We start from the raw sequence: 144,179 nt of genomic DNA, 5'->3' as shown, positions 1-144,179 counted from the left end.
GACCAAAGAGAAAGACCTAGATACCCACCTCATCGCGACCGGAGGCCTCACATCCTTTGAAAACTCCAGAGGGTCGTGGAGATCAGTGCCTCCAAAGGAGACGATGCCTGACTCCTCGTGAAACTTGATAGGAGTCCCAGGATTCCTATGGCACGTGGAAAGGGAGCCTTGGTCTCCCGTCTCAGCTGGAGAGGCGTACGAATTGCCCTGCCAAGCCTCGAGGAGAATCCCGAGTTGTCCCTCGCAACTAGGCAGGAGTCCTGACGTCGCTGAACAAACACGTGTGTGGAAGGGCCATCCCCGTCGTAACTCGAGAATATACCCCATGTTCCCGCCGCAACTTGAGAAAAATTGTGAGCTTTCCCCTCGCCGCGAGATGAGGCCCGATTCCCCTGCACTGCATGCAGAGCAATGCCGGGTTGCACATCACACAGGAAAGGAGACTTGATTTCCTTGATGGCACTCCAGAGAAAGCCCAAGAACACTGTTTCAAAGCTAGAGGGATCCTGAGGTCACTGTAGCAACACGAAAGAGCTCCGTGGACCACAAATCAACTCGAGATGAGAGGTTAGTCCCTGGCTTCGACTCCAGAGGAATACCACCTTACCACAAGCACCACAAGTGGAGGCTTCCCTGAGCTCCAGGTATGTGAGAGGGACCCTGAGTTTGCGGCCTCAAGTGGAATGGACACCGCGATGCCCTGACTCGAAATAAGGCCGGATATCCCTGCAGTGACTTGAATGCAGGCACGTCTTGCATCTCCCAAGACGAAAGGATGTCTGAATCCCCTGTGGAGACCACAGAGAAAGACCTGGTTCCCCACCACATCGCGACCGGAGGCCTCACATCCTTTGAAAACTCCAGAGGGACACGGAGATCAGTGCCTCCAAAGGAGACGATGCCTGACTCCTCGTGAAACTTGATAGGAGTCCCAGGATTCCTGTGGCACGTGGAAAGGGAGCCTTGGTCTACTGCCTCAGCTGGAGAGGCGTCCCAATTGCCCTGCCAAGCCTCGAGGAGAATCCCGAGTTGTCCCTCGCTACTAGGTAGGAGTCCTGACGTCGCTGAACAAACACGTGTGTGAAAGGGCCATCCCCGTATTAACTCGAGAATATACCCCAGGTTCCCGCCGCAACTCGAGGAAAACCATGAGACTTCCCCCTCGCCGCGAGATGAGGGCCGATTCCCCTGCACTGCGTGCAGAGCAATGCCGTGTTGTACATCACACAGGAAAGGAGCCTTGATTTCCTTGATGGCACTCCAAAGAAACCCCAAGAACACTGTTTCAAAGCTAGAGGGATCCTGAGGTCACTGTAGCAACACGAAAGAGCTCCGTGGACCAAAAATCAACTCGAGATGAGAGGTTAGTCCCTGGCTTCGACTCCAGAGGAATACCACCTTACCACAACCACCTCAAGAGGAGGCTTCCCTGAGCTCTAGGTATGTGAGAGGGACCCTGAGTTTGCGGCCTCAATTGGAATGGACACCGCGATGCCTTGACTCGAAATAAGGCCGGATATCCCTGCAGTGACTTGAATGCAGGCTCGACTTGCATCTCCCAAGACGAAAGGATGTCTGAATCCCCTGTGGAGACCACAGAGAAAGACCTAGTTCCCCACCTCATCGCGACCGGAGGCCTCACATCCTTTGAAAACTCCAGAGGGACGCCGAGATCAGTGCCTCCAAAGGAGAAGATGCCTGACTCCTCTTGAAACTTGATAGGAGTCCCAGGATTCTTGTGACACGTGGAAAGGGAGCCTTGGTCTCCCGTCTCAGCTGGAGAGGCGTACCAATTGCCCTGCCAAGCCTCGAGGAGAATCCCGAGTTGTCCCTCGCAACTAGGCAGGAGTCCTGACGTCGCTGAACAAACACGTGGGTGGAAGGGCCATCCCCGTCTTAACTCGAGAATATATCCCAGGTTCCCGCCGCAACTCGAGGAAAACCATGATACTTCCCCCTCGCCGCGAGATGAGGCCCGATTCCCCTGCACTGCGTGCAGAGCAATTCCGTGTTGCACATCACACATGAAAGGAGCCTTGATTTCCTTGATGGCACTCCAGAGAAACCCCAAGAACACTGTTTCAAGGCTAGAGGGATCCTGAGGTCACTGTGGCAACATGAAAAAGCACCGTGGACCAAAAATCAACTCGAGATGAGGGGTTAGTCCCTGGCTTCGACTCCAGAGGAATACCACCTTACCACAAGCACCTCAAGAGGAGGCTTCTCTCAGCTCTAGGTATGTGAGAGGGACCCTGAGTTTGAAGCCTCAAGTGGAATGGACACCGCGATGCCATGACTCGAAATAAGGCCGGATATCCCTGCAGTGACTTGAATGCAGGCTCGTCTTGCATCTCCCGAGACGAAAGGATGTCTGAATCCCCTGTGGAGACCACAGAGAAAGACCTAGTTCCCCACCTCATCGCGACCGGAGGCCTCTCATCCTTTGAAAACTCCAGAGGTACGCAGAGATCAGTGCCTCCAAAGGAGACGATGCCTGACTCCTCGGGAAACTTGATAGGAGTCCCAGGATTCCTGTGGCACGTGGAAAGGGACCCTTGTTCTACCGCCTCAGCTGGAGAGGCGTCCCAATTGCCCTACCAAGCCTCAGGAGAATCCCGAGTTGTCCCTCGCAACTAGGCAGGAGTCCTGCCGTCGCTGAACAAACACGTGGTTGGAAGGGCCATCCCCATCGTAACTCCAGAAAATACCCCAGGTTCCCGCCGCAACTCGAGAAAAACCATGAGACTTCCCCCTCGCCGCGAGATGAGGCCCGATTCCCCTGCACTGCGTGCAGAGCAATTCCGTGTTGCACATCACACATGAAAGGAGCCTTGATTTCCTTGATGGCACTCCAAAGAAACCCCAAGAACACTGTTTCAAGGCTAGAGGGTTCCTGAGGTCACTGTAGCAACATGAAAGAGCTCCGTGGACCAAAAATCAACTCGAGATGAGGGGTTAGTCCCTGGCTTCGACTACAGAGGAATACCACCTTACCACAAGCACCTCAAGAGGAGGCTTCTCTCAGCTCTAGGTATGTGAGAGTGACCCTTATTTTGCGGCCTCAAGTGGAATGGACACCGCGATGCCCTGACTCGAAATCAGGCCGGATATCCCTGCAGTGACTTGAATGCAGGCTCGTCTTGCATCTCCCAAGACGAAAGGATGTCTGAATCCCCTGTGGAGACCACAGAGAAAGACCTAGTTCCCCACTTCATCGCGACCAGATGCCTCACATCCTTTGAAAACTCCAGAGGTGCGGAGATCAGTGCCTCCAAAGGAGACGAGGCCTGACTCCTCGTGAAACTTGATAGGAGTCCCAGGATTCCTGTGGCTCGTGGAAAGGGACCCTTGGTCTCCCGCCTCAGCTGGAGAGGCGTCCCAATTGCCCTGCCAAGCCTCGAGGAGTATCCCGAGTTGTCCCATGCAACTAGGCAGGAGTCCTGACGTCGCTGAACAAACACGTGTGTGGAAGGGCCATCCCCGTCATAACTCGAGAATATACCCCAGGTTCCCGCCGCAACTCGAGAAAAACCATGAGACTTCCCCCTCGCCGCAAAATGAGGCCCGATTCCCCTGCACTGCGTGCAGGGCAATTCCGTGTTGCACATCACACATGAAAGGAGCCTTGATTTCCTTCATGGCACTCCAAAGAAACCCCAAGAACACTGTTTCAAGGCTAGAGGGATCCTGAGGTCACTGTAGCAACACGAAAAAGCACCGTGGACCAAAAATCAACTCGAGATGAGGGGTTAGTCCCTAACTTCGACTCCAGAGGAATACCACCTTATCACAAGCACCTCAAGAGGAGGCTTCTCTCAGCTCTAGGTATGTGAGAGGGACCCTGAGTTTGCGGCCTCAAGTGGAATGGACACTGCGATGCCCTGACGCGAAATAAGGCCGGATATCCCTGCAGTGACTTGAATGCAGGCTCGTCTTGCATCTCCCAAGACGAAAGGATGTCTGAATCCCCTGTGGAGACCACAGAGAAAGACCTAGTTCCCCACCTCATCGCGACCGGAGGCCTCACATCCTTTGAAAACTCCAGAGGTACGCGGAGATCAGTGCCTCCAAAGGAGACGATGCCTGACTCCTCCTGAAACTTGATAGGAGTCCCAGGATTCCTGTGGCACGTGGAAAGGGACGCTTGGTCTCCCGTCTCAGCTGGAGAGGCGTCCCAATTGCCCTGCCAAGCCTCGAGGAGAATCCCGAGTTGTCCCTCGCAACTAGGCAGGAGTCCTGACGTCGCTGAACAAACACGTGTGTGGAAGGGCAATCCCCGTCGTAACTCGAGAATATACCCCAGGTTGCCGCCGCAACTCGAGAAAAACCATGAGACTTCCCCCTCGCCGCGAGATGAGGCCGGATTCCCCTGCACTGCGTGCAGAGCAATGCCGGGTTGCACATGACACAGGAAAGGAGACTTGATTTCCTTGATGGCACTCCAGAGAAAGCCCAAGAACACTGTTTCAAAGCTAGAGTGATCCTGAGGTCACTGTAGCAACACGAAAGAGCTCCGTGGACCACAAATCAAATCGAGATGAGAGGTTAGTCCCTGGCTTCGACTCCAGAGGAATACCACCTTACCACAAGCACCTCAAGAGGAGGCTTCTCTCAGCTCTGGGTATGTGAGAGGGACCCTGAATTTGCGGCCTCAAGTGAAATGGACACCACGATTCCCTGACTCAAAATAAGGACGGATATCCCTGCAGTGACTTGAATGCAGGCTCGTCTTGCATCTCCCAGACGAAAGGATGTCTGAATCCCATGTGGAGACCACAGAGAAAGACCTAGTTCCCCACCTCATGGCGACCGGAGGCCTCACATCCTTTGAAAACTCCAGAGGGTCGCAGAGATCAGTGCCTCCAAAGCAGACGATGCCTGACTCCTCGTGAAACTTGATAGGAGTCCCAGGATTCCTATGGCACGTGGAAAGGGAGCCGTGGTCTCCCGCCTCAGCTGGAGAGGCGTCCCAATTGCCCTGCCAGGCCTCAATGAGAATCCCGAGTTGTCCCTCGCAACTAGGCAGGAGTCCTGACGTCGCTGAACAAACACGTGGGTGGAAGGGCCATCCCCATCGTAACTCGAGAATATACCCCAGGTTCCCGCCGCAACTCGAGAAAAACCATGAGACTTCCCCCTCGCCGCGAGATGAGGCCCGATTCCCCTGCACTGCGTGCAGAGCAATTCCGTGTTGCACATCACACATGAAAGGAGCCTTGATTTCCTTGATGGCACTCCAGAGAAACCCCAAGAACACTGTTTCAAGGCTAGAGGGATCCTGAGGTCACTGTAGCAACACAAAAGGGCCCCATGGACCAGAAATCAACTCGAGATGAGAGGTTAGTCCCTGGCTTCGACTCCAGAGGAATACCACCTTACCACAAGCACCTCAAGAGGAGGCTTCTCTCAGCTCTAGCTATGTGACAGGGACCCTGAGTTTGCGGCCTCAAGTGGAATGGACACCGCGATGCCCTGACTCGAAATAAGGCCGGATATCCCTGCAGTGACTTGAATGCAGGCTCGTCTTGCATCTCCCAAGACGAAAGGATGTCTGAATCCCCTGTGGAGACGACAGAGAAAGACCTAGTTCCCCACCTCATCGCGACCGGATGCCTCACATCCTTTGAAAACTCCAGAGGTGCGGAGATCAGTGCCTCCAAAGGAGACGATGCCTGACTCCTCGTGAAACTTGATAGGAGTCCCAGGATTCCTGTGGCACGTGGAAAGGGACCCTTGGTCTCCCGCCTCAGCTGGAGAGGCGTCCCAATTGCCCTGCCAAGCCTCGAGGAGAATCCCGAGTTGTCCCGTGCAACTAGGCAGGAGTCCTGACGTCGCTGAACAAACACGTGTGTGGAAGGGCCATCCCCGTCGTAACTCGAGAATATACCCCAGTTTCCCGCCGCAACTCGAGAAAAACCATGAGACTTCCCCCTCGCCGCAAAATGAGGCCCGATTCCCCTGCACTGTGTGCAGAGCTATTCCGTGTTGCACATCACACATGAAAGGAGCCTTGATTTCCTTGATGGCACTCCAAAGAAACCCCAAGAACACTGTTTCAAGGCTAGAGGGATCCTGAGGTCACTGTGGCAACACGAAAAAGCACCGTGGACCAAAAATCAACTCGAGATGAGGGGTTAGTCCCTAACTTCGACTCCAGAGGAATACCACCTTACCACAAGCACCTCAAGAGGAGGCTTCTCTCAGCTCTAGGTATGTGAGAGGGACCCTGAGTTTGCGGCCTCAAGTGGAATGGACACTGCGATGCCCTGACGCGAAATAAGGCCGGATATCCCTGCAGTGACTTGAATGCAGGCTCGTCTTGCATCTCCCAAGACGAAAAGATGCCTGAATCCCCTGTGGAGACCACAGAGAAAGACCTAGTTCCCCACCTCATCGCGACCGGAGGCCTCACATCCTTTGAAAACTCCAGAGGTACGCGGAGATCAGTGCCTCCAAAGGAGACGATTCCTGACTCCTCCTGAAACTTGATAGGAGTCCCAGGATTCCTGTGGCACGTGGAAAGGGACGCTTGGTCTCCCGTCTCAGCTGGAGAGGCGTCCCAATTGCCCTGCCAAGCCTCGAGGAGAATCCTGAGTTGTCCCTCGCAACTAGGCAGGAGTGCTGACGTCACTGAACAAACACGTGGGTGGATGCGCCATCCCCATCGTAACTCGATATTATAGCCCCGGTTCCCGCCGCAACACGAGAAAAACCATGAGACTTCCCCCTCGCGGCGAGATGAGGCCCGATTCCCCTGCACTGCGGGCAGAGAAATTTCGTGTTGCACATCACACATGAAAGGAGCCTTGATTTCCTTCATGGCACTCCAGAGAAACCCCAAGAACACTGTTTCCAGGCTAGAGGGATCCTGAGGTCACTGTAGCAACACGAAAGAGCTCCGTGGACCAGAAATCAACTCGAGATGAGAGGTTAGTCCCTGGCTTCGTCTCCAGAGGAATTCCACCTTACCACAAGCACCTCAAGAGGAGGCTTCTCTCAGCTCTAGGTATGTGAGAGGGACCCTGAGTTTGCGGCCTCAAATGGAATGGACATCGCGATGCCCTGGCTCGAAATAAGGCCGGATATCCCTGCAGTGACTTGAATGCAGGCTCGTCTTGCATCTCCCAAGATGAAAGGATGTCTGAATCCCCTGTGGAGACCACAGAGAAAGACCTAGTTCCCCACCTCATCGCGACCGGAGGCCTCACATCCTTTGAAAACTCCAGAGGTATGCGGAGATCCGTGCCTCCAAAGGAGACGATGCCTGACTCCTCGTGAAACTTGATAGGAGTCCCAGGATTCCTGTGGCACGTGTAAAGGGACCCTTGGTCTCCCGCCTCAGCTGGAGAGGCGTCCCAATTGCCCTGCCCAGCCTCGAGGAGAATCCCGAGTTGTCCCTCGCAACTAGGCAGGAGTCCTGACGTGGCTGAACAAACACGTGTGTGGAAGGGCCATCCCCGTCGTAACTCGAGAATATACCCCAGGTTCCCGTCGCAACTCGAGAAAAACCATGAAATTTCCCCCTCGCTGCGAGATGAGGGCCGATTCCCCTGCACTGCGTGGAGAGCAATTCCGTGTTGCACATCAAACATGAAAGGAGCCTTGATTTCCTTGATGGCACTCCAGAGAAACCCCAAGAACACTGTTTCAAGGCTAGAGGGATCCTGAGGTCACTGTAGCAACACGAAACAGCTCCGTGGACCAAAAATCAACTCGAGATGAGAGGTTAGTCCCTGGCTTCAACTCCAGAGGAATACCACCTTACCACAAGCACCTCAAGAGGAGGCTTCCCTGAGCTCTAGGTATGTGAGAGGGACCCTGAGTTTGCGGCCTCAAGTGGAATGGACACTGTGATGCCCTGACGCGAAATAAAGCCGGATATCCCTGCAGTGACTTGAATGCAGGCTCGTCTTGCATCTCCCAAGACGAAAGGATGTCTGAATCCCCTGTGGAGACCACAGAGAAAGACCTAGTTCCCCACCTCATCGCGACCGGAGGCCTCACATCCTTTGAAAACTCCAGAGGTACGCGGAGATGAGTGCCGCCAAAGGAGACGATGCCTGACTCCTCGTGAAACTTGATAGGAGTCCCAGGATTCCTGTGATACGTGGAAAAGGACCCTTGGTCTCCCGCCTCAGATGGAGAGGCGTCCCAATTGCCCTGCCAAGCCTCGAGGAGAATCCCGAGTTGTCCCTCGCAACTAGGCAGGAGTCCTAACCTGGCTGAACAAACACGTGGGTGGAAGGGCCATCCCCATCGTAACTCGATAATATAGCCCAGGTTCCCGCCGCAACTCGAGAAAAACCATGAGACTTCCCCCTCGCCGCGAGGTGAGGCTCGATTCTCCTGCACTGCATGCAGAGCAATTCCGTGTTGCACATCACACATGAAAGGAGCCTTGATTTTCTTGATGGCACTCCAGAGAAACCCCACGAACACTGTTTCCAGGCTAGAGGGATCCTGAGGTCACTGTAGCAACACGAAAGAGCTCCGTGGACCAAGAATCAACTCGAGATGAGAGGTTAGTCCCTGGCTTCGACTCCAGAGGAATACCACCTTACCACAAGCACCTCAAGAGGAGGCTTCTCTCAGCTCTAGGTATGTGAGAGGGACCCTGAGTTTGCGGCCTCAAGTGGAATGGACACTGTGATGCCCTGACGCGAAATAAGGCCGGATATTCCTGCAGTGACTTGAATGCAGGCTCGTCTTGCATCTCCCAAGACGAAAGGATGTCTGAATCCCCTGTGGAGACCACAGAGAAAGACCTAGTTCCCCACCTCATCGCGACCGGAGGCCTCACATCCTTTGAAAACTCCAGAGGTATGCGGAGATCAGTGCCGCCAAAGGAGACAATGCCTGACTCCTCGTGAAACTTGATAGGAGTCCCAGGATTCCTGTGGCACGTGGAAAGGGACACTAGGTCTCCCGCCTCAGCTGGAGAGGCGTCCCAATTGCCCTGCCAAGTCTCGAGGAGAATCCCGAGTTGTCCCTCGCAACTAGGCAGGAGTCCTGACGTCGCTGAACAAACACTTGTGTGGAAGGGCCATCCCCGTCATAACTCGAGAATATACCCCAGGTTCCCGCCGCAACTCGAGAAAAACAATGAGACTTCCCCTTCTCCGCAAAATGAGGCCCGATATCCTGCACTGCGTGCAGAGCAATTCCGTGTTGCACATCACACATGAAAGGAGCCTTGATTTCCTTGATGGCACTCCAGAGAAACCCCAAGAACACTGTTTCAAGGCTAGAGGGATCCAGAGGTCACTGTAGCCACATGAAAGAGCTCCGTGGACCAAAAATGAACTCGAGATGTGAGGTTAGTCCCTGGCTCGACTCCAGAGGAATACCACCTTACCACAAGCACCTCAAGAGGAGGCTTCTCTCAGCTCTAGGTATGTGAGAGGGACCCTGAGTTTGCGGCCTCAAGTGGAATGGACACCGCGATGCCCTGGCTCGAAATAAGGCCGGATATCCCTGCAGTGACTTGAATGCAGGCTCGTCTTGCATCTCCCAAGACGAAAGGATGTCTGAATTCCCTGTGGAGGCCACAGAGAAAGACCTAGTTCCCCACCTCATTGCGACCGGAGGCCTCACATCCTTTGAAAACGCCAGAGGTACGCGGAGATCAGTGCCTCCAAAGGAGACGATGCCTGTCTTCTCGTGAAACTTGATAGGAGTCCCAGGATTCCTGTGGCACGTGGAAAGGGACCCTTGGTCTCCCGCCTCAACTGGAGAGGCGTCCCAATTGCCCTGCCAAGCCTCAGGAGAATCCCGAGTTGTCCCTCGCAACTAGGCAGGAGTCCTGCCGTCGCTGAACAAACACGTGTGTGGAAGGGCCATCCCCGTTGTAACTCGAAAATATACCCCAGGTTCCCGCCGCAACTCGAGAAAAACCATGAGACTTCCCCCTCGCCGCGAGATGAGGCCCGATTCCCCTGCACTGCGTGCAGAGCAATTCCGTGTTGCACATCACACATGAAAGGAGCCTTGATTTCCTAGATGGCACTCCAGAGAAACCTCAAGAACACTGTTTCAAGGATAGAGGGATCCTGAGGTCACTGTAGCAACAGGAAAGAGCTCCGTGGACCAAGATTCAACTCGAGATGAGAGGATAGTCCCTGGCTTCGACTCCAGCGGAATACCACCTTACCACAAGCACCTCAAGAGGAGGCTTCTCTCAGCTCTAGGTATGTGAGAGGGACCCTGAGTTTGCGGCCTAAATTGGAATGGACACTGTGATGCCCTGACGCGAAATAAGGCCAGATATTCCTCCAGTGACTTGAATGCAGGCTCGTCTTGCATCTGCCAAGACGAAAGGATGTCTGAATCCCCTGTGGAGACCACAGAGAAAGACCTAGTTCCCCACCTCATCGCGACCGGAGGCCTCACATCCTTTGAAAACTCCAGAGGTACGCGGAGATCAGTGCCTCCAAAGGAGACGATGCCTGACTCCTCGTGAATCTTGATAGGAGTCCGAGGATTCCTGTGGCACGTGGAAAGGGACCCTTGGTCTCCTGCCTGAGCTGGAGAGGCGTCCCAATTGCCCTGCCAAGCCTCGAGGAGAATCCCGAGTTGTCCCTCGCAACTAGGCAGGAGTCCTGATGTCGCTGAACAAAGACGTGTGTGGATGGGCCATTCCCTTCGTAACTCGATAATATAGCCCAGGTTCCTGCCGCAACTCGAGATAAACCATGAAACTTCCCCCTCACCGCGAGATGAGGCCCGATTCCCCTACACTGCGGGCAGAGAAATTCCGTGCTGAACATCACACATGAAAGGAGCCTTGATTTCCTTGATGGCACTCCAGAGAAACCCCAAGAACACTGTTTCAAGGCTAGAGGGATCCTGAGGTCACTGTAGCAACAACAAAGAACTCTGTGGACCAAAAATCATCTCGTGATGAGAGGTTAGTCCCTAACTTCGACTCCAGAGGAATAAAACCTAACCACAAGCACCTCAAGAGGAGGCTTCTCGCAGCTTTAGGTATGTGAGAGGGATCCTGAGATTGCAGCCTCAAGTGGAATGGACACCTCGATGCCCTGACTCGAAATAAGGCCAGATATCCCTGCAGTGACTTGAATGCAGGCTCGTCTTGCATCTCCCAAGACGAAAGGATGTCTGAATCCCCTGTGGAGACCACAGAGAAAGACCTAGTTCCCCACCTCATCGCGACCGGAGGCCTCACATCCTTTGAAAACTCCAGAGGGACGCGGAGATCAGTGCCTCCAAAGAAGACGATGCCTGACTCCTCGTGAAACTTGATAGGAGTCCCAGGATTCCTGTGGCACGTGGAAAGGGACCCTTGGTCTCCCGCCTCAGCTGGAGAGGAGTCCCAATTGCCCTGCCAAGCCTCGAGGAGAATCCCGAGTTGTCCCTCGCAACTAGGCAGGAGTCCTGACGTCGCTGAACAAACACGTGGGTGCAAGGGCCATCCCCGTCGTAACTCGAGAATATACCCCAGGTTCCCGCCGCAACTCGAGAAAAACCATGAGACTTCCCCCTCGCCGCGAGATGAGGCCCGATTCCCCTGCACTGCATGCAGAGCAATTCCGTGTTGCACATCAAACATGAAAGGAGCCTTGATTTTCTTGATGGCACTCCAGAGAAACCCCAAGAACACTGTTTCAAGGCTAGAGGGATCCTGAGGTCACTGTAGCAACACGAAAGAGCTCCGTGGACCAAAAATCAACTCGAGATGAGAGGTTAGTCCCTGGCTTCGACTCCAGAGGAATACCACCTTACCACAAGCACCTCAAGAAGAGGCTTCTCTCAGCTCTAGGTATGTGAGAGGGACCCTGAGGTTGCGGCCTCAAGTGGAATGGACACCGCGATGCCCTGACTCGAAATAAGGCCGGATATCCCTGCAGTGACTTGAATGCAGGCTCGTCTTGCATCTCCCAAGATGAAAGGATGTCTGAATCCCCTTTGGAGACCACAGAGAAAGACCTAGTTCCCCACCTCATCGCGACCGGAGGCCTCACATCCTTTGAAAACTCCAGAGGTACGCGGAGATCAGTGCCTCCAAAGGAGACGAAGCCTGACTCCTCGTGAAAATTGATAGGAGTCCCAGGATTCCTGTGGCACGTGGAAAGGGAACCTTGGTCTCCGGCCTCAGCTGGAGAGGCATCCCAATTGCCCTGCCAAGCCTCGAGGAGAATACCGAGTTGTCCCTCGCAACTAGGCAGGAGTCCTGACGTCGCTGAACAAACACGTTGGTTGAAGGGCCATCCCCGTCATAACTCGAGACTATACCCCAGGTTCCCGCAGCAACTCGAGAAAAACCATGAGACTTTCACCTCGCCGGGAGATGAGGCTGGATTCTCCTGCACTGCATGCAGAGCAATTCCGTGTTGCACATCAAACATGAAAGGAGCCTTGATTTCCTTGATGGCACTCCAGAGAAACCCCAAGAACACTGTTTCAAAGCTAGAGGGATCCTGAGGTCACTGTAGCAACACGAAAGAGCTCCGTGGACCAAAAATCAACTCGAGATGAGAGGTTAGTCCCTGGCTTCGACTCCAGAGGAATACCACCTTACCACAACCACCTCAAGAGGAGGCTTCTCTCAGGTCTAGGTATGTGAGAGGGACCCTGAGTTTGCGGCCTCAAGTGGAATGGACACCGCGATGCCCTGACTCGAAATAAGGCCGGATATCCCTGCAGTGACTTGAATGCAGGCTCGTCTTGCATCTCCCAAGATGAAAGGATGTCTGAATCCCCTGTGGAGACCACAGAGAAAGACCTAGTTCCCCACCTCATCGCGACCGGAGGCCTCACATACTTTGAAAATTCCAGAGGTACACTGAGATCAGTGCCTCCAAAGGAGACGATGCCTGACTCCTCGTGAAACTTGATAGGAGTCCAAGGATTCCTGTGGCAACTGGAAAGGGACCCTTGGTCTCCCGCCTCAGCTGGAGAGGCGTCCCAATTGCCCTGCCAAGCCTCGAAGAGAATCCCGAGTTGTCCCTCGCAACTAGGCAGGAGTCCTGACGTCGCTGAACAAACACGTGGGTGTAAGGGCCATCCCCGTCGTAACTCGAGAATATACCTCAGGTTCCCGCCGCAAATCCAGAAAAACCATGAGACTTCCCCCTCGCCGCAAGATGAGGCCCGATTCCCCTGCACTGCATGCAGAGCAATTCCGTGTTGCACATCAAACATGAAAGGAGCCTTGATTTCCTTGATGGCACTCCAGAGAAACCCCAAGAACACTGTTTCAAGGCTAGAGGGATTCTGAGGTCCCTGTAGCAACACAAAAGAGCTCCGTGGACCAAGAATCAACTCGAGATGAGAGGTTAGTCCTTGGCTTCGACTCCAGAGGAATACCACCTTACCACAAGCACCTCAAGAGGAGGCTTCTCTCAGCTCTAGGTATGTGAGAGCGACCCTAATTTTGCGGCCTCAAGTGGAATGGACACTGCGAAGCCCTGACTTGAAATAAGGCCGGATATCCCTGCAGTGACTTGAATGCAGGCACGTCTTGCATCTCCCAAGATGAAAGGATGTCTGAATCCCCTGTGGAGACCACAGGGAAACACCTAGTTCCCCACCTCATCGCGACCGGAGGCCTCACATCCTTTGAAAACTCCAGAGGTACGCGGAGATCAGTGCCTCCAAAGGAGACGATGCCTGACTCCTCGTGAAACTTGATAGGAGTCCCAGGATTTCTGTGGCACGTGGAACGGGACCCTTGGTCTCCCGCCTCAGCTGGAGAGGCATCCCAATTGCCCTGCCAAGCCTCGAGGAGAATCCCGAGTTGTCCCTCGCAACTAGGCAGGAGTCCTGACGTCGCTGAACAAACACGTGTTTGGAATGGCCATCCCCTTTGTAACTTGAGAATATACCCCAGGTTCCCGCCGCAACTCGAGAAAAACCATGAGACTTCCCCCTCGCCGCGAGATGAGGCCCGATTCCCTGCAGTGCATGCAGAGCAATTCCGTGCTGCACATCACACATGAAAGGAGCCTTGATTTCCTTGATGGCACTCCAGAGAAACCCCAAGAACACTGTTTCCAGGCTAGAGGGATCCTGAGGTCACTGTAGTAACACAAAAGAGCTCCGAGGACCAAAAATCAACTCGAGATGAGAGGTTAGTCCCTGGCTTCAACTCCAGAGGAATACCAACTTACAACAAGCACCTCAAGAGGAGGATTCTCTCAGCTCTAGGTATGTGAGAGGGACCCTGAGTTTCCGGCCTCAAGTGGAATGGACACCGCGATGCCCTGACTCAAAATAAGGCCGGATATGCCTGCAGTGACTTGAATGCAGGCTCGTCTTGCATCTCCCAAGACGAAAGGATGTCTGAATCCCCTGTGGAGACCACAGAGAAAGACCTAGTTCCCCACCTCATCGCGACCGGAGGCCTCACATCCTTTGAAAACTCCAGAGGTACGCGGAGATCAGTGCCTCCAAAGGAGACGATGCCTACCTCCTCGTGAAACTTGATAGGAGTCCCAGGATTCCTGTGGCACGTGGAAAGGGACCCTTGGTCTCCCGCCTCAGCTGGAGAGGCGTCCCAATTGCCCTGCCAAGCCTCGAGGAGAATCCCGAGTTGTCCCTCGCAACTAGGCAGGAGTCCTGACGTCTCTGAACAAACACGTGTGTGGAAGGGCCATCCCCGTCGTAACTTGAGAATATACCCCAGGTTCCCGCTGCAACTCGAGAAAAACCATGAGACTTCCCCCTCGTCCCGAGATGACGCCCGATTATCCTGCACTGCAAGCAGAGCAATTCCGTGTTGCACATCAAACATGAAAGGAGCCTTGATTTTCTTGATGGCACTCCAGAGAAACCCCAAGAACACTGTTTCAAGGCTAGAGGGATCCTGAGGTCACTGTAGCAACACGAAAGAGCTCCGTGGACCAAAAATCAACTCGAGATGAGAGGTTAGTCCCTGGCTTCGACTCCAGAGGAATACCACCTTACCAGAAGCACCTCAAGAAGAGGCTTCTCTCAGCTCTAGGTATGTGAGAGGGACCCTGAGTTTGCGGCCTCAAGTGGAATGGACACCGCGATGCCCTGACTCGAAATAAGGCCGGATATCCCTGCAGTGACTTGAATGCAGGCTCGTCTTGCATCTCCCAAGATGAAAGGATGTCTGAATCCCCTTTGGAGACCACAGAGAAAGACCTAGTTCCCCACTTCATCGCGACCGGAGGCCTCACATCCTTTGAAAACTCCAGAGGTACGCGGAGATCAGTGCCTCCAAAGGAGACGAAGCCTGACTCCTTGTGAAAATTGATAGGAATCCCAGGATTCCTGTGGCACGTGGAAAGGGACACTTGGTCTCCCGCCTCAGCTGGAGAGGCGTCCCAATTGCCCTGCCAAGCCTCGAGGAGAATACCGAGTTGTCCCTCGCAACTAGGCAGGAGTCCTGACGTCGCTAAACAAACACGTTGGTTGAAGGGCCATCCCCGTCATAACTCGAGAATATACCCCTGGTTCCCGCAGCAACTCGAGAAAAACCATGAGACTTCCCCCTCGCCGGGAGATGAGGCTGGATTCTCCTGCACTGCATGCAGAGCAATTCCGTGTTGCACATCAAACATGAAAGGAGCCTTGATTTCCTTGATGGCTCTCCAGAGAAACCCCAAGAACACTGTTTCCAGGCTATAGGGATCCTGAGGTCACTGTAGCAACACGAAATAGCTCCGTGGACCAAAAATCAACTCGAGATGAGAGGTTAGTCCCTGGCTTCGACTCCAGAGGAATACCACCTTACCACAAGCACCTCAAGAAGAGGCTTCTCTCAGCTCTAGGTATGTGAGAGGGACCCTGAGTTTGCGGCCTCAAGTGGAATGGACACCGCGATGCCCTGACTCGAAATAAGGCCGGATATCCCTGCAGTGACTTGAATGCAGGCTCGTCTTGCATCTCCCAAGATGAAAGGATGTCTGAATACCCTGTTGAGACCACAGAGAAAGACCTAGTTCCCAACCTCATCGCGACCGGAGGCCTCACATCTTTTGAAAACTCCAGAGGTACGCGGAGATCAGTGCCTCCAAAGGAGACGATGCCTGACTCCTCGTGAAACTTGATAGGAGTCCGAGGATTCCTGTGGCACGTGGAAAGGGACACTTGGTTTACCGCCACAGATGGAGAGGTGTCCCAATTGCCCTGCCCAGCCTCGAGGAGAATCCCGAGTTGTCCCTCACAACTAGGCAGGAGTCCTGACGTGGCTGAACAGACACGTGGGTGGAAGGGCCATCCCCGTCATGACTCGAGAATATACCCCAGGTTCCCGCCGCAACTCGAGAAACACCATGAGACTTCCCCCTCGCCGCGAGATGAGGCCCGATTCCCCTGCACTGCGTGCAGAGCAATTCCGTGTTGCACATCACACATGAAAGGAGCCTTGATTTCCTTGATGGCACTCCAGAGAAACCCCAAGAACACTGTTTCAAGGCTAGAGGGAACCTGAGGTCACTGTAGCAACAGGAAAGAGCTCCGTGGACCAAAAATCAACTCGAGATGAGAGGTTAGTCCCTGGCTTCGACTCCAGAGGAATACCACCTTACCACAAGCACCTCAAGAGGAGGCTTCTCTCAGCTTTAGGTATATGAGAGGAACCTAGAGTTTGCGGCCTAAAGTGGAATGGACACCGCGATGCCGTGACTCGAAATAAGGCCGGATATCCCTGCAGTGACTTGAATGCAGGCTCGCCTGGCATCTCCCAAGACGAAAGGATGTCTGAATCCCCTTTGGAGACCACAGAGAAAGACCTAGTTCCCCACCTCATCGCGACCGGAGGCCTCACATCCTTTGAAAACTCCAGAGGTACGCGGAGATCAGTGCCTCCAAAGGAGACGATGTCTGACTCCTCGTGAAACTTGATAGGAGTCCCAGGATTCCTGTGGCACGTGGAAAGGGACCCTTGGTCTCCCGCCTCAGCTGGAGAGGCGTCCCAATTGCCCTGCCAAGCCTCGAGGAGAATCCCGAGTTGTCCCTCGCAACTAGGCAGGAGTCCTGACGTCGCTGAACAAACACGTGTGTGGAAGGGCCATCCCCGTCGTAACTCGAGAATATACCCCAGGTTCCCGCCGCAACTCGAGAAAAACCATGAGACTTCCCCCTCGCCGCGAGGTGAGGCCCGATTCGCCTGCACTGCGTGCAGAGCAATTCCGTGTTGCACATCACACATGAAAGGAGCCTTGATTTCCTTGACGGCACCCTAGAGAACCCCCAAGAACACTGTTTCCCGCTAGATGGATCCTGAGGTCACTGTAGCAACATGAAAGTGCTCCGTGGACCAAAAATCAACTCGAAATGAGAGGTTAGTCCCTGGCTTCGACTCCAGAGGAATACCACCTTACCACAAGCACCTCAAGAGGAGGCTTCTCTCAGCTCTAGGTATGTGAGAGGGACCCTGAGTTTGCGGCCTCAAGTGGAATGGACACCTCGATGCCCTGACTCGAAATAATGCCGGATATCCCTGCAGTGACTGGAATGCAGGCTCGTCTTGCATCTCCCAAGATGAAAGGATGTCTGAATCCCCTGTTGAGACCAAAGAGAAAGACCTAGTTCCCAACTTCATCGCGACTGGAGGCCTCACATCCTTTGAAAACTCCAGAGGTACGCGGAGATCAGTGCCTCCAAAGGAGACAATGCCTGACTCCTCGTGAAACTTGATAGGAGTCCCAGGATTCCTGTGGCACGTGGACAGGGACCCTTGGTCTCCCGCCTCAGCTGAAGAGGCGTCCCAATTGCCCTGCCAAGCCTCGAGGAGAATCCCGAGTTGTCCCTCGCAACTAGGCAGGAGTCCTGACGTCGCTGAACAAACACGTGGGTGGAATGGCCATCCCCGTCGTAAGTCGAGAATATACCCCAGGTTCCCGCCGCAACTCGAGAAAAACCATGAGACTTCCCCCTCGCCGCGAGATGAGGCCCGATTCCCCGGCACTGCATGCAGAGCAATACCGTGTTGCACATCACACATGACAGGAGCCTTGATTTCCTTGATGGCACTCCAGAGAAACCCCAAGAACACTGTTTCAAGGCTAGAGGGATCCTGAGGTCAATGTAGCAACATGAAAGAGCTCTGTGGAAAAAGAATCTACTCGAGATGAGAGGTTAGTCCCTGGCTTCGACTCCAGAGGACTACCACCTTACCACAAGCACCTCAAGAGGAGGCTTCTCTCAGCTCTAGGTATGTGAGAGGGACCCTGAGTTTGCGGCCTCAAGTGGAATGGACACCGCGATGCCCTGACTCGAAATAAGGCCGGATATCCCTGCAGTGACTTGAATGCAGGCTCGTCCTGCATCTCCCAAGACGAAAGGATGTCTGAATCCCCTGTGGAGACAACAGAGAAAGACCTAGTTCCCAACCTCATCACGACCGGAGGCCTCACATCCTTTGAAAACTCCAGAGGTACGCGGAGATCAGTGCCTCCAAAGGAGACGATGCCTGACTCCTCGTGAAACTTGATAGGAGTCCCAGGATTCCTGTGGCACGTGGAAAGGGACCCTTGGTCTCCCGCCTCAGCTGGAGAGGCGTCCCAATTGCCCTACCAAGCCTCGAGGAGAATCCCGAGTTGTCCCTCGCAACTAGGCAGGAGTCCTGACGTCGCTGAACAAACACGTGGGTGGATGGGCCATTCCCATCGTAACTCGACAATATAGCCCCGGTTCCCGCCGCAACTCGAGAAAAACCATGAGACTTCCCCCTCGCCGCGAGATGAGGCCCGATTCCCCTACACTGCGGCGAGAGAAATTCCGTGTTGCACATCACACATGAAAGGAGCCTAGATTTCCTTCATGGCACTGCAGAGAAACCCCAAGAACACTGTTTCAAGGCTAGAGGGATCCTGAGGTCACTGTAGCAACACGAAAGAGCTCCGTGGACCAAAAATCAACTCTAGATGAGAGGTTAGTCCCTAACTTCGACTCCAGAGGAATACCACCTTACCACAAGCACCTCAAGAGGAGACTTCTCTCAGCTTTAGGTATGTGAGAGGGACCCTGAGTTTGCGGCCTCAAGTGGAATGGACCTGCAATGCCCTGACTCAAAATAAGGCCGGATATCCCTGCATTGAATTAAATGCAGGCTCGTGTTGCATCTCCCAAGACGAAAGGATGTCTGAACCCCCTGTGGAGACCACAGAGAAAGACCTAGTTCCCCACCTCATCGCGACCGGAGGCCTCACATCCTTTGAAAACTCCAGAGGTATGCGGAGATCAGTGCCGCCAAAGGAGACGATGCCTGACTCCTCGTGAAACTTGATAGGAGTCCCAGGATCCCTGTGGGACGTGGAAAGGGACCCTTGGTCTACCGCCACAGATGGAGAGGCGTCCCAATTGCCATGCCCAGCCTCGAGGAGAATCCCGAGTTGTCCCTCGCAACTAGGCAGGAGTCCTGACGTTGCTGAACAAACACGCCGGTGGAAGGGCCATCCCCGTCGTAACTAGAGAATATACCCCAGGTTCCCGCCGCAACTCGAGAAAAACCATGAGACTTCCCCCTCGCCGCGAGATGAGGACCGATTCCCCTGCACTGCATGCAGAGCAATTCCGTTTTGCACATCACACATGGAAGGAGCCTTGATTTCCTTGATGGTACTCCAGAGAAACCCCAAGAACACTGTTTCAAGGCTAGAGGGATCCTGAGGTCACTGTAGCAACACGAAAGAGCTCAGTGGCCGAAAAGTCAACTCGAGATGAGAGGTTAGTCACTGGCTTCGACTCCAGAGGTATACCACCTTACCACAAGCACCTCAAGAGGAGGCTTCTCTCAGCTCTAGGTATGTGAGAGGGACCCTGAGTTTGCGGCCTCAAGTGGAATGGACACTGCGATGCCCTGACGCGAAATAAGGCCGGATATCCCTGTAGTGACTTGAATGCAGGCTCGTCTTGCATCTCCCAAGACGAAAGGATGTCTGAATCTCCTGTGGAGACCACAGAGAAAGACCTTGTTCCCAAGCTCATGGCGACCGGAGGCCTCACATCCTTTGAAAACTCCAGAGGTACGCGGATATCAGTGCCTCCAAAGGAGACGATGCCTGACTCCTCGTGAAACTTGATAGGAGTCCCAGGATTCCTGTGGCACTTGGAAAGGGACTCTTGGTCTCCCGCCTCAGCTGGAGAGGCGTCCCAATTGCCCTGCCAAGCCTCGAGGAGAATCCCGAGTTGTCCCTCGCTACTAGGCAGGAGTCCTGCCATCGCTGAACAAACACGTGGGTGGAAGGGCCATCCCCGTCATAATTCGAGAATATAACCCAGGTTCCCGCCGCAACTCGAGAAAAACCATGAGACTTCCCCCTCACCGCGAGATGAGGCCCGATTCCCCTGCACTGCGTGCAGAGCAATTCCGTGTTGCACATCACACATGAAAGGAGCCTTGATTTCCTTGATGGCACTCCAGAGAAACCCCAAGAACACTGTTTCAAGGCTAGAGGGATCCTGAGGTCACTGTAGCAACACGAAAGAGCTCCGTGGACCAAAAATCAACTCGAGATGAGAGGTTAGTCCCTGGCTTCGACTCCAGAGGAATACCACCTTACCACAAGCACCTCAAGAGGAGGCTTCTCTCAGCTCTAGGTATGTGAGAGGGACACTGATTTTGCGGGCTCAAGTGGAATGGACACCGCGATGCCCTGACTCGAAATAAGGCCGGATATCCCTGCAGTGACTTGAATGCAGACTCGTCTTGCATCTCCCAAGACGAAAGGATGTCTGAATCCCCTGTGGAGACCACAGAGAAAGACCAAGTTCCCCACCTCATCGCGACCGGAGGCCTCACATCCTTTGAAAACTCCAGAGGGACGCGGAGATCAGTGCCTCCAAAGGAGACGATGCCTGACTCCTCGTGAAACTTGATAGGAGTCCCAGGATTCCTGTGGCACGTGGAAAGGAACCCTTGTTCTCCCGCCTCAGCTGGAGAGGCGTCCCAATTGCCCTGCCAAGCCTCGAGGAGAATCCCGACTTTTCCCTCGCAACTTGGCAGGAGTCCTGACGTCTCTGAACAAACACGTGTGTGGAAGGGCCATCCCCGTCCTAATTCGAGAATATACCCCAGGTTCCCGCCGCAACTCGAGAAAAACCATGAGACTTCCCCCTCGCCGCGAGATGAGGCCCGATTCCCCTGCACTGCATGCAGAGCAATTCCGTGTTGCACATCACACATGAAAGGAGCCTTGATTTCCTTGATGGCACTCCAGAGAAACCCCAAGAACACTGTTTCCAGGCTAGAGGGATCCTGAGGTCACTGTAGTAACACGAAAGAGCTCCGAGGACCAAAAATCAACTCGAGATGAGAGGTTAGTCCCTGGCTTCAACTCCAGAGGAATACCAACTTACAACAAGCACCTCAAGAGGAGGCTTCTCTCAGCTCTAGGTATGTGAGAGGGACCCTGAGTTTCCGGCCTCAAGTGGAATGGACACCGCGATGCCCTGACTCAAAATAAGGCCGGATATGCCTGCAGTGACTTGAATGCAGGCTCGTCTTGCATCTCCCAAGACGAAAGGATGTCTGAATCCCCTGTGGAGACCACAGAGAAAGACCTAGTTCCCCACCTCATCGCGACCGGAGGCCTCACATCCTTTGAAAACTCCAGAGGTACGCGCAGATCAGTGCCTCCAAAGGAGACGATGCCTACCTCCTCGTGAAACTTGATAGGAGTCCCAGGATTCCTGTGGCACGTGGAAAGGGACCCTTGGTCTCCCGCCTCAGCTGGAGAGGCGTCCCAATTGCCCTGCCAAGCCTCGAGGAGAATCCCGAGTTGTCCCTCGCAACTAGGCAGGAGTCCTGACGTCTCTGAACAAACACGTGTGTGGAAGGGCCATCCCCGTCGTAACTTGAGAATATACCCCAGGCTCCCGCTGCAACTCGAGAAAAACCATGAGACTTCCCCCTCGCCGGGAGATGAGGCTGGATTCTCCTGCACTGCATGCAGAGCAATTCCGTGTTGCACATCAAACATGAAAGGAGCCTTGATTTCCTTGATGGCACTCCAGAGAAACCCCAAGAACACTGTTTCCAGGCTAGAGGGATCCTGAGGTCACTGTAGCAACAAGAAATAGCTCCGTGGACCAAAAATCAACTCGAGATGAGAGGTTAGTCCCTGGCTTCGACTCCAGAGGAATACCACCTTACCACAAGCACCTCAAGAAGAGGCTTCTCTCAGCTCTAGGTATGTGAGAGGGACCCTGAGTTTGCGGCCTCAAGTGGAATGGACACCGCGATGCCCTGACTCGAAATAAGGCCGGATATCCCTGCAGTGACTTGAATGCAGGCTCGTCTTGCATCTCCCAAGATGAAAGGATGTCTGAATACCCTGTTGAGACCACAGAGAAAGACCTAGTTCCCAACCTCATCGCGACCGGAGGCCTCACATCTTTTGAAAACTCCAGAGGTACGCGGAGATCAGTGCCTCCAAAGGAGACGATGCCTGACTCCTCGTGAAACTTGATAGGAGTCCGAGGATTCCTGTGGCACGTGGAAAGGGACACTTGGTTTACCGCCACAGATGGAGAGGCGTCCCAATTGCCCTGCCCAGCCTCGAGGAGAATCCCGAGTTGTCCCTCGCAACTAGGCAGGAGTCCTGACGTGGCTGAACAGACACGTGGGTGGAAGGGCCATCCCCGTCATAACTCGAGAATATACCCCAGGTTCCCGCCGCAACTCGAGAAACACCATGAGACTTCCCCCTCGCCGCGCGATGAGGCCCGATTCCCCTGCACTGCGTGCAGAGCAATTCCGTGTTGCACATCACACATGAAAGGAGCCTTGATTTCCTTGATGGCACTCCAGAGAAACCCCAAGAACACTGTTTCAAGGCTAGAGGGAACCTGAGGTCACTGTAGCAACAGGAAAGAGCTCCGTGGACCAAAAATCAACTCGAGATGAGAGGTTAGTCCCTGGCTTCGACTCCAGAGGAATACCACCTTACCACAAGCACCTCAAGAGGAGGCTTCTCTCAGCTTTAGGTATATGAGAGGAACCTAGAGATTGCGGCCTAAAGTGGAATGGACACCGCGATGCCCTGACTCGAAATAAGGCCGGATATCCCTGCAGTGACTTGAATGCAGGCTCGTCTGGCATCTCCCAAGACGAAAGGATGTCTGAATCCCCTTTGGAGACCACAGAGAAAGACCTAGTTCCCCACCTCATCGCGACCGGAGGCCTCACATCCTTTGAAAACTCCAGAGGTACGCGGAGATCAGTGCCTCCAAAGGAGACGATGTCTGACTCCTCGTGAAACTTGATAGGAGTCCCAGGATTCCTGTGGCACGTGGAAAGGGACCCTTGGTCTCCCGCCTCAGCTGGAGAGGCGTCCCAATTGCCCTGTCAAGCCTCGAGGAGAATCCCGAGTTGTCCCTCGCAACTAGGCAGGAGTCCTGACGTCGCTGAACAAACACGTGGGTGGAATGGCCATCCCCGTCGTAACTCGAGAATATACCCCAGGTTCCCGCCGCCACTCGAGAAAAACCATGAGACTTGCCCCTCGCCGCGAGGTGAGGCCCGATTCCCCTGCACTGCGTGCAGAGCAATTCCGTGTTGCACATCACACATGAAAGGAGCCTTGATTTTCTTGACGGCACCCTAGAGAACCCCCAAGAACACTGTTTCCACGCTAGATGGATCCTGAGGTCACTGTAGCAACATGAAAGTGCTCCGTGGACCAAAAATCAACTCGCGATGAGAGGTTAGTCCCTGGCTTCGACTCCAGAGGAATACCACCTTACCACAAGCACCTCAAGAGGAGGCTTCTCTCAGCTCTAGGTATGTGAGAGGGACCCTGAGTTTGCGGCCTCAAGTGGAATGGACACCTCGATGCCCTGACTCGAAATAATGCCGGATATCCCTGCAGTGACTGGAATGCAGGCTCGTCTTGCATCTCCCAAGATGAAAGGATGTCTGAATCCCCTGTTGAGACCAAAGAGAAAGACCTAGTTCCCAACTTCATCGCGACTGGAGGCCTCACATCCTTTGAAAACTCCAGAGGTACGCGGAGATCAGTGCCTCCAAAGGAGACGATGCCTGACTCCTCGTGAAACTTGATAGGAGTCCCAGGATTCCTGTGGCACGTGGACAGGGACCCTTGGTCTCCCGCCTCAGCTGAAGAGGCGTCCCAATTGCCCTGCCAAGCCTCGAGGAGAATCCCGAGTTGTCCCTCGCAACTAGGCAGGAGTCCTGACGTCGCTGAACAAACACGTGGGTGGAATGGCCATCCCCGTCGTAAGTCGAGAATATACCCCAGGTTCCCGCCGCAACTCGAGAAAAACCATGAGACTTCCCCCTCGCCGCGAGATGAGGCCCGATTCCCCGGCACTGCATGCAGAGCAATACCGTGTTGCACATCACACATGACAGGAGCCTTGATTTCCTTGATGGCACTCCAGAGAAACCCCAAGAACACTGTTTCAAGGCTAGAGGGATCCTGAGGTCACTGTAGCAACATGAAAGAGCTCTGTGGAAAAAGAATCTACTCGAGATGAGAGGTTAGTCCCTGGCTTCGACTCCAGAGGACTACCACCTTACCACAAGCACCTCAAGAGGAGGCTTCTCTCAGCTCTAGGTATGTGAGAGGGACCCTGAGTTTGCGGCCTCAAGTGGAATGGACACCGCGATGCTCTGACTCGAAATAAGGCCGGCTATCCCTGCAGTGACTTGAATGCAGGCTCGTCCTGCATCTCCCAAGACGAAAGGATGTCTGAATCCCCTGTGGAGACAACAGAGAAAGACCTAGTTCCCAACCTCATCACGACCGGAGGCCTCACATCCTTTGAAAACTCCAGAGGTACGCGGAGATCAGTGCCTCCAAAGGAGACGATGCCTGACTCCTCGTGAAACTTGATAGGAGTCCCAGGATTCCTGTGGCACGTGGAAAGGGACCCTTGGTCTCCCGCCTCAGCTGGAGAGGCGTCCCAATTGCCCTACCAAGCCTCGAGGAGAATCCCGAGTTGTCCCTCGCAACTAGGCAGGAGTCCTGACGTCGCTGAACAAACACGTGGGTGGATGGGCCATTCCCATCGTAACTCAACAATATAGCCCCGGTTCCCGCCGCAACTCGAGAAAAACCATGAGACTTCCCCCTCGCCGCGAGATGAGGCCCGATTCCCCTACACTGCGGCGAGAGAAATTCCGTGTTGCACATCACACATGAAAGGAGCCTAGATTTCCTTCATGGCACTGCAGAGAAACCCCAAGAACACTGTTTCAAGGCTAGAGGGATCCTGAGGTCACTGTAGCAACACGAAAGAGCTCCGTGGACCAAAAATCAACTCTAGATGAGAGGTTAGTCCCTAACTTCGACTCCAGAGGAATACCACCTTACCACAAGCACCTCAAGAGGAGACTTCTCTCAGCTTTAGGTATGTGAGAGGGACCCTGAGTTTGCGGCCTCAAGTGGAATGGACCTGCAATGCCCTGACTCGAAATAAGGCCGGATATCCCTGCATTGAATTAAATGCAGGCTCGTGTTGCATCTCCCAAGACGAAAGGATGTCTGAACCCCCTGTGGAGACCACAGAGAAAGACCTAGTTCCCCACCTCATCGCGACCGGCGGCCTCACATCCTTTGAAAACTCCAGAGGTACGCGGAGATCAGTGCCGCCAAAGGAGACGATGCCTGACTCCTCGTGAAACTTGATAGGAGTCCCAGGATCCCTGTGGGACGTGGAAAGGGACCCTTGGTCTACCGCCACAGATGGAGAGGCGTCCCAATTGCCATGCCCAGCCTCGAGGAGAATCCCGAGTTGTCCCTCGCAACTAGGCAGGAGTCCTGACGTTGCTGAACAAACACGCCGGTGGAAGGGCCATCCCCGTCGTAACTCGAGAATATACCCCAGGTTCCCGCCGCAACTCGAGAAAAACCATGAGACTTCCCCCTCGCCGTGAGATGAGGACCGATTCCCCTGCACTGCATGCAGAGCAATTCCGTTTTGCACATCACACATGGAAGGAGCCTTGATTTCCTTGATGGTACTCCAGAGAAACCCCAAGAACACTGTTTCAAGGCTAGAGGGATCCTGAGGTCACTGTAGCAACACGAAAGAGCTCAGTGGCCGAAAAGTCAACTCGAGATGAGAGGTTAGTCCCTGGCTTCGACTCCAGAGGTATACCACCTTACCACAAGCACCTCAAGAGGAGGCTTCTCTCAGCTCTAGGTATGTGAGAGGGACCCTGAGTTTGCGGCCTCAAGTGGAATGGACACTGCGATGCCCTGACGCGAAATAAGGCCGGATATCCCTGTAGTGACTTGAATGCAGGCTCGTCTTGCATCTCCCAAGACGAAAGGATGTCTGAATCTCCTGTGGAGACCACAGAGAAAGACCTTGTTCCCAAGCTCATGGCGACCGGAGGCCTCACATCCTTTGAAAACTCCAGAGGTACGCGGATATCAGTGCCTCCAAAGGAGACGATGCCTGACTCCTCGTGAAACTTGATAGGAGTCCCAGGATTCCTGTGGCACTTGGAAAGGGAACCTTGGTCTCCCGCCTCAGCTGGAGAGGCGTCCCAATTGCCCTGCCAAGCCTCGAGGAGAATCCCGAGTTGTCCCTCGCTACTAGGCAGGAGTCCTGCCATCGCTGAACAAACACGTGGGTGGAAGGGCCATCCCCGTCATAATTCGAGAATATAACCCAGGTTCCCGCCGCAACTCGAGAAAAACCATGAGACTTCCCCCTCACCGCGAGATGAGGCCCGATTCCCCTGCACTGCGTGCAGAGCAATTCCGTGTTGCACATCACACATGAAAGGAGCCTTGATTTCCTTGATGGCACTCCAGAGAAACCCCAAGAACACTGTTTCAAGGCTAGAGGGATCCTGAGGTCACTGTAGCAACACGAAAGAGCTCCGTGGACCAAAAATCAACTCGAGATGAGAGGTTAGTCCCTGGCTTCGACTCCAGAGGAATACCACCTTACCACAAGCACCTCAAGAGGAGGCTTCTCTCAGCTCTAGGTATGTGAGAGGGACACTGATTTTGCGGGCTCAAGTGGAATGGACACCGCGATGCCCTGACTCGAAATAAGGCCGGATATCCCTGCAGTGACTTGAATGCAGACTCGTCTTGCATCTCCCAAGACGAAAGGATGTCTGAATCCCCTGTGGAGACCACAGAGAAAGACCTAGTTCCCCATCTCATCGTGACCGGAGGCCTCACATCCTTTGAAAACTCCAGAGGGACGCGGAGATCAGTGCCTCCAAAGGAGACGATGCCTGACTCCTCGTGAAACTTGATAGGAGTCCCAGGATTCCTGTGGCACGTGGAAAGGAACCCTTGTTCTCCCGCCTCAGCTGGAGAGGCGTCCCAATTGCCCTGCCAAGCCTCGAGGAGAATCCCGACTTGTCCCTCGCAACTTGGCAGGAGTCCTGATGTCGCTGAACAAACACGTGTGTGGAAGGGCCATCCCTGTCGTAACTCGAGAATATACCGCAGGTTCCCGCCGCAACTCGAGAAAAACCATGAGACTTCCCCCTCGCCGCGAGATGAGGCCCGATTCCCCTGCACTGCGTGCAGAGCAATTCCGTGTTGCACATCACACATGAAAGGAGCCTTGATTTCCTTGATGACACTCCAGAGAAACCCCAAGAACACTCTTTCAAGGCTAGAGGGATCCTGAGGTCACTGTAGCAACACGAAAGAGCTCCGTGGACCAAAAATCAACTCGAGATGAGAGGTTAGTCCCTGGCTTCGACTCCAGAGGAATACCACCTTACCACAAGCACCTCAAGAGGAGGCTTCTCTCAGCTCTAGCTATGTGAGAGGGACCCTGAGTTTGCGGCCTCAAGTGGAATGGACACCGCGATGCCCTGACGTGAAATAAGGCCGGATATCCCTGCAGTGACTTGAATGCAGGCTCGTCTTGCATCTCCCAAGACGAAAGGATGTCTGAATCCCCTGTGGAGACCACAGAGAAAGACCTAGTTCCCCACCTCATCGCGACCGGAGGCCTCACATCCTTTGAAAACTCCAGAGGTAAGCGGAGATCAATGCCTCCAAAGGAGACGATGCCTGACTCCTCGTGAAACTTGATACGAGTCCGAGGATTCCTGTGGCTCGTGGAAAGGGACCCTTGGTCTCCCGCCTCAGCTGGAGAGGCATCCCAATTGCCCTGCCAAGCCTCGAGGATAATCCCGAGTTGTCCCTCGCAACTAGGCAGGAGTCCTGCCGTCGCTGAACAAACACGTGTGTGGAAGGGCCATCCCCGTCCTAATTCGAGAATATACCCCAGGTTCCCGCCGCAACTCGAGAAAAACCATGAGACTTCCCCCTCGCCGCGAGATGAGGCCCGATTCCCTGCAGTGCATGCAGAACAATTCCGTGCTGCACATCACACATGAAAGGAGCCTTGATTTCCTTGATGGCACTCCAGAGAAACCCCAAGAACACTGTTTCAAGGCTAGAGGGATCCTGAGGTCACTGTAGCAACACGAAAGAGCTCCGTGGACCAAAAATCAACTCGAGATGAGAGGTTAGTCCCTGGCTTCAACTCCAGAGGAATACCAACTTACAACAAGCACCTCAAGAGGAGGCTTCTCTCAGCTCTAGGTATGTGAGAGGGACCCTGAGTTTCCGGCCTCAAGTGGAATGGACACCGCGATGCCCTGACTCAAAATAAGGCCGGATATCCCTGCAGTGACTTGAATGCAGGCTCGTCTGGCATCTCCCAAGACGAAAGGATGTCTGAATCCCCTGTGGAGACCACAGAGAAAGACCTAGTTCCCCACCTCATCGCGACCGGAGGCCTCACATCCTTTGAAAACTCCAGAGGTACGCGGAGATCAGTGCCTCCAAAGGAGACGATGCCTACCTCCTCGTGAAACTTGATAGGAGTCCCAGGATTCCTGTGGCACGTGGAAAGGGACCCTTGGTCTCCCGCCTCAGCTGGAGAGGCGTCCCAATTGCCCTGTCAAGCCTCGAGGAGAATCCCGAGTTGTCCTTCGCAACTAGGCGGGAGTCCTGACGTCTCTGAACAAACACGTGTGTGGAAGGGCCATCCCCGTCGTAACTTGAGAATATACCCCAGGTTCCCGCTGCAACTCGAGAAAAACCATGACACTTCCCCCTCGCCGCGAGATGAGGTCCGATTATCCTGCACTGCAAGCAGAGCAATTCCGTTTTGCACATCAAACATGAAAGGAACCTTGATTTTCTTGATGGCACTCCAGAGAAACCCCAAGAACACTGTTTCAAGGCTAGAGGGATCCTGAGGTCACTGTAGCAACACGAAAGAGCTCCGTGGACCAAAAATCAACTCGAGATGAGAGGTTAGTCCCTGGCTTCGACTCCAGAGGAATACCACCTTACCACAAGCACCTCAAGAAGAGGCTTCTCTCAGCTCTAGGTATGTGAGAGGGACCCTGAGTTTGCGGCCTCAAGTGGAATGGACACCGCGATGCCCTGACTCGAAATAAGGCCGGATACCCTGCAGTGACTTGAATGCAGGCTCGTCTTGCACCTCCCAAGATGAAAGGATGTCTGAATCCCCTTTGGAGACCACAGAGAAACACCTAGTTCCCCACCTCATCGCGACCGGAGGCCTCACATCCTTTGAAAACTCCAGAGGTACGCGGAGATCAGTGCCTCCAAAGGAGACGAAGCCTGACTCCTCGTGAAAATTGATAGGAGTCCCAGGATTCCTGTGGCACGTGGAAAGGGAGCCTTCATCTCCCGCCTCAGCTGGAGAGGCATCCCAATTGCCCTGCCAAGCCTCGAGGAGAATACCGAGTTGGCCCTTGCAACTAGGCAGGAGTCCTGACGTCGCTGAACAAACACGTTTGTTGAAGGGCCATCCCCGTCATAACTCGAGAATATACCCCAGGTTCTCGCAGCAACTCGAGAAAAACCATGAGACTTCCCCCTTGCCGGGAGATGAGGCTGGATTCTCTTGCACTGCATGCAGAGCAATTCCGTGTTGCACATCAAACATGAAAGGAGCCTTGATTTCCTTGATGGGACTCCAGAGAAACCCCAAGAACACTGTTTCAAGGCTAGAGGGATCCTGAGGTCACTGTAGCAACACGAAAGAGCTCCGTGGACCAAAAATCAACTCGAGATGAGAGGTTAGTCCCTGGCTTCGACTCCAGAGGAATACCACCTTACCACAAGCACCTCAAGAGGAGGCTTCTCTCAGCTCTAGGTATGTGAGAGGGACCCTGAGTTTGCGGCCTCAAGTGGAATGGACACCGCGATGCCCTGACTCGAAATAACACCGGATATCCCTGCAGTGACTTGAATGCAGGCTCGTCTGGCATCTCCCAAGATGAAAGGATGTCTGAATCCCCTGTGGAGACCACAGAGAAAGACCTAGTTCCCCACCTCATCGCGACCGGAGGCCTCATATCCTTTGAAAACTCCAGAGGTACGCGGAGAACAGTGCCTCCAAAGGAGACGATGCCTGACTTCTCGTGAAACTTGATAGGAGTCCCAGGATTCCTGTGGCACGCAGAAAGCGACCCTTGGTGTCCCGCCTCAGCTGGAGAGGCGTTCCAATTGCCCTGCCAAGCCTCGAGGAGAATCCCGAGTTGTCCCTCGCAACTAGGCAGGAGTCCTGACGTCGCTGAATAAACACGTGGGTGGAAGGGCCATCCCCGTCGTAACTCGAGAATATACCCCAAGTTCTCGCCGCAACTCGAGAAAAACCATGAGACTACCCCCTCGCCACGAGATGAGGCCCGATTCCCCTGCACTGCATGCAGAGCAATTCCGTGTTGCACATCACACATGAAATGAGCCTTGATTTCCTTGATGGCACTCCAGAGAAACCCCAAGAACACTCTTTCAAGGCTAGAGGGATCCTGAGGTCACTGTAGCAACACGAAAGAGCTCCGTGGACCAAAAATCAACTCGAGATGAGAGGTTAGTCCCTGGCTTCGACTCCAGAGGAATACCACCTTACCACAAGCACCTCAAGAGGAGGCTTCTCTCAGCTCTAGCTATGTGAGAGGGACCCTGAGTTTGCAGCCTCAAGTGGAATGGACACCGCGATGCCCTGACTCGAAATAAGGCCGGATATCCCTGCAGTGACTTGAATGCAGGCTCGTCTTGCATCTCCCAAGACGAAAGGATGTCTGAATCCCCTGTGGAGACCACAGACAAAGACCTAGTTCCCCACTTCATGGCGACCGGAGGCCTCACATCCTTTGAAAACTCCAGAGGTACGCGGAGATCAGTGCCTCCAAAGGAGACGAAGCCTGACTCCTCGTGAAACTTGATAGGAGTCCCAGGATTCCTGTGGCACGTGGAAAGGGACTCTTGGTCTCCCGCCTCAGCTGGAGAGGCATCCCAATTGCCCTGCCAAGCCTCGAGGAGAATTCCGAATTGTCCCTCGCAACTAGGCAGGAGTCCTGACGTCGCTGAACAAACACGTGGTTGGAAGGACCATCCCCGTCGTAACTCGAGAATATGCCCCAGGTTCCCGCCGCAACTCGAGAAAAACCATGAGACTTCCCCCTCACCGTGAGATGAGTCCCGATTCCCCTGCACTGCGTGCAGAGCAATTCCGTGTTGCACATCACACATGAAAGGAGCCTTGATTTCCTTGATGGCACTCCAGAGAAACCCCAAGAACACTGTTTCAAGGCTAGAGGGATCCTGAGGTCACTGTAGCAACACGAAAGAGCTCCGTGGACCAAAAATCAACTCGAGATGAGAGGTTAGTCCCTGGCTTCGACTCCAGAGGAATACCACCTTACCACAAGCACCTCAAGAGGAGGCTTCTCTCAGCTCTAGGTATGTGAGAGGGAACCTGAGTTTGCGGCCTCAAGTGGAATGGACACTGCGATGTCCTGACGCGAAATAAGGCCGGATATCCCTGCAGTGACTTGAATGCAGGCTCGTTTTGCATCTTCCAAGATGAAAGGATGTCTGAATCCCCTGTGGAGACCACAGAGAAAGAACTAGTTCCCCACCTCATCGCGACCGGAGGCCTCACATCCTTTGAAAATTCCAGAGGTACGCGGAGATTAGTGCCTCCAAAGGAGACGATGCCTGACTCCTCGTGAAACTTGATAGGAGTCCCAGGATTCCTGTGGCACGTGGAACGGGACCCTTGGTCTCCCGCCTCTGCTGGAGAGGCGTCCCAATTGCCCTGCCAAGCCTCGAGGAGAATCCCGAGTTGTCCCTCGCAAATAGGCAGGAGTCCTGACGTCGCTGAACAAACACGTGTGTGGAAGGGCCATCCCCGTCGTAACTCGAGAATATACCCCAGGTTCCCGCCGCAACTCGAGGTAAACCATGAGACGTCCCCATCGCCCCAAGATGAGGACAGATTCCCCTGCAGTGCGTGCAGAGCAATTCCGTGCTGCACATCACACATGAAAGGAGCCTTGATTTCCTTGATGGCACTCCAGAGACAGCCTAAGAACAGTGTTTCAAGGCTAGAGGGATCCTGAGGTCACTGTAGCAACACGAAAGAGCTCTGTGGACCACAAATCAACTGGAGATGAGAGGTTAGTCCCTGGCTTCAACTCCAGAGGAATACCACCTTACCACAAGCACTTCAAGTGGAACCTTCTCTCAGTTCTAGGTATGTGAGAGCGACCCTGACTTTGCGGCCTCAAGTGGAATGGACACTGCGATGCCCTGACGCGAAATAAGGCCGGATATCCCTGCAGTGCCTTGAATGCAGGCTCGTCTTGCATCTCCCAAGACGAAACGATGTCTGAATCCCCTGTGGAGACCACAGTGAAAGACCTAGTTCCCCACCTCATCGCGACCGGAGGCCTCACATCCGTTGAAAACTCCAGACGTACGCGGAGATCAGTGCATCCAAGGGAGACGATGCCTGACTCCTCGTGAAACTTGATAGGAGTCAAGAGGATTCCTGTGGCACCTGGAAAGGGACCCTTGGTCTCCCGCCTCAGCTGGAGAGGCGTCCCAATTGCCCTGCCAGCCTCGAGGAGAATCCCGAGTTTTCCCTCGCAACTAATCAGGAGTCCTGCCGTCGCTGAACAAACACGTGGGTGGAAGGACCATCCCCGTCGTAACTCGAGAATATACCCCAGGTTCCCGCCGCAACTCGAGAAAAACCATGAGACTTCCCCCTCGCCGTGAGATGAGGCCCGATTCCCCTGCACTGCGTGCAGAGCAATTCCGTGTTGCACATCACACATGAAAGGAGCCTTGATTTCCTTGATGGCACTCCAGAGAAACCCCAAGAACACTGTTTTAAGTCTAGAGGGATCCTGAGGTCACTGTAGCAACAGGAAAGAGCTCCGTGAACCAAAAATCAACTCGAGATGAAAGGTTAGTCCCTGTCTTCGACTCCAGAGGCCTACCACCTTACCACAAGCACCTCAAGAGGAGGCTCCTCTCAGCTCTAGGTATGTGAGAGCGACCCTGACTTTACGGCCTCAAGTGGAATGGACACTGCGATGCCCTGACGCGAAATAAGGCCGGATATCCCTACAGTGACTTGAATGCAGGCTCGTCTTGCATCTCCCAAGACGAAAGGATGTATGAATCCCCTGTGGAGACCACAGAGAAACACCTAGCTCCCCACCTCATCGCGACCAGAGGCCTCACATCCTTTGAAAACTCCAGAGGTACGCGGAGATCAGTGCCTCCAAAGGAGACGATGCCTGACTCCTCATGAAACTTGATAGGAGTCCCAGGATTCCTGTGGCACGTGGAAAGGGACCCTTGGTCTCCCGCCTCAGCTGGAGAGGCGTCCCAATTGCCCTGCCAAGTCTCGAGGAGAATCCCGAGTTGTCCCTCGCAACTAGGCAGGAGTCCTGACGTCGCTGAACAAACACGTGGGTGGAAGGTCCATCCCCGTCGTAACTCGAGAATATACCCCAGGTTCCCGCCGCAACTCGAGAAAAACCATGAGACTTCCCCCTCGCCGCAAGATGAGGCCCGATTCCCCTGCACTGCATTCAAAGCAATTCCGTATTGCACATCAAACATGAAAGGAGCCTTGATTTCTTTGATGGCACTCCAGAGAAACCCCAAGAACAATGTTTCAAGGCTAGAGGGATCCTGAGGTCACTGTAGCCACACGAAAGAGCTCCGTGGACCAAAAATCAACTCGAGATGAGAGGTTAGTCCCTGGATTCGACACCAGAGGAATACCACCTAACCACAAGCACCTCAAAAGGAGGCTTCTCTCAGCTCTAGGTATGTGAGAGGGACCCTGAGTTTGCGGCCTCAAGTGGAATGGACACTGCGATGCCCTGACTCGAAATATCGCCGGATATCCCTGCAGTGACTTGAATGCAGGCTCGTCTTGCATCTCCCAAGACGAAAAGATGTCTGAATCCGCTGTGGAGACCACAGAGAAAGACCAAGTTTCCCACCTCATCGCGACCGGAGGACTCACATCCTTTGAAAACTCCAGACGTACGTGGAGATCTGTGCCTCCAAGGGAGACGATTCCTGACTCCTCGTGAAACTTGATAGGAGTCCCAGGATTCCTGTGGCACGTGGAAAGGGACACTTGGTCTCACGCCTCAGCTGGAGAGGCGTCCCAATTGCCCTGCCAAGCCTCGAGGAGAATCCCGACTTGTCCCTCGCAACTTGGCAGGAGTCCTGATGTCGCTGAACAAACACGTGTGTGGAAGGGCCATCCCCGTCGTAACTTGAGAATATACCCCAGGTTCCCGCTGCAACTCGAGAAAAACCATGACACTTCCCCCTCGCCGCGAGATGAGGTCCGATTATCCTGCACTGCAAGCAGAGCAATTCCGTTTTGCACATCAAACATGAAAGGAACCTTGATTTTCTTGATGGCACTCCAGAGAAACCCCAAGAACACTGTTTCAAGGCTAGAGGGATCCTGAGGTCACTGTAGCAACACGAAAGAGCTCCGTGGACCAAAAATCAACTCGAGATGAGAGGTTAGTCCCTGGCTTCGACTCCAGAGGAATACCACCTTACCACAAGCACCTCAAGAAGAGGCTTCTCTCAGCTCTAGGTATGTGAGAGGGACCCTGAGTTTGCGGCCTCAAGTGGAATGGACACCGCGATGCCCTGACTCGAAATAAGGCCGGATACCCTGCAGTGACTTGAATGCAGGCTCGTCTTGCATCTCCCAAGATGAAAGGATGTCTGAATCCCCTTTGGAGACCACAGAGAAACACCTAGTTCCCCACCTCATCGCGACCGGAGGCCTCACATCCTTTGAAAACTCCAGAGGTACGCGGAGATCAGTGCCTCCAAAGGAGACGAAGCCTGACTCCTCGTGAAAATTGATAGGAGTCCCAGGATTCCTGTGGCACGTGGAAAGGGAGCCTTGGTCTCCCGCCTCAGCTGGAGAGGCATCCCAATTGCCCTGCCAAGCCTCGAGGAGAATACCGAGTTGGCCCTTGCAACTAGGCAGGAGTCCTGACGTCGCTGAACAAACACGTTGGTTGAAGGGCCATCCCCGTCATAACTCGAGAATATACCCCAGGTTCCCGCAGCAACTCGAGAAAAACCATGAGACTTCCCCCTTGCCGGGAGATGAGGCTGGATTCTCTTGCACTGCATGCAGAGCAATTCCGTGTTGCACATCAAACATGAAAGGAGCCTTGATTTCCTTGATGGGACTCCAGAGAAACCCCAAGAACACTGTTTCAAGGCTAGAGGGATCCTGAGGTCACTGTAGCAACACGAAAGAGCTCCGTGGACCAAAAATCAACTCGAGATGAGAGGTTAGTCCCTGGCTTCGACTCCAGAGGAATACCACCTTACCACAAGCACCTCAAGAGGAGGCTTCTCTCAGCTCTAGGTATGTGAGAGGGACCCTGAGTTTGCGGCCTCAAGTGGAATGGACACCGCGATGCCCTGACTCGAAATAACACCGGATATCCCTGCAGTGACTTGAATGCAGGCTCGTCTGGCATCTCCCAAGATGAAAGGATATCTGAATCCCCTGTGGAGACCACAGAGAAAGACCTAGTTCCCCACCTCATCGCGACCGGAGGCCTCACATCCTTTGAAAACTCCAGAGGTACGCGGAGAACAGTGCCTCCAAAGGAGACGATGCCTGACTTCTCGTGAAAATTGATAGGAGTCCCAGGATTCCTGTGGCACGCAGAAAGCGACCCTTGGTCTCCCGCCTCAGCTGGAGAGGCGTTCCAATTGCCCTGCCAAGCCTCGAGGAGAATCCCGAGTTGTCCCTCGCAACTAGGCAGGAGTCCTGACGTCGCTGAATAAACACGTGGGTGGAAGGGCCATCCCCGTCGTAACTCGAGAATATACCCCAAGTTCTCGCCGCAACTCGAGAAAAACCATGAGACTACCCCCTCGCCACGAGATGAGGCCCGATTCCCCTGCACTGCATGCAGAGCAATTCCGTGTTGCACATCACACATGAAATGAGCCTTGATTTCCTTGATGGCACTCCAGAGAAACCCCAAGAACACTCTTTCAAGGCTAGAGGGATCCTGAGGTCACTGTAGCAACACGAAAGAGCTCCGTGGACCAAAATTCAACTCTAGATGAGAGGTTAGTCCCTGGCTTCGACTCCAGAGGAATACCACCTTACCACAAGTACCTCAAGAGGAGGCTTCTCTCAGCTCTAGCTATGTGAGAGGGACCCTGAGTTTGCAGCCTCAAGTGGAATGGACACCGCGATGCCCTGACTCGAAATAAGGCCGGATATCCCTGCAGTGACTTGAATGCAGGCTCGTCTTGCATCTCCCAAGACGAAAGGATGTCTGAATCCCCTGTGGAGACCACAGACAAAGACCTAGTTCCCCACTTCATGGCGACCGGAGGCCTCACATCCTTTGAAAACTCCAGAGGTACGCGGAGATCAGTGCCTCCAAAGGAGACGAAGCCTGACTCCTCGTGAAACTTGATAGGAGTCCCAGGATTCCTGTGGCACGTGGAAAGGGACTCTTGGTCTCCCGCCTCAGCTGGAGAGGCATCCCAATTGCCCTGCCAAGCCTCGAGGAGAATCCCGAATTGTCCCTCGCAACTAGGCAGGAGTCCTGACGTCGCTGAACAAACACGTGGGTGGAAGGACCATCCCCGTCGTAACTCGAGAATATGCCCCAGGTTCCCGCCGCAACTCGAGAAAAACCATGAGACTTCCCCCTCACCGTGAGATGAGTCCCGATTCCCCTGCACTGCGTGCAGAGCAATTCCGTGTTGCACATCACACATGAAAGGAGCCTTGATTTCCTTGATGGCACTCCAGAGAAACCCCAAGAACACTGTTTCAAGGCTAGAGGGATCCTGAGGTCACTGTAGCAACACGAAAGAGCTCCGTGGACCAAAAATCAACTCGAGATGAGAGGTTAGTCCCTGGCTTCGACTCCAGAGGAATACCACCTTACCACAAGCACCTCAAGAGGAGGCTTCTCTCAGCTCTAGGTATGTGAGAGGGAACCTGAGTTTGCGGCCTCAAGTGGAATGGACACTGCGATGTCCTGACGCGAAATAAGGCCGGATATCCCTGCAGTGACTTGAATGCAGGCTCGTTTTGCATCTTCCAAGATGAAAGGATGTCTGAATCCCCTGTGGAGACCACAGAGAAAGAACTAGTTCCCCACCTCATCGCGACCGGAGGCCTCACATCCTTTGAAAATTCCAGAGGTACGCGGAGATTAGTGCCTCCAAAGGAGACGATGCCTGACTCCTCGTGAAACTTGATAGGAGTCCCAGGATTCCTGTGGCACGTGGAACGGGACCCTTGGTCTCCCGCCTCTGCTGGAGAGGCGTCCCAATTGCCCTGCCAAGCCTCGAGGAGAATCCCGAGTTGTCCCTCGCAAATAGGCAGGAGTCCTGACGTCGCTGAACAAACACGTGTGTGGAAGGGCCATCCCCGTCGTAACTCGAGAATATACCCCAGGTTCCCGCCGCAACTCGAGGTAAACCATGAGACGTCCCCATCGCCGCAAGATGAGGACAGATTCCCCTGCAGTGCGTGCAGAGCAATTCCGTGCTGCACATCACACATGAAAGGAGCCTTGATTTCCTTGATGGCACTCCAGAGACAGCCTAAGAACAGTGTTTCAAGGCTAGAGGGATCCTGAGGTCACTGTAGCAACACGAAAGAGCTCTGTGGACCACAAATCAACTGGAGATGAGAGGTTAGTCCCTGGCTTCAACTCCAGAGGAATACCACCTTACCACAAGCACTTCAAGTGGAGGCTTCTCTCAGTTCTAGGTATGTGAGAGCGACCCTGACTTTGCGGCCTCAAGTGGAATGGACACTGCGATGCCCTGACGCGAAATAAGGCCGGATATCCCTGCAGTGCCTTGAATGCAGGCTCGTCTTGCATCTCCCAAGACGAAACGATGTCTGAATCCCCTGTGGAGACCACAGAGAAAGACCTAGTTCCCCACCTCATCGCGACCGGAGGCCTCACATCCGTTGAAAACTCCAGACGTACGCGGAGATCAGTGCATCCAAGGGAGACGATGCCTGACTCCTCGTGAAACTTGATAGGAGTCAAGAGGATTCCTGTGGCACCTGGAAAGGGACCCTTGGTCTCCCGCCTCAGCTGGAGAGGCGTCCCAATTGCCCTGCCAGCCTCGAGGAGAATCACGAGTTTTCCCTCGCAACTAATCAGGAGTCCTGCCGTCGCTGAACAAACACGTGGGTGGAAGGACCATCCCCGTCGTAACTCGAGAATATACCCCAGGTTCCCGCCGCAACTCGAGAAAAACCATGAGACTTCCCCCTCGCCGTGAGATGAGGCCCGATTCCCCTGCACTGCGTGCAGAGCAATTCCGTGTTGCACATCACACATGAAAGGAGCCTTGATTTCCTTGATGGCACTCCAGAGAAACCCCAAGAACACTGTTTTAAGTCTAGAGGGATCCTGAGGTCACTGTAGCAACAGGAAAGAGCTCCGTGAACCAAAAATCAACTCGAGATGAAAGGTTAGTCCCTGTCTTCGACTCCAGAGGCCTACCACCTTACCACAAGCACCTCAAGAGGAGGCTCCTCTCAGCTGTAGGTATGTGAGAGCGACCCTGACTTTACGGCCTCAAGTGGAATGGACACTGCGATGCCCTGACGCGAAATAAGGCCGGATATCCCTGCAGTGACTTGAATGCAGGCTCGTCTTGCATCTCCCAAGACGAAAGGATGTATGAATCCCCTGTGGAGACCACAGAGAAACACCTAGTTCCCCACCTCATCGCGACCGGAGGCCTCACATCCTTTGAAAACTCCAGAGGTACGCGGAGATCAGTGCCTCCAAAGGAGACGATGCCTGACTCCTCATGAAACTTGATAGGAGTCCCAGGATTCCTGTGGCACGTGGAAAGGGACCCTTGGTCTCCCGCCTCAGCTGGAGAGGCGTCCCAATTGCCCTGCCAAGTCTCGAGGAGAATCCCGAGTTGTCCCTCGCAACTAGGCAGGAGTCCTGACGTCGCTGAACAAACACGTGGGTGGAAGGTCCATCCCCGTCGTAACTCGAGAATATACCCCAGGTTCCCGCCGCAACTCGAGAAAAACCATGAGACTTCCCCCTCGCCGCAAGATGAGGCCCGATTCCCCTGCACTGCATTCAAAGCAATTCCGTATTGCACATCAAACATGAAAGGAGCCTTGATTTCTTTGATGGCACTCCAGAGAAACCCCAAGAACAATGTTCCAAGGCTAGAGGGATCCTGAGGTCACTGTAGCCACACGAAAGAGCTCCGTGGACCAAAAATCAACTCGAGATGAGAGGTTAGTCCCTGGATTCGACACCAGAGGAATACCACCTAACCACAAGCACCTCAAGAGGAGGCTTCTCTCAGCTCTAGCTATGTGAGAGGGACCCTGAGATTGCGGCCTCAAGTGGAATGGACACCGCGATGCCCTGACTGGAAATAAGGCCGGATATCCCTGCAGTGACTTGAATGCAGGCTTGTCTTGCATCTCCCAAGACGAAAGAATGTCTGAATCCCCTGTGGAGACCACAGAGAAAGACTTGGTTCCCCACCTCATCGCGACCGGAGGCCTCACATCCTTTGAAAACTCCAGAGGTACGCGGAGATCAGTGCCTCCAAAGGAGACGATGCCTGACTCCTCGTGAAACTTGATAGGAGTCGCAGGATTCCTGTGGCTCGTGGAAAGGGACCCTTGGTCTCCCGCCTCAGCTGGAGAGGCGTCCCATTTGCCCTGCCAAACCTCGAGGAGAATCCCGAGTTGTCCCTCACAACTAGGCAGGAGACCTGACGTCGCTGAACAAACACGTGGGTGGAAGGGCCATCCCCGTCGTAACTCGAGAATATGCCCCAGGTTCCCGCCGCAACTCGAGAAAAACCATGAAACTTCCCCCTCGCCGCGAGATGAGGCCCGATTCCCCTGCACTGCGTGCAGAGCAATTCCGTGTTGCACATCACACATGAAAGGAGCCTTGATTTCCTTCAGGGCACTCCAGAGAAACCCCAAGAACACTGTTTCAAGGCTAGAGGGATCCTGAGGTCACTGTAGCAACACAAAAGCGCTCCGTGGACCAAAAATCAACTCGAGATGAGAGGTTAGTCCCTGGATTCGACTCCAGAGGTATACCACCTTACCACAAGCACCTCAAGAGGAGGCTTCTCTCAGCTCTAGGTATGTGAGAGGGACCCTGAGTGTGCGGCCTCAAGTGGAATGGACACCGCGATGCCCTGACTCGAAATAAGGCCGGATATCTCTGCAGTGACTGGAATGCAGGCTCGTCTTGCATCTCCCAAGAAGAAAGGATGTCTGAATCCCCTGTGGAGACCACAGAGAAACACCTAGTTCCCCACCTCATCGCGACCGGAGGCCTCACATCCTTTGAAAACTCCAGAGGTACGCGGAGATCAGTGCCTCCAAAGGAGACGATGCCTGACTCCTCATGAAACTTGATAGGAGTCCCAGGATTCCTGTGGCACGTGGAAAGGGACCCTTGGTCTCCCGCCTCAGCTGGAGAGGCGTCCCAATTGCCCTGCCAAGTCTCGAGGAGAATCCCGAGTTGTCCCTCGCAACTAGGCAGGAGTCCTGACGTCGCTGAACAAACACGTGGGTGGAAGGTCCATCCCCGTCGTAACTCGAGAATATACCCCAGGTTCCCGCCGCAACTCGAGAAAAACCATGAGACTTCCCCCTCGCCGCAAGATGAGGCCCGATTCCCCTGCACTGCATTCAAAGCAATTCCGTATTGCACATCAAACATGAAAGGAGCCTTGATTTCTTTGATGGCACTCCAGAGAAACCCCAAGAACAATGTTCCAAGGCTAGAGGGATCCTGAGGTCACTGTAGCCACACGAAAGAGCTCCGTGGACCAAAAATCAACTCGAGATGAGAGGTTAGTCCCTGGATTCGACACCAGAGGAATACCACCTAACCACAAGCACCTCAAGAGGAGGCTTCTCTCAGCTCTAGCTATGTGAGAGGGACCCTGAGATTGCGGCCTCAAGTGGAATGGACACCGCGATGCCCTGACTGGAAATAAGGCCGGATATCCCTGCAGTGACTTGAATGCAGGCTTGTCTTGCATCTCCCAAGACGAAAGAATGTCTGAATCCCCTGTGGAGACCACAGAGAAAGACTTGGTTCCCCACCTCATCGCGACCGGAGGCCTCACATCCTTTGAAAACTCCAGAGGTACGCGGAGATCAGTGCCTCCAAAGGAGACGATGCCTGACTCCTCGTGAAACTTGATAGGAGTCGCAGGATTCCTGTGGCTCGTGGAAAGGGACCCTTGGTCTCCCGCCTCAGCTGGAGAGGCGTCCCATTTGCCCTGCCAAACCTCGAGGAGAATCCCGAGTTGTCCCTCACAACTAGGCAGGAGACCTGACGTCGCTGAACAAACACGTGGGTGGAAGGGCCATCCCCGTCGTAACTCGAGAATATGCCCCAGGTTCCCGCCGCAACTCGAGAAAAACCATGAAACTTCCCCCTCGCCGCGAGATGAGGCCCGATTCCCCTGCACTGCGTGCAGAGCAATTCCGTGTTGCACATCACACATGAAAGGAGCCTTGATTTCCTTCAGGGCACTCCAGAGAAACCCCAAGAACACTGTTTCAAGGCTAGAGGGATCCTGAGGTCACTGTAGCAACACAAAAGCGCTCCGTGGACCAAAAATCAACTCGAGATGAGAGGTTAGTCCCTGGATTCGACTCCAGAGGTATACCACCTTACCACAAGCACCTCAAGAGGAGGCTTCTCTCAGCTCTAGGTATGTGAGAGGGACCCTGAGTGTGCGGCCTCAAGTGGAATGGACACCGCGATGCCCTGACTCGAAATAAGGCCGGATATCTCTGCAGTGACTGGAATGCAGGCTCGTCTTGCATCTCCCAAGAAGAAAGGATGTCTGAATCCCCTGTGGAGACCACAGAGAAAGACCTAGTTCCCCACCTCATCGCGACCGGAGGCCTCACATCCTTTGAAAACTCCAGAGGTACGCGGAGATCAGTGCCTCCAAAGGAGACGATGCCTGACTCCTCGTGAAACTTGATAGGAGTCCCAGGATTCCTGTGGCACGTGGAAAGGAACCCTTGGTCTCCCGCCTCAGCTGGAGAGGCGTCCCAATTGCCCTGCCAAGCCTCAAGGAGAATCCCGAGTTGTCCCTCGCAACTAGGCAGGAGTCCTGACGTCGCTGAACAAACACGTGTGTGGAAGGGCCATTCCCGTCGTAACACGAGAATATACCTCAAGTTCCCGCCGCAACTCGAGAAAAACCATGAGACTTCCTCCTCGCAGCGAGATGAGGCCCGATTCCCCTCCACTGCGTGCAGAGCAGTTCCGTGTTGCACATCACACATGAAAGGAGCCTTGATTTCCTTGATGGCACTCCAGAGAAACCCCAAGAACACTGTTTCAAGGCTAGAGGGATCCTGAGGTCACTGTAGCAACACGAAAGAGCTCCGTGGACCACAAATCAACTCGAGATGAGAGGTTAGTCCCTGGCTTCGACTCCAGAGGAATACCACCTTACCACAAGCACCTCAAGAGGAGGCTTCTCTCAGCTCTAGGTATGTGAGAGGGACCCTGAATTTGCGGCCTCAAGTGGAATGGACACCGCGATGCCCTGACTCGAAATAAGGTCGGTTATCCCTACAGTGACTTGAATACAGGCTCGTCTTGCATCTCCCAAGACGAAAGGATGTCTGAATCCCATGTGGAGACCACAGAGAAAAACCTAGTTCCCCACCTCATCGCGACCGGAGGCCTCACATCCTTTGAAAACTCCAGAGGTACGCGGAGATCAGTGCCTCCAAAGGAGACGATGCCTGACTCCTCGTGAAACTTGATAGGAGTCCCAGGATTCCTGTGGCACGTGGAAAGGGACCCTTGGTCTCCCGCCTCAGCTGGAGAGGCGTCCCAATTGCCCTGCCAAGCCTCGAGGAGAATCCCGAGTTGTCCCTCGCAAATAGGCAGGAGTCCTGACGTCGCTGAACAAACACGTGTGTGGAAGGGCCATCCCCGTCGTAACTCGAGAATATACCCCAGGTTCCCGCCGCAACTCGAGGTAAACCATGAGACGTCCCCATCGCCGCAAGATGAGGACAGATTCCCCTGCAGTGCGTGCAGAGCAATTCCGTGCTGCACATCACACATGAAAGGAGCCTTGATTTCCTTGATGGCACTCCAGAGACAGCCTAAGAACAGTGTTTCAAGGCTAGAGGGATCCTGAGGTCACTGTAGCAACACGAAAGAGCTCTGTGGACCACAAATCAACTGGAGATGAGAGGTTAGTCCCTGGCTTCAACTCCAGAGGAATACCACCTTACCACAAGCACTTCAAGTGGAGGCTTCTCTCAGTTCTAGGTATGTGAGAGCGACCCTGACTTTGCGGCCTCAAGTGGAATGGACACTGCGATGCCCTGACGCGAAATAAGGCCGGATATCCCTGCAGTGCCTTGAATGCAGGCTCGTCTTGCATCTCCCAAGACGAAACGATGTCTGAATCCCCTGTGGAGACCACAGTGAAAGACCTAGTTCCCCACCTCATCGCGACCGGAGGCCTCACATCCGTTGAAAACTCCAGACGTACGCGGAGATCAGTGCATCCAAGGGAGACGATGCCTGACTCCTCGTGAAACTTGATAGGAGTCAAGAGGATTCCTGTGGCACCTGGAAAGGGACCCTTGGTCTCCCGCCTCAGCTGGAGAGGCGTCCCAATTGCCCTGCCAGCCTCGAGGAGAATCCCGAGTTTTCCCTCGCAACTAATCAGGAGTCCTGCCGTCGCTGAACAAACACGTGGGTGGAAGGACCATCCCCGTCGTAACTCGAGAATATACCCCAGGTTCCCGCCGCAACTCGAGAAAAACCATGAGACTTCCCCCTCGCCGTGAGATGAGGCCCGATTCCCCTGCACTGCGTGCAGAGCAATTCCGTGTTGCACATCACACATGAAAGGAGCCTTGATTTCCTTGATGGCACTCCAGAGAAACCCCAAGAACACTGTTTTAAGTCTAGAGGGATCCTGAGGTCACTGTAGCAACAGGAAAGAGCTCCGTGAACCAAAAATCAACTCGAGATGAAAGGTTAGTCCCTGTCTTCGACTCCAGAGGCCTACCACCTTACCACAAGCACCTCAAGAGGAGGCTCCTCTCAGCTCTAGGTATGTGAGAGCGACCCTGACTTTACGGCCTCAAGTGGAATGGACACTGCGATGCTCTGACGCGAAATAAGGCCGGATATCCCTACAGTGACTTGAATGCAGGCTCGTCTTGCATCTCCCAAGACGAAAGGATGTATGAATCCCCTGTGGAGACCACAGAGAAACACCTAGTTCCCCACCTCATCGCGACCGGAGGCCTCACATCCTTTGAAAACTCCAGAGGTACGCGGAGATCAGTGCCTCCAAAGGAGACGATGCCTGACTCCTCATGAAACTTGATAGGAGTCCCAGGATTCCTGTGGCACGTGGAAAGGGACCCTTGGTCTCCCGCCTCAGCTGGAGAGGCGTCCCAATTGCCCTGCCAAGTCTCGAGGAGAATCCCGAGTTGTCCCTCGCAACTAGGCAGGAGTCCTGACGTCGCTGAACAAACACGTGGGTGGAAGGTCCATCCCCGTCGTAACTCGAGAATATACCCCAGGTTCCCGCCGCAACTCGAGAAAAACCATGAGACTTCCCCCTCGCCGCAAGATGAGGCCCGATTCCCCTGCACTGCATTCAAAGCAATTCCGTATTGCACATCAAACATGAAAGGAGCCTTGATTTCTTTGATGGCACTCCAGAGAAACCCCAAGAACAATGTTTCAAGGCTAGAGGGATCCTGAGGTCACTGTAGCCACACGAAAGAGCTCCGTGGACCAAAAATCAACTCGAGATGAGAGGTTAGTCCCTGGATTCGACACCAGAGGAATACCACCTAACCACAAGCACCTCAAAAGGAGGCTTCTCTCAGCTCTAGGTATGTGAGAGGGACCCTGAGTTTGCGGCCTCAAGTGGAATGGACACTGCGATGCCCTGACTCGAAATATCGCCGGATATCCCTGCAGTGACTTGAATGCAGGCTCGTCTTGCATCTCCCTAGACGAAAAGATGTCTGAATCCGCTGTGGAGACCACAGAGAAAGACCAAGTTTCCCACCTCATCGCGACCGGAGGACTCACATCCTTTGAAAACTCCAGACGTACGTGGAGATCTGTGCCTCCAAGGGAGACGATTCCTGACTCCTCGTGAAACTTGATAGGAGTCCCAGGATTCCTGTGGCACGTGGAAAGGGACACTTGGTCTCACGCCTCAGCTGGAGAGGCGTCCCAATTGCCCTGCCAAGCCTCGAGGAGAATCCCGAGTTGTCCCTCGCAACTAGGTAGGAGTCCTGACGTCGCTGAACAAACACGTGTTTGGAAGGGCCATCCCCGTCGTAACTCGAGAATATACTCCAGGTTCCTGCCGCAACTCGAGAAAAACCATGAGACTTCCCCCTCGCCGCGAGATGAGGCCCGATTCCCCTGGACTGCGTGCAGAGCAATTCCGTGTTGCACATCACACATGAAAGGAGCCTTGATTTCCTTGATGGCACTCCAGAGAAACCCCAAGAACACTGTTTGAAGGCTAGAGGGATCCTGAGGTCACTGTAGCAACAAGAAAGAGCTCCGTGGCCCAAAAATCAACTCGAGATGAGAGGTTAGTCCCTGGCTTCGACTCCAGAGGAATACCGCCTTACCACAAGCACCTCAAGAGGAGGCTTCTCTCAGCTCTAGCTATGTGAGAGGGACCCTGAGATTGCGGCCTCAAGTGGAATGGACACCGCGATGCCCTGACTGGAAATAAGGCCGGATATCCCTGCAGTGACTTGAATGCAGGCTTGTCTTGCATCTCCCAAGACGAAAGGATGTCTGAATCCCCTGTGGAGACCACAGAGAAAGACTTGGTTCCCCACCTCATCGCGACCGGAGGCCTCACATCCTTTGAAAACTCCAGAGGTACGCGGAGATCAGTGCCTCCAAAGGAGACGATGCCTGACTCCTCGTGAAACTTGATAGGAGTCGCAGGATTCCTGTGGCTCGTGGAAAGGGACCCTTGGTCTCCCGCCTCAGCTGGAGAGGCGTCCCATTTGCCCTGCCAAACCTCGAGGAGAATCCCGAGTTGTCCCTCACAACTAGGCAGGAGACCTGACGTCGCTGAACAAACACGTGGGTGGAAGGGCCATCCCCGTCGTAACTCGAGAATATGCCCCAGGTTCCCGCCGCAACTCGAGAAAAACCATGAAACTTCCCCCTAGCCGCGAGATGAGGCCCGATTCCCCTGCACTGCGTGCAGAGCAATTCCGTGTTGCACATCACACATGAAAGGAGCCTTGATTTCCTTCAGGGCACTCCAGAGAAACCCCAAGAACACTGTTTCAAGGCTAGAGGGATCCTGAGGTCACTGTAGCAACACAAAAGCGCTCCGTGGACCAAAAATCAACTCGAGATGAGAGGTTAGTCCCTGGATTCGACTCCAGAGGTATACCACCTTACCACAAGCACCTCAAGAGGAGGCTTCTCTCAGCTCTAGGTATGTGAGAGGGACCCTGAGTGTGCGGCCTCAAGTGGAATGGACACCGCGATGCCCTGACTCGAAATAAGGCCGGATATCCCTGCAGTGACTTGAATGCAGGCTCGTCTTGCATCTCCCAAGACGAAAGGATGTCTGAATCCCCTGTGGAGACCACAGAGAAAGACCTAGTTCCCCACCTCATCGCGACCGGAGGCCTCACATCCTTTGAAAACTCCAGAGGTACGCGGAGATCAGTGCCTCCAAAGGAGACGATGCCTGACTCCTCGTGAAACTTGATAGGAGTCCCAGGATTCCTGTGGCACGTGGAAAGGAACCCTTGGTCTCCCGCCTCAGCTGGAGAGGCGTCCCAATTGCCCTGCCAAGCCTCGAGGAGAATCCCGAGTTGTCCCTCGCAACTAGGCAGGAGTCCTGACGTCGCTGAACAAACACGTGTGTGGAAGGGCCATTCCCGTCGTAACACGAGAATATACCTCAAGTTCCCGCCGCAACTCGAGAAAAACCATGAGACTTCCTCCTCACCGCGAGATGAGGCCCGATTCCCCTGCACTGCGTGCAGAGCAGTTCCGTGTTGCACATCACACATGAAAGGAGCCTTGATTTCCTTGATGGCACTCCAGAGAAACCCCAAGAACACTGTTTCAAGGCTAGAGGGATCCTGAGGTCACTGTAGCAACACGAAAGAGCTCCGTGGACCACAAATCAACTCGAGATGAGAGGTTAGTCCCTGGCTTCGACTCCAGAGGAATACCACCTTACCACAAGCACCTCAAGAGGAGGCTTCTCTCAGCTCTAGGTATGTGAGAGGGACCCTGAATTTGCGGCCTCAAGTGGAATGGACACCGCGATGCCCTGACTCGAAATAAGGTCGGTTATCCCTACAGTGACTTGAATACAGGCTCGTCTTGCATCTCCCAAGACGAAAGGATGTCTGAATCCCATGTGGAGACCACAGAGAAAAACCTAGTTCCCCACCTCATCGCGACCGGAGGCCTCACATCCTTTGAAAACTCCAGAGGTACGCGGAGATCAGTGCCTCCAAAGGAGACGATGCCTGACTCCTCGTGAAACTTGATAGGAGTCCCAGGATTCCTGTGGCACGTGGAAAGGGACCCTTGGTCTCCCGCCTCAGCTGGAGAGGCGTCCCAATTGCCCTGCCAAGCCTCGAGGAGAATACCGAGTTGTCCGTCGCAACTAGGCAGGAGACCTGCCGTCGCTGAACAAACACGTGGGTGGAAGGGCCATCCCCGTCCTAACTCGAGAATATACCCCAGGTTCCCGCCGCAACTCGAGAAAAACCATGAGACTTCCCCCTCGCCGCGAGATGAGGCCCGATTCCCCTGCACTGCGTGTAGAGCAATTCCGTGTTACACATCACACATGAAAGGAGCCTTGATTTCCTTGATGGCACTCCAGAGAAACCCCAAGAACACTGTTTCAAGGCTAGAGGGATCCTGAGGTCACTGTAGCAACACAAAAGAGCTCGGTGGACCAAAAATCAACTCGAGATGAGAGGTTAGTCCCTGGATTCGACTCCAGAGGAATACCACCTTACCACAAGCACCTCAAGAGGAGGCTTCTCTCAGCTCTAGGTATGTGAGAGGGACCCTGAATTTGCGGCCTCAAGTGGAATGGACACCGCGATGCCCTGACTCGAAATAAGGCCGGATATGCCTGCAGTGACTTGAATGCAGGCTCGTCTTGCATCTCCCAAGACGAAAGGATGTCTGAATCCCCTGTGGAGACCACAGAGAAAGACCTAGTTCCCCACCTCATCGCGACCGGAGGCCTCACATCCTTTGAAAACTCAAGAGGTACGCGGAGATCAGTGCCTCCAAAGGAGACGATGCCTGACTCCTCGTGAAACTTGATAGGAGTCCCAGGATTCCTGTGGCACGTGGAAAGGGACCCTTGGTCTCCCGCCTCAGCTGGAGAGGCGTCCCAATTGCCCTGCCAAGCCTCGAGGAGAATCCCGAGTTGTCCCTCGCAACTAGGCAGGAGTCCTTACGTAACTGAATAAACACGTGGGTGGAAGGGCCATCCCCGTCGGAAGTCGAGAATATACCCCAGGTTCCCGCCGCAACTCGAGAAAAACAATGAGACTTCCCCCTCGCTGCGTGATGAGGCCCGATTCCCCTGCACTGCGTGCAGAGCAATTCCGTGTTGCACATCACACATGAAAGGAGCCTTGATTTCCTTGATGGCACTCCAGAGAAACCCCAAGAACACTGTTTCAAGGCTAGAGGGATCCTGAGGTCACTGTAGCCACACGAAAGAGCTCCGTGGACCAAAAATCAACTCGAGATGAGAGGTTAGTCCCTGGATTCGACACCAGAGGAATACCACCTAACCACAAGCACCTCAAGAGGAGGCTTCTCTCAGCTCTAGGTATGTGAGAGGGACCCTGAGTTTGCGGCCTCAAGTGGAATGGACACTGCGATGCCCTGACTCGAAATATCGCCGGATATCCCTGCAGTGACTTGAATGCAGGCTCGTCTTGCATCTCCCAAGACGAAAAGATGTCTGAATCCGCTGTGGAGACCACAGAGAAAGACCAAGTTTCCCACCTCATCGCGACCGGAGGCCTCACATCCTTTGAAAACTCCAGACGTACGTGGAGATCTGTGCCTCCAAGGGAGACGATTCCTGACTCCTCGTGAAACTTGATAGGAGTCCCAGGATTCCTGTGGCACGTGGAAAGGGACACTTGGTCTCACGCCTCAGCTGGAGAGGCGTCCCAATTGCGCTGCCAAGCCTCGAGGAGAATCCCGAGTTGTCCCTCGCAACTAGGTAGGAGTCCTGACGTCGCTGAACAAACACGTGTGTGGAAGGGCCATCCCCGTCGTAACTCGAGAATATACTCCAGGTTCCTGCCGCAACTCGAGAAAAACCATGAGACTTCCCCCTCGCAGCGAGATGAGGCCCGATTCCCCTGCACTGCGTGCAGAGCAATTCCGTGTTTCACATCACACATGAAAGGAGCCTTGATTTCCTTGATGGCACTCCAGAGAAACCCCAAGAACACTGTTTGAAGGCTAGAGGGATCCTGAGGTCACTGTAGCAACAAGAAAGAGCTCCGTGGCCCAAAAATCAACTCGAAATGAGAGGTTAGTCCCTGGCTTCGACTCCAGAGGAATACCACCTTACCACAAGCACCTCAAGAGGAGGCTTCTCTCAGCTCTAGCTATGTGAGAGGGACCCTGATTTTGCGGCTTCAAGTGGAATGGACACCGCGATGCCCTGACTGGAAATAAGGCCGGATATCCCTGCAGTGACTTGAATGCAGGCTCGTCTTGCATCTCCCAAGACGAAAGGATGTCTGAATCCCCTGTGGAGACCGCAGTGAAAGACCGAGTTCCAAACCTCATCGCGACCGGAGGCCTCACATCCTTTGAAAACTCCAGAGGTACGCGGAGATCAGTGCCTCCAAAGGAGACGATGCCTGACTCCTCGTGAAACTTGATAGGATTCCCAGGATTCCTGTGGCACGTGGAAAGGGACCCTTGGTCTCCCGCCTCAGCTGGAGAGGCGTCCCAATTGCCCTGCCAAGCCTCAAAGAGAATCCCGAGTTGTCCCTCGCACTAGGCAGGAGTCCTGACGTCGCTGAACAAACACGTGGGTGGAAGGGCCATTCCCGTCATAACACGAGAATATACCCCAGGTTCCCGCAGCAACTCGAGAAAAAAAATGAGACTTCCCCCTCACCGCGAGATGAGGCCCGATTCCCCTGCACTGCGTGCAGAGCAGTTCCGTGTTGCACATCACACATGAAAGGAGCCTTGATTTCCTTGATGGCACTCCAGAGAAACCCCAAGAACACTGTTTGAAGGCTAGAGGGATCCTGAGGTCACTGTAGCAACACGAAAGAGCTCCGTGGACCAAAAATCAACTCGAGATGAGAGGTTAGTCCCTGGCTTCGACTCCAGAGGAATACCACCTTACCACAAGCACCTCAAGAGGAGGCTTCTCTCAGCTCTAGGTATGTGAGAGGGACCCTGAGTTTGCGGCCTCAAGTGGAATGGACACCGCGATGCCCTGACTCGAAATAAGGCCGGATATCCCTGCAGTGACTTGAATGCAGGCTCGTCTTGCATCTCCCAAGACGAAAGGATGTCTGAATCCCCTGTGGAGACCACAGAAAAAGACCTAGTTCCCCACTTCATCGCGACCGGAGGCCTTTCATCCTTTGAAAACTTCAGAGGTACGCGGAGATCAGTGCCTCCAAAGGAGACGATGCCTGACTCCTCGTGAAACTTGATAGGAGTTCCAGGATTCCTGTGGCACCTGGAAAGGGACCCTTGGTCTCCCGCCTCAGCTGGAGAGGCGTCCCAATTGCCCTGCCAAGCCTCGAGGAGAATCCCGAGTTGTCCCTCGAAACTAGGCAGGAGTCCTGATGTCGCTGAAGAAACACGTGGGTGGAAGGTCCATCCGCGTCGTAACTCGAGAATATATCCCAAGTTCCCGCCGCAACTCGAGAAAATCCATGAGACTTCCCCCTCGCCGCGAGATGAGGCCCGATTCCCCTGCACTGCGTGCAGAGCAATTCCGTGTTGCATATCACACATGAAAGGAGCCTTGATTTCCTTGATGGCACTCCAGAGAAACCCCAAGAACACTGTTTCAAGGCTAGAGGGATCCTGAGGTCACTGTAGCAACACGAAACAGCTCCGTGGACCAAAAATCAACTCGAGATGAGAGGTTAGTCCCTGGCTTGGACTCCAGAGGAATACCACCTTACCACAAGCACCTCAAGAGGAGGCTTCTCTCAGCTCTAGGTATGTGAGAGGGACCCTGAGTTTGCGGCCTCAAGTGGAATGGACACCGCGATGCCCTGACTCGAAATAAGGCCGGATATCCCTGCAGTTACTTGAATGCATTCTCGTCTTGCAACTCCCAAGACGAAAGGATGTCTGAATCCCCTGTGGAGACCACAGAGAAAGACCTAGTTCCCCACCTCATCGCGACCTGAGGCCTCACATCCTTTGAAAACTCCAGAGGAACGCGGAGATCAGTGCCTCCAAAGGAGACGATGCCTGACTCCTCGTGAAACTTGATAGGAGTCCCAGGATTCCTGTGGCACGTGGAAAGGGACCCTTGGTCTCCCGCCTCAGCTGGAGAGGCGTCCCAATTGCCCTGCCAAGCCTCGAGGAGAATCCCGAGTTGTCCCTCGCAACAAGGCAGGAGTCCTGACGTCGCTGAAGAAACACGTGTGTGGAAGGGCCATCCCCGTCGTAACTCAAGAATATACCGCAGGTTCCCGCCGCAACTCGAGAAAAACCATGAGACTTCCCCCTCGCCGCGAGTTGAGGCCCGATTCCCCTGCACTGCGTGCAGAGCAATTCCGTGCTGCACATCACACATGAAAGGAGCCTTGATTTCCTTGATGGCACTCCAGAGAAAGCCCAAGAACACTGTTTCAAGGCTAGAGGGATCCTGAGGTCACTGTAGCAACACGAAAGAGGTCCGTGGACCAAAAATCAACTCGAGATGAGATGTTAGTCCTTGGTTTCGACTCCAGAGGAATACCACCTTACCACAAGCACCTCAAGAGGAGGCTTCTCTCAGCTCTAGGTATGTGAGAGGGACCCTGATTTTGCGGCCTCAAGTGGAATGGACACTGCGATGCCCTGATGCGAAATAAGGCCGGATATTCCTGCAGTGACTTGAATGCAGGCGCGTCTTGCATCTCCCAAGATGAAAGGATGTCCGAATCCCCTGTGGAGACCACAGAGAAAGACCTAGTTCCCCACCTCATCGCGACCGGAGGCCTCACATACTTTGAAAACTCCAGAGGTACGCGGAGATCAGTGCCTCCAAAGGAGTCGATGCCTGACTCCTCGTGAAACTTTATAGGAGTCCCAGGATTCCTGTGGCACGTGGAAAGGGACCCTTGGTCTCCCGCCTCAGCTGGAGAGGAGTCCCAATTGCCCTGCCAAGCCTCGAGGAGAATCCCGAGTTGTCCCTCGCAACTAGGCAGGAGTCCTGACGTTGCTGAACAAACACGTGGGTGGAAGGGCCATCCCCGTCGTAACTCGAGAATATACCCCAGGTTCCCGCCGCAACTCGAGAAAAACCATGAGACTTCCCCCTCGCCGCGAGATGAGGCCCGATTCCCCTGCACTGCGTGCAGAGCAATTCCGTGCTGCACATCACACATGAAAGGAGCCTTGATTTCCTTGATGGCACTCCAGAGAAACCCCAAGAACACTGTTTCAAGGCTAGAGGGATCCTGAGGTCACTGTAGCAACACGAAAGAGCTCCGTGGACCAAAAATCAACTCGAGATGAGAGGTTAGTCCCTGGCTTCGACTTCAGAGGAATACCACCTTACCACAAGCACCTCAAGAGGAGGCTTCTCTCAGCTCTAGGTATGTGAGAGGGACCCTGAGTTTGCCGCCTGAGGTGGAATGGACACCGCGATGCCCTGACTCGAAATAAGGCCGGATATCCCTGCAGTGACTTGAATGCAGGCTCGTCTTGCATCTCCCAAGACGAAAGGATGTCTGAATCCCCTGTGGAGACCACAGAGAAAGACCTAGTTCCCCACCTCATGGCGACCGGAGCCCTCACATCCTTTGAAAACTCCAGAGGTACGCAGAGATCAGTGCCTCCAAAGGAGACGATTCGAGACTCCTCGTGAAACTTGATAGGAGTCCCAGGATTCCTGTGGCACGTGGAAAGGGACACTTGATCTCCCGCCTCAGCTGGAGAGGCGTCCCAATTGCCCTGCCAAGCCTCGAGGAGAATCCCGAGTTGTCCCTCGCAACTAGGCAGGAGTCCTGACGTCGCTGAACAAACACGTGGGTGGAAGGGCCATTCCAGTCGTAACTCGAGAATATACCCCAAGTTCCAGTCGCAACTCGAGAAAAACCATGAGACGTTCCCTTCGCCGCGAGATGAGGCCCGATTCCCCTGCACTGCGTGCAGAGCAATTCCGTGTTGCACATCACACATGAAAGGAGCCTTGATTTCCTTGATGGCACTCCAGAGAAACCCCAAGAGCACTGTTTCAAGGCTAGAGGGATCCTCAGGTCACTGTAACAATAAGAAAGAGATCCGTGGGCCAAAAATCAACTCGAGATGAGAGGTTAGTCCCTGGCTTCGACTCCAGAGTAATACCACCTTACCACAAGCACCTCAAGAGGAGGCTTCTCTCAGCTCTAGGTATGTGAGAGGGACCCTGAGTTTGCGGCCTCAAGTGGAATGGACACCGCGATGCCCTGACTCGAAATAAGGCCGGATATCCCTGCAGTGACTTTAATGCAGGCTCGTCTTGCATCTCCCAAGACGAAAGGATGTCTGAATCCCCTGTGCAAACCACAGAGAAAGACCTAGTTCCCCACCTCATCGCGACCGGAGGCCTCACATACTTTGAAAACTCCAGAGGTACGCGGAGATCAGTGCCTCCAAAGGAGACGATGCCTGACTCCTCGTGAAACTTGATAGGAGTCCCAGGATTCCTGTGGCACGTGGAAAGGGAATATTGGTCTCCCGCCTCAGCTGGACAGGCGTCCCAATTGCCCTGCCAAGCCTCGAGGAGAATCCCGAGTTGTCCCTCGCAACTAGGCACGAGTCCTGACGTCGCTGAACAAACACGTGTGTGGAAGGGCCATCCCCGTCGTAACTCGAGAATATAACCCAGGTTCCCGCCGCAACTCGAGAAAAACCATGAGACTTCCCCCTCGCCGCGAGATGAGGCCCGATTCCCCTGCACTGCGTGCAGAGAAATTCCGTGTTGCACATCACACATGAAAGGAGCCTTGATTTCCTTGATGGCACTCCAGAGAAACCCCAAGAGCAGTGTTTCAAGGCTAGAGGGATCCTGAGGTCACTGTAGCAACACGAAAGAGCTCCATGGACCAAAAATCAACTCGAGATGAGAGGTTAGTCCCTGGCTTCGACTCCAGAGTAATACCACCTTACCACAAGCACCTCAAGAGGAGGCTTCTCTCAGCTCTAGGTATGTGAGAGGGACCCTGAGTTTGCGGCCTCAAGTGGAATGGACACCGCGATGCCCTGACTCAAAATAAGGCCAGATATCCCTGCAGTGACTTGAATGCAGGCTCGTCTTGCATCTCCCAAGACGAAAGGATGTCTGAATCCCCTGTGGAGATCACAGAGAAAGACCTAGTTCCCCACCTCATGGCGACCGGAGGTCTCACATCCTTTGAAAACTCCAGAGGTACGCGGAGATCAGTGCCTCCAAAGGAGACGATGCCTGACTATTCGTGAAACTTGATAGGAGTCCCAGGATTCCTGTGGCACGTGGAATGGGACCCTTGGTCTCCCGCCTCAGCTGGAGAGGCGTCCCAATTGCCCTGCCAAGCCTCGAGGAGAATCCCGAGTTGTCCCTCACAACTAGGCAGGGTCCTGACGTCGCTGAACAAACACGTGGGTGGAAGGTCCATCCCCGTCGTAACTCGAGAATATATCCCAGGTTCCCGCCGCAACTCGAGAAAATCCATGAGACTTCCCCCTCGCGGCGAGATGAGGCCCGATTCCCCTGCACTGCGTGCAGAGCAATTCCGTGTTGCATATCACACATGAAAGGAGCCTTGATTTCCTTGATGGCACTCCAGAGAAACCCCAAGAACACTGTTTCAAGGCTAGAGGGATCCTGAGGTCACTGTAGCAACACGGAAGAGCTCCGTGGACAAAAATCAACTCGAGAGGAGAGGTTAGTCCCTGGCATGGACTCCAGAGGAATACCACCTTACCACAAGCACCTCAAGAGGAGGCTTCTCTCAGCTCTAGGTATGTGAGAGGGACCCTGAGTTTGCGGCCTCAAGTGGAATGGACACCGCGATGCCCTGACTCGAAATAAGGCCGGATATCCCTGCAGTTACTTGAATGCATTCTCGTCTTGCAACTCCCAAGACGAAAGGATGTCTGAATCCCCTGTGGAGACCACAGAGAAACACCTAGTTCCCCACCTCATCGCGACCTGAGGCCTCACATCCTTTGAAAACTCCAGAGGAACGCGGAGATCAGTGCCTCCAAAGGAGACGATGCCTGACTCCTCGTGAAACTTGATAGGAGTCCCAGGATTCCTGTGGCACGTGGAAAGGGACCCTTGGTCTCCCGCCTCAGCTGGAGAGGCGTCCCAATTGCCCTGCCAAGCCTCGAGGAGAATCCCGAGTTGTCCCTCGCAACAAGGCAGGAGTCCTGACGTCGCTGAAGAAACACGTGTGTGGAAGGGCCATCCCCGTCGTAACTCAAGAATATACCGCAGGTTCCCGCCGCAACTCGAGAAAAACCATGAGACTTCCCCCTCGCCGCGAGTTGAGGCCCGATTCCCCTGCACTGCGTGCAGAGCAATTCCGTGCTGCACATCACACATGAAAGGAGCCTTGATTTCCTTGATGGCACTCCAGAGAAACCCCAAGAACACTGTTTCAAGGCTAGAGGGATCCTGAGGTCACTGTAGCAACACGAAAGAGCTCCGTGGACCAAAAATCAACTCGAGATGAGATGTTAGTCCTTGGTTTCGACTCCAGAGGAATACCACCTTACCACAAGCACCTCAAGAGGAGGCTTCTCTCAGCTCTAGGTATGTGAGAGGGACCCTGATTTTGCGGCCTCAAGTGGAATGGACACTGCGATGCCCTGATGCGAAATAAGGCCGGATATTCCTGCAGTGACTTGAATGCAGGCGCGTCTTGCATCTCCCAAGATGAAAGGATGTCCGAATCCCCTGTGGAGACCACAGAGAAAGACCTAGTTCCCCACCTCATCGCGACCGGAGGCCTCACATACTTTGAAAACTCCAGAGGTACGCGGAGATCAGTGCCTCCAAAGGAGACGATGCCTGACTCCTCGTGAAACTTTATAGGAGTCCCAGGATTCCTGTGGCACGTGGAAAGGGACCCTTGGTCTCCCGCCTCAGCTGGAGAGGAGTCCCAATTGCCCTGCCAAGCCTCGAGGAGAATCCCGAGTTGTCCCTCGCAACTAGGCAGGAGTCCTGACGTTGCTGAACAAACACGTGGGTGGAAGGGCCATCCCCGTCGTAACTCGAGAATATACCCCAGGTTCCCGCCGCAACTCGAGAAAAACCATGAGACTTCCCCCTCGCCGCGAGATGAGGCCCGATTCCCCTGCACTGCGTGCAGAGCAATTCCGTGCTGCACATCACACATGAAAGGAGCCTTGATTTCCTTGATGGCACTCCAGAGAAACCCCAAGAACACTGTTTCAAGGCTAGAGGGATCCTGAGGTCACTGTAGCAACACGAAAGAGCTCCGTGGACCAAAAATCAACTCGAGATGAGAGGTTAGTCCCTGGCTTCGACTTCAGAGGAATACCACCTTACCACAAGCACCTCAAGAGGAGGCTTCTCTCAGCTCTAGGTATGTGAGAGGGACCCTGAGTTTGCCGCCTGAGGTGGAATGGACACCGCGATGCCCTGACTCGAAATAAGGCCGGATATCCCTGCAGTGACTTGAATGCAGGCTCGTCTTGCATCTCCCAAGACGAAAGGATGTCTGAATCCCCTGTGGAGATCACAGAGAAAGACCTAGTTCCCCACCTCATGGCGACCGGAGGCCTCACATCCTTTGAAAACTCCAGAGGTACGCGGAGATCAGTGCCTCCAAAGGAGACGATTCGAGACTCCTCGTGAAACTTGATAGGAGTCCCAGGATTCCTGTGGCACGTGGAAAGGGACACTTGATCTCCCGCCTCAGCTGGAGAGGCGTCCCAATTGCCCTGCCAAGCCTCGAGGAGAATCCCGAGTTGTCCCTCGCAACTAGGCAGGAGTCCTGACGTCGCTGAACAAACACGTGGGTGGAAGGGCCATTCCAGTCGTAACTCGAGAATATACCCCAAGTTCCAGTCGCAACTCGAGAAAAACCATGAGACGTTCCCTTCGCCGCGAGATGAGGCCCGATTCCCCTGCACTGCGTGCAGAGCAATTCCGTGTTGCACATCACACATGAAAGGAGCCTTGATTTCCTTGATGGCACTCCAGAGAAACCCCAAGAGCACTGTTTCAAGGCTAGAGGGATCCTCAGGTCACTGTAACAATAAGAAAGAGATCCGTGGGCCAAAAATCAACTCGAGATGAGAGGTTAGTCCCTGGCTTCGACTCCAGAGGAATACCACCTTACCACAAGCACCTCAAGAGGAGGCTTCTCTCAGCTCTAGGTATGTGAGAGGGACCCTGAGTTTGCGGCCTCAAGTGGAATGGACACCGCGATGCCCTGACTCGAAATAAGGCCGGATATCCCTGCAGTGACTTGAATGCAGGCTCGTCTTGCATCTCCCAAGACGAAAGGATGTCTGAATCCCCTGTGGAAACCACAGAGAAAGACCTAGTTCCCCACCTCATCGCGACCGGAAGCCTCACATACTTTGAAAACTCCAGAGGTACGCGGAGATCAGTGCCTCCAAAGGAGACGATGCCTGACTCCTCGTGAAACTTGATAGGAGTCCCAGGATTCCTGTGGCACGTGGAAAGGGAATATTGGTCTCCCGCCTCAGCTGGAGAGGCGTCCCAATTGCCCTGCCAAGCCTCGAGGAGAATCCCGAGTTGTCCCTCGCAACTAGGCAGGAGTCCTGACGTCGCTGAACAAACACGTGTGTGGAAGGGCCATCCCCGTCGTAACTCGAGAATATAACCCAGGTTCCCGCCGCAACTCGAGAAAAACCATGAGACTTCCCCCTCGCCGCGAGATGAGGCCCGATTCCCCTGCACTGCGTGCAGAGCAATTCCGTGTTGCACATCACACATGAAAGGAGCCTTGATTTCCTTGATGGCACTCCAGAGAAACCCCAAGAGCAGTGTTTCAAGGCTAGAGGGATCCTGAGGTCACTGTAGCAACACGAAAGAGCTCCGTGGACCAAAAATCAACTCGAGATGAGAGGTTAGTCCCTGGCTTCGACTCCAGAGTAATACCACCTTACCACAAGCACCTCAAGAGGAGGCTTCTCTCAGCTCTAGGTATGTGAGACGGACCCTGAATTTGCGGCCTCAAGTGGAATGGACACCGCGATGCCCTGACTCAAAATAAGGCCAGATATCCCTGCAGTGACTTGAATGCAGGCTCGTCTTGCATCTCCCAAGACGAAAGGATGTCTGAATCCCCTGTGGAGATCACAGAGAAAGACCTAGTTCCCCACCTCATGGCGACCGGAGGTCTCACATCCTTTGAAAACTCCAGAGGTACGCGGAGATCAGTGCCTCCAAAGGAGACGATGCCTGACTATTCGTGAAACTTGATAGGAGTCCCAGGATTCCTGTGGCACGTGGAATGGGACCCTTGGTCTCCCGCCTCAGCTGGAGAGGCGTCCCAATTGCCCTGCCAAGCCTCGAGGAGAATCCCGAGTTGTCCCTCACAACTAGGCAGGGTCCTGACGTCGCTGAACAAACACGTGTGTGGAAGGGCCATCCCCGTCGTAACTCGAGAATATACCCCAGGTTCCCGCCGCAACTCGAGAAAAACCATGAGACTTCCCCCTCGCCGCGATGTGAGGCCCAATTCCCCTGCACTGCGTGCAGAGCAATTCAGTGTTGCACATCACACATGAAGGGACCCTTGATTTCCTTGATGGCACTCCAGAGAAACCCCAAGAACACTGTTTCAAGGCTAGAGGGATCCTGAGGTCACTGTAGCTACATGAAAGAGCTCCGTGGACCAAAAATCAACTCGAGATGAGAGGTTAGTCCCTGGCTTCGACTCCAGAGGAATACCACCTAACCACAAGCACCTCAAGAGGTGGCTTCTCTCAGCTCTAAGTATGTGAGAGGGACCCTGATTTTGCGGCCTCAAGTGGAATGGACACCGCGATGCCCTGACTCGAAATAAGGCCGGATATCCCTGCAGTGACTTGAATGCAGGCTCGTCTTGCATCTCCCAAGACGAAAGGATGTCTGAATCTCCTGTGGAGACCACAGAGACAGACCTTGTTCCCAAGCTCATTGCGACCGGAGGCCTCACATCCTTTGAAAACTCCAGAGGTACGCGGAGATCAGTGCCTCCAAAGGAGACGATGCCTGACTCCTCGTGAAACTTAATAGGAGTCCCAGGATTCCTGTGGCACGTGGAAAGGGACCCTTGGTCTCCCGCCTCAGCCTGAGAGGCGTCCCAATTGCCCTGCCAAGCCTCGAGGAGAATCCCGAGTTGTCCCTCGCAACTAGGCAGGAGTCCTGACGTCGCTGAACAAACACGTGGGTGGAAGGGCCATCCCCGTCATAATTCGAGAATATAACCCAGGTTCCCGCCGCAACTCGAGAAAAACCATGAGACTTCCCCCTCGCCACGAGATGAGGCCCGATTCCCCTGCACTGCGTGCAGAGCAATTCCGTGTTGCACATCACACATGAAAGGAGCCTTGATTTCCTTGATGGCACTCCAGAGAAACCCCAAGAACACTGTTTCAAGGCTAGAGGGATCCTGAGGTCACTGTAGCAACACGAAAGAGCTCCGTGGACCAAAAATCAACTCGAGATGAGAGGTTAGTCCCTGGCTTCGACTCCAGAGGAATACCACCTTACCACAAGCACCTCAAGAGGAGGCTTCTCTCAGCTCTATGTATGTGAGAGGGACACTGAGTTTGCGGCCTCAAGTGGAATGGACACCGCGATGCCCTGACTCGAAATAAGGCCAGATATCCCTGCAGTGACTTGAATGCAGACTCGTCTTGCATCTCCCAAGACGAAAGGATGTCTGAATCCCCTGTGGAGACCACAGAGAAAGACCTAGTTCCCCACCTCATCACGACCGGAGGCCTCACATCCTTTGAATACTCCAGAGGTACGCGGAGATCAGTGCCTCCAAAGGAGACGATGCCTGACTCATCATGAAACTTCTTAGGAGTCCCAGGATTCCTGTGGCACATGGAAAGGGAGCCTTGGTCTCCCGCCTCAGCTGGAGAGGCGTCCCAATTGCCATGCCAAGCCTCGAGGAGAATCCCAAGTTGTCCCCCGCAACTAGGCAGGAGTCCTGACTTCGCTGAAGAAACACGTGTGTGGAAGGGCCATCCCCGTTGTAACTCGAGAATATTCCCCAAGTTCCCGTCGCAACTCGAGAAAAACCATGAGACGTCCCCCTCGCCGCGAGATGAGGTTCGATTCCCCTGCACTGCGTGCAGAGCAATTCCGTGTTGCACATCACACATGAAAGGAGCCTTGATTTCCTTGATGGCACTCCAGAGAAACCCCAAGAACACTGTTTCAAGGCTAGAGGGATCCTCAGGTCACTGTAACAATAATAAAGAGCTCCGTTGACCAAAAATCAACTCGAGAAGAGATGTTAGTCCCTGGCTTCGACTCCAGAGGAATACCACCTTACCACAAGCACCTCAAGAGGAGGCTTCTCTCAGCTCTAGGTATGTGAGAGGGACCCTGAGTTTGCGGCCTCAAGTGGAATGGACACCGCGATGCCCTGACGCGAAATAAGGCCGGATATCCCTGCAGTGACTTGAATGCAGGCTCGTCTTGCATCTCCCAAGACGAAAGGATGTCTGAATCCCCTGTGGAGACCACAGAGAAAGACCTAGTTCCCCACCTCATCGCGACCGGAGGCCTCACATCCTTTGAAAACTCCAGAGGGACGCGGAGATCAGTGCCTCCAAAGGAGACGATGCCTGACCCCTCGTGAAACTTGATACGAGTCCCAGGATTCCTGTGGCACGTGGAAAGGGACCCTTGGTCTCCCGCTTCAGCTGGAGAGGGATCCCAATTGCCCTGCCAAGCCTCGAGGAGAATCCCGAGTTGTCCCTCGCAACTAGGCAGGAGTCCTGACGTCCCTGAACAAACACGTGTGTGGAAGGTCCATCCCCGTTGTAACTCGAGAATATACCCCAGGTTCCGGCCGCAACTCGAGAAAAACCATGAGACTTCCCCCTCGCCGCGAGATGAGGCCCGATTCCCCTGCACTGCGTGCAGAGCAATTCCGTGTTGCACATCACACATGAAAGGAGCCTTGATTTCCTTGATGGCACTCCAGAGAAACCCCAAGAGCAGTGTTTCAAGGCTAGAGGGATCCTGAGGTCACTGTAGCAACACGAAAGAGCTCTGTGGACCAAAAATCAACTCGAGATGAGAGGTTAGTCCCTGGCTTCGACTCCAGAGTAATACCACCTTACCACAAGCACCTCAAGAGGAGGCTTCTCTCAGCTCTAGGTATGTGAGAGGGACCCTGAGTTTGCGGCCTCAAGTGGAATGGACACCGCGATGCCCTGACTCGAAATAAGGCCGGATATCCCTGCAGTGACTTGAATGCAGGCTCGTCTTGCATCTCTCAAGACGAAAGGATGTCTGAATCCCCTGTGGAGATCACAGAGAAAGAGCTAGTTCCCCACCTCATGGCGACCGGAGGTCTCACATCCTTTGAAAACTCCAGAGGTACGCGGAGATCAGTGCCTCCAAAGGAGACGATGCCTGACTATTCGTGAAACTTGATAGGAGTCCCAGGATTCCTGTGGCACGTGGAATGGGACCCTTGGTCTTCCGCCTCAGCTGGAGAGGCGTCCCAATTGCCCTGCCAAGCCTCGAGGAGAATCCCGAGTTGTCCCTCGCAACTAGGCAGGAGTCCTGACGTCGCTGAACAAACACGTGTGTGGAAGGGCCATCCCCGTCGTAACTCGAGAATATACCCCAGGTTCCCGCCGCAACTCGAGAAAAACCATGAGACTTCCCCCTCGCCGCGATGTGAGGCCCAATTCCCCTGCACTGCGTGCAGAGCAATTCAGTGTTGCACATCACACATGAAAGGACCCTTGATTTCCTTGATGGCACTCCAGAGAAACCCCAAGAACACTGTTTCAAGGCTAGAGGGATCCTGAGGTCACTGTAGCAACACGAAAGAGCTCCGTGGACCAAAAATCAACTCGAGATGAGAGGTTAGTCCCTGGCTTCGACTCCAGAGGAATACCACCTTACCACAAGCACCTCAAGAGGAGGCTTCTCTCAGCTCTAGGTATGTGAGAGGGACACTGAGTTTGCGGCCTCAAGTGGAATGGACACCGCGATGCCCTGACTCGAAATAAGGCCGGATATCCCTGCAGTGACTTGAATGCAGACTCGTCTTGCATCTCCCAAGACGAAAGGATGTCTGAATCCCCTGTGGAGACCACAGAGAAAGACCTAGTTCCCCACCTCATGACGACCGGAGGCCTCACATCCTTTGAATACTCCAGGGGTACGCGGAGATCAGTGCCTCCAAAGGAGACGATGCCTGACTCATCATGAAACTTCTTAGGAGTCCCAGGATTCCTGTGGCACATGGAAAGGGAGCCTTGGTCTCCCGCCTCAGCTGGAGAGGCGTCCCAATTGCCCTGCCAAGCCTCGAGGAGAATCCCAAGTTGTCCCCCGCAACTAGGCAGGAGTCCTGACTTCGCTGAAGAAACACGTGTGTGGAAGGGCCATCCCCGTTGTAACTCGAGAATATTCCCCAAGTTCCCGTCGCAACTCGAGAAAAACCATGAGACGTCCCCCTCGCCGCGAGATGAGGCTCGATTCCCCTGCACTGCGTGCAGAGCAATTCCGTGTTGCACATCACACATGAAAGGAGCCTTGATTTCCTTGATGGCACTCCAGAGAAACCCCAAGAACACTGTTTCAAGGCTAGAGGGATCCTCAGGTCACTGTAACAATAAGAAAGAGCTCCGTTGACCAAAAATCAACTCGAGAAGAGATGTTAGTCACTTGCTTCGACTCCAGAGGAATACCACCTTACCACAAGCACCTCAAGAGGAGGCTTCTCTCAGCTCTAGGTATGTGAGAGGGACCCTGAGTTTGCGGCCTCAAGTGGAATGGACACCGCGATGCCCTGACTCGAAATAAGGCCGGATATCCCTACAGTGACTTGAATGCAGGCTCGTCTTGCATCTCCCAAGATGAAAGGATGTCTTAATCCCCTGTGGAGACCACAGAGAAAGACCTAGTTCCCCACCTCATGGCGACCGGAGGCCTCATATCCTGTGAAAATTTCACAGGTACGCGGAGATCAGTGCCTCCAAAGGAGACGATGCCTGACTCCTCGTGAAACTTGATAGGAGTCCCAGGATTCCTGTGGCACGTGGAACGGGAACCTTGGTCTCCCGCCTCAGCTGGAGAGGCGTCCCAATTGCCCTGCCAAGCCTCGAGGAGAATCCCGAGTTGTCCATCGGAACTAGGCAGGAGTACTGACGTCGCTGAACAAACACGTGTGTGGAAGGGCCATCCCCGTCGTAACTCGAGAATATACCCCAGGTTCCCGCCGCAACTCGAGAAAAACCATGAGACTTCCCCCTCGTCCCGAGATGACGCCCGATTCCCATGCACTGCGTACAGAGCAATTCCGTGTTGCACATCACACATGAAAGGAGCCTTGATTTTCTTGATGGCCTCTAGAGAAACCCCAAGAACACTGTTTCCAGGCTAGAGGGATCCTGAGGTCACTGTAGCAACAAGAAAGAGCTCCGTGGACCAAGAATCAACTCGAGATGAGAGGTAGTCACTTGCTTCGACTCCAGAGGAATACCACCTTACCACAAGCAACTCAAGAGGAGGCTTCTCTCAGCTCTAGGTATGTGAGAGGGACCCTGAGTTTGCGGCCTCAAGTGGAATGGACACTGCGATGCCCTGACTCGAAATAAGGCCGGATATCCCTGCAGTGACTTGAATGCAGGCTCGTCTTGCATCTCCCAAGATGAAAGGATGTCTGAATCCCCTGTGGAGACCACAGAGAAAGACCTAGTTCCCCACTTCATCGCGACCGGAGGCCTCACATCCTTTGAAAACTCCAGAGGTACGCGGAGATCAGTGCCTCCAAAGGAGACGATGCCTGACTCCTCGTGAAACTTGATAGGAGTCCCAGGATTCCTGTGGCACGTGGAAAGGGACACTTGGTCTACCGCTTCAGATGGAGAGGCGTCCCAATTGCCCTGCCAAGCCTCGAGGAGAATCCCGAGTTGTCCCTCGCAACTAGGCAGGAGTCCTGACGTGGCTGAACAAACACGTGGGTGGAAGGGCCATCCCCGTCATAACTCGAGAATATACCCCAGGTTCCCACCGCAACTCGAGAAAAAGCATGAGACTTCCCCCTCGCCGCAAAATGAGGCCCGATACCCTGCACTGCGTGAAGAGCAATTCCGTGTTGCACATCACACATGAAAGGAGCCTTGACTTCCTTGATGGCACTACAGAGAAACCCCAAGAACACTGTTTCAAGACTAGAGGGAACCTGAGGTCACTGTAGCAACACGAAAGAGCTCCGTGGACCAAAAATCAACTCAAGATGAGAGGTTAGTCCCTGGCTTCGACTCCAGAGGAATACCACCTTACCACAAGCACCTCAAGAAGAGGCTTCTCTCAGCTCTAAGTATGTGAGAGGCACCCTGAGTTTGCGGCCTCAAGTGGAATGTACAGCGCGATGCCCTGACTCGAAATAAGGCCGGATATTCCTGCAGTGAGTTGAATGCAGGCTCGTCTTGCGTCTCCCAAGACGAAAGGATGTCTGAATCCCCTGTGGAGACCACAGAGAAAGACCTAGTTCCCCACCTCATGGCGACCGGATGCCTCACATTCTTTGAAAACTCCAGAGGTACGCGGAGATCAGTGCCTCCAAAGGAGACGATGCCTGACTCCTCGTGAAACTTGATAGGAGTCCCAGGATTCCTGTGGCACGTGGAAAAGGACCCTTGGTCCCCGCCTCAGCTGGAGAGGCGTCCCAATTGCCCTGCCAAGCCTCGAGGAGAATCCCGAGTTGTCCCTCGCAACTAGGCAGGAGTCCTGACGTCGCTGAACAAACACTTGTGTGGAAGGGCCATCCCCGTCGTAACTCGAGAATATACCCCAGGTTCCCGCCGCAACTTGAGAAAAACCATGAGACTTCCCCCTCGCCGCGAGATGAGGCCCGATTCCCATGCACTGCGTACAGAGCAATTCCGTGTTGCATATCACACATGAAAGGAGCCTTGATTTCCTTGATGGCACTCCAGAGAAACCCCAAGAACACTGTTTCAAGGCTAGAGGGATCCTGAGGTCACTGTAGCAACACAAAAGACCTCCGTGGACCAAAAAGCAACTCGAGATGAGAGGTTAGTCCCTGGCTTCGACTCCAGAGGAATACCACCTTACCACAAGCACCTCAAGAGGAGGCTTCTCTCAGCTCTAGTTATGTGAGAGGGACCCTGAGTTTGCGGCCTCAAGTGGAATGGACACTGCGATGCCCTGACTCGAAATAAGGCCGGATATCCCTGCAGTGACTTGAATGCAGGCTCGTCTTGCATCTCCCAAGATGAAAGGATGTCCGAATCCCCTGTGGAGACCACAGAGAAAGACCTAGTTCCCCACCTCATGGCGACCGGAGGCCTGATATTCTTTGAAAACTCCAGAGGTACGCGGAGATCAGTGCCTCCAAAGGAGACGATGCCTGACTCCTCGTGAAACTTTATAGGAGTCCCAGGATTCCTGTGGCACGTGGAAAGGGACACTTGGTGTCCTGCCTCAGGTGGAGAGGCGTCCCAATTGCCCTGCCAAGCCTCGAGGAAAATCCCGAGTTGTCCCTCGCAACTAGGCAGGAGTCCTGACGTCGCTGAACAAACACGTGGGTGGAAGGGCCATCCACGTCGTAACTCGAGAATATACCCCAGGTTCCCGCGGCAACTCGAGAAAAACCATCAGACTTCCACCTCGCCGCGAGATGAGGCCCGATTCCCCTGCACTGCGTGCAGAGCAATTCCGTCTTACACATCACACATGAAAGGAGCCTTGATTTCCTTGATGGCACTCCAGAGAAATCCCAAGAACACTGTTTCAAGGCTAGAGGGATCCTGAGGTCACTGTAGCAACACGAAAGAGCTACGTGGACCAAAAATCAACTCGAGATGAGAGGTTAGTCCCAGGCTTCGACTCCAGAGGAATACCACCTTACCACAAGCACCTCAAGAGGAGGCTTCTCTCAGCTCTAGGTATGTGAGAGGGACCCTGAGTTTGCGGCCTCAAGTGGAATGGACACCGTGATGCCCTGACTCGAAAGAAGGCCGGATATCCCTGCAGTGACTTGAATGCAGGCTCGTCTTGCATCTCCCAAGACGAAAGGATGTCTGAATCCCCTGTGGAGACCACAGAGAAAGACCTAGTTCCCCACCTCATCGCGACCGGAGGCCTCACATCCTTTGAAAACTTCAGAGGTACGCGGAGATCAGTGCCTCCAAAGGAGACGATGCCTGACTCCTCGTGAATCTTGATAGGATTCCCAGGATTCCTGGGGCACGTGCAAAGGGACCCTTGGTCTCCCGCCTCAGCTGGAGAGGCGTCCCAATTGCCCTGCCAAGCCTCGAGGAGAATCCCGAGTTGTCCCTCGCAACTAGGCAGGAGTCCTGACGTCGCTGAAGAAACACGTGGGTGGAAGGGCCATCCCCGTCATAACTCGAAAATATACCCCAGGTTCCCACCGGAACTCGAGAAAAACCATGAGACTTCCCCCTCGCCTCGAGATGAGGCTCGATTCTCCTGCACTGCATGCAGAGCAATTCCGTGTTGCACATCACACATGAAAGGAGCCTTGATTTCCTTGATGGCACTCCAGAGAAACCCCAAGAACACTGTTTCAAGGCTAGAGGGATCCTGAGGTCACTGTAGCAACACGAAAGAGCTCCGTGGACCAAAAATCAACTCGAGATGAGAGGTTAGTCCCTGGCTTCGACTCCAGAGGAATACCACCTTACCACAAGCACCTCAAGAGGAGGCTTCTCTCAGCTCTAGGTATGTGAGAGGGACCCTGAGTTTGCGGTCTCAAGTGGAATGGACACCACGATGCCCTGATTCGAAATAACGCCGGATATCCCTACAGTGACTTGAATACAGGCTCGTCTTGCATCTCCCAAGATGAAAGGATGTCTGAATCCCCTGTGAAAAACACAGAGAAAGACCTATTTCCCCACCTCAAGGCGACCGGAGGCCTCACATCCTTTGAAAACTCCAGAGGTACGCGGAGATCAGTGCCTCCAAAGGAGACGATGCCTGACTCCTCGTGAAACTTTATAGGAGTCCCAGGATTCCTGTGGCACGTGGAAAGGGACCCTTGGTCTCCCGCCTCAGCTGGAGAGGCGTCCCAATTGGAATGGCAAGCCTCGAGGAGAATCCCGAGTTGTCCCTCGCAACTAGGCAGGAGTCCTGACGTCGCTGAACAAACACGTGGGTGGAAGGGCCATCCCCGTCGTAACTCGAGAATATACCCCAGGTTCCCGCCACAACTCGAGGAAAACCATGAGACTTCCCCTCGCCGCGAGATGAGGCCCGATTCCCCTGCACTGCGTGCAGAGCAATTCCGTGTTGCACATCACACATGAAAGGAGCCTTGATTTCCTTGATGGCACTCCAGAGAAACCCCAAGAACACTGTTTCAAGGCTAGAGGGATCCTGAGGTCACTGTAGAAACACGAGAGAGCTCCGTAGACCACAAATCAACTCGAGATGAGAGGTTAGTCCCTGGCTTCGACTCCAGAGGAATACCACCTTACCACAAGCACCTCAAGAGGAGGCTTCTCTCAGCTCTAGGTATGTGAGAGGGACCCTGAGTTTGCGGCCTCAAGTGGAATGGACACTGCGATTCCCTGACTCGAAAAAAGGCCGGATATCCCTGCAGTGACTTGAATGCAGGCTCGTCTTGCATCTCCCAAGATGAAAGGATGTCTGAATCCCCTGTGGAGACCACAGAGAAAGACCTAGTTCCCCACTTCATGGCGACCGGAGGCCTCACATCCTTTGAAAACTCCAGAGTTACGCGGAGATCAATGCCTCCAAAGGAGACGATGCCTGACTCCTCGTGAAACTTTATAGGAGTCCCAGGATTCCTGTGGCACGTGGAAAGGGACCCTTGGTCTCCTGCCTCAGCTGGAGAGGCGTCCCAATTGGAATGGCAAGCCTCGAGGAGAATCCCGAGTTGTCCCTCGCAACTAGGCAGGAGTCCTGACGTAGCTGAACAAACACGTGGGTGGAAGGGCCATCCCCGTCGTAACTCGAGAGTATAACCCAGGTTCCCGCCGCAACTCGAGAAAAACCATGAGACTTCCCCATCGCCGCGAGATGAGGCCTGATTCCACTGCACTGCATGCAGAGCAATTCCGTCTTGCACATCACACATGAAAGGAGCCTTGATTTCCTTGATGGCACTCCAGAGAAATCCCAAGAACACTGTTTCAAGGCTAGAGGGATCCTGAGGTCACTGTAGCAACAAGAAAGATCTCTGTGGACCAAAAATCAACTCGAGATGATAGGTTAGTCCCTGGCTTCGACTCCAGAGGAATACCACCTTACCACAAGCACCTCAAGAGGAGGCTTCTCTCAGCTCTAGGTATGTGAGAGGGACCCTGAGTTTGCGGCCTCAAATGGAATGGACACCGCGATGCCCTGACTCGAAATGAGTCCGGATATCCCTGCAGTGACTTGAATGCAGGCTCGTCTTGCATCTCCCAAGATGAAAGGATGTCTGAATCCCCTGTGGAGACCACAGAGAAAGACCTAGTTCCCCACCTCATCGCGACCGGAGGCCTCACATCCTTTGAAAACTCCAGAGGTACGCGGAGATCAGTGCCTCCAAAGGAGACGATGCCTAACTCCTCGTGAAACTTTATAGGAGTCCCAGGATTCCTGTGGCACATGGAAAGGGACCCTTGGTTTCCCGCCTCAGCTGGAGAGGCGTCCCAATTGCCCTGCCAAGCCTCGAGGAGAGTCCCGAGTTGTCCCTCGCAACTAGGCAGGAGTCCTGACGTCGCTGAACAAACACGTGGGTGGAAGGGCCATCCCCGTCGTAACTCGAGAATATACCCCAGGTTCCCGCCGAAACTCGAGAAAAACGATGAGACTTCCCCCTCACCGCGAGATGAGGCCCGATTCCCCTGCCCTGCGTACAAAGCAATTCCGTGTTGCACATCACACATGAAAGGAGCCTTGATTTCCTTGATGGCACTCCAGAGAAACCCCAAGAACACTGTTTCAAGGCTAGAGGGATCCTGAGGTCACTGTAGCAACACGAAAGAGCTCCGTGGACCAAAAATCAACTCGAGATGAGAGGTTAGTCCCTATCTTCGACTCCAGAGGAATAACACCTTACCACAAGCACCTCAAGAGGAGGCTTCTCTCAGCTCTAGGTATGTGAGAGGGACCCTGAGTTTGCGGCCTCAAGTGGAAAGGACACTGCGATGCCCTGACGCGAAATAAGGCCGGATATCCCTGCAGTGAATTGAATGCAGGCTCGTCTTGCATCTCCCAGGACGAAAGGATGTCTGAATACCCTGTGGAGACCACAGAGAAAGACCTAGTTCCCCACCTCATCGCGACCGGAGGCCTCACATCCTTTGAAAACTGCAGAGGTATGCGGAGATCAGTGCCTCCAAAGGAGACGATGCCTGACTCCTCGTGAAACTTGATAGGAGTCCCAGGATTCCTGTGGCACGTGGAAAGGGACCCTTGGTCTCCCGCCTCAGCTGGAGAGGCGTCCCAATTGCCCTGCCAAGCCTCGAGGAGAATCCCGAGTGGTCCCTCGCAACTAGGCAGGAGTCCTGACGTCGCTGAAGAAACACGTGTGTGGAAGGGCCATCCCCGTCGCAACTCGAGAATATACCCCAGGTTCCCACCGCAACTCGAGAAAAACCATGAGACTTCCCCCTCGCCGCGAGATGAGGCCCGATTCCCCTGCTCTGCGTGCAGAGCAATTCCTTGTTGCACATCACACATGAAAGGAGCCTTGATTTCCTTGATGGCACTCTAGAGAAACCCCAAGAACACTGTTTCAAGGCTAGAGGGATTCTGAGGTCACTGTAGCAACACGAAAGAGCTCTGTGGATCACAAATCAACTGGAGATGAGAGGTTAGTCCCTGGCTTCGACTCCAGAGGAATACCACCTTACTGCAAGCACCTCAAGAGGAGGTTTCTCTCAGCTCTAGGTATGTGAGAGGGACCCTGAGTTTGCGGCCTCACGTGGAATGGACACTGCAATGCCCTGACGCGATATAAGGTGGAAATCCCTGCAGTGACTTGAATGCACGCTCGTCTTGCATCTCCCAAGACGAAAGGATGTCTGAATCCCCTGTGAAGACCACAGAGAAAGACCTAGTTCCCCACCTCATCGCGACCGGAGGCCTCACATCCTTTGAAAACTCCAGAGGTACGCGGAGATCAGTGCCTCCAAAGGAGACGATGTCTGACTCCTCGTGAAACATGATAGGAGTCCCAGGATTCCTGTGGCACGTGGAAAGGGACCCTTGGTCTCCCGCCTCAGCTGGAGAGGCGTCCCAATTGCCCTGCCAAGCCTCGAGGAGAATCGCGAGTTGTCCCTCGCAACTAGGCAGGAGTCCTGACGTCGCTGAACAAACATGTGGGTGGAAGGGCCATCCCCGTCGTAACTCTAGAATATACCCCAGGTTACTGCCGCAACTCGAGATAAACCATGAGACTTCCCCCTCATCGCGAGATGAGGCCCGATTCCCCTGCACTGCGTGCAGAGCAATTCCGTGTTGCACATCACACAGGAAAGGAGCCTTGATTTCCTTGATGGCACTAAAGAGAAACCCCAAGAACACTGTTTCTAGGCTAGAGGCATCCTCAGGTCACTGTAGCAACACAAAAGAGCTCCGTGGACCAAAAATCAACTCGAGATAAGAGGTTAGTCCCTGGTTTCGACTCCAGAGGAATACCACCTCACCACAAGCACCTCAAGAGGAGGCTTCTCTCAGCTCTAGGTATGTGAGAGGGACCCTGAATTTGCGGCCTCAAGTGGAATGGACACCGAGATGCCCTGCCTCGAAATAAGGCTGGATATCCCTGCAGTGACTTGAATGCAGGCTCGTCTTGCATCTCCCAAGACGAAAGGATGTCTGAATCCCCTGTGGAGACCACAGAGAAAGACGTAGTTCCCCACCTCATCGCGACCGGAGGCCTCACATCCTTTGAAAACTCCAGAGGTACGCGGAGATCAGTGCCTCCAAAGGAGACGATGCCTGAATCCTCGTGAAACTTGATAGGAGTCCCAGGATTCCTGTGGCACGTGGAAAGGAAGCCTTGGTCTCCCGCCTCAGCTGGAGAGGCGTCCCAATTGCCCTGCCAAGCCTCGAGGAGAGTCCCGAGTTGTCCCTCGCAACTAGGCAGGAGTCCTGACGTCGCTGAACAAACACGAGGGTGGAAGGGCCATCCCCGTCGTAACTCGAGAATATACCCCAGGTTCCCGCCGAAACTCGAGAAAAACGATGAGACTTCCCCCTCACCGCGAGATGAGGCCCGATTCCCCTGCCCTGCGTACAAAGCAATTCCGTGTTGCACATCACACATGAAAGGAGCCTTGATTTCCTTGATGGCACTCCAGAGAAACCCCAAGAACACTGTTTCAAGGCTAGAGGGATCCTGAGGTCACTGTAGCAACACGAAAGAGCTCCGTGGACCAAAAATCAACTCGAGATGAGAGGTTAGTCCCTATCTTCGACTCCAGAGGAATAACACCTTACCACAAGCACCTCAAGAGGAGGCTTCTCTCAGCTCTAGGTATGTGAGAGGGACCCTGATTTTGCGGCCTCAAGTGGAAAGGACACTGCGATGCCCTGACGCGAAATAAGGCCGGATATCCCTGCAGTGAATTGAATGCAGGCTCGTCTTGCATCTCCCAGGACGAAAGGATGTCTGAATACCCTGTGGAGACCACAGAGAAAGACCTAGTTCCCCACCTCATCGCGACCGGAGGCCTCACATCCTTTGAAAACTGCAGAGGTATGCGGAGATCAGTGCCTCCAAAGGAGACGATGCCTGACTCCTCGTGAAACTTGATAGGAGTCCCAGGATTCCTGTGGCACGTGGAAAGGGACCCTTGGTCTCCCGCCTCAGCTGGAGAGGCGTCCCAATTGCCCTGCCAAGCCTCGAGGAGAATCGCGAGTTGTCCCTCGCAACTAGGCAGGAGTCCTGACGTCGCTGAACAAACATGTGGGTGGAAGGGCCATCCCCGTCGTAACTCTAGAATATACCCCAGGTTACTGCCGCAACTCGAGATAAACCATGAGACTTCCCCCTCATCGCGAGATGAGGCCCGATTCCCCTGCACTGCGTGCAGAGCAATTCCGTGTTGCACATCACACAGGAAAGGAGCCTTGATTTCCTTGATGGCACTAAAGAGAAACCCCAAGAACACTGTTTCTAGGCTAGAGGCATCCTCAGGTCACTGTAGCAACACAAAAGAGCTCCGTGGACCAAAAATCAACTCGAGATAAGAGGTTAGTCCCTGGTTTCGACTCCAGAGGAATACCACCTTACCACAAGCACCTCAAGAGGAGGCTTCTCTCAGCTCTAGGCATGTGAGAGGGACCCTGAATTTGCGGCCTCAAGTGGAATGGACACCGAGATGCCCTGCCTCGAAATAAGGCTGGATATCCCTGCAGTGACTTGAATGCAGGCTCGTCTTGCATCTCCCAAGACGAAAGGATGTCTGAATCCCCTGTGGAGACCACAGAGAAAGACGTAGTTCCCCACCTCATCGCGACCGGAGGCCTCACATCCTTTGAAACTCCAGAGGTACGCGGAGATCAGTGCCTCCAAAGGAGACGATGCCTGAATCCTCGTGAAACTTGATAGGAGTCCCAGGATTCCTGTGGCACGTGGAAAGGGACCCTTGGTCTCCCGCCTCAGCTGGAGAGGCGTCCCAATTGCCCTGCCAAGCCTCGAGGAGAATCCCGAGTTGTCCCTCGCAACTAAGCAGGAGTCCTGAAGTCGCTGAACAAACACGTGGGTGGAATGACCATCCCCGTCGTTACTCGAGAATATACCCCAGATTCCCGCCGCAACTCGAGAAAAACCATGAGACTTCCCCTCGCCGCGAGATGAGGCCCGATTCCCCTGCACTGCGTGCAGAGCAATTCCGTGTTGCACATCACACATGAAAGGAGCCTTGATTTCCTTGATGGCACTAAAGAGAAACCCCAAGAACACTGTTTCAAGGCTAGAGGGATCCGGAGGTCACTGTAGCAACACGAAAGAGCTCCGTGGACCAAAAATCACCTCGAGATGAGAGGGTACTCCCTAGCTTCGACTCCAGAGGAATACCACCTTACCACAAGCACCTCAAGAGGAGGCTTCTCTCAGCTCTAGGTATGTGAGAGGGACCCTGAGTTTGCGGCCTCAAGTGTAATGGACACCGCGATGCCCTGACTCGAAATAAGGCCGGATATCCCTGCAGTGACTTGAATACAGGCTCGTCTTGCAGCTCCCAAGACGAAAGGATGTCTGAATCCCCTGTGGAGACCACAGAGAAAGACCTAGATCCCCACCTCATCGCGACCGGAGGCCTCACATCCTTTGAAAATTCCAGAGGAACGCAGAAATCAGTGCCTAAAAAGGAGACGATGCCTGACTCCTCGTGAAACTGGATAGGCGTCCCAGGATTCCTGTGGCACGTGGAAAGGGACCCTTGGTCTCCGCCTCAGCTGGAGAGGCGTCACAATTGCCCTGCCAAGAATCGAGGAGAATCCCGAATTGTCCCTCGCAACTAGCTAGGAGTCCTGACGTCGCTGAACAAACACTTGGGTGGAAGGGCCATCCCCGTCTTAACTCGAGAATATACCCCAGGTTCTCGCCGCAACTCGAGAAAAACCATGAGACTTCCCCCTCGCCACGAGATGAGGCCCGATTCCCCTGCATTGCGTGAAGAGCAATTCCGTGTTGCACATCACGCATGAAAGGAGCCTTGATTTCCTTGATGGCACTCCAGAGAAACCCCAAGAACACTGTTTCAAGGCTAGAGGGATCCTGAGGTCACTGTAGCAACTCGAAAGAGCTCCGTGGACCAAAAATCAACTCGAGATGAGAGGTTAGTCCCTGGCTTCGACTCCAGAGGAACACCACATTACCACAAGCACCTCAAGAGGAGGCTTTTCTCAGCTCTAGGTATGTGAGAGGGACCCTGAGTTTGCGGCCTCAAGTGGAATGGACACCGCGATGCCCTGACTCGAAATAAGGCCGGATATCCCTGCAGTGACTTGAATGCAGGCTCGTCTTGCATCTCGCAAGACGAAAGGATGTCTGAATCCCCTGTGGAGACCACAGAGAAAGACCTAGTTCCCCAACTCATCGCGACAGGATTCCTCACATCCTTTGAAAACTCCAGAGGTACGCAGAGATCAGTGCCTCCAAAGGAGACGACGCCTGACTCCTCGTGAAACTTGATAGGAGTCCCAGGATTCCTGTGGCACGTGGAAAGGGACACTTGGTCTCCCGCCTCAGCTGGAGAGGCGTCCCAATTGCCCTGCCAAGCCTCGAGGAGAATCCCGAGTTGTCCCTCGCAACTAGGCCGGAGTCCTGACGTCGCTGAAGAAACACGTGTGAGGAAGGGCCATCCCCGTCGTAACTCGAGAATATACCCCAGGTTCCCGCCGCAACTCGAGAAAAACCATGAGACTTCCCCCTCGCCGCGAGATGAGGCCCGATTCCCCTGCACTGCGTGCAGAGTAATTCCGTGTTGCACATCACACATGAAAGGAGCCTTGATTTCCTTGATGGCACTCCAGAGAAACCCCAAGAACACTGTTTCAAGGCTAGAGGGATCCTGAGGTCACTGTAGCAACACAAAAGAACTCCGTGGACCAAAAATCAACTGGAGATGAGAGGTTAGTCCCTGGCTTCGACTCCAGAGGAATACCACCTTACCGCAAGCACCTCAAGAGGAGGTTTCTCTCAGCTCTAGGTATGTGAGAGGGACCCTGAGTTTGCGGCCTCACGTGGAATGGACACTGCAATGCCCTGACGCGATATAAGGTGGAAATCCCTGCAGTGACTTGAATGCACGCTCGTCTTGCATCTCCCAAGACGAAAGGATGTCTGAATCCCCTGTGAAGACCACAGAGAAAGACCTAGTTCCCCACCTCATCGCGACCGGAGGCCTCACATCCTTTGAAAACTCCAGAGGTACGCGGAGATCAGTGCCTCCAAAGGAGACGATGTCTGACTCCTCGTGAAACATGATAGGAGTCCCAGGATTCCTGTGGCACGTGGAAAGGGACCCTTGGTCTCCCGCCTCAGCTGGAGAGGCGTCACAATTGCCCTGCCAAGCCTCGAGGAGAATCGCGAGTTGTCCCTCGCAACTAGGCAGGAGTCCTGACGTCGCTGAACAAACACGTGGGTGGAAGGGCCATCCCCGTCGTAACTCGAGAATATACCCCAGGTTACTGCCGCAACTCGAGATAAACCATGAGACTTCCCCCTCGTCGCGAGATGAGGCCCGATTCCCCTGCACTGCGTGCAGAGCAATTCCGTGTTGCACATCACACAGGAAAGGAGCCTTGATTTCCTTGATGGCACTAAAGAGAAACCCCAAGAACACTGTTTCTAGGCTAGAGGCATCCTCAGGTCACTGTAGCAACACAAAAGAGCTCCGTGGACCAAAAATCAACTCGAGATAAGAGGTTAGTCCCTGGTTTCGACTCCAGAGGAATACCACCTCACCACAAGCACCTCAAGAGGAGGCTTCTCTCAGCTCTAGGTATGTGAGAGGGACCCTGAATTTGCGGCCTCAAGTGGAATGGACACCGAGATGCCCTGCCTCGAAATAAGGCTGAATATCCCTGCAGTGACTTGAATGCAGGCTCGTCTTGCATCTCCCAAGACGAAAGGATGTCTGAATCCCCTGTGGAGACCACAGAGAAAGACGTAGTTCCCCACCTCATCGCGACCGGAGGCCTCACATCCTTTGAAAACTCCAGAGGTACGCGGAGATCAGTGCCTCCAAAGGAGACGATGCCTGAATCCTCGTGAAACTTGATAGGAGTCCCAGGATTCCTGTGGCACGTGGAAAGGAAGCCTTGGTCTCCCGCCTCAGCTGGAGAGGCGTCCCAATTGCCCTGCCAAGCCTCGAGGAGAATCCCGAGTTGTCCCTCGCAACTAAGCAGGAGTCCTGAAGTCGCTGAACAAACACGTGGGTGGAATGACCATCCCCGTCGTTACTCGAGAATATACCCCAGATTCCCGCCGCAACTCGAGAAAAACCATGAGACTTCCCCCTCGCCGCGAGATGAGGCCCGATTCCCCTGCACTGCGTGCAGAGCAATTCCGTCTTGCACATCACACATGAAAGGAGCCTTGATTTCCTTGATGGCACTCCAGAGAAACCCCAAGAACACTGTTTCAAGGCTAGAGGGATCCTGAGGTCACTGTAGCAACACGAAAGTGCTCCGTGGACCAAAAATCAACTCGAGATGAGATGTTAGTCCCTGGCTTCGACTCAAGAGGAATACCACCTTACCACAAGCACCTCAAGAGGAGGCTTCTCTCAGCTCTAGCTATGTGAGAGGGACCCTGATTTTGCGGCCTCAAGTGGAATGGACACTGCGATGCCCTGACGCGAAATAAGGCCGGATATCCCTGCATTGACTTGAATGCAGGCTCGTCTTTCATCTCCCAAGACGAAAGGATGTCTGAATCCCCTGTGGAGACCACAGAGAAAGACATAGTTCCCCACCTCATCGCGACCGGAGGCCTCACATCCTCTGAAACCTCCAGAGGTACGCGGAGATCAGTGCCTCCAAAGGAGACGATGCCTGACTCCTCGTGAACCTTGATAGGAGTCCCAGGATTCCTGTGGCACGTGGAAAGGGACCCTTGGTCTCCCGCCTCAGGTGGAGAGGCGTCCCAATTGCCCTGCCAAGCCTCGAGGAGAATCCCGAGTTGTCCCTCGCAACTAGGCAGGAGTCCTGATGTCGCTGAACAAACACGTGTGTGGAAGGGCATCCCCGTCGTAACTCGAGAATATACCCCAGGTTTCCGCCGCAACTCGAGAAAAACCATGAGACTTCCCCATCGCCGCGAGATGAGGCCCGATTCCCCTGCACTGCGTGCAGAGCAATTCCGTGTTGCACATCACACATGAAAGGAGCCTTGATTTCCTTGATGGCACTAAAGAGAAACCCCAAGAACACTGTTTCAAGGCTAGAGGGATCCGGAGGTCACTGTAGCAACATGAAAGAGCTCCGTGGACCAAAAATCAACTCGAGATGAGAGGGTACTCCCTAGCTTCGACTCCAGAGGAATACCACCTTACCACAAGCACCTCAAGAGGAGGCTTCTCTCAGCTCTAGGTATGTGAGAGGGACCCTGAGTTTGCGGCCTCAAGTGTAATGGACACCGCGATGCCCTGACTCGAAATAAGGCCGGATATCCCTGCAGTGACTTGAATACAGGCTCGTCTTGCAGCTCCCAAGACGAAAGGATGTCTGAATCCCCTGTGGAGACCACAGAGAAAGACCTAGATCCCCACCTCATCGCGACCGGAGGCCTCACATCCTTTGAAAATTCCAGAGGAACGCAGAAATCAGTGCCTAAAAAGGAGACGATGCCTGACTCCTCGTGAAACTGGATAGGAGTCCCAGGATTCCTGTGGCACGTGGAAAGGGACCCTTGGTCTCCCGCCTCAGCTGGAGAGGCGTCCCAATTGCCCTGCCAAACCTCGAGGAGAATCCCGAGTTGTCCCTCGCAACTAGGCAGGAGTCCTGATGTCGCTGAACAAACACTTGTGTGGAAGGGTCATCCCCGTCGTAACTCGAGAATATACCCCAGGTTCCCGCCGCAACTCGAGAAAAACCATGAGACTTCCCCCTCGCCGCGAGATGAGGCCCGATTCCCCTGCACTGCGTGCAGAGCAATTCCGTCTTGCACATCACACATGAAAGGAGCCTTGATTTCCTTGATGGCACTCCAGAGAAACCCCAAGAACACTGTTTCAAGGCTCGAGGGATCCTGAGGTCACTGTAGCAACAAGAAAGAGCTCCGTGGACCAAGAATCAACTCGAGATGAGAGGTTAGTCCCTGGCTTCGACTCCAGAGGAATACCACCTTACCACAAGCACCTCAAGAGGAGGCTTCTCTCAGCTCTAGGTATGTGAGAGGGACCCTGAGTTTGCGACCTCAAGTGGAATGGACACCGCGATGCCCTGACTCGAAATAAGGCCGGATATCCATGCAGTGACTTGAATGCAGGCTCGTCTTGCATCTCCCAAGACGAAAGGATGTCTGAATCCCCTGTGGAGACCACAGAGAAAGACCTAGTTCCCCAACTCATCGCGACCGGAGGCCTCACATCCTTTGAAAACTCCAGAGGTACGCGGAGATCAGTGCCTCCAAAGGAGACGACGCCTAACTCCTCGTGAAACTTTATAGGAGTCCCAGGATTCCTGTGGCACGTGGAAAGTGACACTTGGTCTCCCGCCTCAGCTGGAGAGTCGTCCCCATTGTCCTGCCAAGCCTCGAGGAGAATCCCGAGTTGTCCCTCGCAACTAGGCAGGAGTCCTGTCGTCGCTGAAGAAACACGTGTGTGGAAGGGCCATCCCCGTCTTAACTCGAGAATATACCCCTGGTTCCCGCCGCAACTCGAGAAAAACCATGAGACTTCCCCCTCGCCGTTAGATGAGGCCTGATTCCACTGCACTGCATGAAGAGCAATTCCGTGTTGCACATCACACATGAAAGTAGCCTTGATTTCCTTGATGGCACTCCAGAGAAACCCCAAGAACACTGTTTCAAGGCTAGAGGAATCCTGAGGTCACTGTAGCAACACGAAAGAGCTCTGTGGACCAAAAATCAACTCGAGATGAGAGGTTAGTCCCTGGATTCGACTCCAGACGAATACCACCTTACCACAAGCATCTCAAGAGGAGGATTCTCTCAGCACTAGGTATGTGAGAGGGTCCGTGATTTTGCGGCCTCAAGTGGAATGGACACTGCGATTCCCTGACTCGAAATAAGGCCGGATATCCCTGCAGTGACTTGAATGCAGGCTCGTCTTGCATCTCCCAAGATGAAAGTTTGTCTGAATCCCCTGTACAGACCAAAGAGAAAAACCTAGTTCCCCACCTCATCGCGACCGGAGGCCTCACATCCTTTGAAAATTCCAGAGGTATGCAGAGATCAGTGCCTCCAAAGGAGACGATGCCTGACTCCTCGTGAAACTTGATAGGAGTCCCAGGATTCCTGTGGCACGTGGAAAGGGACCCTTGGTCTCCCGCCTCAGCTGGTGAGGCGTCCCAATTGCCCTGCCAGGCCTCGAGGAGAATCCCGAGTTGTCCCTCGCAACTAGGCAGGAGTCCTGACGTCGCTGAACAAACACGTGTGTGGGAGGGCCATCACCGTCGTAACTCGAGAATATACCCCAGGTTCCCGCTGCAACTCAAGAAAAACCATGAGACTTCCCCCTCGCCGCGAGATGAGGCCCGATTCCTCTGCATTGCGTGAAGAGCAATTCCGTGTTGCACATCACGCATGAAAGGAGCCTTGATTTCCTTGATGGCACTCCAGAGAGACCCCAAGAACACTGTTTCAAGGCTAGAGGGATCCTGAGGTCACTGTAGCAACACGAAAGAGCTCCGTGGACCAAAAATCAACTCGAGATGAGAGGTTAGTCCCTGGCTTCGACTCCAGAGGAACACCACCTTACCACAAGCACCTCAAGAGGAGGCTTTTCTCAGCTCTAGGTATGTGAGAGGGACCCTGAGTTTGCGGCCTCAAGTGGATTGGACACCGCGATGCCCTGACTCGAAATAAGGCCGGATATCCCTGCAGTGACTTGAATGCAGGCTCGTCTTGCATCTCCCAAGACGAAAGGATGTCTGAATCCCCTGTGGAGACCACAGAGAAAGACGTAGTTCCCCACCTCATCGCGACCGGAGGCCTCACATCCTTTGAAACTCCAGAGGTACGCGGAGATCAGTGCCTCCAAAGGAGACGATGCCTGAATCCTCGTGAAACTTGATAGGAGTCCCAGGATTCCTGTGGCACGTGGAAAGGGACCCTTGGTCTCCCGCCTCAGCTGGAGAGGCGTCCCAATTGCCCTGCCAAGCCTCGAGGAGAATCCCGAGTTGTCCCTCGCAACTAAGCAGGAGTCCTGAAGTCGCTGAACAAACACGTGGGTGGAATGACCATCCCCGTCGTTACTCGAGAATATACCCCAGATTCCCGCCGCAACTCGAGAAAAACCATGAGACTTCCCCTCGCCGCGAGATGAGGCCCGATTCCCCTGCACTGCGTGCAGAGCAATTCCGTGTTGCACATCACACATGAAAGGAGCCTTGATTTCCTTGATGGCACTAAAGAGAAACCCCAAGAACACTGTTTCAAGGCTAGAGGGATCCGGAGGTCACTGTAGCAACACGAAAGAGCTCCGTGGACCAAAAATCACCTCGAGATGAGAGGGTACTCCCTAGCTTCGACTCCAGAGGAATACCACCTTACCACAAGCACCTCAAGAGGAGGCTTCTCTCAGCTCTAGGTATGTGAGAGGGACCCTGAGTTTGCGGCCTCAAGTGTAATGGACACCGCGATGCCCTGACTCGAAATAAGGCCGGATATCCCTGCAGTGACTTGAATACAGGCTCGTCTTGCAGCTCCCAAGACGAAAGGATGTCTGAATCCCCTGTGGAGACCACAGAGAAAGACCTAGATCCCCACCTCATCGCGACCGGAGGCCTCACATCCTTTGAAAATTCCAGAGGAACGCAGAAATCAGTGCCTAAAAAGGAGACGATGCCTGACTCCTCGTGAAACTGGATAGGCGTCCCAGGATTCCTGTGGCACGTGGAAAGGGACCCTTGGTCTCCGCCTCAGCTGGAGAGGCGTCACAATTGCCCTGCCAAGAATCGAGGAGAATCCCGAATTGTCCCTCGCAACTAGCTAGGAGTCCTGACGTCGCTGAACAAACACTTGGGTGGAAGGGCCATCCCCGTCTTAACTCGAGAATATACCCCAGGTTCTCGCCGCAACTCGAGAAAAACCATGAGACTTCCCCCTCGCCACGAGATGAGGCCCGATTCCCCTGCATTGCGTGAAGAGCAATTCCGTGTTGCACATCACGCATGAAAGGAGCCTTGATTTCCTTGATGGCACTCCAGAGAAACCCCAAGAACACTGTTTCAAGGCTAGAGGGATCCTGAGGTCACTGTAGCAACTCGAAAGAGCTCCGTGGACCAAAAATCAACTCGAGATGAGAGGTTAGTCCCTGGCTTCGACTCCAGAGGAACACCACATTACCACAAGCACCTCAAGAGGAGGCTTTTCTCAGCTCTAGGTATGTGAGAGGGACCCTGAGTTTGCGGCCTCAAGTGGAATGGACACCGCGATGCCCTGACTCGAAATAAGGCCGGATATCCCTGCAGTGACTTGAATGCAGGCTCGTCTTGCATCTCGCAAGACGAAAGGATGTCTGAATCCCCTGTGGAGACCACAGAGAAAGACCTAGTTCCCCAACTCATCGCGACAGGATTCCTCACATCCTTTGAAAACTCCAGAGGTACGCAGAGATCAGTGCCTCCAAAGGAGACGACGCCTGACTCCTCGTGAAACTTGATAGGAGTCCCAGGATTCCTGTGGCACGTGGAAAGGGACACTTGGTCTCCCGCCTCAGCTGGAGAGGCGTACCAATTGCCCTGCCAAGCCTCGAGGAGAATCCCGAGTTGTCCCTCGCAACTAGGCCGGAGTCCTGACGTCGCTGAAGAAACACGTGTGAGGAAGGGCCATCCCCGTCGTAACTCGAGAATATACCCCAGGTTCCCGCCGCAACTCGAGAAAAACCATGAGACTTCCCCCTCGCCGCGAGATGAGGCCCGATTCCCCTGCACTGCGTGCAGAGTAATTCCGTGTTGCACATCACACATGAAAGGAGCCTTGATTTCCTTGATGGCACTCCAGAGAAACCCCAAGAACACTGTTTCAAGGCTAGAGGGATCCTGAGGTCACTGTAGCAACACGAAAGAACTCCGTGGACCAAAAATCAACTGGAGATGAGAGGTTAGTCCCTGGCTTCGACTCCAGAGGAATACCACCTTACCGCAAGCACCTCAAGAGGAGGTTTCTCTCAGCTCTAGGTATGTGAGAGGGACCCTGAGTTTGCGGCCTCACGTGGAATGGACACTGCAATGCCCTGACGCGATATAAGGTGGAAATCCCTGCAGTGACTTGAATGCACGCTCGTCTTGCATCTCCCAAGACGAAAGGATGTCTGAATCCCCTGTGAAGACCACAGAGAAAGACCTAGTTCCCCACCTCATCGCGACCGGAGGCCTCACATCCTTTGAAAACTCCAGAGGTACGCGGAGATCAGTGCCTCCAAAGGAGACGATGTCTGACTCCTCGTGAAACATGATAGGAGTCCCAGGATTCCTGTGGCACGTGGAAAGGGACCCTTGGTCTCCCGCCTCAGCTGGAGAGGCGTCACAATTGCCCTGCCAAGCCTCGAGGAGAATCGCGAGTTGTCCCTCGCAACTAGGCAGGAGTCCTGACGTCGCTGAACAAACACGTGGGTGGAAGGGCCATCCCCGTCGTAACTCGAGAATATACCCCAGGTTACTGCCGCAACTCGAGATAAACCATGAGACTTCCCCCTCGTCGCGAGATGAGGCCCGATTCCCCTGCACTGCGTGCAGAGCAATTCCGTGTTGCACATCACACAGGAAAGGAGCCTTGATTTCCTTGATGGCACTAAAGAGAAACCCCAAGAACACTGTTTCTAGGCTAGAGGCATCCTCAGGTCACTGTAGCAACACAAAAGAGCTCCGTGGACCAAAAATCAACTCGAGATAAGAGGTTAGTCCCTGGTTTCGACTCCAGAGGAATACCACCGCACCACAAGCACCTCAAGAGGAGGCTTCTCTCAGCTCTAGGTATGTGAGAGGGACCCTGAATTTGCGGCCTCAAGTGGAATGGACACCGAGATGCCCTGCCTCGAAATAAGGCTGAATATCCCTGCAGTGACTTGAATGCAGGCTCGTCTTGCATCTCCCAAGACGAAAGGATGTCTGAATCCCCTGTGGAGACCACAGAGAAAGACGTAGTTCCCCACCTCATCGCGACCGGAGGCCTCACATCCTTTGAAAACTCCAGAGGTACGCGGAGATCAGTGCCTCCAAAGGAGACGATGCCTGAATCCTCGTGAAACTTGATAGGAGTCCCAGGATTCCTGTGGCACGTGGAAAGGAAGCCTTGGTCTCCCGCCTCAGCTGGAGAGGCGTCCCAATTGCCCTGCCAAGCCTGGAGGAGAATCCCGAGTTGTCCCTCGCAACTAAGCAGGAGTCCTGAAGTCGCTGAACAAACACGTGGGTGGAATGACCATCCCCGTCGTTACTCGAGAATATACCCCAGATTCCCGGCGCAACTCGAGAAAAACCATGAGACTTCCCCCTCGCCGCGAGATGAGGCCCGATTCCCCTGCACTGCGTGCAGAGCAATTCCGTCTTGCACATCACACATGAAAGGAGCCTTGATTTCCTTGATGGCACTCCAGAGAAACCCCAAGAACACTGTTTCAAGGCTAGAGGGATCCTGAGGTCACTGTAGCAACACGAAAGTGCTCCGTGGACCAAAAATCAACTCGAGATGAGATGTTAGTCCCTGGCTTCGACTCAAGAGGAATACCACCTTACCACAAGCACCTCAAGAGGAGGCTTCTCTCAGCTCTAGCTATGTGAGAGGGACCCTGATTTTGCGGCCTCAAGTGGAATGGACACTGCGATGCCCTGACGCGAAATAAGGCCGGATATCCCTGCATTGACTTGAATGCAGGCTCGTCTTTCATCTCCCAAGACGAAAGGATGTCTGAATCCCCTGTGGAGACCACAGAGAAAGACATAGTTCCCCACCTCATCGCGACCGGAGGCCTCACATCCTCTGAAACCTCCAGAGGTACGCGGAGATCAGTGCCTCCAAAGGAGACGATGCCTGACTCCTCGTGAACCTTGATAGGAGTCCCAGGATTCCTGTGGCACGTGGAAAGGGACCCTTGGTCTCCCGCCTCAGGTGGAGAGGCGTCCCAATTGCCCTGCCAAGCCTCGAGGAGAATCCCGAGTTGTCCCTCGCAACTAGGCAGGAGTCCTGATGTCGCTGAACAAACACGTGTGTGGAAGGGCATCCCCGTCGTAACTCGAGAATATACCCCAGGTTTCCGCCGCAACTCGAGAAAAACCATGAGACTTCCCCCTCGCCGCGAGATGAGGCCCGATTCCCCTGCACTGCGTGCAGAGCAATTCCGTGTTGCACATCACACATGAAAGGAGCCTTGATTTCCTTGATGGCACTAAAGAGAAACCCCAAGAACACTGTTTCAAGGCTAGAGGGATCCGGAGGTCACTGTAGCAACACGAAAGAGCTCCGTGCACCAAAAATCAACTCGAGATGAGAGGGTACTCCCTAGCTTCGACTCCAGAGGAATACCACCTTACCACAAGCACCTCAAGAGGAGGCTTCTCTCAGCTCTAGGTATGTGAGAGGGACCCTGAGTTTGCGGCCTCAAGTGTAATGGACACCGCGATGCCCTGACTCGAAATAAGGCCGGATATCCCTGCAGTGACTTGAATACAGGCTCGTCTTGCAGCTCCCAAGACGAAAGGATGTCTGAATCCCCTGTGGAGACCACAGAGAAAGACCTAGATCCCCACCTCATCGCGACCGGAGGCCTCACATCCTTTGAAAATTCCAGAGGAACGCAGAAATCAGTGCCTAAAAAGGAGACGATGCCTGACTCCTCGTGAAACTGGATAGGAGTCCCAGGATTCCTGTGGCACGTGGAAAGGGACCCTTGGTCTCCCGCCTCAGCTGGAGAGGCGTCCCAATTGCCCTGCCAAACCTCGAGGAGAATCCCGAGTTGTCCCTCGCAACTAGGCAGGAGTCCTGATGTCGCTGAACAAACACTTGTGTGGAAGGGTCATCCCCGTCGTAACTCGAGAATATACCCCAGGTTCCCGCCGCAACTCGAGAAAAACCATGAGACTTCCCCCTCGCCGCGAGATGAGGCCCGATTCCCCTGCACTGCGTGCAGAGCAATTCCGTCTTGCACATCACACATGAAAGGAGCCTTGATTTCCTTGATGGCACTCCAGAGAAACCCCAAGAACACTGTTTCAAGGCTCGAGGGATCCTGAGGTCACTGTAGCAACAAGAAAGAGCTCCGTGGACCAAGAATCAACTCGAGATGAGAGGTTAGTCCCTGGCTTCGACTCCAGAGGAATACCACCTTACCACAAGCACCTCAAGAGGAGGCTTCTCTCAGCTCTAGGTATGTGAGAGGGACCCTGAGTTTGCGACCTCAAGTGGAATGGACACCGCGATGCCCTGACTCAAAATAAGGCCGGATATCCATGCAGTGACTTGAATGCAGGCTCGTCTTGCATCTCCCAAGACGAAAGGATGTCTGAATCCCCTGTGGAGACCACAGAGAAAGACCTAGTTCCCCAACTCATCGCGACCGGAGGCCTCACATCCTTTGAAAACTCCAGAGGTACGCGGAGATCAGTGCCTCCAAAGGAGACGACGCCTAACTCCTCGTGAAACTTTATAGGAGTCCCAGGATTCCTGTGGCACGTGGAAAGTGACACTTGGTCTCCCGCCTCAGCTGGAGAGTCGTCCCCATTGTCCTGCCAAGCCTCGAGGAGAATCCCGAGTTGTCCCTCGCAACTAGGCAGGAGTCCTGTCGTCGCTGAAGAAACACGTGTGTGGAAGGGCCATCCCCGTCTTAACTCGAGAATATACCCCTGGTTCCCGCCGCAACTCGAGAAAAACCATGAGACTTCCCCCTCGCCGTTAGATGAGGCCTGATTCCACTGCACTGCATGAAGAGCAATTCCGTGTTGCACATCACACATGAAAGTAGCCTTGATTTCCTTGATGGCACTCCAGAGAAACCCCAAGAACACTGTTTCAAGGCTAGAGGAATCCTGAGGTCACTGTAGCAACACGAAAGAGCTCTGTGGACCAAAAATCAACTCGAGATGAGAGGTTAGTCCCTGGATTCGACTCCAGACGAATACCACCTTACCACAAGCATCTCAAGAGGAGGATTCTCTCAGCACTAGGTATGTGAGAGGGTCCGTGATTTTGCGGCCTCAAGTGGAATGGACACTGCGATTCCCTGACTCGAAATAAGGCCGGATATCCCTGCAGTGACTTGAATGCAGGCTCGTCTTGCATCTCCCAAGATGAAAGTTTGTCTGAATCCCCTGTACAGACCAAAGAGAAAAACCTAGTTCCCCACCTCATCGCGACCGGAGGCCTCACATCCTTTGAAAATTCCAGAGGTATGCAGAGATCAGTGCCTCCAAAGGAGACGATGCCTGACTCCTCGTGAAACTTGATAGGAGTCCCAGGATTCCTGTGGCACGTGGAAAGGGACCCTTGGTCTCCCGCCTCAGCTGGTGAGGCGTCCCAATTGCCCTGCCAGGCCTCGAGGAGAATCCCGAGTTGTCCCTCGCAACTAGGCAGGAGTCCTGACGTCGCTGAACAAACACGTGTGTGGGAGGGCCATCACCGTCGTAACTCGAGAATATACCCCAGGTTCCCGCTGCAACTCAAGAAAAACCATGAGACTTCCCCCTCGCCGCGAGATGAGGCCCGATTCCTCTGCATTGCGTGAAGAGCAATTCCGTGTTGCACATCACGCATGAAAGGAGCCTTGATTTCCTTGATGGCACTCCAGAGAGACCCCAAGAACACTGTTTCAAGGCTAGAGGGATCCTGAGGTCACTGTAGCAACACGAAAGAGCTCCGTGGACCAAAAATCAACTCGAGATGAGAGGTTAGTCCCTGGCTTCGACTCCAGAGGAACACCACCTTACCACAAGCACCTCAAGAGGAGGCTTTTCTCAGCTCTAGGTATGTGAGAGGGACCCTGAGTTTGCGGCCTCAAGTGGATTGGACACCGCGATGCCCTGACTCGAAATAAGGCCGGATATCCCTGCAGTGACTTGAATGCAGGCTCGTCTTGCATCTCCCAAGACGAAAGGATGTCTGAATCCCCTGTGGAGACCACAGAGAAAGACGTAGTTCCCCACCTCATCGCGACCGGAGGCCTCACATCCTTTGAAACTCCAGAGGTACGCGGAGATCAGTGCCTCCAAAGGAGACGATGCCTGAATCCTCGTGAAACTTGATAGGAGTCCCAGGATTCCTGTGGCACGTGGAAAGGGACCCTTGGTCTCCCGCCTCAGCTGGAGAGGCGTCCCAATTGCCCTGCCAAGCCTCGAGGAGAATCCCGAGTTGTCCCTCGCAACTAAGCAGGAGTCCTGAAGTCGCTGAACAAACACGTGGGTGGAATGACCATCCCCGTCGTTACTCGAGAATATACCCCAGATTCCCGCCGCAACTCGAGAAAAACCATGAGACTTCCCCTCGCCGCGAGATGAGGCCCGATTCCCCTGCACTGCGTGCAGAGCAATTCCGTGTTGCACATCACACATGAAAGGAGCCTTGATTTCCTTGATGGCACTAAAGAGAAACCCCAAGAACACTGTTTCAAGGCTAGAGGGATCCGGAGGTCACTGTAGCAACACGAAAGAGCTCCGTGGACCAAAAATCACCTCGAGATGAGAGGGTACTCCCTAGCTTCGACTCCAGAGGAATACCACCTTACCACAAGCACCTCAAGAGGAGGCTTCTCTCAGCTCTAGGTATGTGAGAGGGACCCTGAGTTTGCGGCCTCAAGTGTAATGGACACCGCGATGCCCTGACTCGAAATAAGGCCGGATATCCCTGCAGTGACTTGAATACAGGCTCGTCTTGCAGCTCCCAAGACGAAAGGATGTCTGAATCCCCTGTGGAGACCACAGAGAAAGACCTAGATCCCCACCTCATCGCGACCGGAGGCCTCACATCCTTTGAAAATTCCAGAGGAACGCAGAAATCAGTGCCTAAAAAGGAGACGATGCCTGACTCCTCGTGAAACTGGATAGGCGTCCCAGGATTCCTGTGGCACGTGGAAAGGGACCCTTGGTCTCCGCCTCAGCTGGAGAGGCGTCACAATTGCCCTGCCAAGAATCGAGGAGAATCCCGAATTGTCCCTCGCAACTAGCTAGGAGTCCTGACGTCGCTGAACAAACACTTGGGTGGAAGGGCCATCCCCGTCTTAACTCGAGAATATACCCCAGGTTCTCGCCGCAACTCGAGAAAAACCATGAGACTTCCCCCTCGCCACGAGATGAGGCCCGATTCCCCTGCATTGCGTGAAGAGCAATTCCGTGTTGCACATCACGCATGAAAGGAGCCTTGATTTCCTTGATGGCACTCCAGAGAAACCCCAAGAACACTGTTTCAAGGCTAGAGGGATCCTGAGGTCACTGTAGCAACTCGAAAGAGCTCCGTGGACCAAAAATCAACTCGAGATGAGAGGTTAGTCCCTGGCTTCGACTCCAGAGGAACACCACATTACCACAAGCACCTCAAGAGGAGGCTTTTCTCAGCTCTAGGTATGTGAGAGGGACCCTGAGTTTGCGGCCTCAAGTGGAATGGACACCGCGATGCCCTGACTCGAAATAAGGCCGGATATCCCTGCAGTGACTTGAATGCAGGCTCGTCTTGCATCTCGCAAGACGAAAGGATGTCTGAATCCCCTGTGGAGACCACAGAGAAAGACCTAGTTCCCCAACTCATCGCGACAGGATTCCTCACATCCTTTGAAAACTCCAGAGGTACGCAGAGATCAGTGCCTCCAAAGGAGACGACGCCTGACTCCTCGTGAAACTTGATAGGAGTCCCAGGATTCCTGTGGCACGTGGAAAGGGACACTTGGTCTCCCGCCTCAGCTGGAGAGGCGTCCCAATTGCCCTGCCAAGCCTCGAGGAGAATCCCGAGTTGTCCCTCGCAACTAGGCCGGAGTCCTGACGTCGCTGAAGAAACACGTGTGAGGAAGGGCCATCCCCGTCGTAACTCGAGAATATACCCCAGGTTCCCGCCGCAACTCGAGAAAAACCATGAGACTTCCCCCTCGCCGCGAGATGAGGCCCGATTCCCCTGCACTGCGTGCAGAGTAATTCCGTGTTGCACATCACACATGAAAGGAGCCTTGATTTCCTTGATGGCACTCCAGAGAAACCCCAAGAACACTGTTTCAAGGCTAGAGGGATCCTGAGGTCACTGTAGCAACACGAAAGAACTCCGTGGACCAAAAATCAACTGGAGATGAGAGGTTAGTCCCTGGCTTCGACTCCAGAGGAATACCACCTTACCGCAAGCACCTCAAGAGGAGGTTTCTCTCAGCTCTAGGTATGTGAGAGGGACCCTGAGTTTGCGGCCTCACGTGGAATGGACACTGCAATGCCCTGACGCGATATAAGGTGGAAATCCCTGCAGTGACTTGAATGCACGCTCGTCTTGCATCTCCCAAGACGAAAGGATGTCTGAATCCCCTGTGAAGACCACAGAGAAAGACCTAGTTCCCCACCTCATCGCGACCGGAGGCCTCACATCCTTTGAAAACTCCAGAGGTACGCGGAGATCAGTGCCTCCAAAGGAGACGATGTCTGACTCCTCGTGAAACATGATAGGAGTCCCAGGATTCCTGTGGCACGTGGAAAGGGACCCTTGGTCTCCCGCCTCAGCTGGAGAGGCGTCACAATTGCCCTGCCAAGCCTCGAGGAGAATCGCGAGTTGTCCCTCGCAACTAGGCAGGAGTCCTGACGTCGCTGAACAAACACGTGGGTGGAAGGGCCATCCCCGTCGTAACTCGAGAATATACCCCAGGTTACTGCCGCAACTCGAGATAAACCATGAGACTTCCCCCTCGTCGCGAGATGAGGCCCGATTCCCCTGCACTGCGTGCAGAGCAATTCCGTGTTGCACATCACACAGGAAAGGAGCCTTGATTTCCTTGATGGCACTAAAGAGAAACCCCAAGAACACTGTTTCTAGGCTAGAGGCATCCTCAGGTCACTGTAGCAACACAAAAGAGCTCCGTGGACCAAAAATCAACTCGAGATAAGAGGTTAGTCCCTGGTTTCGACTCCAGAGGAATACCACCTCACCACAAGCACCTCAAGAGGAGGCTTCTCTCAGCTCTAGGTATGTGAGAGGGACCCTGAATTTGCGGCCTCAAGTGGAATGGACACCGAGATGCCCTGCCTCGAAATAAGGCTGAATATCCCTGCAGTGACTTGAATGCAGGCTCGTCTTGCATCTCCCAAGACGAAAGGATGTCTGAATCCCCTGTGGAGACCACAGAGAAAGACGTAGTTCCCCACCTCATCGCGACCGGAGGCCTCACATCCTTTGAAAACTCCAGAGGTACGCGGAGATCAGTGCCTCCAAAGGAGACGATGCCTGAATCCTCGTGAAACTTGATAGGAGTCCCAGGATTCCTGTGGCACGTGGAAAGGAAGCCTTGGTCTCCCGCCTCAGCTGGAGAGGCGTCCCAATTGCCCTGCCAAGCCTGGAGGAGAATCCCGAGTTGTCCCTCGCAACTAAGCAGGAGTCCTGAAGTCGCTGAACAAACACGTGGGTGGAATGACCATCCCCGTCGTTACTCGAGAATATACCCCAGATTCCCGGCGCAACTCGAGAAAAACCATGAGACTTCCCCCTCGCCGCGAGATGAGGCCCGATTCCCCTGCACTGCGTGCAGAGCAATTCCGTCTTGCACATCACACATGAAAGGAGCCTTGATTTCCTTGATGGCACTCCAGAGAAACCCCAAGAACACTGTTTCAAGGCTAGAGGGATCCTGAGGTCACTGTAGCAACACGAAAGTGCTCCGTGGACCAAAAATCAACTCGAGATGAGATGTTAGTCCCTGGCTTCGACTCAAGAGGAATACCACCTTACCACAAGCACCTCAAGAGGAGGCTTCTCTCAGCTCTAGCTATGTGAGAGGGACCCTGATTTTGCGGCCTCAAGTGGAATGGACACTGCGATGCCCTGACGCGAAATAAGGCCGGATATCCCTGCATTGACTTGAATGCAGGCTCGTCTTTCATCTCCCAAGACGAAAGGATGTCTGAATCCCCTGTGGAGACCACAGAGAAAGACATAGTTCCCCACCTCATCGCGACCGGAGGCCTCACATCCTCTGAAACCTCCAGAGGTACGCGGAGATCAGTGCCTCCAAAGGAGACGATGCCTGACTCCTCGTGAACCTTGATAGGAGTCCCAGGATTCCTGTGGCACGTGGAAAGGGACCCTTGGTCTCCCGCCTCAGGTGGAGAGGCGTCCCAATTGCCCTGCCAAGCCTCGAGGAGAATCCCGAGTTGTCCCTCGCAACTAGGCAGGAGTCCTGATGTCGCTGAACAAACACGTGTGTGGAAGGGCATCCCCGTCGTAACTCGAGAATATACCCCAGGTTTCCGCCGCAACTCGAGAAAAACCATGAGACTTCCCCCTCGCCGCGAGATGAGGCCCGATTCCCCTGCACTGCGTGCAGAGCAATTCCGTGTTGCACATCACACATGAAAGGAGCCTTGATTTCCTTGATGGCACTAAAGAGAAACCCCAAGAACACTGTTTCAAGGCTAGAGGGATCCGGAGGTCACTGTAGCAACACGAAAGAGCTCCGTGCACCAAAAATCAACTCGAGATGAGAGGGTACTCCCTAGCTTCGACTCCAGAGGAATACCACCTTACCACAAGCACCTCAAGAGGAGGCTTCTCTCAGCTCTAGGTATGTGAGAGGGACCCTGAGTTTGCGGCCTCAAGTGTAATGGACACCGCGATGCCCTGACTCGAAATAAGGCCGGATATCCCTGCAGTGACTTGAATACAGGCTCGTCTTGCAGCTCCCAAGACGAAAGGATGTCTGAATCCCCTGTGGAGACCACAGAGAAAGACCTAGATCCCCACCTCATCGCGACCGGAGGCCTCACATCCTTTGAAAATTCCAGAGGAACGCAGAAATCAGTGCCTAAAAAGGAGACGATGCCTGACTCCTCGTGAAACTGGATAGGAGTCCCAGGATTCCTGTGGCACGTGGAAAGGGACCCTTGGTCTCCCGCCTCAGCTGGAGAGGCGTCCCAATTGCCCTGCCAAACCTCGAGGAGAATCCCGAGTTGTCCCTCGCAACTAGGCAGGAGTCCTGATGTCGCTGAACAAACACTTGTGTGGAAGGGTCATCCCCGTCGTAACTCGAGAATATACCCCAGGTTCCCGCCGCAACTCGAGAAAAACCATGAGACTTCCCCCTCGCCGCGAGATGAGGCCCGATTCCCCTGCACTGCGTGCAGAGCAATTCCGTCTTGCACATCACACATGAAAGGAGCCTTGATTTCCTTGATGGCACTCCAGAGAAACCCCAAGAACACTGTTTCAAGGCTCGAGGGATCCTGAGGTCACTGTAGCAACAAGAAAGAGCTCCGTGGACCAAGAATCAACTCGAGATGAGAGGTTAGTCCCTGGCTTCGACTCCAGAGGAATACCACCTTACCACAAGCACCTCAAGAGGAGGCTTCTCTCAGCTCTAGGTATGTGAGAGGGACCCTGAGTTTGCGACCTCAAGTGGAATGGACACCGCGATGCCCTGACTCGAAATAAGGCCGGATATCCATGCAGTGACTTGAATGCAGGCTCGTCTTGCATCTCCCAAGACGAAAGGATGTCTGAATCCCCTGTGGAGACCACAGAGAAAGACCTAGTTCCCCAACTCATCGCGACCGGAGGCCTCACATCCTTTGAAAACTCCAGAGGTACGCGGAGATCAGTGCCTCCAAAGGAGACGACGCCTAACTCCTCGTGAAACTTTATAGGAGTCCCAGGATTCCTGTGGCACGTGGAAAGTGACACTTGGTCTCCCGCCTCAGCTGGAGAGTCGTCCCCATTGTCCTGCCAAGCCTCGAGGAGAATCCCGAGTTGTCCCTCGCAACTAGGCAGGAGTCCTGTCGTCGCTGAAGAAACACGTGTGTGGAAGGGCCATCCCCGTCTTAACTCGAGAATATACCCCTGGTTCCCGCCGCAACTCGAGAAAAACCATGAGACTTCCCCCTCGCCGTTAGATGAGGCCTGATTCCACTGCACTGCATGAAGAGCAATTCCGTGTTGCACATCACACATGAAAGTAGCCTTGATTTCCTTGATGGCACTCCAGAGAAACCCCAAGAACACTGTTTCAAGGCTAGAGGAATCCTGAGGTCACTGTAGCAACACGAAAGAGCTCTGTGGACCAAAAATCAACTCGAGATGAGAGGTTAGTCCCTGGATTCGACTCCAGACGAATACCACCTTACCACAAGCATCTCAAGAGGAGGATTCTCTCAGCACTAGGTATGTGAGAGGGTCCGTGATTTTGCGGCCTCAAGTGGAATGGACACTGCGATTCCCTGACTCGAAATAAGGCCGGATATCCCTGCAGTGACTTGAATGCAGGCTCGTCTTGCATCTCCCAAGATGAAAGTTTGTCTGAATCCCCTGTACAGACCAAAGAGAAAAACCTAGTTCCCCACCTCATCGCGACCGGAGGCCTCACATCCTTTGAAAATTCCAGAGGTATGCAGAGATCAGTGCCTCCAAAGGAGACGATGCCTGACTCCTCGTGAAACTTGATAGGAGTCCCAGGATTCCTGTGGCACGTGGAAAGGGACCCTTGGTCTCCCGCCTCAGCTGGTGAGGCGTCCCAATTGCCCTGCCAGGCCTCGAGGAGAATCCCGAGTTGTCCCTCGCAACTAGGCAGGAGTCCTGACGTCGCTGAACAAACACGTGTGTGGGAGGGCCATCACCGTCGTAACTCGAGAATATACCCCAGGTTCCCGCTGCAACTCAAGAAAAACCATGAGACTTCCCCCTCGCCGCGAGATGAGGCCCGATTCCTCTGCATTGCGTGAAGAGCAATTCCGTGTTGCACATCACGCATGAAAGGAGCCTTGATTTCCTTGATGGCACTCCAGAGAGACCCCAAGAACACTGTTTCAAGGCTAGAGGGATCCTGAGGTCACTGTAGCAACACGAAAGAGCTCCGTGGACCAAAAATCAACTCGAGATGAGAGGTTAGTCCCTGGCTTCGACTCCAGAGGAACACCACCTTACCACAAGCACCTCAAGAGGAGGCTTTTCTCAGCTCTAGGTATGTGAGAGGGACCCTGAGTTTGCGGCCTCAAGTGGATTGGACACCGCGATGCCCTGACTCGAAATAAGGCCGGATATCCCTGCAGTGACTTGAATGCAGGCTCGTCTTGCATCTCCCAAGACGAAAGGATGTCTGAATCCCCTGTGGAGACCACAGAGAAAGACCTAGTTCCCCACCTCATCGCGACCGGAGGCCTCACATCCTTTGAAAACTCCAGAGGGACGCGGAGATCAGTGCCTCCAAAGGAGACGATGCCTGACTCCTCGTCAAACTTGATAGGAGTCCCAGGATTCCTGTGGCACGTGGAAAGGGACCCTTGGTCTCCCGCCTCAGCTGGAGAGGCGTCCCCATTGCCCTGCCAAGCCTCGAGGAGAATCCCGAGTTGTCCCTCGCAACTAGGCAGGAGTCCTGACGTCGCTGAAGAAACACGTGTGCAGAAGGGCCATCCCCGTCGTAACTCGAGAATATACCCCAGGTTCCCGCCGCAACTCGAGAAAAACCATGAGACTTCCCCCTCGCCGCGAGATGAGGCCCGATTCCCCTGCACTGCGTGCAGAGCAATTCCGTGTTGCACATCACACATGAACGGAGCCTTGATTTCCTTGATGGCACTCCAGGGAAATCCCAAGAACACTGTTTCAAGGCTAGAGGGATCCTGAGGTCACTGTAGCAACACAAAAGAGCTCCGTGGACCAAAAATCAACTCGAGATGAAAGGTTAGTCCCTGGCTTCGACTCCAGAGGAATATCACCTTACCACAAGCACCTCAAGAGGAGGCTTCTCTCAGCTCTAGGTATGTGAGAGGGACCCTGAGTTTGCGGCCTCAAGTGGAATGGACACTGCGATGCCCTGACTCGAAATAAGGCTGGATATCCCTTCAGTGACTTGAATGCAGGCTCGTCTTGCCTCTCCCAAGACGAAAGGATGTCTGAATCCCCTGTGGAGACCACAGAGAAAGACCTAGTTCCCCACCTCATCACGACCGGAGGCCTCACATTCTTTGAAAACTCCAGAGGTACGCGGAGATCAGTGCCTCCAAAGGAGAAGATGCCTGACTCCTCGTGAAACTTGATAGGAGTCCCAGGATTCCTGTGGCACGTGGAAAGGGACCCTTGGTCTCCGGCTCAGCTGGAGAGGCGTCCCAATTGCCCTGCCAAGCCTCGAGGAGAATCCCGAATTGTCCCTCGCAACTAGCTAGGAGTCCTGACGTCGCTGAACAAACACTTGGGTGGAAGGGCCATCCCCGTCGTAACTCGAGAATATACCCCAGGTTCTCGCCGCAACTCGAGAAAAACCATGAGACTTCCCCCTCGCCACGAGATGAGGCCCGATTCCCCTGCACTGCGTGCAGAGTAATTCCGTGTTGCACATCACACATGAAAGGAGCCTTGATTTCCTTGATGGCACTCCAGAGAAACCCCAAGAACACTGTTTCAAGGCTAGAGGGATCCTGAGGTCACTGTAGCAACACGAAAGAACTCCGTGGACCAAAAATCAACTGGAGATGAGAGGTTAGTCCCTGGCTTCGACTCCAGAGGAATACCACCTTACCACAAGCAACTCAAGAGGAGGCTTCTCTCAGCTCTAGGTATGTGAGAGGGACCCTGAGTTTGCGGCCTCAAGTGGAATGGACACTGCGATGCCCTGACTCGAAATAAGGCTGGATATCCCTGCAGTGACTTGAATGCAGGCTCGTCTTGCATCTCCCAAGACGAAAGGATGTCTGAATCCCCTGTGGAGACCACAGAGAAAGACCTAGTTCCCCACCTCATCGCGACCGGAGGCCTCACATCCTTTGAAAACTCCAGAGGTACGCGGAGATCAGTGCCTCCAAAGGAGACGACGCCTGACTCCCCGTCAAACTTGATAGGAGTCCCAGGATTCCTGTGGCACGTGGAAAGGGACCCTTGGTCTCCCGCCTCAGCTGGAGAGGCGTCCCAATTACCCTGCCAAGCCTCGAGGATAATCCCGAGTTGAAGGTCACAACTAGTCAGGAGTCCTGACGTCGCTGAACAAACACGTGGGTGGAAGGGCCATCCCCATCGTAACTCGAGAATATACCCCTGGATCCCGCAGCAACTCGAGAAAAACCATGAGACTTCCTCCTCGCCGTGAGATGAGGCCTGATTCCCCTGCACTGCATGCAGAGCAATTCCGTGTTGCACATCAAACATGAAAAGAGACTTGATTTCCTTAATGGCACTCCAGAGAAACCCCAAGAACACTGTTTCAAGGCTAGAGGGATCCTGAGGTCACTGTAGCAACGCAAAAGAGCTCTGTGGACCAAAAATCAACTCGAGATGAGAGGTTAGTCCCTGGCTTCGACTCCAGAGGAATTCCCCCTACCACAAGCACCTCAAGAGGAGGCTTCTCTCAGCTCTAGGTATGTGAGAGGGACCCTGAGATTGCGGCCTCAAGTGTAATGGACACCGCGATGCCCTGACTCGAAATAAGGCCGGATATCCCTGCAGTGACTTGAATGCAGGCTCGTCTTGCATCTCCCAAGACGAAAGGATGGCTGAATCCCCAGTGGAGACCACAGAGAAAGACCTAGTTCCCCACCTCATGGCGACCGGAGGCGTCACATCCTTTGAAAACTCCAAAGGTACGCGGAGATCAGTGCCTCCAAAGGAGACGATGCCTGACTCCTCGTGAAACTTGATAGGAGTCCCAGGATTCCTGTGGCACGTGGAAAGGGACCCTTGGTCTCCCGCCTCAGCTGGAGAGGCCTCCCAATTGCCCTGCCAAGCCTCGAGGAGTATCCCGAGGTGTCCCTCGCAACTAGGCAGGAGTCCTGACGTCACTGAACAAACACGTGGGTGGAAGGGCCATCCCCGTTGTAACTCGAGAATATACCACAGGTTCCCGCCGCAACTCGAGAAAAACCATGAGACTTCCCCCTCGCCGCGAGATGAGGCCCGATTCCCCTGCACTGCGTGCAGAGCAATTCCGTGCTGCACATCACACATGAAAGGAGCCTTGATTTCCTTGATGGCACTCCAGAGAAACCCCAAGAACACTGTTTCAAGGCTAGAGGCATCCTGAGGTCACTGTAGCAACACGAAAGAGCTCCGTGGACCAAAAATCAACTCAAGATGAGAGGTTAGTCCCTGGCTTCGACTCCAGAGGAATACCACCTTACCACAAGCACCTCAAGAGGAGGCTTCTCTCAGCTCTAGCTATGTGAGAGGGACCCTGAGTTTGCGGCCTCAAGTGGAATGGACACCGCGATGCCCTGACTCGAAATAAGGCCGGATATTCCTGCAGTGACTTGAATGCAGGTTCGTCTTGCATCTCCAAAGACGAAAGCATGTCTGAATCCCCTGTGGAGACCACAGAGAAAGACTTGGTTCCCCACCTCATCGCGACCGGAGGCCTCACATCCTTTGAAAACTCCAGAGGTACGCGGAGATCAGTGCCTCCAAAGGAGACGACGCCTGACTCCTCGTGAAACTTGATAGGAGTCCCAGGATTCCTGTGGCACGTGGAAAGGGACCCTTGGTCTCCGCCTCAGCTGGAGAGGCGTCCCAATTGCCCTGCCAAGCCTCGAGGAGAATCCCGAATTGTCCCTCGCAACTAGCTAGGAGTCCTGACGTCGCTGAACAAACACTTGTGTGGAAGGGCCATCCCCGTCTTAACTCGAGAATATACCCCAGGTTCTCGCCGCAACTCGAGAAAAACCATGAGACTTCCCCCTCGCCACGAGATGAGGCCCGATTCCCCTGCATTGCGTGAAGAGCAATTCCGTGTTGCACATCACGCATGAAAGGAGCCTTGATTTCCTTGATGGCACTCCAGAGAAACCCCAAGAACACTGTTTCAAGGCTAGAGGGATCCTGAGGTCACTGTAGCAACTCGAAAGAGCTCCGTGGACCAAAAATCAACTCGAGATGAGAGGTTAGTCCCTGGCTTCGACTCCAGAGGAACACCACCTTACCACAAGCACCTCAAGAGGAGGCTTTTCTCAGCTCTAGGTATGTGAGAGGGACCCTGAGTTTGCGGCCTCAAGTGGAATGGACACCGCGATGCCCTGACTCGAAATAAGGCCGGATATCCCTGCAGTGACTTGAATGCAGGCTCGTCTTGCATCTCGCAAGACGAAAGGATGTCTGAATCCCCTGTGGAGACCACAGAGAAAGACCTAGTTCCCCAACTCAACGCGACAGGATTCCTCACATCCTTTGAAAACTCCAGAGGTACGCAGAGATCAGTGCCTCCAAAGGAGACGACGCCTGACTCCTCGTGAAACTTGATAGGAGTCCCAGGATTCCTGTGGCACGTGGAAAGGGACCCTTGGTCTCCCGCCTCAGCTGGAGAGGCGTCCCAATTGCCCTGCCAAGCCTCGAGGAGAATCCCGAGTTGTCCCTCGCAACTAGGCAGGAGTCCTGACGTCGCTGAAGAAACACGTGTGTGGAAGGGCCATCCCCGTCGTAACTCGAGAATATACCCCAGGTTCCCGCCGCAACTCGAGAAAAACCATGAGACTTCCCCCTCGCCGCGAGATGAGGCCCGATTCCCCTGCACTGCCTGCAGAGCAATTCCGTGTTGCACATCACACATGAAAGGAGCCTTGATTTCCTTGATGGCACTCCAGAGAAACCCCAAGAACACTGTTTCAAGGCTAGAGGGATCCTGAGGTCACTGTAGCAACACGAAAGAACTCCGTGGACCAAAAATCAACTGGAGATGAGAGGTTAGTCCCTGGCTTCGACTCCAGAGCAATACCACCTTACCACAAGCAACTCAAGAGGAGGCTTCTCTCAGCTCTAGGTATGTGAGAGGGACCCTAAGTTTGCGGCCTCAAGTGGAATGGACACTGCAATGCCCTGACTCGAAATAAGGCTGGATATCCCTGCAGTGACTTGAATGCAGGCTCGTCTTGCATCTCCCAAGACGAAAGGATGTCTGAATCCCCTGTGGAGACCACAGAGAAAGACCTAGTTCCCCACCTCATCGCGACCGGAGGCCTCACATCCTTTGAAAACTCCAGAGGTACGCGGAGATCAGTGTCTCCAAAGGAGACGACGCCTGACTCCGCGTCAAACTTGATAGGAGTCCCAGGATTCCTGTGGCACGTGGAAAGGGACCCTTGGTCTCCCGCCTCAGCTGGAGAGGCGTCCCAATTACCCTGCCAAGCCTCGAGGATAATCCCGAGTTGAAGGTCACAACTAGTCAGGAGTCCTGACGTCGCTGAACAAACACGTGGGTGGAAGGGCCATCCCCGTCGTAACTCGAGAATATACCCCAGGTTCCCGCCGCAACTCGCGAAAAACCATGAGACTTCCCCCTCGCCGCGAGATGAGGCCCGATTCCCCTGCACTGCGTGCAGAGCAATTCCGTGTTACACATCACACATGAAAGGAGCCTTGCTTTCTTTGATGGCACTCCAGAGAAAGCCCAAGAACACTGTTTCAAGGCTAGAGGAATCCTGAGGTCACTGTAGGAACACGAAAGAGCTCCGTGGACCAAAAATCAACTCGAGATGAGAGTTTAGACCCTGGCTTCGACTCCAGAGGAATACCACCTTACCACAAGCACCTCAAGAGGAGGCTTCTCTCAGCTCTAGCTTTGTGAGAGGGACCCTGAGTTTGCGGCCTCAAGTGGAATGGACACCGCGATGCCCTGACTCGAAATAAGGCTGGATATCCCTGCAGTGATTTGAATGCAGGCTCGTCTTGCGTCTCCCATGACGAAAGGATGTCTGAATCCCCTGTGGAGACCACAGAGAAAGACCTAGTTCCCCACCTCATCGCGACCGGAGGCCTCACATCCTTTAAAAACTCCAGAGGTACGCGGAGATCAGTGCCTCCAAAGGAGACGATGACTGACTCCTCGTGAAACTTGATAGGAGTCCCAGGATTCCTGTGGCACGTGGAAAAGAAACCTTGGTCTCCCCCCTCAGCTGGGGAGGCGTCCCAATTGCCCTGCCAAGCCTCGAGGAGAATCCCGAGTTGTCCCTCGCAACTAGGCAGGAGTCCTGACGTCGCTGAAGAAACACGTGTGTGGAAGGGCCATCCCCGTCGTAACTCGAGAATATACCCCAGGTTCCCGCCGCAACTCGAGAAAAACCATGAGACTTCCCCCTCGCCGTGAGATGAGGCCCGATTCCCCTGCACTGCATGCAGAGCAATTCAGTGTTGCACATCAAACATGAAAGGAGCCTTGATTTCCTTGATGGCACTCCAGAGAAACCCCAAGAACACTGTTTCAAGGACAGAGGGATCCTGAGATCACTGTAGCAACACGAAAGAGCTCCGTGGACCACGAATCAACTCGAGATGAGAGGTTAGTCCCTGGCTTCGACTCCAGAGGAATACCACCTTACCACAAGCACCTCAAGAGGAGGCTTCTCTCAGCTCTAGGTATGTGAGAGGGACCCTGAGATTGCGGCCTCAAGTGGAATGGACACCGCGATGCCCTGACTCGAAATAAGGCCGGATATCCCTGCAGTGATTTGAATGCAGGCTCGTCTTGCATCTCCCAAGACGAAACGACGGCTGAATCCCCTGTGGAGACCACAGAGAAAGACCTAGTTCCCCACCTCATCGCGACCGGAGGCCTCACATCCTTTGAAAACTCCAGAGGTACGCGGAGATCAGTGCCTCCAAAGGAGACGAACCCTGACTCCTCGTGAAACTTGATAGGAGTCCCCGAATTCCTGTGGCACGTGGAAAGGGACCCTTGGTCTCCCGCCTCAGCTGGAGAGGCGTCCCAATTGCCCTGCCAAGCCTCGAGGAGAATCCCGAGTTGTCCCTCGCAACTAGGCAGGAGTCCTGACGTCGCTGAACAAACACGTGTGTGGAAGGGCCATCCCCGTCGTAACTCGAGAATATACCCCAGGTTCCTGCCGCAACTCGAGAAAAACCATGAGACTTCCCCCTCGCCGCGAGATGAGGCCCGATTCCCCTGTACTGGGTGCACAGCAATTCCGTGTTGCACATCACACATGAAAGGAGCCTTGATTTCCTTGATGGCACTCCAGAGAAACCCCAAGAACACTGTTTCAAGGCTAGAGGGATGCTGAGGTCACTGTAGCAACACGAAAGAGCTCCGTGGACCAAAAATCAACTGGGGATGAGAGGTTAGTCCCTGGCTTCGACTCCAGAGGAATACCACCTTACCACAAGCACCTCAAGAGGAGGCTTCTCTCAGCTCTAGCTATGTGAGTGGGACCCTGAGTTTGCGACCTCAAGTGGAATGGACACCGCGATGCCCTGACTCGAAATAGGGCCGGATATCCATGCAGTGACTTGAATGCAGGCTCGTCTTGCATCTCCCAAGACGAAAGGATGTCTGAATCCCCTGTGGAGACCACAGAGAAAGACCTAGTTCCCCAACTCATCGCGACCGGAGGCCTCACATCCTTTGAAAACTCCAGAGGTACGCGGAGATCAGTGCCTCCAAAGGAGACGACGCCTGACTCCTCGTGAAACTTGATAGGAGTCCCAGGATTCCTGTGGCACGTGGAAAGGGACCCTTTGTCTCCCGCCACAGCTGGAGAGGCGTCCCAATTGCCCTGCCAAGCCTCGAGGAGAATCCCGAGTTGTCCCTCGCAACTAGGCAGGAGTCCTGACGTCGCTGAACAAACACACGGGTGGAAGGGCCATCCCCGTCGTAACTCGAGAATATACCCCTGGTTCCCGCCGCAACTCGAGAAAAACCATGAGACTTCCCCCTCGCCGTTAGATGAGGCCTGATTCCACTGCACTGCATGCAGAGCAATTCCGTGTTGCACATCACACATAAAAGTAGCCTTGATTTTCTTGATGGCACTCCAGAGAAACCCCAAGAACACTGTTTCAAGGCTAGAGGAATCCTGAGGTCACTGTAGCAACACGAAAGAGCTCTGTGGACCAAATATCAACTCGAGATGAGAGGTTAGTCCCTGGATTCGACTCCAGACGAATACCACCTTACCACAAGCATCTCAAGAGGAGGATTCTCTCAGCACTAGGTATGTGAGAGGGTCCCTGATTTTGCGGCCTCAAGTGGAATGGACACTGCGATTCTCTGACGCGAAATAAGGCCGGATATCCCTGCAGTGACTTGAATGCAGGCTCGTCTTGCATCTCCCAAGATGAAAGGTTGTCTGAATCCCCTGTACAGACCAAAGAGAAAAACCTAGTTCCCCACCTCATCGCGACCGGAGGCCTCACATCCTTTGAAAACTCCAGAGGTACGCAGAGATCAGTGCCTCCAAAGGAGACGATGCCTGACTCCTCGTGAAACTTGATAGGAGTCCCAGGATTCCTGTGGCACGTGGAAAGGGACCCTTGGTCTCCCGCCTCAGCTGGAGAGGCGTCCCAATTGCCCTGCCAGGCCTCGAGGAGAATCCCGAGTTGTCCCTCGCAATTAGGCAGGAGTCCTGACGTCGCTGAACAAACACGTGTGTGGGAGGGCCATCCCCGTCGTAACTCGAGAATATATCCCAGGTTCCCGCTGCAACTCAAGAAAAACCATGAGACTTCCCCCTCGCCGCGAGATGAGGCCCGATTCCCCTGCATTGCGTGAAGAGCAATTCCGTGTTGCACATCACGCATGAAAGGAGCCTTGATTTCCTTGATGGCACTCCAGAGAGACCCCAAGAACACTGTTTCAAGGCTAGAGGGATCCTGAGGTCACTGTAGCAACACGAAAGAGCTCCGTGGACCAAAAATCAACTCGAGATGAGAGGTTAGTCCCTGGCTTCGACTCCAGAGGAACACCGCCTTACCACAAGCACCTCAAGAGGAGGCTTTTCTCAGCTCTAGGTATGTGAGAGGGACCCTGAGTTTGCGGCCTCAAGTGGATTGGACACCGCGATGCCCTGACTCGAAATAAGGACGGATATCCCTGCAGTGACTTGAATGCAGGCTCGTCTTGCATCTCCCAAGACGAAAGGATGTCTGAATCCCCTGTGGAGACCACAGAGAAAGACCTAGTTCCCCACCTCATCGCGACCGGAGGCCTCACATCCTTTGAAAACTCCAGAGGTACGCAGAGATCAGTGCCTCCAAAGGAGACGACGCCTGACTCCTCGTGAAACTTGATAGGAGTCCCAGGATTCCTGTGGCACGTGGAAAGGGACCCTTGGTCTCCCGCCTCAGCTGGAGAGGCGTCCCAATTGCCCTGCCAAGCCTCGAGGAGAATCCCGAGTTGTCCCTCGCAACTAGGCAGGAGTCCTGACGTCGCTGAAGAAACACGTGTGTGGAAGGGCCATCCCCGTCGTAACTCGAGAATATACCCCAGGTTCCCGCCGCAACTCGAGAAAAACCATGAGACTTCCCCCTCGCCGCGAGATGAGGCCCGATTCCCCTGCACTGCCTGCAGAGTAATTCCGTGTTGCACATCACACATGAAAGGAGCCTTGATTTCCTTGATGGCACTCCAGAGAAACCCCAAGAACACTGTTTCAAGGCTAGAGGGATCCTGAGGTCACTGTAGCAACACGAAAGAACTCCGTGGACCAAAAATCAACTGGAGATGAGAGGTTAGTCCCTGGCTTCGACTCCAGAGGAATACCACCTTACCACAAGCAACTCAAGAGGAGGCTTCTCTCAGCTCTAGGTATGTGAGAGGGACCCTGAGTTTGCGGCCTCAAGTGGAATGGACACTGCGATGCCCTGACTCGAAATAAGGCTGGATATCCCTGCAGTGACTTGAATGCAGGCTCGTCTTGCATCTCCCAAGACGAAAGGATGTCTGAATCCCCTGTGGAGACCACAGAGAAAGACCTAGTTCCCCACCTCATCGCGACCGGAGGCCTCACATCCTTTGAAAACTCCAGAGGTACGCGGAGATCAGTGCCTCCAAAGGAGACGACGCCTGACTCCGCGTCAAACTTGATAGGAGTCCCAGGATTCCTGTGGCACGTGGAAAGGGACCCTTGGTCTCCCGCCTCAGCTGGAGAGGCGTCCCAATTACCCTGCCAAGCCTCGAGGATAATCCCGAGTTGAAGGTCACAACTAGTCAGGAGTCCTGACGTCGCTGAACAAACACGTGGGTGGAAGGGCCATCCCCATCGTAACTCGAGAATATACCCCTGGTTCCCGCAGCAACTCGAAAAAAACCATGAGACTTTCTCCTCGCCGTGAGATGAGGCCTGATTCCCCTGCACTGCATGCAGAGCAATTCCGTGTTGCACATCAAACATGAAAAGAGACTTGATTTCCTTAATGGCACTCCAGAGAAACCCCAAGAACACTGTTTCAAGGCTAGAGGGATCCTGAGGTCACTGTAGCAACGCAAAAGAGCTCTCTGGACCAAAAATCAACTCGAGATGAGAGGTTAGTCCCTGGCTTCGACTCCAGAGGAATTCCCCCTACCACAAGCACCTCAAGAGGAGGCTTCTCTCAGCTCTAGGTATGTGAGAGGGACCCTGAGATTGCGGCCTCAAGTGTAATGGACACCGCGATGCCCTGACTCGAAATAAGGCCGGATATCCCTGCAGTGACTTGAATGCAGGCTCGTCTTGCATCTCCCAAGACGAAAGGATGGCTGAATCCCCAGTGGAGACCACAGAGAAAGACCTAGTTCCCCACCTCATGGCGATCGGAGGCGTCACATCCTTTGAAAACTCCAGAGGTACGCGGAGATCAGTGCCTCCAAAGGAGACGATGCCTGACTCCTCGTGAAACTTGATAGGAGTCCCAGGATTCCTGTGGCACGTGGAAAGGGACCCTTGGTCTCCCGCCTCAGGTGGAGAGGCCTCCCAATTGCCCTGCCAAGCCTCGAGGAGAATCCCGAGGTGTCCCTCGCAACTAGGCAGGAGTCCTGACGTCGCTGAACAAACACGTGGGTGGAAGGGCCATCCCCGTTGTAACTCGAGGATATACCCCTGGTTTCCGCCGCAACTCGAGAAAAACCATGAGACTTCCCCCTCGCCGCGAGATGAGGCCCGATTCCCCTGCACTGCGTGCAGAGCAATTCCGTGTTGCACATCACACATGAAAGGAGCCTTGATTTCCTTGATGGCACTCCAGAGAAACCCCAAGAACACTGTTTCAAGGCCAGAGGGATCCTGAGGTCACTGTAGCAACACGAAAGAGCTCCGTGGACCAAAAATCAACTCAAGATGAGAGGTTAGTCCCTGGCTTCGACTCCAGAGGAATACCACCTTACCACAAGCACCTCAAGAGGAGGCTTCTCTCAGCTCTAGCTATGTGAGAGGGACCCTGAGTTTGCGGCCTCAAGTGGAATGGACACCGCGATGCCCTGACTCGAAATAAGGCCGGATATTCCTGCAGTGACTTGAATGCAGGTTCGTCTTGCATCTCCAAAGACGTAAGCATGTCTGAATCCCCTGTGGAGACCACAGAGAAAGACTTGGTTCCCCACCTCATCGCGACCGGAGGCCTCACATCCTTTGAAAACTCCAGAGGTACGCGGAGATCAGTGCCTCCAAAGGAGACGACGCCTGACTCCTCGTGAAACTTGATAGGAGTCCCAGGATTCCTGTGGCACGTGGAAAGGGACCCTTGGTCTCCCGCCTCAGCTGGAGAGGCGTCCCAATTGCCATGCCAAGCCTCGAGGAGAATCCCGAATTGTCCCTCCCAACTAGCCAAGAGTCCTGACGTCGCTGAACAAACACGTGGGTGGAAGGGCCATCCCCGTCGTAACTCGAGAATATACCCCAGGTTCCCGCCGCAACTCGAGAAAACCCATGAGACTTCCCCCTCGCCGCGAGATGAGGCCCGATTCCCCTGCACTGCGTGCAGAGCAATTCCGTGTTACACATCACACATGAAAGGAGCCTTGCTTTCTTTGATGGCACTCCAGAGAAAGCCCAAGAACACTGTTTCAAGGCTAGAGGGATCCTGAGGTCACTGTAGGAACACGAAAGAGCTCCGTGGACCAAAAATCAACTCGAGATGAGAGTTTAGACCCTGGCTTCGACTCCAGAGGAATACCACCTTACCACAAGCACCTCAAGAGGAGGCTTCTCTCAGCTCTAGCTTTGTGAGAGGGACCCTGAGTTTGCGGCCTCAAGTGGAATGGACACCGCGATGCCCTGACTCGAAATAAGGCTGGATATCCCTGCAGTGATTTGAATGCAGGCTCGTCTTGCGTCTCCCATGACGAAAGGATGTCTGAATCCCCTGTGGAGACCACAGAGAAAGACCTAGTTCCCCACCTCATCGCGACCGGAGGCCTCACATCCTTTAAAAACTCCAGAGGTACGCGGAGATCAGTGCCTCCAAAGGAGACGATGACTGACTCCTCGTGAAACTTGATAGGAGTCCCAGGATTCCTGTGGCACGTGGAAAAGAAACCTTGGTCTCCCCCCTCAGCTGGGGAGGCGTCCCAATTGCCCTGCCAAGCCTCGAGGAGAATCCCGAGTTGTCCCTCGCAATTAGGCAGGAGTCCTGACGTCGCTGAACAAACACGTGTGTCGAAGGGCCATCCCCGTCGTAACTCGAGAATATACCCCAGGTTCCCGCCGCAACTCGAGAAAAACCATGAGACTTCCCCCTCGCCGTGAGATGAGGCCCGATTCCCCTGCACTGCATGCAGAGCAATTCAGTGTTGCACATCAAACATGAAAGGAGCCTTGATTTCCTTGATGGCACTCCAGAGAAACCCCAAGAACACTGTTTCAAGGCCAGAGGGATCCTGAGATCACTGTAGCAACACGAAAGAGCTCCGTGGACCAGGAATCAACTCGAGATGAGAGGTTAGTCCCTGGCTTCGACTCCAGAGGAATACCACCTTACCACAAGCACCTCAAGAGGAGGCTTCTCTCAGCTCTAGGTATGTGAGAGGGACCCTGAGTTTGCGGCCTCAAGTGGAATGGACACCGCGATGCCCTGACTCGAAATAAGGCTGGATATCCCTGCAGTGATTTGAATGCAGGCTCGTCTTGCATCTCCCAAGACGAAACGACGGCTGAATCCCCTGTGGAGACCACAGAGAAAGACCTAGTTCCCCACCTCATCGCGACCGGAGGCCTCACATCCTTTGAAAACTCCAGAGGTACGCGGAGATCAGTGCCTCCAAAGGAGACGACGCCTGACTCCTCGTGAAACTTGATAGGAGTCCCAGGATTCCTGTGGCACGTGGAAAGTGACACTTGGTCTCCCGCCTCAGCTAGAGAGGCGTCCCCATTGCCCTGCCAAGCCTCGAGGAGAATCCCGAGTTGTCCCTCGCAACTAGGCAGAAGTCCTGACGTCGCTGAACAAACACACGGGTGGAAGGGCCATCCCCGTCGTAACTCGAGAATATACCCCTGGTTCCCGCCGCAACTCGAGAAAAACCATGAGACTTCCCCCTCGCCGTTAGATGAGGCCTGATTCCACTGCACTGCATGCAGAGCAATTCCGTGTTGCACATCACACATAAAAGTAGGCTTGATTTCCTTGATGGCACTCCAGAGAAACCCCAAGAACACTGTTTCAAGGCTAGAGGAATCCTGAGGTCACTGTAGCAACACGAAAGAGCTCTGTGGACCAAATATCAACTCGAGATGAGAGGTTAGTCCCTGGATTCGACTCCAGACGAATACCACCTTACCACAAGCATCTCAAGAGGAGGATTCTCTCAGCACTAGATATGTGAGAGGGTCCCTGATTTTGCGGCCTCAAGTGGAATGGACACTGCGATTCTCTGACGCGAAATAAGGCCGGATATCCCTGCAGTGACTTGAATGCAGGCTCGTCTTGCATCTCCCAAGATGAAAGGTTGTCTGAATACCCTGTACAGACCAAAGAGAAAAACCTAGTTCCCCACCTCATCGCGACCGGAGGCCTCACATCCTTTGAAAACTCCAGAGGTACGCAGAGATCAGTGCCTCCAAAGGAGACAATGCCTGACTCCTCGTGAAACTTGATAGGAGTCCCAGGATTCCTGTGGCACGTGGAAAGGGACCCTTGGTCTCCCGCCTCAGCTGGAGAGGCGTCCCAATTGCCCTGCCAGGCCTCGAGGAGAATCCCGAGTTGTCCCTCGCAATTAGGCAGGAGTCCTGACGTCGCTGAACAAACACGTGTGTGGGAGGGCCATCCCCGTCGTAACTCGAGAATATATCCCAGGTTCCCGCTGCAACTCAAGAAAAACCATGAGACTTCCCCCTCGCCGCGAGATGAGGCCCGATTCCCCTGCATTGCGTGAAGAGCAATTCCGTGTTGCACATCACGCATGAAAGGAGCCTTGATTTCCTTGATGGCACTCCAGAGAGACCCCAAGAACACTGTTTCAAGGCTAGAGGGATCCTGAGGTCACTGTAGCAACACGAAAGAGCTCCGTGGACCAAAAATCAACTCGAGATGAGAGGTTAGTCCCTGGCTTCGACTCCAGAGGAACACCGCCTTACCACAAGCACCTCAAGAGGAGGCTTTTCTCAGCTCTAGGTATGTGAGAGGGACCCTGAGTTTGCGGCCTCAAGTGGATTGGACACCGCGATGCCCTGACTCGAAATAAGGCCGGATATCCCTGCAGTGACTTGAATGCAGGCTCGTCTTGCATCTCCCAAGACGAAAGGATGTCTGAATCCCCTGTGGAGACCACAGAGAAAGACCTAGTTCCCCACCTCATCGCGACCGGAGGCCTCACATCCTTTGAAAACTCCAGAGGTACGCAGAGATCAGTGCCTCCAAAGGAGACGACGCCTGACTCCTCGTGAAACTTGATAGGAGTCCCAGGATTCCTGTGGCACGTGGAAAGGGACCCTTGGTCTCCCGCCTCAGCTGGAGAGGCGTCCCAATTGCCCTGCCAAGCCTCGAGGAGAATCCCGAGTTGTCCCTCGCAACTAGGCAGGAGTCCTGACGTCGCTGAAGAAACACGTGTGTGGAAGGGCCATCCCCGTCGTAACTCGAGAATATACCCCAGGTTCCCGCCGCAACTCGAGAAAAACCATGAGACTTCCCCCTCGCCGCGAGATGAGGCCCGATTCCCCTGCACTGCCTGCAGAGTAATTCCGTGTTGCACATCACACATGAAAGGAGCCTTGATTTCCTTGATGGCACTCCAGAGAAACCCCAAGAACACTGTTTCAAGGCTAGAGGGATCCTGAGGTCACTGTAGCAACACGAAAGAACTCCGTGGACCAAAAATCAACTGGAGATGAGAGGTTAGTCCCTGGCTTCGACTCCAGAGGAATACCACCTTACCACAAGCAACTCAAGAGGAGGCTTCTCTCAGCTCTAGGTATGTGAGAGGGACCCTGAGTTTGCGGCCTCAAGTGGAATGGACACTGCGATGCCCTGACTCGAAATAAGGCTGGATATCCCTGCAGTGACTTGAATGCAGGCTCGTCTTGCATCTCCCAAGACGAAAGGATGTCTGAATCCCCTGTGGAGACCACAGAGAAAGACCTAGTTCCCCACCTCATCGCGACCGGAGGCCTCACATCCTTTGAAAACTCCAGAGGTACGCGGAGATCAGTGCCTCCAAAGGAGACGACGCCTGACTCCCCGTCAAACTTGATAGGAGTCCCAGGATTCCTGTGGCACGTGGAAAGGGACCCTTGGTCTCCCGCCTCAGCTGGAGAGGCGTCCCAATTGCCCTGCCAAGCCTCGAGGATAATCCCGAGTTGAAGGTCACAACTAGTCAGGAGTCCTGACGTCGCTGAACAAACACGTGGGTGGAAGGGCCATCCCCATCGTAACTCGAGAATATACCCCTGGATCCCGCAGCAACTCGAGAAAAACCATGAGACTTCCTCCTCGCCGTGAGATGAGGCCTGATTCCCCTGCACTGCATGCAGAGCAATTCCGTGTTGCACATCAAACATGAAAAGAGACTTGATTTCCTTAATGGCACTCCAGAGAAACCCCAAGAACACTGTTTCAAGGCTAGAGGGATCCTGAGGTCACTGTAGCAACGCAAAAGAGCTCTGTGGACCAAAAATCAACTCGAGATGAGAGGTTAGTCCCTGGCTTCGACTCCAGAGGAATTCCCCCTACCACAAGCACCTCAAGAGGAGGCTTCTCTCAGCTCTAGGTATGTGAGAGGGACCCTGAGATTGCGGCCTCAAGTGGAATGGACACCGCGATGCCCTGACTCGAAATAAGGCCGGATATCCCTGCAGTGACTTGAATGCAGGCTCGTCTTGCATCTCCCAAGACGAAAGGATGGCTGAATCCCCAGTGGAGACCACAGAGAAAGACCTAGTTCCCCACCTCATGGCGACCGGAGGCGTCACATCCTTTGAAAACTCCAAAGGTACGCGGAGATCAGTGCCTCCAAAGGAGACGATGCCTGACTCCTCGTGAAACTTGATAGGAGTCCCAGGATTCCTGTGGCACGTGGAAAGGGACCCTTGGTTTCCCGCCTCAGGTGGAGAGGCCTCCCAATTGCCCTGCCAAGCCTCGAGGAGTATCCCGAGGTGTCCCTCGCAACTAGGCAGGAGTCCTGACGTCACTGAACAAACACGTGGGTGGAAGGGCCATCCCCGTTGTAACTCGAGAATATACCACAGGTTCCCGCCGCAACTCGAGAAAAACCATGAGACTTCCCCCTCGCCGCGAGATGAGGCCCGATTCCCCTGCACTGCGTGCAGAGCAATTCCGTGTTGCACATCACACATGAAAGGAGCCTTGATTTCCTTGATGGCACTCCAGAGAAACCCCAAGAACACTGTTTCAAGGCTAGAGGCATCCTGAGGTCACTGTAGCAACACGAAAGAGCTCCGTGGACCAAAAATCAACTCAAGATGAGAGGTTAGTCCCTGGCTTCGACTCCAGAGGAATACCACCTTACCACAAGCACCTCAAGAGGAGGCTTCTCTCAGCTCTAGCTATGTGAGAGGGACCCTGAGTTTGAGGCCTCAAGTGGAATGGACACCGCGATGCCCTGACTCGAAATAAGGCCGGATATTCCTGCAGTGACTTGAATGCAGGTTCGTCTTGCATCTCCAAAGACGAAAGCATGTCTGAATCCCCTGTGGAGACCACAGAGAAAGACTTGGTTCCCCACCTCATCGCGACCGGAGGCCTCACATCCTTTGAAAACTCCAGAGGTACGCGGAGATCAGTGCCTCCAAAGGAGACGACGCCTGACTCCTCGTGAAACTTGATAGGAGTCCCAGGATTCCTGTGGCACGTGGAAAGGGACCCTTGGTCTCCGCCTCGGCTGGAGAGGCGTCCCAATTGCCCTGCCAAGCCTCGAGGAGAATCCCGAATTGTCCCTCGCAACTAGCTAGGAGTCCTGACGTCGCTGAACAAACACTTGTGTGGAAGGGCCATCCCCGTCTTAACTCGAGAATATACCCCAGGTTCTCGCCGCAACTCGAGAAAAACCATGAGACTTCCCCCTCGCCACGAGATGAGGCCCGATTCCCCTGCATTGCGTGAAGAGCAATTCCGTGTTGCACATCACGCATGAAAGGAGCCTTGATTTCCTTGATGGCACTCCAGAGAAACCCCAAGAACACTGTTTCAAGGCTAGAGGGATCCTGAGGTCACTGTAGCAACTCGAAAGAGCTCCGTGGACCAAAAATCAACTCGAGATGAGAGGTTAGTCCCTGGCTTCGACTCCAGAGGAACACCACCTTACCACAAGCACCTCAAGAGGAGGCTTTTCTCAGCTCTAGGTATGTGAGAGGGACCCTGAGTTTGCGGCCTCAAGTGGAATGGACACCGCGATGCCCTGACTCGAAATAAGGCCGGATATCCCTGCAGTGACTTGAATGCAGGCTCGTCTTGCATCTCGCAAGACGAAAGGATGTCTGAATCCCCTGTGGAGACCACAGAGAAAGACCTAGTTCCCCAACTCAACGCGACAGGATTCCTCACATCCTTTGAAAACTCCAGAGGTACGCAGAGATCAGTGCCTCCAAAGGAGACGACGCCTGACTCCTCGTGAAACTTGATAGGAGTCCCAGGATTCCTGTGGCACGTGGAAAGGGACCCTTGGTCTCCCGCCTCAGCTGGAGAGGCGTCCCAATTGCCCTGCCAAGCCTCGAGGAGAATCCCGAGTTGTCCCTCGCAACTAGGCAGGAGTCCTGACGTCGCTGAAGAAACACGTGTGTGGAAGGGCCATCCCCGTCGTAACTCGAGAATATACCCCAGGTTCCCGCCGCAACTCGAGAAAAACCATGAGACTTCCCCCTCGCCGCGAGATGAGGCCCGATTCCCCTGCACTGCCTGCAGAGTAATTCCGTGTTGCACATCACACATGAAAGGAGCCTTGATTTCCTTGATGGCACTCCAGAGAAACCCCAAGAACACTGTTTCAAGGCTAGAGGGATCCTGAGGTCACTGTAGCAACACGAAAGAACTCCGTGGACCAAAAATCAACTCGAGATGAGAGGTTAGTCCCTGGCTTCGACTCCAGAGCAATACCACCTTACCACAAGCAACTCAAGAGGAGGCTTCACTCAGCTCTAGGTATGTGAGAGGGACCCTAAGTTTGCGGCCTCAAGTGGAATGGACACTGCGATGCCCTGACTCGAAATAAGGCTGGATATCCCTGCAGTGACTTGAATGCAGGCTCGTCTTGCATCTCCCAAGACGAAAGGATGTCTGAATCCCCTGTGGAGACCACAGAGAAAGACCTAGTTCCCCACCTCATCGCGACCGGAGGCCTCACATCCTTTGAAAACTCCAGAGGTACGCGGAGATCAGTGTCTCCAAAGGAGACGACGCCTGACTCCGCGTCAAACTTGATAGGAGTCCCAGGATTCCTGTGGCACGTGGAAAGGGACCCTTGGTCTCCCGCCTCAGCTGGAGAGGCGTCCCAATTACCCTGCCAAGCCTCGAGGATAATCCCGAGTTGAAGGTCACAACTAGTCAGGAGTCCTGACGTCGCTGAACAAACACGTGGGTGGAAGGGCCATCCCCATCGTAACTCGAGAATATACCCCTGGTTCCCGCAGCAACTCGAGAAAAACCATGAGACTTCCTCCTCGCCGTGAGATGAGGCCTGATTCCCCTGCACTGCATGCAGAGCAATTCCGTGTTGCACATCAAACATGAAAAGAGACTTGATTTCCTTAATGGCACTCCAGAGAAACCCCAAGAACACTGTTTCAAGGCTAGAGGGATCCTGAGGTCACTGTAGCAACGCAAAAGAGCTCTGTGGACCAAAAATCAACTCGAGATGAGAGGTTAGTCCCTGGCTTCGACTCCAGAGGAATTCCCCCTACCACAAGCACCTCAAGAGGAGGCTTCTCTCAGCTCTAGGTATGTGAGAGGGACCCTGAGATTGCGGCCTCAAGTGTAATGGACACCGCGATGCCCTGACTCGAAATAAGGCCGGATATCCCTGCAGTGACTTGAATGCAGGCTCGTCTTGCATCTCCCAAGACGAAAGGATGGCTGAATCCCCAGTGGAGACCACAGAGAAAGACCTAGTTCCCCACCTCATGGCGATCGGAGGCGTCACATCCTTTGAAAACTCCAGAGGTACGCGGAGATCAGTGCCTCCAAAGGAGACGATGCCTGACTCCTCGTGAAACTTGATAGGAGTCCCAGGATTCCTGTGGCACATGGAAAGGGACCCTTGGTCTCCCGCCTCAGGTGGAGAGGCCTCCCAATTGCCCTGCCAAGCCTCGAGGAGAATCCCGAGGTGTCCCTCGCAACTAGGCAGGAGTCCTGACGTCGCTGAACAAACACGTGGGTGGAAGGGCCATCCCCGTTGTAACTCGAGAATATACCCCTGGTTTCCGCCGCAACTCGAGAAAAACCATGAGACTTCCCCCTCGCCGCGAGATGAGGCCCGATTCCCCTGCACTGCCTGCAGAGCAATTCCGTGTTGCACATCACACATGAAAGGAGCCTTGATTTCCTTGATGGCACTCCAGAGAAACCCCAAGAACACTGTTTCAAGGCTAGAGGCATCCTGAGGTCACTGTAGCAACACGAAAGAGCTCCGTGGACCAAAAATCAACTCAAGATGAGAGGTTAGTCCCTGGCTTCGACTCCAGAGGAATACCACCTTACCACAAGCACCTCAAGAGGAGGCTTCTCTCAGCTCTAGCTATGTGAGAGGGACCCTGAGTTTGCGGCCTCAAGTGGAATGGACACCGCGATGCCCTGACTCGAAATAAGGCCGGATATTCCTGCAGTGACTTGAATGCAGGTTCGTCTTGCATCTCCAAAGACGAAAGCATGTCTGAATCCCCTGTGGAGACCACAGAGAAAGACTTGGTTCCCCACCTCATCGCGACCGGAGGCCTCACATCCTTTGAAAACTCCAGAGGTACGCGGAGATCACTGCCTCCAAAGGAGACGACGCCTGACTCCTCGTGAAACTTGATAGGAGTCCCAGGATTCCTGTGGCACGTGGAAAGGGACCCTTGGTCTCCCGCCTCAGCTGGAGAGGCGTACCAATTGCCCTGCCAAGCCTCGAGGAGAATCCCGAATTGTCCCTCCCAACTAGCCAAGAGTCCTGACGTCGCTGAACAAACACGTGGGTGGAAGGGCCATCCCCGTCGTAACTCGAGAATATACCCCAGGTTCCCGCCGCAACTCGAGAAAAACCATGAGACTTCCCCCTCGCCGCGAGATGAGGCCCGATTCCCCTGCACTGCGTGCAGAGCAATTCCGTGTTACACATCACACATGAAAGGAGCCTTGCTTTCTTTGATGGCACTCCAGAGAAAGCCCAAGAACACTGTTTCAAGGCTAGAGGAATCCTGAGGTCACTGTAGGAACACGAAAGAGCTCCGTGGACCAAAAATCAACTCGAGATGAGAGTTTAGACCCTGGCTTCGACTCCAGAGGAATACCACCTTACCACAAGCACCTCAAGAGGAGGCTTCTCTCAGCTCTAGCTTTGTGAGAGGGACCCTGAGTTTGCGGCCTCAAGTGGAATGGACACCGCGATGCCCTGACTCGAAATAAGGCTGGATATCCCTGCAGTGATTTGAATGCAGGCTCGTCTTGCGTCTCCCATGACGAAAGGATGTCTGAATCCCCTGTGGAGACCACAGAGAAAGACCTAGTTCCCCACCTCATCGCGACCGGAGGCCTCACATCCTTTAAAAACTCCAGAGGTACGCGGAGATCAGTGCCTCCAAAGGAGACGATGACTGACTCCTCGTGAAACTTGATAGGAGTCCCAGGATTCCTGTGGCACGTGGAAAAGAAACCTTGGTCTCCCCCCTCAGCTGGGGAGGCGTCCCAATTGCCCTGCCAAGCCTCGAGGAGAATCCCGAGTTGTCCCTCGCAACTAGGCAGGAGTCCTGACGTCGCTGAACAAACACGTGTGTGGAAGGGCCATCCCCGTCGTAACTCGAGAATATACCCCAGGTTCCCGCCGCAACTCGAGAAAAACCATGAGACTTCCCCCTCGCCGTGAGATGAGGCCCGATTCCCCTGCACTGCATGCAGAGCAATTCAGTGTTGCACATCAAACATGAAAGGAGCCTTGATTTCCTTGATGGCACTCCAGAGAAACCCCAAGAACACTGTTTCAAGGCCAGAGGGATCCTGAGATCACTGTAGCAACACGAAAGAGCTCCGTGGACCACGAATCAACTAGAGATGAGAGGTTAGTCCCTGGCTTCGACTCCAGAGGAATACCACCTTACCACAAGCACCTCAAGAGGAGGCTTCTCTCAGCTCTAGGTATGTGAGAGGGACCCTGAGATTGCGGCCTCAAGTGGAATGGACACCGCGATGCCCTGACTCGAAATAAGGCCGGATATCCCTGCAGTGATTTGAATGCAGGCTCGTCTTACATCTCCCAAGACGAAACGACGGCTGAATCCCCTGTGGAGACCACAGAGAAAGACCTAGTTCCCCACCTCATCGCGACCGGAGGCCTCACATCCTTTGAAAACTCCAGAGGTACGCGGAGATCAGTGCCTCCAAAGGAGACGAACCCTGACTCCTCGTGAAACTTGATAGGAGTCCCCGAATTCCTGTGGCACGTGGAAAGGGACCCTTGGTCTCCCGCCTCAGCTGGAGAGGCGTCCCAATTGCCCTGCCAAGCCTCGAGGAGAATCCCGAGTTGTCCCTCGCAACTAGGCAGGAGTCCTGACGTCGCTGAACAAACACGTGTGTGGAAGGGCCATCCCCGTCGTAACTCGAGAATATACCCCAGGTTCCTGCCGCAACTCGAGAAAAACCATGAGACTTCCCCCTCGCCGCGAGATGAGGCCCGATTCCCCTGTACTGGGTGCACAGCAATTCCGTGTTGCACATCACACATGAAAGGAGCCTTGATTTCCTTGATGGCACTCCAGAGAAACCCCAAGAACACTGTTTCAAGGCTAGAGGGATGCTGAGGTCACTGTAGCAACACGAAAGAGCTCCGTGGACCAAAAATCAACTGGGGATGAGAGGTTAGTACCTGGCTTCGACTCCAGAGGAATACCACCTTACCACAAGCACCTCAAGAGGAGGCTTCTCTCAGCTCTAGCTATGTGAGTGGGACCCTGAGTTTGCGACCTCAAGTGGAATGGACACCGCGATGCCCTGACTCGAAATAGGGCCGGATATCCATGCAGTGACTTGAATGCAGGCTCGTCTTGCATCTCCCAAGACGAAAGGATGTCTGAATCCCCTGTGGAGACCACAGAGAAAGACCTAGTTCCCCAACTCATCGCGACCGGAGGCCTCACATCCTTTGAAAACTCCAGAGGTACGCGGAGATCAGTGCCTCCAAAGGAGACGACGCCTGACTCCTCGTGAAACTTGATAGGAGTCCCAGGATTCCTGTGGCACGTGGAAAGTGACACTTGGTCTCCCGCCTCAGCTGGAGAGGCGTCCCCATTGCCCTGCCAAGCCTCGAGGAGAATCCCGAGTTGTCCCTCGCAACTAGGCAGGAGTCCTGACGTCGCTGAACAAACACACGGGTGGAAGGGCCATCCCCGTCGTAACTCGAGAATATACCCCTGGTTCCCGCCGCAACTCGAGAAAAACCATGAGACTTCCCCCTCGCCGTTAGATGAGGCCTGATTCCACTGCACTGCATGCAGAGCAATTCCGTGTTGCACATCACACATAAAAGTAGCCTTGATTTCCTTGATGGCACTCCAGAGAAACCCCAAGAACACTGTTTCAAGGCTAGAGCAATCCTGAGGTCACTGTAGCAACACGAAAGAGCTCTGTGGACCAAATATCAACTCGAGATGAGATGTTAGTCCCTGGATTCGACTCCAGACGAATACCACCTTACCACAAGCATCTCAAGAGGAGGATTCTCTCAGCACTAGGTATGTGAGAGGGTCCCTGATTTTGCGGCCTCAAGTGGAATGGACACTGCGATTCTCTGACGCGAAATAAGGCCGGATATCCCTGCAGTGACTTGAATGCAGGCTCGTCTTGCATCTCCCAAGATGAAAGGTTGTCTGAATACCCTGTACAGACCAAAGAGAAAAACCTAGTCCCCCACCTCATCGCGACCGGAGGCCTCACATCCTTTGAAAACTCCAGAGGTACGCAGAGATCAGTGCCTCCAAAGGAGACAATGCCTGACTCCTCGTGAAACTTGATAGGAGTCCCAGGATTCCTGTGGCACGTGGAAAGGGACCCTTGGTCTCCCGCCTCAGCTGGAGAGGCGTCCCAATTGCCCTGCCAGGCCTCGAGGAGAATCCCGAGTTGTCCCTCGCAATTAGGCAGGAGTCCTGACGTCGCTGAACAAACACGTGTGTGGGAGGGCCATCCCCGTCGTAACTCGAGAATATATCCCAGGTTCCCGCTGCAACTCAAGAAAAACCATGAGACTTCCCCCTCGCCGCGAGATGAGGCCCGATTCCCCTGCATTGCGTGAAGAGCAATTCCGTGTTGCACATCACGCATGAAAGGAGCCTTGATTTCCTTGATGGCACTCCAGAGAGACCCCAAGAACATTGTTTCAAGGCTAGAGGGATCCTGAGGTCACTGTAGCAACACGAAAGAGCTCCGTGGACCAAAAATCAACTCGAGATGAGAGGTTAGTCCCTGGCTTCGACTCCAGAGGAACACCGCCTTACCACAAGCACCTCAAGAGGAGGCTTTTCTCAGCTCTAGGTATGTGAGAGGGACCCTGAGTTTGCGGCCTCAAGTGGATTGGACACCGCGATGCCCTGACTCGAAATAAGGCCGGATATCCCTGCAGTGACTTGAATGCAGGCTCGTCTTGCATCTCCCAAGACGAAAGGATGTCTGAATCCCCTGTGGAGACCACAGAGAAAGACCTAGTTCCCCACCTCATCGCGACCGGAGGCCTCACATCCTTTGAAAACTCCAGAGGTACGCAGAGATCAGTGCCTCCAAAGGAGACGACGCCTGACTCCTCGTGAAACTTGATAGGAGTCCCAGGATTCCTGTGGCACGTGGAAAGGGACCCTTGGTCTCCCGCCTCAGCTGGAGAGGCGTCCCAATTGCCCTGCCAAGCCTCGAGGAGAATCCCGAGTTGTCCCTCGCAACTAGGCAGGAGTCCTGACGTTGCTGAAGAAACACGTGTGTGGAAGGGCCATCCCCGTCGTAACTCGAGAATATACCCCAGGTTCCCGCCGCAACTCGAGAAAAACCATGAGACTTCCCCCTCGCCGCGAGATGAGGCCCAATTCCCCTGCACTGCGTGCAGAGTAATTCCGTGTTGCACATCACACATGAAAGGAGCCTTGATTTCCTTGATGGCACTCCAGAGAAACCCCAAGAACACTGTTTCAAGGCTAGAGGGATCCTGAGGTCACTGTAGCAACACGAAAGAACTCCGTGGACCAAAAATCAACTGGAGATGAGAGGTTAGTCCCTGGCTTCGACTCCAGAGGAATACCACCTTACCACAAGCAACTCAAGAGGAGGCTTCTCTCAGCTCTAGGTATGTGAGAGGGACCCTGAGTTTGCGGCCTCAAGTGGAATGGACACTGCGATGCCCTGACTCGAAATAAGGCTGGATATCCCTGCAGTGACTTGAATGCAGGCTCGTCTTGCATCTCCCAAGACGAAAGGATGTCTGAATCCCCTGTGGAGACCACAGAGAAAGACCTAGTTCCCCACCTCATCGCGACCGGAGGCCTCACATCCTTTGAAAACTCCAGAGGTACGCGGAGATCAGTGCCTCCAAAGGAGACGACGCCTGACTCCCCGTCAAACTTGATAGGAGTCCCAGGATTCCTGTGGCACGTGGAAAGGGACCCTTGGTCTCCCGCCTCAGCTGGAGAGGCGTCCCAATTACCCTGCCAAGCCTCGAGGATAATCCCGAGTTGAAGGTCACAACTAGTCAGGAGTCCTGACGTCGCTGAACAAACACGTGGGTGGAAGGGCCATCCCCATCGTAACTCGAGAATATACCCCTGGATCCCGCAGCAACTCGAGAAAAACCATGAGACTTCCTCCTCGCCGTGAGATGAGCCCTGATTCCCCTGCACTGCATGCAGAGCAATTCCGTGTTGCACATCAAACATGAAAAGAGACTTGATTTCCTTAATGGCACTCCAGAGAAACCCCAAGAACACTGTTTCAAGGCTAGAGGGATCCTGAGGTCACTGTAGCAACGCAAAAGAGCTCTGTGGACCAAAAATCAACTCGAGATGAGAGGTTAGTCCCTGGCTTCGACTCCAGAGGAATTCCCCCTACCACAAGCACCTCAAGAGGAGGCTTCTCTCAGCTCTAGGTATGTGAGAGGGACCCTGAGATTGCGGCCTCAAGTGGAATGGACACCGCGATGCCCTGACTCGAAATAAGGCCGGATATCCCTGCAGTGACTTGAATGCAGGCTCGTCTTGCATCTCCCAAGACGAAAGGATGGCTGAATCCCCAGTGGAGACCACAGAGAAAGACCTAGATCCCCACCTCATCGCGACCGGAGGCGTCACATCCTTTGAAAACTCCAAAGGTACGCGGAGATCAGTGCCTCCAAAGGAGACGATGCCTGACTCCTCGTGAAACTTGATAGGAGTCCCAGGATTCCTGTGGCACGTGGAAAGGGACCCTTGGTCTCCCGCCTCAGGTGGAGAGGCCTCCCAATTGCCCTGCCAAGCCTCGAGGAGTATCCCGAGGTGTCCCTCGCAACTAGGCAGGAGTCCTGACGTCACTGAACAAACACGTGGGTGGAAGGGCCATCCCCGTTGTAACTCGAGAATATACCACAGGTTCCCGCCGCAACTCGAGAAAAACCATGAGACTTCCCCCTCGCCGCGAGATGAGGCCCGATTCCCCTGCACTGCGTGCAGAGCAATTCCGTGTTGCACATCACACATGAAAGGAGCCTTGATTTCCTTGATGGCACTCCAGAGAAACCCCAAGAACACTGTTTCAAGGCTAGAGGCATCCTGAGGTCACTGTAGCAACACGAAAGAGCTCCGTGGACCAAAAATCAACTCAAGATGAGAGGTTAGTCCCTGGCTTCGACTCCAGAGGAATACCACCTTACCACAAGCACGTCAAGAGGAGGCTTCTCTCAGCTCTAGCTATGTGAGAGGGACCCTGAGTTTGCGGCCTCAAGTGGAATGGACACCGCGATGCCCTGACTCGAAATAAGGCCGGATATTCCTGCAGTGACTTGAATGCAGGTTCGTCTTGCATCTCCAAAGACGAAAGCATGTCTGAATCCCCTGTGGAGACCACAGAGAAAGACTTGGTTCCCCACCTCATCGCGACCGGAGGCCTCACATCCTTTGAAAACTCCAGAGGTACGCGGAGATCAGTGCCTCCAAAGGAGACGACGCCTGACTCCTCGTGAAACTTGATAGGAGTCCCAGGATTCCTGTGGCACGTGGAAAGGGACCCTTGGTCTCCGCCTCGGCTGGAGAGGCGTCCCAATTGCCCTGCCAAGCCTCGAGGAGAATCCCGAATTGTCCCTCGCAACTAGCTAGGAGTCCTGACGTCGCTGAACAAACACTTGTGTGGAAGGGCCATCCCCGTCTTAACTCGAGAATATACCCCAGGTTCTCGCCGCAACTCGAGAAAAACCATGAGACTTCCCCCTCGCCACGAGATGAGGCCCGATTCCCCTGCATTGCGTGAAGAGCAATTCCGTGTTGCACATCACGCATGAAAGGAGCCTTGATTTCCTTGATGGCACTCCAGAGAAACCCCAAGAACACTGTTTCAAGGCTAGAGGGATCCTGAGGTCACTGTAGCAACTCGAAAGAGCTCCGTGGACCAAAAATCAACTCGAGATGAGAGGTTAGTCCCTGGCTTCGACTCCAGAGGAACACCACCTTACCACAAGCACCTCAAGAGGAGGCTTTTCTCAGCTCTAGGTATGTGAGAGGGACCCTGAGTTTGCGGCCTCAAGTGGAATGGACACCGCGATGCCCTGACTCGAAATAAGGCCGGATATCCCTGCAGTGACTTGAATGCAGGCTCGTCTTGCATCTCGCAAGACGAAAGGATGTCTGAATCCCCTGTGGAGACCACAGAGAAAGACCTAGTTCCCCAACTCAACGCGACAGGATTCCTCACATCCTTTGAAAACTCCAGAGGTACGCAGAGATCAGTGCCTCCAAAGGAGACGACGCCTGACTCCTCGTGAAACTTGATAGGAGTCCCAGGATTCCTGTGGCACGTGGAAAGGGACCCTTGGTCTCCCGCCTCAGCTGGAGAGGCGTCCCAATTGCCCTGCCAAGCCTCGAGGAGAATCCCGAGTTGTCCCTCGCAACTAGGCAGGAGTCCTGACGTCGCTGAACAAACACGTGGGTGGAAGGGCCATCCCCGTTGTAACTCGAGAATATACCCCAGGTTCCCGCCGCAACTCGAGAAAAACCATGAGACTTCCCCCTCGCCGCGAGATGAGGCCCGATTCCCCTGCACTGCCTGCAGAGTAATTCCGTGTTGCACATCACACATGAAAGGAGCCTTGATTTCCTTGATGGCACTCCAGAGAAACCCCAAGAACACTGTTTCAAGGCTAGAGGGATCCTGAGGTCACTGTAGCAACACGAAAGAACTCCGTGGACCAAAAATCAACTGGAGATGAGAGGTTAGTCCCTGGCTTCGACTCCAGAGCAATACCACCTTACCACAAGCAACTCAAGAGGAGGCTTCACTCAGCTCTAGGTATGTGAGAGGGACCCTAAGTTTGCGGCCTCAAGTGGAATGGACACTGCGATGCCCTGACTCGAAATAAGGCCGGATATCCCTGCAGTGACTTGAATGCAGGCTCGTCTTGCATCTCCCAAGACGAAAGGATGTCTGAATCCCCTGTGGAGACCACAGAGAAAGACCTAGTTCCCCACCTCATCGCGACCGGAGGCCTCACATCCTTTGAAAACTCCAGAGGTACGCGGAGATCAGTGTCTCCAAAGGAGACGACGCCTGACTCCGCGTCAAACTTGATAGGAGTCCCAGGATTCCTGTGGCACGTGGAAAGGGACCCTTGGTCTCCCGCCTCAGCTGGAGAGGCGTCCCAATTACCCTGCCAAGCCTCGAGGATAATCCCGAGTTGAAGGTCACAACTAGTCAGGAGTCCTGACGTCGCTGAACAAACACGTGGGTGGAAGGGCCATCCCCATCGTAACTCGAGAATATACCCCTGGTTCCCGCAGCAACTCGAGAAAAACCATGAGACTTCCTCCTCGCCGTGAGATGAGGCCTGATTCCCCTGCACTGCATGCAGAGCAATTCCGTGTTGCACATCAAACATGAAAAGAGACTTGATTTCCTTAATGGCACTCCAGAGAAACCCCAAGAACACTGTTTCAAGGCTAGAGGGATCCTGAGGTCACTGTAGCAACGCAAAAGAGCTCTGTGGACCAAAAATCAACTCGAGATGAGAGGTTAGTCCCTGGCTTCGACTCCAGAGGAATTCCCCCTACCACAAGCACCTCAAGAGGAGGCTTCTCTCAGCTCTAGGTATGTGAGAGGGACCCTGAGATTGCGGCCTCAAGTGTAATGGACACCGCGATGCCCTGACTCGAAATAAGGCCGGATATCCCTGCAGTGACTTGAATGCAGGCTCGTCTTGCATCTCCCAAGACGAAAGGATGGCTGAATCCCCAGTGGAGACCACAGAGAAAGACCTAGTTCCCCACCTCATGGCGATCGGAGGCGTCACATCCTTTGAAAACTCCAGAGGTACGCGGAGATCAGTGCCTCCAAAGGAGACGACGCCTGACTCCTCGTGAAACTTGATAGGAGTCCCAGGATTCCTGTGGCACGTGGAAAGGGACCCTTGGTCTCCGCCTCGGCTGGAGAGGCGTCCCAATTGCCCTGCCAAGCCTCGAGGAGAATCCCGAATTGTCCCTCGCAACTAGCTAGGAGTCCTGACGTCGCTGAACAAACACTTGTGTGGAAGGGCCATCCCCGTCTTAACTCGAGAATATACCCCAGGTTCTCGCCGCAACTCGAGAAAAACCATGAGACTTCCCCCTCGCCACGAGATGAGGCCCGATTCCCCTGCATTGCGTGAAGAGCAATTCCGTGTTGCACATCACGCATGAAAGGAGCCTTGATTTCCTTGATGGCACTCCAGAGAAACCCCAAGAACACTGTTTCAAGGCTAGAGGGATCCTGAGGTCACTGTAGCAACTCGAAAGAGCTCCGTGGACCAAAAATCAACTCGAGATGAGAGGTTAGTCCCTGGCTTCGACTCCAGAGGAACACCACCTTACCACAAGCACCTCAAGAGGAGGCTTTTCTCAGCTCTAGGTATGTGAGAGGGACCCTGAGTTTGCGGCCTCAAGTGGAATGGACACCGCGATGCCCTGACTCGAAATAAGGCCGGATATCCCTGCAGTGACTTGAATGCAGGCTCGTCTTGCATCTCGCAAGACGAAAGGATGTCTGAATCCCCTGTGGAGACCACAGAGAAAGACCTAGTTCCCCAACTCAACGCGACAGGATTCCTCACATCCTTTGAAAACTCCAGAGGTACGCAGAGATCAGTGCCTCCAAAGGAGACGACGCCTGACTCCTCGTGAAACTTGATAGGAGTCCCAGGATTCCTGTGGCACGTGGAAAGGGACCCTTGGTCTCCCGCCTCAGCTGGAGAGGCGTCCCAATTGCCCTGCCAAGCCTCGAGGAGAATCCCGAGTTGTCCCTCGCAACTAGGCAGGAGTCCTGACGTCGCTGAACAAACACGTGGGTGGAAGGGCCATCCCCGTTGTAACTCGAGAATATACCCCAGGTTCCCGCCGCAACTCGAGAAAAACCATGAGACTTCCCCCTCGCCGCGAGATGAGGCCCGATTCCCCTGCACTGCCTGCAGAGTAATTCCGTGTTGCACATCACACATGAAAGGAGCCTTGATTTCCTTGATGGCACTCCAGAGAAACCCCAAGAACACTGTTTCAAGGCTAGAGGGATCCTGAGGTCACTGTAGCAACACGAAAGAACTCCGTGGACCAAAAATCAACTGGAGATGAGAGGTTAGTCCCTGGCTTCGACTCCAGAGCAATACCACCTTACCACAAGCAACTCAAGAGGAGGCTTCACTCAGCTCTAGGTATGTGAGAGGGACCCTAAGTTTGCGGCCTCAAGTGGAATGGACACTGCGATGCCCTGACTCGAAATAAGGCCGGATATCCCTGCAGTGACTTGAATGCAGGCTCGTCTTGCATCTCCCAAGACGAAAGGATGTCTGAATCCCCTGTGGAGACCACAGAGAAAGACCTAGTTCCCCACCTCATCGCGACCGGAGGCCTCACATCCTTTGAAAACTCCAGAGGTACGCGGAGATCAGTGTCTCCAAAGGAGACGACGCCTGACTCCGCGTCAAACTTGATAGGAGTCCCAGGATTCCTGTGGCACGTGGAAAGGGACCCTTGGTCTCCCGCCTCAGCTGGAGAGGCGTCCCAATTACCCTGCCAAGCCTCGAGGATAATCCCGAGTTGAAGGTCACAACTAGTCAGGAGTCCTGACGTCGCTGAACAAACACGTGGGTGGAAGGGCCATCCCCATCGTAACTCGAGAATATACCCCTGGTTCCCGCAGCAACTCGAGAAAAACCATGAGACTTCCTCCTCGCCGTGAGATGAGGCCTGATTCCCCTGCACTGCATGCAGAGCAATTCCGTGTTGCACATCAAACATGAAAAGAGACTTGATTTCCTTAATGGCACTCCAGAGAAACCCCAAGAACACTGTTTCAAGGCTAGAGGGATCCTGAGGTCACTGTAGCAACGCAAAAGAGCTCTGTGGACCAAAAATCAACTCGAGATGAGAGGTTAGTCCCTGGCTTCGACTCCAGAGGAATTCCCCCTACCACAAGCACCTCAAGAGGAGGCTTCTCTCAGCTCTAGGTATGTGAGAGGGACCCTGAGATTGCGGCCTCAAGTGTAATGGACACCGCGATGCCCTGACTCGAAATAAGGCCGGATATCCCTGCAGTGACTTGAATGCAGGCTCGTCTTGCATCTCCCAAGACGAAAGGATGGCTGAATCCCCAGTGGAGACCACAGAGAAAGACCTAGTTCCCCACCTCATGGCGATCGGAGGCGTCACATCCTTTGAAAACTCCAGAGGTACGCGGAGATCAGTGCCTCCAAAGGAGACGATGCCTGACTCCTCGTGAAACTTGATAGGAGTCCCAGGATTCCTGTGGCACATGGAAAGGGACCCTTGGTCTCCCGCCTCAGGTGGAGAGGCCTCCCAATTGCCCTGCCAAGCCTCGAGGAGAATCCCGAGGTGTCCCTCGCAACTAGGCAGGAGTCCTGACGTCGCTGAACAAACACGTGGGTGGAAGGGCCATCCCCGTTGTAACTCGAGAATATACCCCTGGTTTCCGCCGCAACTCGAGAAAAACCATGAGACTTCCCCCTCGCCGCGAGATGAGGCCCGATTCCCCTGCACTGCCTGCAGAGCAATTCCGTGTTGCACATCACACATGAAAGGAGCCTTGATTTCCTTGATGGCACTCCAGAGAAACCCCAAGAACACTGTTTCAAGGCTAGAGGCATCCTGAGGTCACTGTAGCAACACGAAAGAGCTCCGTGGACCAAAAATCAACTCAAGATGAGAGGTTAGTCCCTGGCTTCGACTCCAGAGGAATACCACCTTACCACAAGCACCTCAAGAGGAGGCTTCTCTCAGCTCTAGCTATGTGAGAGGGACCCTGAGTTTGCGGCCTCAAGTGGAATGGACACCGCGATGCCCTGACTCGAAATAAGGCCGGATATTCCTGCAGTGACTTGAATGCAGGTTCGTCTTGCATCTCCAAAGACGAAAGCATGTCTGAATCCCCTGTGGAGACCACAGAGAAAGACTTGGTTCCCCACCTCATCGCGACCGGAGGCCTCACATCCTTTGAAAACTCCAGAGGTACGCGGAGATCACTGCCTCCAAAGGAGACGACGCCTGACTCCTCGTGAAACTTGATAGGAGTCCCAGGATTCCTGTGGCACGTGGAAAGGGACCCTTGGTCTCCCGCCTCAGCTGGAGAGGCGTACCAATTGCCCTGCCAAGCCTCGAGGAGAATCCCGAATTGTCCCTCCCAACTAGCCAAGAGTCCTGACGTCGCTGAACAAACACGTGGGTGGAAGGGCCATCCCCGTCGTAACTCGAGAATATACCCCAGGTTCCCGCCGCAACTCGAGAAAAACCATGAGACTTCCCCCTCGCCGCGAGATGAGGCCCGATTCCCCTGCACTGCGTGCAGAGCAATTCCGTGTTACACATCACACATGAAAGGAGCCTTGCTTTCTTTGATGGCACTCCAGAGAAAGCCCAAGAACACTGTTTCAAGGCTAGAGGAATCCTGAGGTCACTGTAGGAACACGAAAGAGCTCCGTGGACCAAAAATCAACTCGAGATGAGAGTTTAGACCCTGGCTTCGACTCCAGAGGAATACCACCTTACCACAAGCACCTCAAGAGGAGGCTTCTCTCAGCTCTAGCTTTGTGAGAGGGACCCTGAGTTTGCGGCCTCAAGTGGAATGGACACCGCGATGCCCTGACTCGAAATAAGGCTGGATATCCCTGCAGTGATTTGAATGCAGGCTCGTCTTGCGTCTCCCATGACGAAAGGATGTCTGAATCCCCTGTGGAGACCACAGAGAAAGACCTAGTTCCCCACCTCATCGCGACCGGAGGCCTCACATCCTTTAAAAACTCCAGAGGTACGCGGAGATCAGTGCCTCCAAAGGAGACGATGACTGACTCCTCGTGAAACTTGATAGGAGTCCCAGGATTCCTGTGGCACGTGGAAAAGAAACCTTGGTCTCCCCCCTCAGCTGGGGAGGCGTCCCAATTGCCCTGCCAAGCCTCGAGGAGAATCCCGAGTTGTCCCTCGCAACTAGGCAGGAGTCCTGACGTCGCTGAACAAACACGTGTGTGGAAGGGCCATCCCCGTCGTAACTCGAGAATATACCCCAGGTTCCCGCCGCAACTCGAGAAAAACCATGAGACTTCCCCCTCGCCGTGAGATGAGGCCCGATTCCCCTGCACTGCATGCAGAGCAATTCAGTGTTGCACATCAAACATGAAAGGAGCCTTGATTTCCTTGATGGCACTCCAGAGAAACCCCAAGAACACTGTTTCAAGGCCAGAGGGATCCTGAGATCACTGTAGCAACACGAAAGAGCTCCGTGGACCACGAATCAACTCGAGATGAGAGGTTAGTCCCTGGCTTCGACTCCAGAGGAATACCACCTTACCACAAGCACCTCAAGAGGAGGCTTCTCTCAGCTCTAGGTATGTGAGAGGGACCCTGAGATTGCGGCCTCAAGTGGAATGGACACCGCGATGCCCTGACTCGAAATAAGGCCGGATATCCCTGCAGTGATTTGAATGCAGGCTCGTCTTACATCTCCCAAGACGAAACGACGGCTGAATCCCCTGTGGAGACCACAGAGAAAGACCTAGTTCCCCACCTCATCGCGACCGGAGGCCTCACATCCTTTGAAAACTCCAGAGGTACGCGGAGATCAGTGCCTCCAAAGGAGACGAACCCTGACTCCTCGTGAAACTTGATAGGAGTCCCCGAATTCCTGTGGCACGTGGAAAGGGACCCTTGGTCTCCCGCCTCAGCTGGAGAGGCGTCCCAATTGCCCTGCCAAGCCTCGAGGAGAATCCCGAGTTGTCCCTCGCAACTAGGCAGGAGTCCTGACGTCGCTGAACAAACACGTGTGTGGAAGGGCCATCCCCGTCGTAACTCGAGAATATACCCCAGGTTCCTGCCGCAACTCGAGAAAAACCATGAGACTTCCCCCTCGCCGCGAGATGAGGCCCGATTCCCCTGTACTGGGTGCACAGCAATTCCGTGTTGCACATCACACATGAAAGGAGCCTTGATTTCCTTGATGGCACTCCAGAGAAACCCCAAGAACACTGTTTCAAGGCTAGAGGGATGCTGAGGTCACTGTAGCAACACGAAAGAGCTCCGTGGACCAAAAATCAACTGGGGATGAGAGGTTAGTACCTGGCTTCGACTCCAGAGGAATACCACCTTACCACAAGCACCTCAAGAGGAGGCTTCTCTCAGCTCTAGCTATGTGAGTGGGACCCTGAGTTTGCGACCTCAAGTGGAATGGACACCGCGATGCCCTGACTCGAAATAGGGCCGGATATCCATGCAGTGACTTGAATGCAGGCTCGTCTTGCATCTCCCAAGACGAAAGGATGTCTGAATCCCCTGTGGAGACCACAGAGAAAGACCTAGTTCCCCAACTCATCGCGACCGGAGGCCTCACATCCTTTGAAAACTCCAGAGGTACGCGGAGATCAGTGCCTCCAAAGGAGACGACGCCTGACTCCTCGTGAAACTTGATAGGAGTCCCAGGATTCCTGTGGCACGTGGAAAGTGACACTTGGTCTCCCGCCTCAGCTGGAGAGGCGTCCCCATTGCCCTGCCAAGCCTCGAGGAGAATCCCGAGTTGTCCCTCGCAACTAGGCAGGAGTCCTGATGTCGCTGAACAAACACACGGGTGGAAGGGCCATCCCCGTCGTAACTCGAGAATATACCCCTGGTTCCCGCCGCAACTCGAGAAAAACCATGAGACTTCCCCCTCGCCGTTAGATGAGGCCTGATTCCACTGCACTGCATGCAGAGCAATTCCGTGTTGCACATCACACATAAAAGTAGCCTTGATTTCCTTGATGGCACTCCAGAGAAACCCCAAGAACACTGTTTCAAGGCTAGAGGAATCCTGAGGTCACTGTAGCAACACGAAAGAGCTCTGTGGACCAAATATCAACTCGAGATGAGAAGTTAGTCCCTGGATTCGACTCCAGACGAATACCACCTTACCACAAGCATCTCAAGAGGAGGATTCTCTCAGCACTAGGTATGTGAGAGGGTCCCTGATTTTGCGGCCTCAAGTGGAATGGACACTGCGATTCTCTGACGCGAAATAAGGCCGGATATCCCTGCAGTGACTTGAATGCAGGCTCGTCTTGCATCTCCCAAGATGAAAGGTTGTCTGAATCCCCTATACAGACCAAAGAGAAAAACCTAGTTCCCCACCTCATCGCGACCGGAGGCCTCACATCCTTTGAAAACTCCAGAGGTACGCAGAGATCAGTGCCTCCAAAGGAGACGATGCCTGACTCCTCGTGAAACTTGATAGGAGTCCCAGGATTCCTGTGGCACGTGGAAAGGGACCCTTGGTCTCCCGCCTCAGCTGGAGAGGCGTCCCAATTGCCCTGCCAGGCCTCGAGGAGAATCCCGAGTTGTCCCTCGCAATTAGGCAGGAGTCCTGACGTCGCTGAACAAACACGTGTGTGGGAGGGCCATCCCCGTCGTAACTCGAGAATATATCCCAGGTTCCCGCTGCAACTCAAGAAAAACCATGAGACTTCCCCCTCGCCGCGAGATGAGGCCCGATTCCCCTGCATTGCGTGAAGAGCAATTCCGTGTTGCACATCACGCATGAAAGGAGCCTTGATTTCCTTGATGGCACTCCAGAGAGACCCCAAGAACACTGTTTCAAGGCTAGAGGGATCCTGAGGTCACTGTAGCAACACGAAAGAGCTCCGTGGACCAAAAATCAACTCGAGATGAGAGGTTAGTCCCTGGCTTCGACTCCAGAGGAACACCGCCTTACCACAAGCACCTCAAGAGGAGGCTTTTCTCAGCTCTAGGTATGTGAGAGGGACCCTGAGTTTGCGGCCTCAAGTGGATTGGACACCGCGATGCCCTGACTCGAAATAAGGCCGGATATCCCTGCAGTGACTTGAATGCAGGCTCGTCTTGCATCTCCCAAGACGAAAGGATGTCTGAATCCCCTGTGGAGACCACAGAGAAAGACCTAGTTCCCCACCTCATCGCGACCGGAGGCCTCACATCCTTTGAAAACTCCAGAGGTACGCAGAGATCAGTGCCTCCAAAGGAGACGACGCCTGACTCCTCGTGAAACTTGATAGGAGTCCCAGGATTCCTGTGGCACGTGGAAAGGGACCCTTGGTCTCCCGCCTCAGCTGGAGAGGCGTCCCAATTGCCCTGCCAAGCCTCGAGGAGAATCCCGAGTTGTCCCTCGCAACTAGGCAGGAGTCCTGACGTCGCTGAAGAAACACGTGTGTGGAAGGGCCATCCCCGTCGTAACTCGAGAATATACCCCAGGTTCCCGCCGCAACTCGAGAAAAACCATGAGACTTCCCCCTCGCCGCGAGATGAGGCCCGATTCCCCTGCACTGCGTGCAGAGTAATTCCGTGTTGCACATCACACATGAAAGGAGCCTTGATTTCCTTGATGGCACTCCAGAGAAACCCCAAGAACACTGTTTCAAGGCTAGAGGGATCCTGAGGTCACTGTAGCAACACGAAAGAGCTCCGTGGACCAAAAATCAACTGGAGATGAGAGGTTAGTCCCTGGCTTCGACTCCAGAGGAATACCACCTTACCACAAGCAACTCAAGAGGAGGCTTCTCTCAGCTCTAGGTATGTGAGAGGGACCCTGAGTTTGCGGCCTCAAGTGGAATGGACTCTGCGATGCCCTGACTCGAAATAAGGCTGGATATCCCTGCAGTGACTTGAATGCAGGCTCGTCTTGCATCTCCCAAGACGAAAGGATGTCTGAATCCCCTGTGGAGACCACAGAGAAAGACCTAGTTCCCCACCTCATCGCGACCGGAGGCCTCACATCCTTTGAAAACTCCAGAGGTACGCGGAGATCAGTGCCTCCAAAGGAGACGACGCCTGACTCCGCGTCAAACTTGATAGGAGTCCCAGGATTCCTGTGGCACGTGGAAAGGGACACTTGGTCTCCCGCCTCAGCTGGAGAGGCGTCCCAATTACCCTGCCAAGCATCGAGGATAATCCCGAGTTGAAGGTCACAACTAGTCAGGAGTCCTGACGTCGCTGAACAAACACGTGGGTGGAAGGGCCATCCCCATCGTAACTCGAGAATATACCCCTGGTTCCCGCAGCAACTCGAAAAAAACCATGAGACTTTCTCCTCGCCGTGAGATGAGGCCTGATTCCCCTGCACTGCATGCAGAGCAATTCCGTGTTGCACATCAAACATGAAAAGAGACTTGATTTCCTTAATGGCACTCCAGAGAAACCCCAAGAACACTGTTTCAAGGCTAGAGGGATCCTGAGGTCACTGTAGCAACGCAAAAGAGCTCTCTGGACGAAAAATCAACTCGAGATGAGAGGTTAGTCCCTGGCTTCGACTCCAGAGGAATTCCCCCTACCACAAGCACCTCAAGAGGAGGCTTCTCTCAGCTCTAGGTATGTGAGAGGGACCCTGAGATTGCGGCCTCAAGTGTAATGGACACCGCGATGCCCTGACTCGAAATAAGGCCGGATATCCCTGCAGTGACTTGAATGCAGGCTCGTCTTGCATCTCCCAAGACGAAAGGATGGCTGAATCCCCAGTGGAGACCAGAGAAAGACCTAGTTCCCCACCTCATGGCGATCGGAGGCGTCACATCCTTTGAAAACTCCAGAGGTACGCGGAGATCAGTGCCTCCAAAGGAGACGATGCCTGACTCCTCGTGAAACTTGATAGGAGTCCCAGGATTCCTGTGGCACGTGGAAAGGGACCCTTGGTCTCCCGCCTCAGGTGGAGAGGCCTCCCAATTGCCCTGCCAAGCCTCGAGGAGAATCCCGAGGTGTCCCTCGCAACTAGGCAGGAGTCCTGACGTCGCTGAACAAACACGTGGGTGGAAGGGCCATCCCCGTTGTAACTCGAGTATATACCCCTGGTTTCCGCCGCAACTCGAGAAAAACCATGAGACTTCCCCCTCGCCGCGAGATGAGGCCCGATTCCCCTGCACTGCGTGCAGAGCAATTCCGTGTTGCACATCACACATGAAAGGAGCCTTGATTTCCTTGATGGCACTCCAGAGAAACCCCAAGAACACTGTTTCAAGGCCAGAGGGATCCTGAGGTCACTGTAGCAACACGAAAGAGCTCCGTGGACCAAAAATCAACTCAAGATGAGAGGTTAGTCCCTGGCTTCGACTCCAGAGGAATACCACCTTACCACAAGCACCTCAAGAGGAGGCTTCTCTCAGCTCTAGCTATGTGAGAGGGACCCTGAGTTTGCAGCCTCAAGTGGAATGGACACCGCGATGCCCTGACTCGAAATAAGGCCGGATATTCCTGCAGTGACTTGAATGCAGGTTCGTCTTGCATCTCCAAAGACGTAAGCATGTCTGAATCCCCTGTGGAGACCACAGAGAAAGACTTGGTTCCCCACCTCATCGCGACCGGAGGCCTCACATCCTTTGAAAACTCCAGAGGTACGCGGAGATCAGTGCCTCCAAAGGAGACGACGCCTGACTCCTCGTGAAACTTGATAGGAGTCCCAGGATTCCTGTGGCACGTGGAAAGGGACCCTTGGTCTCCCGCCTCAGCTGGAGAGGCGTCCCAATTGCCCTGCCAAGCCTCGAGGAGAATCCCGAGTTGTCACTCGCATCTAGGCAGGATTCCTGACGTCGCTGAACAAACACGTGGGTGGAAGGGCCATCCCCGTCGTAACTCGAGAATATACCCCTGGTTCCCGCCGCAACTCGAGAAAAACCATGAGACTTCCCCCTCGCCGCGAGATGAGGCCCGATTCCCCTGCACTGCGTGCAGAGCAATTCCGTGTTGCACATCACACATGAAAGGAGCCTTGATTTCCTTGATGGCACTCCAGAGAAACCCCAAGAACACTGTTTCAAGGCTAGAGGGATCCTGAGGTCACTGTAGCCACAGGAAAGAGCTCTGTGGACCAAAAATCAACTCGAGATGAGAGGTTAGTCCCTGGCTTCGAATTCACAGGAATACCACCTTACCACAAGCACCTCAAGAGGAGGCTTCTCTCAGCTCTAGGTATGTGAGAGGGACCCTGAGTTTGCGGCCTCAAGTGGAATGGACACCGCGATGCCCTGACTCGAAATAAGGCTGGATATCCCTGCAGTGATTTGAATGCAGGCTCGTCTTGCGTCTCCCATGACGAAAGGATGTCTGAATCCCCTGTGGAGACCACAGAGAAAGACCTAGTTCCCCACCTCATCGCGACCGGAGGCCTCACATCCTTTAAAAACTCCAGAGGTACGCGGAGATCAGTGCCTCCAAAGGAGACGATGACTGACTCCTCGTGAAACTTGATAGGAGTCCCAGGATTCCTGTGGCACGTGGAAAAGAAACCTTGGTCTCCCCCCTCAGCTGGGGAGGCGTCCCAATTGCCCTGCCAAGCCTCGAGGAGAATCCCGAGTTGTCCCTCGCAACTAGGCAGGAGTCCTGACGTCGCTGAACAAACACGTGTGTGGAAGGGCCATCCCCGTCGTAACTCGAGAATATACCCCAGGTTCCCGCCGCAACTCGAGAAAAACCATGAGACTTCCCCCTCGCCGTGAGATGAGGCCCGATTCCCCTGCACTGCATGCAGAGCAATTCAGTGTTGCACATCAAACATGAAAGGAGCCTTGATTTCCTTGATGGCACTCCAGAGAAACCCCAAGAACACTGTTTCAAGGCCAGAGGGATCCTGAGATCACTGTAGCAACACGAAAGAGCTCCGTGGACCACGAATCAACTCGAGATGAGAGGTTAGTCCCTGGCTTCGACTCCAGAGGAATACCACCTTACCACAAGCACCTCAAGAGGAGGCTTCTCTCAGCTCTAGGTATGTGAGAGGGACCCTGAGATTGCGGCCTCAAGTGGAATGGACACCGCGATGCCCTGACTCGAAATAAGGCCGGATATCCCTGCAGTGATTTGAATGCAGGCTCGTCTTGCATCTCCCAAGACGAAACGACGGCTGAATCCCCTGTGGAGACCACAGAGAAAGACCTAGTTCCCCACCTCATCGCGACCGGAGGCCTCACATCCTTTGAAAACTCCAGAGGTACGCGGAGATCAGTGCCTCCAAAGGAGACGAACCCTGACTCCTCGTGAAACTTGATAGGAGTCCCCGAATTCCTGTGGCACGTGGAAAGGGACCCTTGGTCTCCCGCCTCAGCTGGAGAGGCGTCCCAATTGCCCTGCCAAGCCTCGAGGAGAATCCCGAGTTGTCCCTCGCAACTAGGCAGGAGTCCTGACGTCGCTGAACAAACACGTGTGTGGAAGGGCCATCCCCGTCGTAACTCGAGAATATACCCCAGGTTCCTGCCGCAACTCGAGAAAAACCATGAGACTTCCCCCTCGCCGCGAGATGAGGCCCGATTCCCCTGTACTGGGTGCACAGCAATTCCGTGTTGCACATCACACATGAAAGGAGCCTTGATTTCCTTGATGGCACTCCAGAGAAACCCCAAGAACACTGTTTCAAGGCTAGAGGGATGCTGAGGTCACTGTAGCAACACGAAAGAGCTCCGTGGACCAAAAATCAACTGGGGATGAGAGGTTAGTACCTGGCTTCGACTCCAGAGGAATACCACCTTACCACAAGCACCTCAAGAGGAGGCTTCTCTCAGCTCTAGCTATGTGAGTGGGACCCTGAGTTTGCGACCTCAAGTGGAATGGACACCGCGATGCCCTGACTCGAAATAGGGCCGGATATCCATGCAGTGACTTGAATGCAGGCTCGTCTTGCATCTCCCAAGACGAAAGGATGTCTGAATCCCCTGTGGAGACCACAGAGAAAGACCTAGTTCCCCAACTCATCGCGACCGGAGGCCTCACATCCTTTGAAAACTCCAGAGGTACGCGGAGATCAGTGCCTCCAAAGGAGACGACGCCTGACTCCTCGTGAAACTTGATAGGAGTCCCAGGATTCCTGTGGCACGTGGAAAGTGACACTTGGTCTCCCGCCTCAGCTGGAGAGGCGTCCCCATTGCCCTGCCAAGCCTCGAGGAGAATCCCGAGTTGTCCCTCGCAACTAGGCAGGAGTCCTGATGTCGCTGAACAAACACACGGGTGGAAGGGCCATCCCCGTCGTAACTCGAGAATATACCCCTGGTTCCCGCCGCAACTCGAGAAAAACCATGAGACTTCCCCCTCGCCGTTAGATGAGGCCTGATTCCACTGCACTGCATGCAGAGCAATTCCGTGTTGCACATCACACATAAAAGTAGCCTTGATTTCCTTGATGGCACTCCAGAGAAACCCCAAGAACACTGTTTCAAGGCTAGAGGAATCCTGAGGTCACTGTAGCAACACGAAAGAGCTCTGTGGACCAAATATCAACTCGAGATGAGAAGTTAGTCCCTGGATTCGACTCCAGACGAATACCACCTTACCACAAGCATCTCAAGAGGAGGATTCTCTCAGCACTAGGTATGTGAGAGGGTCCCTGATTTTGCGGCCTCAAGTGGAATGGACACTGCGATTCTCTGACGCGAAATAAGGCCGGATATCCCTGCAGTGACTTGAATGCAGGCTCGTCTTGCATCTCCCAAGATGAAAGGTTGTCTGAATCCCCTATACAGACCAAAGAGAAAAACCTAGTTCCCCACCTCATCGCGACCGGAGGCCTCACATCCTTTGAAAACTCCAGAGGTACGCAGAGATCAGTGCCTCCAAAGGAGACGATGCCTGACTCCTCGTGAAACTTGATAGGAGTCCCAGGATTCCTGTGGCACGTGGAAAGGGACCCTTGGTCTCCCGCCTCAGCTGGAGAGGCGTCCCAATTGCCCTGCCAGGCCTCGAGGAGAATCCCGAGTTGTCCCTCGCAATTAGGCAGGAGTCCTGACGTCGCTGAACAAACACGTGTGTGGGAGGGCCATCCCCGTCGTAACTCGAGAATATATCCCAGGTTCCCGCTGCAACTCAAGAAAAACCATGAGACTTCCCCCTCGCCGCGAGATGAGGCCCGATTCCCCTGCATTGCGTGAAGAGCAATTCCGTGTTGCACATCACGCATGAAAGGAGCCTTGATTTCCTTGATGGCACTCCAGAGAGACCCCAAGAACACTGTTTCAAGGCTAGAGGGATCCTGAGGTCACTGTAGCAACACGAAAGAGCTCCGTGGACCAAAAATCAACTCGAGATGAGAGGTTAGTCCCTGGCTTCGACTCCAGAGGAACACCGCCTTACCACAAGCACCTCAAGAGGAGGCTTTTCTCAGCTCTAGGTATGTGAGAGGGACCCTGAGTTTGCGGCCTCAAGTGGATTGGACACCGCGATGCCCTGACTCGAAATAAGGCCGGATATCCCTGCAGTGACTTGAATGCAGGCTCGTCTTGCATCTCCCAAGACGAAAGGATGTCTGAATCCCCTGTGGAGACCACAGAGAAAGACCTAGTTCCCCACCTCATCGCGACCGGAGGCCTCACATCCTTTGAAAACTCCAGAGGTACGCAGAGATCAGTGCCTCCAAAGGAGACGACGCCTGACTCCTCGTGAAACTTGATAGGAGTCCCAGGATTCCTGTGGCACGTGGAAAGGGACCCTTGGTCTCCCGCCTCAGCTGGAGAGGCGTCCCAATTGCCCTGCCAAGCCTCGAGGAGAATCCCGAGTTGTCCCTCGCAACTAGGCAGGAGTCCTGACGTCGCTGAAGAAACACGTGTGTGGAAGGGCCATCCCCGTCGTAACTCGAGAATATACCCCAGGTTCCCGCCGCAACTCGAGAAAAACCATGAGACTTCCCCCTCGCCGCGAGATGAGGCCCGATTCCCCTGCACTGCGTGCAGAGTAATTCCGTGTTGCACATCACACATGAAAGGAGCCTTGATTTCCTTGATGGCACTCCAGAGAAACCCCAAGAACACTGTTTCAAGGCTAGAGGGATCCTGAGGTCACTGTAGCAACACGAAAGAGCTCCGTGGACCAAAAATCAACTGGAGATGAGAGGTTAGTCCCTGGCTTCGACTCCAGAGGAATACCACCTTACCACAAGCAACTCAAGAGGAGGCTTCTCTCAGCTCTAGGTATGTGAGAGGGACCCTGAGTTTGCGGCCTCAAGTGGAATGGACTCTGCGATGCCCTGACTCGAAATAAGGCTGGATATCCCTGCAGTGACTTGAATGCAGGCTCGTCTTGCATCTCCCAAGACGAAAGGATGTCTGAATCCCCTGTGGAGACCACAGAGAAAGACCTAGTTCCCCACCTCATCGCGACCAGAGGCCTCACATCCTTTGAAAACTCCAGAGGTACGCGGAGATCAGTGCCTCCAAAGGAGACGACGCCTGACTCCGCGTCAAACTTGATAGGAGTCCCAGGATTCCTGTGGCACGTGGAAAGGGACACTTGGTCTCCCGCCTCAGCTGGAGAGGCGTCCCAATTACCCTGCCAAGCATCGAGGATAATCCCGAGTTGAAGGTCACAACTAGTCAGGAGTCCTGACGTCGCTGAACAAACACGTGGGTGGAAGGGCCATCCCCATCGTAACTCGAGAATATACCCCTGGTTCCCGCAGCAACTCGAAAAAAACCATGAGACTTTCTCCTCGCCGTGAGATGAGGCCTGATTCCCCTGCACTGCATGCAGAGCAATTCCGTGTTGCACATCAAACATGAAAAGAGACTTGATTTCCTTAATGGCACTCCAGAGAAACCCCAAGAACACTGTTTCAAGGCTAGAGGGATCCTGAGGTCACTGTAGCAACGCAAAAGAGCTCTCTGGACGAAAAATCAACTCGAGATGAGAGGTTAGTCCCTGGCTTCGACTCCAGAGGAATTCCCCCTACCACAAGCACCTCAAGAGGAGGCTTCTCTCAGCTCTAGGTATGTGAGAGGGACCCTGAGATTGCGGCCTCAAGTGTAATGGACACCGCGATGCCCTGACTCGAAATAAGGCCGGATATCCCTGCAGTGACTTGAATGCAGGCTCGTCTTGCATCTCCCAAGACGAAAGGATGGCTGAATCCCCAGTGGAGACCAGAGAAAGACCTAGTTCCCCACCTCATGGCGATCGGAGGCGTCACATCCTTTGAAAACTCCAGAGGTACGCGGAGATCAGTGCCTCCAAAGGAGACGATGCCTGACTCCTCGTGAAACTTGATAGGAGTCCCAGGATTCCTGTGGCACGTGGAAAGGGACCCTTGGTCTCCCGCCTCAGGTGGAGAGGCCTCCCAATTGCCCTGCCAAGCCTCGAGGAGAATCCCGAGGTGTCCCTCGCAACTAGGCAGGAGTCCTGACGTCGCTGAACAAACACGTGGGTGGAAGGGCCATCCCCGTTGTAACTCGAGGATATACCCCTGGTTTCCGCCGCAACTCGAGAAAAACCATGAGACTTCCCCCTCGCCGCGAGATGAGGCCCGATTCCCCTGCACTGCGTGCAGAGCAATTCCGTGTTGCACATCACACATGAAAGGAGCCTTGATTTCCTTGATGGCACTCCAGAGAAACCCCAAGAACACTGTTTCAAGGCCAGAGGGATCCTGAGGTCACTGTAGCAACACGAAAGAGCTCCGTGGACCAAAAATCAACTCAAGATGAGAGGTTAGTCCCTGGCTTCGACTCCAGAGGAATACCACCTTACCACAAGCACCTCAAGAGGAGGCTTCTCTCAGCTCTAGCTATGTGAGAGGGACCCTGAGTTTGCAGCCTCAAGTGGAATGGACACCGCGATGCCCTGACTCGAAATAAGGCCGGATATTCCTGCAGTGACTTGAATGCAGGTTCGTCTTGCATCTCCAAAGACGTAAGCATGTCTGAATCCCCTGTGGAGACCACAGAGAAAGACTTGGTTCCCCACCTCATCGCGACCGGAGGCCTCACATCCTTTGAAAACTCCAGAGGTACGCGGAGATCAGTGCCTCCAAAGGAGACGACGCCTGACTCCTCGTGAAACTTGATAGGAGTCCCAGGATTCCTGTGGCACGTGGAAAGGGACCCTTGGTCTCCCGCCTCAGCTGGAGAGGCGTCCCAATTGCCCTGCCAAGCCTCGAGGAGAATCCCGAGTTGTCACTCGCATCTAGGCAGGATTCCTGACGTCGCTGAACAAACACGTGGGTGGAAGGGCCATCCCCGTCGTAACTCGAGAATATACCCCTGGTTCCCGCCGCAACTCGAGAAAAACCATGAGACTTCCCCCTCGCCGCGAGATGAGGCCCGATTCCCCTGCACTGCGTGCAGAGCAATTCCGTGTTGCACATCACACATGAAAGGAGCCTTGATTTCCTTGATGGCACTCCAGAGAAACCCCAAGAACACTGTTTCAAGGCTAGAGGGATCCTGAGGTCACTGTAGCCACAGGAAAGAGCTCTGTGGACCAAAAATCAACTCGAGATGAGAGGTTAGTCCCTGGCTTCGAATTCACAGGAATACCACCTTACCACAAGCACCTCAAGAGGAGGCTTCTCTCAGCTCTAGGTATGTGAGAGGGACCCTGAGTTTGCGGCCTCAAGTGGAATGGACACCGCGATGCCCTGACTCGAAATAAGGCTGGATATCCCTGCAGTGATTTGAATGCAGGCTCGTCTTGCGTCTCCCATGACGAAAGGATGTCTGAATCCCCTGTGGAGACCACAGAGAAAGACCTAGTTCCCCACCTCATCGCGACCGGAGGCCTCACATCCTTTAAAAACTCCAGAGGTACGCGGAGATCAGTGCCTCCAAAGGAGACGATGACTGACTCCTCGTGAAACTTGATAGGAGTCCCAGGATTCCTGTGGCACGTGGAAAAGAAACCTTGGTCTCCCCCCTCAGCTGGAGAGGCGTCCCAATTGCCCTGCCAAGCCTCGAGGAGAATCCCGAGTTGTCCCTCGCAATTAGGCAGGAGTCCTGACGTCGCTGAACAAACACGTGTGTCGAAGGGCCATCCCCGTCGTAACTCGAGAATATACCCCAGGTTCCCGCCGCAACTCGAGAAAAACCATGAGACTTCCCCCTCGCCGTGAGATGAGGCCCGATTTCCCTGCACTGCATGCAGAGCAATTCAGTGTTGCACATCAAACATGAAAGGAGCCTTGATTTCCTTGATGGCACTCCAGAGAAACCCCAAGAACACTGTTTCAAGGCCAGAGGGATCCTGAGATCACTGTAGCAACACGAAAGAGCTCCGTGGACCAGGAATCAACTCGAGATGAGAGGTTAGTCCCTGGCTTCGACTCCAGAGGAATACCACCTTACCACAAGCACCTCAAGAGGAGGCTTCTCTCAGCTCTAGGTATGTGAGAGGGACCCTGAGTTTGCGGCCTCAAGTGGAATGGACACCGCGATGCCCTGACTCGAAATAAGGCTGGATATCCCTGCAGTGATTTGAATGCAGGCTCGTCTTGCATCTCCCAAGACGAAACGACGGCTGAATCCCCTGTGGAGACCACAGAGAAAGACCTAGTTCCCCACCTCATCGCGACCGGAGGCCTCACATCCTTTGAAAACTCCAGAGGTACGCGGAGATCAGTGCCTCCAAAGGAGACGACGCCTGACTCCTCGTGAAACTTGATAGGAGTCCCAGGATTCCTGTGGCACGTGGAAAGTGACACTTGGTCTCCCGCCTCAGCTAGAGAGGCGTCCCCATTGCCCTGCCAAGCCTCGAGGAGAATCCCGAGTTGTCCCTCGCAACTAGGCAGGAGTCCTGACGTCGCTGAACAAACACACGGGTGGAAGGGCCATCCCCGTCGTAACTCGAGAATATACCCCTGGTTCCCGCCGCAACTCGAGAAAAACCATGAGACTTCCCCCTCGCCGTTAGATGAGGCCTGATTCCACTGCACTGCATGCAGAGCAATTCCGTGTTCCACATCACACATAAAAGTAGCCTTGATTTCCTTGATGGCACTCCAGAGAAACCCCAAGAACACTGTTTCAAGGCTAGAGGAATCCTGAGGTCACTGTAGCAACACGAAAGAGCTCTGTGGACCAAATATCAACTCGAGATGAGAGGTTAGTCCCTGGATTCGACTCCAGACGAATACCACCTTACCACAAGCATCTCAAGAGGAGGATTCTCTCAGCACTAGATATGTGAGAGGGTCCCTGATTTTGCGGCCTCAAGTGGAATGGACACTGCGATTCTCTGACGCGAAATAAGGCCGGATATCCCTGCAGTGACTTGAATGCAGGCTCGTCTTGCATCTCCCAAGATGAAAGGTTGTCTGAATACCCTGTACAGACCAAAGAGAAAAACCTAGTTCCCCACCTCATCGCGACCGGAGGCCTCACATCCTTTGAAAACTCCAGAGGTACGCAGAGATCAGTGCCTCCAAAGGAGACAATGCTTGACTCCTCGTGAAACTTGATAGGAGTCCCAGGATTCCTGTGGCACGTGGAAAGTGACACTTGGTCTCCCGCCTCAGCTAGAGAGGCGTCCCCATTGCCCTGCCAAGCCTCGAGGAGAATCCCGAGTTGTCCCTCGCAACTAGGCAGGAGTCCTGACGTCGCTGAAGAAACACGTGTGTGGAAGGGCCATCCCCGTCGTAACTCGAGAATATACCCCTGGTTCCCGCCGCAACTCGAGAAAAACCATGAGACTTCCCCCTCGCCGTTAGATGAGGCCTGATTCCACTGCACTGCATGCAGAGCAATTCCGTGTTGCACATCACACATAAAAGTAGGCTTGATTTCCTTGATGGCACTCCAGAGAAACCCCAAGAACACTGTTTCAAGGCTAGAGGAATCCTGAGGTCACTGTAGCAACACGAAAGAGCTCTGTGGACCAAATATCAACTCGAGATGAGAGGTTAGTCCCTGGATTCGACTCCAGACGAATACCACCTTACCACAAGCATCTCAAGAGGAGGATTCTCTCAGCACTAGGTATGTGAGAGGGTCCCTGATTTTGCGGCCTCAAGTGGAATGGACACTGCGATTCTCTGACGCGAAATAAGGCCGGATATCCCTGCAGTGACTTGAATGCAGGCTCGTCTTGCATCTCCCAAGATGAAAGGTTGTCTGAATCCCGTGTACAGACCAAAGAGAAAAACCTAGTTCCCCACCTCATCGCGACCGGAGGCCTCACATCCTTTGAAAACTCCAGAGGTACGCAGAGATCAGTGCCTCCAAAGGAGACAATGCCTGACTCCTCGTGAAACTTGATAGGAGTCCCAGGATTCCTGTGGCACGTGGAAAGGGACCCTTGGTCTCCCGCCTCAGCTGGAGAGGCGTCCCAATTGCCCTGCCAGGCCTCGAGGAGAATCCCGAGTTGTCCCTCGCAATTAGGCAGGAGTCCTGACGTCGCTGAACAAACACGTGTGTGGGAGGGCCATCCCCGTCGTAACTCGAGAATATATCCCAGGTTCCCGCTGCAACTCAAGAAAAACCATGAGACTTCCCCCTCGCCGCGAGATGAGGCCCGATTCCCCTGCATTGCGTGAAGAGCAATTCCGTGTTGCACATCACGCATGAAAGGAGCCTTGATTTCCTTGATGGCACTCCAGAGAGACCCCAAGAACACTGTTTCAAGGCTAGAGGGATCCTGAGGTCACTGTAGCAACACGAAAGAGCTCCGTGGACCAAAAATCAACTCGAGATGAGAGGTTAGTCCCTGGCTTCGACTCCAGAGGAACACCACCTTACCACAAGCACCTCAAGAGGAGGCTTTTCTCAGCTCTAGGTATGTGAGAGGGACCCTGAGTTTGCGGCCTCAAGTGGATTGGACACCGCGATGCCCTGACTCGAAATAAGGCCGGATATCCCTGCAGTGACTTGAATGCAGGCTCGTCTTGCATCTCCCAAGACGAAAGGATGTCTGAATCCCCTGTGGAGACCACAGAGAAAGACCTAGTTCCCCACCTCATCGCGACCGGAGGCCTCACATCCTTTGAAAACTCCAGAGGTACGCGGAGATCAGTGCCTCCAAAGGAGACGACGCCTGACTCCTCGTCAAACTTGATAGGAGTCCCAGGATTCCTGTGGCACGTGGAAAGGGACCCTTGGTCTCCCGCCTCAGCTGGAGAGGCGTCCCAATTGCCCTGCCAAGCCTCGAGGAGAATCCCGAGTTGTCCCTCGCAACTAGGCAGGAGTCCTGACGTCGCTGAAGAAACACGTGTGCGGAAGTGCCATCCCCGTCGTAACTCGAGAATATAACCCAGGTTCCCGCCGCAACTCGAGAAAAACCATGAGACTTCCCCCTCGCCGCGAGATGAGGCCCGATTCCCCTGCACTGCGTGCAGAGCAATTCCGTGTTGCACATCACACATGAAAGGAGCCTTGATTTCCTTGATGGCACTCCAGGGAAATCCCAAGAACACTGTTTCAAGGCTAGAGGGATCCTGAGGTCACAGTAGCAACACGAAAGTGCTCCGTGAACCAAAAATCAACTCGAGATGAAAGGTTAGTCCCTGGCTTCGACTACAGAGGAATACCACCTTACCACAAGCACCTCAAGAGGAGGCTTCTCTCAGCTCTAGGTATGTGAGAGTGACCCTGAGTTTGCGACCTCAAGTGGAATGGACACTGCGAGGCCCTGACTCGAAATAAGGCTGGATATCCCTTCAGTGACTTGAATGCAGGCTCGTCTTGCATCTCCCAAGACGAAAGCATGTCTGAATCCCCTGTGGAGACCACAGAGAAAGACCTAGTTCCCCACCTCATCGCGACCGGAGGCCTCACATCCTTTGAAAACTCCAGAGGTACGCGGAGATCAGTGCCTCCAAAGGAGACGACGCCTGACTCCTCGTCAAACTTGATAGGAGTCCCAGGATTCCTGTGGCACGTGGAAAGG

This window comes from Cervus elaphus, chromosome 26 (assembly GCF_910594005.1).
Source record: "Cervus elaphus chromosome 26, mCerEla1.1, whole genome shotgun sequence".
Lineage (NCBI taxonomy): Eukaryota > Metazoa > Chordata > Mammalia > Artiodactyla > Cervidae > Cervus > Cervus elaphus.
Note: the sequence above shows the minus strand (reverse complement) of the source record.